The following is a 141,547-nucleotide window of genomic DNA, read 5'->3' as shown; positions in this document are numbered from 1 at the left end:
GGAGGTTAATGAATTTATTTGCCATGTTGGGCTTAGAGAGAGAAAGAGGCCAAGAAACTTTTGAAAAGAAGTTCAACTTTATTTGTTTTAGGGAAATGTAACTTAAAATGAGAAACCGTTTTTATCTCCACAGATTTAAAAACATTTAAAAGATTGAAAAACTTAGGAATTGAGAAGGATGGAGGGAAAAAGTAATTTTTATACATCATTAGTGGGTATATAAATTGGCATAACTTTTTAAAGTACAATTTTATTGAGAGATATTCACACAGCATAGAAACCATCCAAAAAGTACACAATCACTGGCTCACTGTATCATCACAGGTGCATACAGCCCATGATCAAATTTAGAACATTTTCGTTTTCATCACTCCAGGAAAGAAATACAAATAAAAAAGAAAACCCTAACCTTCCCATATTCCTTATCCCCCCCTATTATTGACCCATAGTGTTGGTGTGATACATTTGTTATTGTTGATGAAAGAGTATTAAAATATTTACTGTTAACTATAATCCATAGTTTGCAATAGGTACATTTTTCCCATATACCCCTCTATTATTAACTCCTTATAATAGTGTTGTGCATCTGCTTTAGTTCATGAAAGAACTTTTTTATACTGTATTTTTACAATTAATCATGGACATTGTATACCACGAGATTCACTGTGTTATGTATTCCTGTGTTTTAACCTCCGACTTTCCTTCTGGCGACATACATTACTCTAAACTTCCCTTTTGACCACACTCACACACTATTCAGCACTGTTAATTATTTTCACAATAACATGCTACCTTCACTTCTGTCCATTTTCAAACATTAAGTTCACCCTAGTTAAACATTCTGCACGTATTAAGCAACTGTTCCCCATTATTTAGTCTCATTGTATATCCTGGTAACCTGTATTCTATATTTTATGTCCATGAGTTTACATATTATAATTAGTTCGTATCAGTGAGATCAACCAAAATTTGTCCTTTTATATCTGACTTATTTCATGTAACATAATGTCCTCAAGGTTCATCCATGTTGTCACATGCTTCAGGACTTCATTCCTTCTTACTGCTGAATAATATTCCATTGTATGCATATACCACATTTTGTTTGTGCATTCGTCTGTTGATGGACACTGAGGTTGTTTTCAATCTTTTGGCAATTGTGAATAATTGAACATTGGTGTGCAAATGTCTGTTCGCATTCCTACTTTCATATCTTCTGGGTATATCCTGAGTAGCAGGATTGCCGGCTTGTAAGGCAGCTCTATACTTAGCTTCCTGAGGAACTTCAAAACCATCTTCACAGCAGCTGTACCATTTTATGTTCCCTCCAGCAGTGAATAAGTGTTCTACTTTCTCCACATCCTCTCCAACACTTGCAGTTTCCTGTTTGTTTAGTAGCAGCTAATCTAGTAGATGTGAGATGATATCTCATTGTGGTTTTGATTTGCATTTCCATAATAGCTTATAAAGCCAAGCATCTTTTCATGTGCTTCTTAGCCATCTGTAGTTCCTCTTAGGAGAATTGTCTATTTTTGTCCTTTGCCCAATTTTTAATTGGGTTGTTTGTCTTTTTATTGTTGAGTTGTAGGATTTTTTTATATATACTATCAAACCCTTAAGATATGTGGTTTCCAAATATTTTCTCCCATTGAATCAGTTGCTTTCTCACCCTTTTGACAGTGTCCTTTGGAGCACTGAAGAATTAGATTTTCAGGATTCCATTATCTCTTTTTTCTTTTGTTGCTTGTGCTTTGGTTGTAAAGTCTAAGAAACTCCACCTATCACTAGATCTTTCTATCTATAATTAAATGTTTCCCTACATTTTCTTCTAGGAGTTTTATGGTACTGGTTCTTATATTTAGGTCTTTGATTCATTTTGAGTTAATTTTTTAATATGGTACATATGCCAGTTCGATGTATTATGTCCCCCAGAACGCTGTTATCTTTGATGTAATCTTGTGTGGGCAGACACATTAGTGTTGATTAGATTTTGGAAACCTTTGGGTGTTTCCATGGAGATGTGGTTCAATCAACTGAGGACAAGACCTTTGGTTGGATAATTTCCATGGGGTTGTTGCCCCACCCATTCAGGGTGGGTCTAAATTAAATTACTGGAGCACTATATAAGCTCAGACAGAAGGAACAAGCTTGCTAAAGCCAAGAGGGACACTCTGAAGAATGTACTGGAACTGAAAGAGGAGCTTCTGCTTACAGAGACATTTTGGAGATTGCCTTTGAAAGCAGACTTTTGCTCCAGAGAAGCTAAGAGAGGACAAATGCCCCAAGAGCAACTAAGAGTGACATTTTTGAGGAGTTGAAGCCTAGAGAGGAACTTCCTGGGAGAAAGCCATTTTGAAACCAGAACTCTAGAGCAGATACCAGCCACGTGCCTTCCCAGCTAACAGAGGTTTTCTGGACGCCATTGGCCATCCTCCAGAGGTTTTCTTGGACACCATTGGCATCTTATTGTTGACGTGTTACCTTGGACACTTTATGGCCTTGAGACTGTAACTGTGTAACCAAATAACCCCCCTTTTATAAAAGCCAATCCATCTCTGGTGTTTTTATTCCAACAGCATTAGCAAGCTAAAAACAGTATGAGATACGGGTGTTCTTTCATTCTTTTGGTTATGGATATCCATTTCTCTCAACACCATTTATTGAAGAGACTGTTCTGTCCCAGATGAGTGGGCTTGGGAGCCATATCAAAAATCAGTTGATCATTGCTTCTTGGCCTTTTGGCTTAGATCAAGTGTAGTACCTGTTCTTATCAGTTTAATTTCTGATATGTCATCTATCTGAGGACAATATAGTAAATGGATTTTTGGAGCAGGGAGATGGAACAGGAGCTTGTTCTGTCCACTCCACACACTGACCTGGTATTGCACGACTTCCAGGAATGGTGCATCAAAGGCAAAAAAAAAAAAAAAAAATCAGTTGACTATATATCTGAGGGTCAATTTCTGAGCTCTCAATTCAATTCCATTGATCAATATGTCTATCTTCATGCCAATACCATGCTGTTTTGACCACTGTGGCTTTATAACATTCTTTAAAGTCAGGAAATATGTGTTACTCCCACTTCATTGTTTTTCAAGATGTTTTTGGCTATTCAAGGCCCCTTACCCTTCTGTGTCAGTTTGGATATATTATGTCCCCCATGAAGGCATGATCTTTTAATCCAATCCTTTTGGGTGGAATATTTTGATTGAGTGTTTCCATGGAGATATGACTCACCTAAGTGTGGGTAATACCTTTGATTGGATTATTTCCATGGAGGTGTTACCCCCTATTCAGTGTGGGTCTTAATTAAATCAATGGAGGGGAGAACCTAAGATGGCAGCTAGGTGAGACAGGGCAAAAAAACACCTCTGTGAAAAATACTAGATAAAAACCAGAAAGTGACCCAGAATACCAGTATCAGTGATGTGCCAGCTGGACGAGGTCTGCTAGTACCACAGGGGCCGTATTCTTGGTGAAACCGGGAGTCTGCATTCTGAAACGAGTGAGTAAGCTGGCTGGAAGACCTGCAGCCGTGCTGCAGTGTGGGGAAGCCAGGGGTTGGTGTTTGGAGACCGACTGGTTCTTTAAAAAAAAAAAAAAAAACTGGAAAAACCCAGGAGTGGCTGCAGTTGTGACAGTGGGAACCACGCAGTAAAACACAGCACGAGAGGGCTGAGCTGGCCTCTCGGTGTCTGGCTGGCGGATAGCCCGCTGCAGATACCCTCAGGGCCAGGGGAGTGGAGGGGAGAGCCGGAAGCAGAAAGAAACCCCGTGGCTCGCAGCTGGCTCGCCGGAGGGCTGGATAAACTCCTGCCCGGGGCCATGCCCACAGCCCAGAGCCCCGCCAGTTGTCTCGGAGCTGGGAAGGAGGAACTGTGTGAGGAGGGGGTGGTTGAGATCCCCCGTTCGGCCATCTTTGCATCAGGCTGAGAGTGCCCTGGCACGGCCCGGCGGCCCGGGGCTTCCCTTGAAGGATGGCATGCACTGGTGACATAGCACAGCATTACCTCAGCAGAGGTCCTGGAAGATCACAGCTGAGAAGGGGGGCCTGCTCGGAAAACCCAGGGACGCTATGCCAAGTCTGGTGGTTTGTGGGTCAGCGAGAGAGAGGGTCTGGGGCTGAACTGAAATGAAGGCTTAGACTCTTGCGGCAGCCTTGAATCTCCGGGAACCTGGGGGGTTTGAATATTAAAGCTGCCCTTCCTCCCTGGCCACCTGGACACACACCCCACATTCAGGGCGGTTGGCTCCAGCAACACACCCAAACTGAGTTCTCCAACTGAACCCCACAAGAATCATTTCCCCACACACAGTGGGGACAAGGTGGAGGAGAACTGACTTGAGGGTATAGGTGACTCTTGGACGCCATCTGCTGGTTAGTTAAAGTGTACGCCACCAACTTGTAGTTCTGAAAAATTAGGTTGGTATCTTTTTTTTACAACTTAAAAGAACCCTATCAAGCAAAGCAAATGCCAAGAAGCCAAAAACAACAGAAAATCTTAATGCATGTGATAAAACCAGACGATATGGAGAACCCAATTCCAAACTCCCAAATCAAAATATCAGAAGAGACACAGTACTTGGCACAATTAATCAAAGAACTACAATCGAGGAATGAAAACATGGCAAAGGATTTAAAGGACATGAAGAAGACCATGGCCCAGGATATACGCGACATAAAGAAGACCCTAGAAGAGCATGAAGAAGACATTGCAAGAGTAAATAAAAAAATAGAAGATCTTATGGAAATAAAAGAAACTTGGCCAAATTAAAAAGACTCTGGATACTCATAATACAAGATTAGAGGAAGTTGAACAACATCTCAGTGTCCTAGAAGTCCACAGAACAGAAAATGAAAGAACAAAAGAAAGAATGGAGAAAAAAATCGAAAAAATCGAAATCGATCTCGGGTACGTTAGATAAAATAAAACGTCCAAACTTAAGACTCATTGGTGCCCCAGAAGGGGAAGAGAAGGGTAAAGGTCTAGAAAGAGTATTCAAAGAAACTGTTGGGGAAAACTTCCCCAACCTTCTACACAATATAAATACACAAAGCATAAATGCCCAGCGACCTCCAAATAGAATAAATCCAAGTAAACCCACTCTGAGACATATTCTGATCAGACTGTCAAATACTGAAGAGAAGGAGCAAGTTCTGAAAGTAGCAGGAGAAAAGCAATTCACCACATACAAAGGAAACAACATAAGACTAAGTTGCAACTACTCAGCGGCCACCATGGAGGCGAGAAGGCAGTGGCATGACATATTTAAAATTCTGAGAGAGAAAAATTTCCAACCAAGAATACTTTATCCAGCAAAACTCTCCTTCAAATTTGAGGGAGAGCTTAAATTTTTCACAAACAAATGCTGAAAGAGTTTGCCAATGAAAGACCTGCCCTACTTCAGATACTAAAGGGAGCCCTACCAACAGAGAAACAAAGAAAGGAGAAAGAGATATAGAGAATTTTAAAAGACATATATAGAACCTTACATCCCAGATCACCAGGACACTCATTTTTTTCTAGTGATCACGGATCTTTCTCCAGAAGGGACCATAAGCTGGGACATAAAACAAACCTCAAGAAATTAAAAAAAAATTGGATATACTCAAAGCACATTCTCCAACCACAAAGGAATACAAATAGAAGTCAATAATTTTTGAATTGTAACTCCACTATTTACTTCCTACATAATATAAAATACACAAACTCTAATGATATATCAGTGGTTTTGAACTCAACGTAAAATATGTAATTTTAGATAACTATATAAAGGTGGGGGAATGGAGGAGTATAGGAACATAGTTTATGTGTCCTATTGAAATTAGCTTGGTATCAAAGAAAAACAAGATTGTTATGGATTTAAGAGGTTAATTTTAAGCCCCACAGTAAACACAAAGAAGTTATCAGAGAATATGACCATAGAGATGAAAAGTAGAGTATGGGTTAAGAGAAATGGGGGAAGGGGCAATGGGGAGTTAAGAAGTGTGTAGGGTTGCTGTTTGAGGTGAAGGGAAATTACTAGTAATGGATGGTGGGAAAGAGCATTACAACATTCTAAATGTGATTAATCCCACTAATGGAATGCTAGGGAGGGGGTGGAATGGGAAGATTTAGGCTGTATATATGTTTCCACAATTGAAAAAATAAAAAAAATAAAAATAAAAAAGACAGTCTAAATAAATGACAGTTGAATGCCAAGGATGAACCTGGATGGGATCGGAGGATGGAGGACAGGAGGCTCAAAGGGACACAGTTGAGACATAAGGAAAAGGAAATATAGAATGTGAGCTTTGTATCATTGTTGAAATCTCTTGTACTTCTTAGCTGCACTTAATGGGATTGCATTGAAGAATGTTCTTGTTCACGGAAAGTGTATATGTGAATTATAGTGTTTGTTCAAGGATGTGTGCTGCTAGCTCTCATATGTTCAGAAGAAAGAGCAATAGATGATGGATGATAGGGAGGGAGGGAGGGAGGGAAAGAAATAGCGATGTGACAGCATGTTAAAGTTGGTGGATTGGGGTATCAGGGGAGGGGGGTCAGGGTATGCTGGAGTTCTGTGTTTGGGGTTTATATCGTTTTTGCAGCTGCTCCTATAACTGTGAATTTATTTCAAAATAAAAAAAAATAAATCACTGGAGTCCTGTAAGAGCACACAGACAGACAGAGCTCAGTGCTGTAGCTGAGAGAGCCTTTTTGGAGATGGCTGTTGAAAGTGGACTTTTGCCAGCCCAGAGTTTGCCTGGGAGAAACTAAGTGAATGCCCCCAGATGCTTAGTGAGAAACGTCCTCAGAGAAAACCGTTTTGACACCAGAATCCTGGAGCAGACACCAGCCACGTGCCTTCCCAGCTGACAGATGCTTTTTGGACACCATCGGCCATTCTTCAGTGAAGGTACCCTATTGTTGATGCCTTAGTTTGGACACTTTTATGGCCTTAGGACTGTAACTTTGAAACCTAGTGAACCCTGTTTATAAAAGCCAATCCATTTCTGGTATTTTGCATAATGGCAGCATTAGCAAACCAGAACAGCTTCCAAGTAAAATTGATAATTAGCTTCTCTATTTCTGCAAAGTAGTCTGTTGGAATTTTGACTGGTACTGCATTGAATCTGTAGATCGATTTGGGTAGAATTGACATCTTAACAACATCTAGTCTTCCAGTCTGTGAACGTGGAATGTCTTTCCATTTATTTAGGTCTTCTTTGATTTCTTTTGGCAATGTTTTGTAGTTTTCTGTGTATAAGTCCTTTACATCCTTAGTTAAGTTTATTCCTAGATATTCCATTCTTTTCAGTGCTATTGTAAATGGAATTTTTTTCTTGATTACCTCCCCTAATAGCTCATTACTAGTATATTTCAGAAACAGGATTGATTTTTTTGAGCATTTAAAAAAAATTTATTGAGATATATTTATATACCATACAAACCATCCAAAGTATACAATAAGTGGCTCACAGTATCATCATATAGTTGTGCATACATTCCCATGATCAATTTTAGAACATTTCATTACTCCAGGACAGAAATAAGAATAAAAAATAAAACATAGTTTTTTTTTTTCCTGGTTACCCTACAAACTGACCATAAGGCATGATCTTCCAGGATAGAGAATGGCCATGTTTCCCCTATTGACACCATTGATTGATTTTTGCTTGTTGATCTTGTATCCCACCACTTTGCTGAACTTGCTTATTAGCTCAAGTAGCTTTGCTATTTTTTTTTTCTTTCTGGATTTCCTAAATATAGGATCATGTCATCTGCAAATATAGTGACAGTTTTACTTCTTCCTTTTCAATTGGGATGCCTTTTATTTCTTTTGCTTGCCTAATTGCTTTAGCAAGAACTCCTCGTACAATGTTGAATAGCAATGGTGATAGTGGGCATCCTTGTCTGGTTTCTGATCTTGGAGGGAAGATTTTCAGTCTTGCACCATTGAGTATGGTGTTAGCTGTGGGCTTTTCATATATGCCCTTTATCATGTTGAGGAAATCTCCTTTGATTCCTGCCTTTTGAAGTGTTTTTATCATGAAAGGATGCTGAATTTTGTCAAATGCCTTTTCTGTCAATTGAGATGATCGTGTGGTTTTTCCTTTTCAGTTTGTTAATGTGATATATTACATTAATTGATTTTCTTGCATTGAAGCACCTCTGCATACCTGGAATAAAACCCACTTGGTCATGGTGTTTAATTCTTTTAATATGCTGTTGGATTCTATTTACGAGGTTTTTTTTTTTTTTTTTTTGAGGCTTTTTTGCATCTATATTATTAGAGAGGTTGGTCTAAAGTTTTCTTTTCTTGTGGTATCTTTATCCAGCTTTGGTTTTAGGGTAATGTTGGCTTCATGGAATGAGTTATTTAGTGTTCCCTTTTACTCAATTTTTTGAAAGTGTCTGAGGAGGAATGGTGTTAATTCTTGTTGGAATGCTTGGTAAAACTTGCCTATAAAGCTGTCTGGTCCTGAAATTTTCTTTTTTGATAGGTTTTTTTTGTGATTAAATTTCCTTTATTTTATTTTATTTTTTACCCTGAAGCAAAGAATACATTAATGATCACATTAAGTAACTTTTTAAATATTTATTTCATTTCATCATATTTTTGGATAGGTTTTTGATGACTGATTTGATCTCTTTACTTGTAATTGGTTTGTTGAGGTCTTCTATTTTTTTCTTGAGTCAGTGTAGGTAGTTTGTGTGTTTGTAGGAAGTTGTCCATTTCATCTCAGTTGCTTAGTTTGTTGGCATACAGTTCATAGTAACTACTTATGATCTGTTTTATTTCTTCAGGGTCTGTGGTAATGTCCCCACCTCTTGTTTCTGATTTTGTTTGTTTGAAGCTTCTCTCTTTTTGTCTTTGTCAGTCTAGCTATGCGTTTGTTGATTTTATTGATCTTCTCAAAGAACCGACTTTTAGTTTAATTGATTCTCTGTGTTGTTTTTTAATTCTCCAACTCATTGATTTCTGCTCTAATCTTTGTTGTTTCTTTCCTTCTGCTTGATCTGGGGTTAGTCTGCTGTTTTTTTCTCCAGTTTCTCTAGTTGTTCAGTTAGGTCATGGATTTTTAGCTCTTTCTTCCTTCTTAATGTAGGCTATAAATTTCCCTCTCAGCATTGCTTTTACTGCAACCCATCAGTTTTGATATGTTGTTTTCTTGTTTTCATTATTCTCAAGATGTTTACTGATTTCTTTTGTGATTTCCTCTTTGACCCACTGATTATTTAAGAGTGTGTTGTTTAACCTCCATATATTTGTGTATTTTCTGGTTCTCCTTTTGTTATTGATTTCTAGCTTCATTTCATTATGATCAGAGAAAGTACTTTATAAATTCATTCTTCTTAAATTTATTAAGAACTATTTTGTGTGTCAGTATATGGTCTATCCTTGAGAATGTTCCATGAGCACTTTAGAGGAATGTGTATCCTAATGTTTTGGGATGCAGTATTCTATGTATTTCTGTTAGGTCTAGTTCATTTATCATATTACTTAGGTTCTCTGTTTCTTTATTTATCCTCTGCTTAATTGTTCTATCTATTGGAGACAGTAGTGTGTTGAAGTCTCCCACTATTATGGTGGACATGTCTGTTACTCCCTTCGATTTTGCTAGTGTTTGCCTCTTGTACTTTGGGGCACTTTGATTAGGAGCATAGATATTGATGATTGTTATTTCTTCTTGTTGAATTTCCCCTTTATTACTATGCAGTGTCCTTCTTTATCTCTTATAACATATTTGCATTTAAAGTCTATTTTGTCTGATATTAGTATAGCTACCTGAGCTTTCTTTCGGTTATTACTTGCATGGAATGTCTTTTTCCATTCTTTCACTTGCAACCTATATGCATCTTTGGGTCTAAGATGAGTCTCCTGCAAACAGCATATAGATGGATCATATTTTCTAATCCATTCTGCCAATCTGTGTCTTTTGATTGGGGAGTTTAATCCATTAACATTCAAAGTTGTTAGTGTAAAGCAGTTCTTGATTTAACAATGTTATCCTTTGTTTTTTTCCAGATCTTTTTTTTTCTATCTTTCTCTTTTTTTATCCTTTAAGTTACCCTTACTAATATTCTTCAATTCTGTACTATTCTTCAGACCTCTCTATTCTGTCTTTTCTTTTCATCTGGCAGGATTTCCTTTAGTAGTTCTTGTAGGGCCTTTTCTTATTTATGATCTCTCTCAATTTCTGTTGATCTGTGAATATTTTAAACTCTTCCTCATTTTTGAAGGACAGCTTTGCTAGATAGAGAAGTCTTGGCTGGAAATTTTTCTTTCTTAGTATCTTAAATATATCATACTACTGCCTTCTTGCCTCCACGCTTTCTGATGAGAAATCAGCTCTTAGTCTTATTTGGCTTCCCTTGTATGTGGTGAATCACCTTTCTCTGTTGCTTTCAGAATTTTTCCTTATCTTTGGCATTTGACAGTCTGATTACTGTGTGTCTTGGAGTGGATCTATTCCGATTTATTCTGTTTGGAGTATGTTGGGCTTCTTGGATTTGCATGTTTATGTCTTTGATAAGGGTTGGGAAATTTTCAGCCATTATTTCTTTGATTATCCTACCTGGCCCTTTTCCCTTCTCTTCTCCTTCATGGGCATCCATTTTGTGTATATTTGTGCACTTTGTGTTGTTAACCATTTTCCTGAGACGCTGCTCAAATTTTTCCACTTTTCTTCCATTTTTTCTTTTGTCTGTTCATATTCTGTTGATTTGTCTTCTAGCTCACTGATTCTTTCTTCTGCCTCTTCAAATCTGCTGTTGGGTATCTCCAGTATATTTTTAATTTCATCTGCAGTGTCTTTTATTTCCATAAGATCAGTTATTTTTCTATGTATTCTTTCAAATACTTCTTTATATCTTCTTAATATCCTTTTCTTTTAATGCACATTTTCTTTTATTTCTTTGAATTGATTCAGGATATTTGTTTGCACATCTTTGATTAGTTGTTCCAGATTCTGTATCTCTTCTGACTGTTTGATCTGTTCCTTTGACTGGGTCATTTTTTTCTTGAGTTTTGGTATGCTTTGTGATTTTTTTCCTGGTATCTGGTCATCTGATTATCTTGATGGGTTTATTTTGCAGGTTGATTTCTCTCTTTTGTCTAGGGTTTGGTTGTTGCCAGGCTTTGTATTAGGGCACTGCTTTGGCAGTTTGGTCATTCATATTTCTCGGCCAAAACAGGGCCAGATACCTGTGCAGAGGCTGTAGACCAGCTCCAGTGGGCTAGGGACAGGGTCTGGAAAGGCTCTGACAAGCCCTGCAGTTCCCCTGCACTTTCTGACCTGCCCAGCAGATGGTGCTTTTTGGTGACTTAATCATCCTCAGAAGCTGTTTACCTCTGAGCCCCAGCAGCATCTGAGCTTGGGGACTGAAATACCTCCTGGAGCCCTGCAGCATCTGGGCAGAGCTGAAACTGCGGATTTTCTGTGCCCTCACTTTGCTGGCCAAAATCTGCTCAATGTGGGCTGTGTCCCCTACTTTATTTGTGGTGGAGGATTCCCCCAGCTGTGCCAGTGTGCAGCCATCTCCTAGGCAAGGATCAGGCCCCCTGCTGCTGTTTTCCTCAAGGGTGGGGGATAGGCACCAGGACCCATGGCTGGAAACACAGTCTCTGTCCACATTTTCTCAGACTCTTTGTCCCTCATTGATCTGGGTCTTGAAATGTTCCCTGTTCCCTGTGTCTCCAAACAGTTGATTTGGAGAGTTTTTGCCTGGCTACTTGCTGCTTTTAGGGGAGATTTTGCAGTTCCCTCCCTGATCCTTCATTTTGGAATCTCTTTCTGCCCTTTTGTATTCCACCCTACCCCGTGACTTAAGTCCTGCCGTGGATCCCTGCGGGCTTGGGTCTCTGTGTCTTGTTATAGGTGGCGACCTGTCTTACTACCGTGAGAGATTTTATAGTCTGTGTCCTGGTGGGAGATGGGAAGGATACTGGCTGCTGCCTCTGTGCACTTCCCAGGCTTTGTGGAGACCAAGTGAGGGGGAGGGGGTAGGACTGGCCTTTCTGGGATGGATGTTTCCTATCTGATATTTTTCTCTTTCTTCAATTCAACATTTATAAGAGCCTTCTTCAGTCTATACCTTCCTCCAGAGTTTTGAACAAGTGAGAATTTCCCTTTTTTTCACTGAATCTCTAGAGAGAGGTTTTCAGTAGCTATGTACCTAACCATGTTGATGATGTCACCCTCAGCATAACTCTTTAGAAGGAAATTTGGCAGTACCTTTTAAAAGTTAAAATATATCTACTCTTGATTTAGCTGTGTGGCATTTCAGTATCTATCCCTGACTAATACCTGCACTTGTGCAGAAAGATGCATGTGAAAAGATTTTCATTGCAGCATTGTTTCTAATAGCACAAAGTTAAAAATAACTTAAATGTCCCTTAATAAGAAATATTTAAATAAACCATGCTACACATGGGGTAGTTATGAAGAATGAAATCAATCCATAGGTACTGCATGCAAAAAATTTTAAGATGTTATTAAATGAGAAAGCAGGTTGTAAGGAAGTATATCCTACAATGATTTTCAATTCCATCTGATTAAACGCTCCCTTTGAAAACAAATATTTTGTAATAGTTCCTTTACTTCACTGAAATGAAATTTGTAGATAATTGCACATGATTTCACACTATTTTAATCAAAATTCATATAATTCTGTTAAATGTAACATAAAGAAAAGTAACAGGAAAGTAGTTTATAATAAAAGTATTGTATTTTAATATGTAAATCTCAGATTCCACAGTAGAAGACATAATGAAGTAATTGAGTATTCACCCATGTATTTAGATTCACCCATGTATGTAGATTCACCATCTGCATATGCACTAGAAATGGCCACTGGCAATGTTGCTTTCTAAAATGATGAACTATTCTTGACCAGTTTCCAAATAAATAAAATGAAGCTTTGTTTTCCTTTGATTTACACAGTGGTCGAATTTCTGAAAAATTCTGTATATATTAAAATCATTTAAAACGGTAAGTCTCTATGGTCAGATGGTTATAAATATGCTTTTCATTGACATTAATAGCCAGAGATCCGTTTGAAAGTCATGACAGTTTATAGGAAAATTGACCCCTCACCCATTAAATGCCAGTAGAGTCCTCCAGTTGTGATAACCAAAAGTGCCCCCCTCCATTTCCTAATTGCCACCCGGGGGACAGTGCCACCCCTGCCGAGAACCACTGTTCTAGGCTATTCTAGACTGTTCCTAGGTTTTCAGCCCCTTCAGAGCTCATAGTTCTCCAATTCTGACCAGTTCCTAATTTCACTGGCCTTTCCCTGCTTTCTTGTAGGCTCATCCAGTCACTTAGAAGTGAAGCTCTAAAAACTATTATATCAGCTGTTTTTATATGTTATGTGTCAGTAGGGTTTCAGAAGTTGGAGTCTGAAATATTACCAGACCTAGAAGACACACAAATCAGTATTTTTCCTATGCATATTTTGTAGTTGAGGTCATACTACATATAGTGTTTTACTAAAAATCATTTCACAAACACTCTCATTTAGGAATTTTTAGGAACTCTTCATAAATATTGTTAGTGACTACATAATATTCTGTGACATGGTTGCACCATAACATATTTTCTCAATCCCCTGTTTTAAGGTATTTGAGTTGTTTCCAGGTTTTTGTTATTACAAATAGCATTTTAATTTCTTTGTAGATAGAACTTTTTCTGAATTTTGGATTTTTTCCTTAAAAATGTACAGAGTAATTGATAGAGTCATTGATTGACCTTTATCGTAATAATTAGGAAGCCAAGTGATCCCATGCTCCAGATAATTTTAAAACAGCCTTTTCCCAGGAAGTCAAGTGGATCTTAATGAGTATTATGTTGAAAAGTGGGTTATGGGTCAAATATGTCTGAAAAAATCTGGGTTAAATGAAGATAAACTGGTTTACTTACTTCAGGATTTCTCAGAACCTTGAATATACGAATGTATGTACATCATAAATCTCAAAGAGGGAGATATTTTCAAAATATTCACCTTTTTTCAAAATTATTTGACCTCATGGTATTTTACTCACTTAAAATTTTGGAAAAAACTATAGTTTAGTGTAAGAAACTTGGTAAACAGTCTTCCAGAATTATGGGGTATTAGAATTAGAATGGGCTTTAGATCTCTGGCATATGTTTAACCTTAAAGCTCTTTCCAAAGATGAAGACAAATCAGAGAGTCCATTTTTCCTTTCATTTCAAGGAAAAGAGCTGTTGATGTCCACTTTAAAGTGAATAATGGGAGATCTTTTTGAAGAAGATATATGTTAATATAGAAAGTAGCTGCTGCTTCCCCTTAGAAAGTGCCGGAGTCATGGGTCTAGGAAGCTAGAATATCAATAGCACAGGGACAGCCAATCTGCCCAGGCAGTTGGCATAAGGGAAGGAGCAAAAGGAGAAATGTAAGTATAACCCTTTTCTAAAAGTTCCAAACAGGGAATCCAGACCTTATTGGATCTTAAACATGAGTCACAGGATCTGGCTCTCTTTTCCCAAAATTTTTGGAAGAAAGAAATAAGGTTTTTTTCTCGAGTGTTTCTTCTTTTCTCACTTGCAAACGACAGTATGTTGTCAGATGGGCAAAAGTGACAAGGAGAGGAAGAGAGGAGATATTTTCCAAACTAGAGCAGAAATAAGGTTCTTTTCAGTTCCTGTTGAAATGTGATTGTGAAATGGGAAAAGCATTAAGGGGTGAAGCCTCTCTTATACTGGAACAACTCTATATAACTGATATCTAGGATACTTATTCTTGAATTAGAATTCTAAAAGGGTAGAAACTGGACTTTCACTTCTGGTCTTCATTATAGTTATGCTATACCAGGTAGAATTGAGATGAGGTCCAATTACGTAGATGGGTAGCAGACCCTAGTCTCCTGAAGATGGAATTCCATCATCTTCTCCCCAGCAAAGGGTACCTGTTCACCTGTTACACCTGCCCTGATACAACCAAAGGCTGTAACTGCATAGGAATAGGACCAAGCAGAGCTGCAGTTTGTTTTGGGTCTGCATGATGCCGAGTGACACAGCTACTGTTAGCTTCATTTACTGCACAGAGGCAGTCAGGCACTTTCTGTAAGAGCTTTGGGTCCTGTAGATTCAAAAGGACCCCATTTTTGCTCTGCTTAGTACAAATCCTGCCAGAGTTCAGCTGGGCCTGTGTACTTCTTTGACTAATTGCTCCAAGTTCTGTGTCTCCTCTAGCTTTTTAATTTGGACATTTTGGTTATCCACATCTTCTCGTTTCTTCATATGCTTTATAATTTTCTGTTGTTTTTGACTTCTTGGCATTTGCTTATCTTGATAGGGTTCTTTCAGGATATGCAGGATTATTTGAACATTTGTCTATAATTTGGCAGAGCTACAGCTTAGTGGAGTGTACTCTCCCTGACCTACCAGCAGATGGTGTTTCTGAGCCACCTCTTATGCTCAAGCTAGTTCTCCCCAACTTTGTTTGTACACTGAGTGTGGGTCCATAACATGTGGAGTTTCAATCAGTGCACCAATTTTCCGTATGCACTGGGGACTGCCAGCCCTGTAGGTGGGGGTGTGCCCTGTGCAGTTTGGCAGGGAGTCTGCTCCAGGACACAGTGGTTCCAGCTGTTCCTGGGGCTGTAGGTGGAGTATTCTGGGGCTGCAGAGCTGCATGTCTCATCTTTCAGCTCAAATGCCCCACAGTCCCTCTCTGCCATGTACCCACATTTCCCTGGGATCGGGGGAGGGCTCCCGGTGCTTCTCTGCGGCACCCCAGCCTCTAGGCTGTGCACACTGCGGGCTTCCATGGAGGAAAGGTGGACGCTGTCACCAGCCTGCTGAATCCCAAATTCCCTCACACGGAACCTCTCGGCCATGGGGCTGTGAAGGGTTGTCTCCCAGTCAATTGGAAAGATGGCTGCACGGGGCGTGGAAAGTTGCCCAACCTCTAGTCCCTAGCACAGGACTCCTGGCTGCGGGTCTGTGAAGGGTTATCACCCATGCCATGTAGTGAGGAGGGTGCCCAGGGAGTGGAAGGCTACTCCCTACCACTCTGTCCACCAGCTCCAGCCGCCCATTCCCCAGCAGCATTCTGGGGTGAACACTCACCCGTCTTGAACGCAGTCTTTCAGTTTCTCCAAGTACACACTCACTATGGGTGTAGAAGTCCCTGCCCAGCCAGTGGGGTGTAGAAGTCCCTGCCCAGCCAGTGGAACCCTGGAGCTGCTGTTCTGGAGCACTTTCTATTCTATAGCTAGTGTTTTTCACTGAGGTGAATTTTGCACTGTCTCTTCTAATCTGCCGTCTTGGATCTCTATGTCTAACTTTTTGAGGAACCACCATACTGCTTTCTATAGTGTTGCACCATTTTACATTCCTGCCAACAATGCATGAAGGTTACAGTGTCTCCAGATCCTGTAAAATACTTGCTAATTTCCATAAAAAAAAAATAGACATCTTTGTTGGTGTGAAGTAGTATCTTATTGTGGTTTTGATTTGCATTTCCCTAATGGCTAATGAGCATCTTTTCATGTGCTTCCACTTCATTTTGTACATTATCCTGATTAGAGCAATTTCAGAGTATATTGTCATTGCTTGTTTACATGTCTGTCTCTGCCCTGAACTATGAGTTCCTTGAAAACACATACCGGGTTATTATTTGGTGCGAGGCATTATGCATAGTGCTGTGGAGAGGGCACAAAGTTGTTTAAAATATGGTCCCTAAGAACTTACTATTCAGAGCTGTAGGGCAAGAGTAGAAATCGTTATTAATAAGTGGTTGCCTCACTCTGCCATTCTTCTGGAGAGAAAAGAGCTTCTGGTTATAAAACCAGGTTCCTGGCATTCCTCATTGGGCTCCCTTACCCTGGGTGGAATGTCTGAAAAACAGGATGAAAGAATGAAAGGAAGGAGAAAGGGAAAGAAACTCCTCTCTCAATTAGGAATACAATTGGCTACAAGTAAAAGATAATCAACTACACTGGTTTAAAATGTCATTTTCCTCGCATAACAAAACCGCAGGAGGCAGCAAGCCCAGGTTGATGCAGCAGCTCCACCACGTCATCCAGGGCCAGCCCTTTTTACTTTTCAGTCCTGCCATCCCTAGGATGGCGGTAGTTGCCTCATGGTCAAGATGGCTGCTCATCTCCATGTATCCGGTCCACAGGAAAAAAAAGGAGGGCGGAGGACTGTACCAACCGCAGCAGTCCTCTCTTTATCAAGAAAACTAAGCTTTCCAAAAACTCCCCAGAAGGTCTCATTGGTCAAAACTAACCATTCCTAGCTGCAAAGAAGTATGGGAAGTACTGGAACAGGATGGGGGCTGGGTTCCCTGAACAAAGGAAGTAGCAAGGAAGAAAGTAGTGGGTACAAGATAGACGATTAGCTTGATTTTCCACACCCTTTACCAATTCTGGGCTCCAAGTCATAACCTTTTAACCTAGGCTGGAAACCAATAATGAATTCTCCCACCTGACCACTTCCAGAGCTCCTCGACAGAGTATTTCAACGCTGCTTCAAAGTTTTACAGGAAGGTGGATATCAAAGAAGTCAGGGGAAGCATGAATTGGGGTGGGAGATACCTTGGGCTCCACTGGTGTATGAGTTGGGCTGACAGCCGTCACCTTTGGGCATGCTTGAAGTGCCTCTTGTGTTCTTAAGGAACCAAGCCCGGGTCAGGGGCAAGGCACTCCAAGAGCCACCCTCATTTCTGGAGTGGGCCTCATAAAGGCCACATGTCACCCACCTAATACCACATCAGGCACCTTTAACATTGGGTATTATGATGAAGTTTGGAGAATGACTTCCTCCTGCTTCCTTTTTTATTGTTATATTTTTTTAAAATATGAAAATTTGATGTTATAAAAGAATATATGTAACTTACAGGTAAGCTATGAAGAATAATGATAAAGGAACTCATGACCTCACCACCCAGCTTAATTAGACATCACCTGAAGCGCTGAAGCTCTGTGTGGCTTCTCTCCCCTCTTATCCCAGTGCTCTTCCAGGTAACCACCCCACCAGCATGTAGCGGGCTTCCCGTTACTCACACTCTTGCCAACATTTGTTAGACTTTAAGTTTTGCCAATCCTGGTAAGTGTAAAGTGGTATCTCATGGTTTTGATTTGTACCTCCTTGATTACTAATGAGGTCGTGCATCATTTTATATATTTATTGGCAGTTTATGTTTCCTCTTCTGAGAATTGCCTGCCCATGTCTTCTGCTGATTTTCTGTCCTCGTGATTTTCACCCCTACATTGTTGGTGACTAGTACTGGCTACTCAGCTTCTTATTAACTCCCAGAGTTCCCTGTTTCTCTCCATTCCCATAGTCTCTACCCTGCTCTTTACCTTGATAACCTTTACTTGGATCTAGTGTTCACTGCATCTGGCCTGCAGACACCGACCTGGGAGGGTCTTTTGCCTCTGGGCCTTCCTCCCTACCGCACCCGCCCAGCCAGTTCTACCCACCTTTCAAAACAGCCTGGTTCCTTCTGAAAAACTTGTCCTGAGATCCCCTTCTAGGGTAATTGCTCGTCTGCTGAACTTGTTTTGTGCCCTCTGGGGGTTTTTGGTGACGTACTATTCCAATCCTGGTGGGACTTTTTGCGTCCTACCTCCCTTATAACTTGTGAGCTCCTTGAGAGCAGAGGTTGTATCTCATTGCATGGGCCTAGCAGAAGGCATGGCATAGAGTGGTTTTCTTGTTAATATTTGTTTAATGAATGAGTGAATAAAGACACGAATAAATTGTATTTCTTGATTTATTAAACATACACACAACACATGTATACACTACAGAGTTTTGGCCAACAGTTGAAGATTTATAATTTGTAGAATCAGTTTTGTCTTGCAGAGTCATAAAAAGGATTGGAAATTAAAATTTCAGATTTTAGTGAAATCTTTCCCCTCTCTGGCTAGTTGAATAGATTGATCCTGAAAGCATGGGTTATATTTTACATCTTCCTCCCTCACAGCCATGATTTTTATGGTTCCTACTACCAAAGCCTCTGTTGGCGGGGTGGTCCTGTAGAACTCTTCTGTGTTTAAAGGCCTTTGAAAGTGAACTAATGATAGATAGTAATGTGCTAGGTAACATGCTAAGCACTTTATAGGAATTTTCTTATTTAATCCCCATAGCAGTCAAGTGACTTGGGATCTGCTCTTATCTTCATTTTACAGCTAAATATACAGAAGCTTGGAGACCTTAGGAAGGCAGAGATCTCACAACTACTAAGTGAGTGGCGTCAGGACATGCAGTCTGGCTGCAGACCCTGGTTCCTAACTTCTGACTGAGAAGACAGCCCCCCTGCACACTCTTTTTATCCCACAGGTGCCATGCAGTAGAGGCAGTTTCTGGCATCTAGTAGCCTGATCTTGCCCACATTTGTGAGGTTCTGGTGAGCCTTGAGTTCATTCCTCTCCTGTGGGCTTGATACCTGATTGGCAGAGGGCTGAGTAAAAGGACTCTGTTGAGCTTTGTAGAGAAGGTCAGAGGGGCTCAGATTTCTCACAGGACCAGAAGATTGTTCCAGATCTTTGCTGCCATGTAACTTGGGTCAGCTCAGCTGGCACAGGAAAGGGAGAAACCCTAGGTTTTCATGGCTTCATCTCCTTCCCCCAGATGGGAAGGTGTTGCTGCATTAATTGTCTTAGTGACTCCCCCTGAGTAAAGGGTGCTTAAAAACAGATGGAGGTGAAGGGTCAAGAGGGGGCAGTGATTATGCAGATTGGCTGGCCCATTTATTAACTGTCTGCTCACCTGTGCCCCTCACCAGGCACTTCACACATGTAATCCAGTAACCCAGCCAGGTGGATGCTGGGACCCCAGTCTCATAGATGAAGAAACAGGGGCCAAAAGCATAGCAAACTGTCTAGGGCCACACAGCTGGCTTAGTGACAGGGCAGGATTTAAACCTAGGTTTCCCCTTTCATTCACATACAAAATTACTTAACAAGAGCCTTTTATGTGCCAGTTCTGGGCACTTGGGATATCAGTGACCTAAACAGACAAAAATTCCTGCTCTTGTGATATGAACATTCTAGTAATAATCAGCGTTAGTCAGTAAATGTAAGGAAGTTATATATTAGAAGATAAGAGTTATGGGAAGAAATAGAGCAGGTAAGGAAGATTGGGAATGCTGGAGGGCTGGTGTAGGGATGTATTGCATTAGGGAAACTGGCTGAGATGACATTTGAGGAAAGACTTGAAAAATAAAGGAGTTAGGGAAGCTAGCCATGCAGATATCTGCAGAAGAGTGTTCTAGGCAGAGGGAACAGCCATTGTAAAGGCAGCTCCATTCCAAGGTGCCTTACCCTACCCCCAGTGTCTCAAAACATGGATGAATGTCAGAAGGCCCCTGTTCTCAGAGAAGATGCTTGAAAGCGAGTTGCAGGTCAACCAGAGCGGGAGAAATCAAACCAGCCACCTAAAAGGCTCGGGGACAGGGACTGATTTCTGGGTTCTCATTAAAAACAGGTCTCCTCCTGAGCATGTCCTGAAGAGAAAAGAGAAGATAAAGTAACCAAAGAGGCTGGAGTCACTCTGTTTTTACACCCTTGATTAAAGTCTGCGGTTAACACATCTCTGCCTGGCCTTGCTCTCTCCCTTTCGAGGAGCCCTGTGATCTGCATTGCCTCATGCTGGTCACTGTGGGACCACCAGTAGGGCAGCTTGGAAGTGGCCTGGCTCTCGCCTTCCTGGCTGGGCTCTGCAGGAACCTGTTCCTCGTCTGGTTCCAAGAGAGATGAATTATCTCTGTGCTGATGTCTCTGAAATCACCTTGATGGAGCATTCACCTCACTAGGGGAAGCCTGTTATCTGGCTTTCCTTGAAGGGGGAGGGTCAGAATAAATTGACATGAGAGTTTGTGGGCTGACAGCTTGTTTGTTTTGTGTCCCTTATGGTGTCCTGGGGTTAGTTCAAGTCAAGCATTAATGAGGCTGCCCTGTGCCAGGCCCTGTGCACTGAGCAATCAGACCCAGCTGTGCTCTCGAGCACAGAGCAGACTGTCCCAGAGATAGACAGTTCCCTTACCTTTCAGAAGTGTACATCCACCCCAAAAGTGTTGGATGGAGCAGGTAGGAACTGAGCCTTCCGGGTGGTCCCCCGGGCAGAGTGTGTGCATCTCCATCTTTTGGCCTGCACTTACGGTCTTACTTGTCTTGGTCCTCAGACCCTTGTTTGGGCCTTGGCATACCTCAATTTAGGAACTATTTTAGAAATGTTTCTGCTCAAGCTTGGGCCTCTCCTTTGGACTCAGTTTTGGCATTATGCCTGTGGTTCTTCATGATGACCAATGGGAGAGAAACACTCCTGTTTCCTGACAAGAGTGCAGTGAGAGAGGTCTGCACAGGGCTTGGTCTACACAGGGCTTCTGACCAGCCTGAGATGGTTCTGCAGGCCTCCTGAAGGAGAGGAAGGCCTATGTTGAGTTCTAAGGATAAGCAGGATTTACCCAAGTGAAATAGTGGGTGAGGGAGAGGTGGAAGGGAAGGGTGTGGGTGAGGCTGGAGAGCTCAGAAAGGGTCAGATAGTGAGAGGCCTTATGTGTCAGACCAGGACCTTGGGCTTCAACCTGGAGGTAATAAAGAGCCAGCCAAAGGTTTTGAGCAAGGGGGGATCTGATGAGATTTGCATCTAAGAAAGAAGTTCATAGTGGCTGGTATGGAAGCGTGACTGCAGGTGGGGTAACCAGTGAAGGGTTCTTGGAAAGGTCCAGATAACAAGGATGAGGGCCTGACCTAGGACTGTGGCCAGAGGAACAGCAGGAAGATAAGGAGTCAAGACCTTCTTGTTTCTGGCCAGTGGGTGAGTGGCCATGCCACTGATGGAGATGAGGAGGGCAAGGGCGATGGTCCTTATCTGCAAATCCCTCTGTGCCCTTCCCAGCCTGAGACCTAAAAAGGAGACGAGGGATGGGGAGCCCATTTAGGGGGAGAGCCTCTTCCCACAGCATTTTAGATGCCTGGGCCTGAATAATAATAACTTATTCAAGTACGATTCTGAGTGCTTCACTAAATTATTAGCTCATTTAATTCTCGAACCATTATACTTTACAAAGGAAGCAGAAGCCAGAGAGATTAAGTAGCTTGCTCCAGGTAGCACCCTCGTAAATGGTGAAGCCAGGATTTAAATCTAGGTAGTAAAATATATGTCACCATATGCAGCTTGTTCTCATTCTGTAAACTGGACAGTCTTTTTAATGAGGAAAATCACCCCAATTTGGTATATTGCACACTCCAAGTCAGTATAGAAGTCAAGTCAGTCGGTACACATTGCTTTTGTTCCAGTTCTCTTGTATTTTCCTTCCTGAGGAGATAAAGCTGTCTTTCAGCTGGGAAGTCAGTTTTTGTAGGACCACCTTCCCCATACACACCCTACCCAGGGACAATCTGAGGGAATTTTCTAAGATTTAGTTTAGTGTCTGTTTTAGTGTGCTAGGTTGCCAAATGCAATATATCAGAATGGGCTGGCTTTTAACAATGGGAATTTATTAGTTTACAAGCTTATAGTTCTGAGGCCATTGAAAGACAATACCTTCTTCCTAAAGACAGGCTACTGGTGATCCCATACTCCTCTGTCAGATGGCAAGGCACATGGTGGCATCTGCTGGTCTCTCCCCTCTCTTCCAGATTTTGTTGCTTCCAGCTTCTGGCTTCAGTGGTTTCCTCTGTTTCTGTGGCTTTCTTGCTCAGCTTCTGTGTCTTTCTCTTTGTTTGAATTGCATTCTCTTACAAAGGACTCCAGTAAGGGATTAAGACCCACCCTGAATGAGGTGGGTCACATCTTAAAATGCTACTCACCAAAAGATCTTACTTACATAATGGGTCCACACCCACAGGAATGGATTAGCTTTAAGAACATGCTTTTCTGGGGTCCATTCAGCTTCAAATTACCATAGTGTCTTTAAACAAGAACCCAGGTTTTGGGTTTTCTTCAGGGGAGTCTAGAAACTCTAGACTATTGCTGGAGACAGACTGGTGGCAACCTCCTTGAATGCAAAAAAGCCTTTGTCTTTATTTCACCACCAGTATGTCTTTAGCCTGCGCCATTGCCTCAGTAGCCCCTCCCCAGTGCCACTCAGTCCTAGAGGTCTGGCCAGTCCCTCTTCATCTTCACTGCAGCCACCCCTTCCTGGCCTCCCTCTCACCTGGACCCTTGCACAGCTGACTCGAGGCTACCTGCGTCTGTGCCTGTTAGGGTCCACTCAGGAGACAGAAACCACACCGGTTATTTGAAGAGAGAGTTTAACATAAGAACTGTTCACTGTATAGTTATCTAGGCAACTGAAATGGCAGAAAGTGAATGTCAGGTTATCATGGAGGTAGTGATTGGAGAAAAGAGCTTCCACCCTTATGGCTGGAGAAACAATTGGAAGAGGCTAGAATTATTAAAATGTTGCAGCTTAGAAGATGAATCCATTGGAACAGAAGAGGCACTGCTTGGCTGGTGCTTGTGCCTTAGAGCTCTGACAAGGGGCCTATGGGTTGGGACTGCATCTCTGAGGAAAGGCACTGGCCAACTGATGCTGGTTCTCTTAATGCGTTGAAGCTGAATTTGCAAATGTTAGAAAACCTGCAAGCTGGACTCAGCTCCTGCAATGAAATGAATTGCTACTTCTGGGTGAAGAAGCATGATTGGGGTATCACTCACAAGAAGGGAAGCTCTTGTGCTCCTCCAGCCTTTCGGTCTCCTCTAGCATTTGTTATGGGCAGGGAGCCAGCTAACAAACTAGAATTGTGGTTTGCAGAATTCCAGCCCCATCCCACGGAGCAGAGAATAGAAGGATGTACTGGGAATATAATAACGGCACAGACTGCTTCCAGTCTTGCCCAATCCTATCCATCCTTCACATGGCAGTCAGGATGACCTTCCATGTTTCTGTCCACCCACCCTCACCTGCTTAGAGTCTGAGGATGAGGCACAGCCAGGCCTGAGCCACTCTCCCCCACCTCTACCACTTATAGCCCCTGTGGAGCCATACTGAATTCTAGGCAGTTCCTTGAAAGTATGTCATCACTTTAAGCCTGTTTCTTCTGTTCTTGAACAGCTCTACTTAACTTCCAAATTGATCTGCAGAGCACCTGTTCACCATTTTAGGCTCAATTCAGTTGTCCCTTCTTCTGAGGCTTCTCCTGGCCCTGCCCTCCCCCACCTCCACCAATCTGTCCCCTGTCCTAGTCAGGTGTCAGTCATTGCTCCTGTCACCCTTTGCTGCCATCTTAGATGTGTCACCACCCTCCCTAGACTGCAGCCTCCTTGAATGCAGGAGCCTGGCCTTAAATCATGCCTGACCCCCAATGTCCAGCAGATTGCATATCAAGATGGAAATGCCCATATTAGGAAGGGGCCCTTAGAAGGGGCCCTACCAATGTAGAAAGATGAAGAAAGATTTCAGAGAAATACCAATCAAATGCAATTTGTGGTGACTCCCAGGGGTGTAAATCTCCCTGGCAACGTGGACATGACTCCCGGGGATGAGCTTGGACCCAGCATCATATGATTGAGAAAGCCTTCTTGACCAAAAGGGGGAAGAGAAATGAAACAAAACAAAGTTTCAGTGGCTGAGAGATTTCAAATGTATTCTGGAGGTTATTCTTATGCATTATATAGATATCCCTTTTTAGTTTTTAGTGTATTGGAATAGCTAGAAGGAAATACCTGAAACTGTTGAACTGCAACCCAGTAGCCTTGATTCTTTTTTTCAAATTCAGTTTTATTGAGATATATTCACATATCATTCAGTCATCTGTGCTGTACAATCAACTGTTCACAGTACCATCATATAGGTGTGCATTCATCACCCTAATCTAGTTTTTGAACATTTCCCTTACACCAGATAAAGTAAAAATAAGAATAAAAAATAAAAGTGAAAAAGAACACCCAAATCATCCCTCCCCCACCCTATTTTTCATTTAGTTTTTGTCCCCATTTTTCTACTCATCCATCTGTACACTGGGTAAAGGGAGTGTGAGCCACAAGGTTTTCACAATCACACTGTCACCCCTTGTAAGCTACATTGTTATACAGTCGTCTTCAAGAGATTAGCCAGTGTATGGATGGATGAGTAGAAAAATGGAGACAAAAAGGCAGTGAATAATAGGGAGGGATGGGGGGATGGGATGTTTTGGGTGTTCATTTTTAGTTTAATTTTTATTATTTTTTATGGTAATGAAAATGTAAAAAAATTAATTGTGATGACTGTACAACTATATAATGGTACTGTGAACAATTGATCGTACACTTTGGATGATTATATGGTATGTGAATATTTCTCAATAAAACTGAATTAAAAAATGCAATTTGTGGTCCTTGCTTGGATCTTTTCTTTTTAATTGAGATATAATTCACATTCTGTAAAATTCACCATTTTAAAGTGTACAATTCAGAGTTTTTTAGTATATTCACATGGTTGTGCAACCATCACCACTATCTAATTCCCAGAACTTGTTCATCACCCTCAAAAGAAACCCCATACCCATTAGCAGTCACTCCCCATTCCCACATCTCCTATCCCCTGGCAATCACTAATCTACTTTCTGTCTCTAAGGATTTGCCAGTGCTAACCATTTCATATAAATGGAATCATAATATGTACTCTTCTGTGGCTGGCATGAGGTTTCACTAAAGCACGAGGTTTTCAAGGTTTACTTGGGGATGAATTGTGTCCCCACCCAAAAGATATGTTGAAATCAGAACCCCCAGTACCTCAGAATGTGACCTTATTTGGAAATAAAGTCGTTGCAGAAGAAATTAGTTAAGACAAGGTCATACTAGAGTTGGTGGGCTCTTAATCCAATATGACTGGTGTCCTTATAAGAAGAAAAGAGATGCAGAGACAGACACACACAAGAAGGCCGTGTGAATATGGAAGCAGAGACTGGACTTATGCTGCTGGAAGCCAAGGAATGCTTAGGATTGTTGGTCACCACCAGAGGCTGGGAAGAGGCAGGTAAGGATTGTTCCCCAGAGCTGTTGGAGAGAGAATGGCCCTGCCAACACCTTCATTTTGGACTTTTAGCCTTCAGAACTGCGAAAGAATAAGTTTCTGTTATTTTAAGCCACGAAATTTGTGGTCATTTGTTTTGGTGGCCCTAGTAAACTAAGACAAAGTTCATCCATGTTGTCACAAGTATCAGTTCCTTCTTATGACCAAATAATATTCCATTGTTGAGAATATGCCACATTTTGTTCATTCATTCAACAGTTGATGGATGTTTGGGTTGTTCCTACTTTTTGGCTATTATGAATAATTTATTCCTAAGTATTTTACTCTTTTTGATTCTATTGTAAATAGAATTGTTTTCTTAATTTCCTTTTCAGATTGTTCACTGTTAGTGTATATAAATACAACTGTTTTTTGTTGTATATACTCATCTTATATCCTACAACCTTGCTGAACTCATTAGCAAGGTTTTTGTGTGGATTTCTTAGGGTTTTCTATATGTAAAGTCATTTGGATGCCTTTTATTTCTTTTTCTTGCCTACTTGCCCAGGCTAGAACCTCAAATACAATGTTGAGTAGCAGTTATGAGAGCACAGACATCTTGTCTTAATCCTGATCTTCTGGGAAAATTTCAGACCTTCACCATTAAGTATGATGTTATCTGATTTTTTGGTAGATGTCTTTCATTAAATTGAGGAAGTTCTTTTCTAGTTGTAGTTTGTTGAGTTTTTATCATGGAGGGTGTTGAATTTTATCAAAGGCTTTTTCTGCATCTATTGAAATGATCATGCACACCCCCCTTTATTCTACTGGTATAGTATATTACACTGATTGATTTTCATACCTTGAGTTCCTGGGATAAATCCCACTTGGGTCATGCTATCTAATCCTGTTTATATGCTGCTGGATTCAGTTTGGTAGTATTTTGTTAAGGATTTCTGCATTTATATTTTTAAAGGATATTAATGTGAAGTTTTCTCTTTTTTGTGTGTGTTGTCTTTTTCTGGTTTTGGTATTAGGATAATACTGGCCTCAAAGGATGAGTTATGAAGTGTTCCCTCCTCTTTTTATTTTTTTGGAAGAGCTTATGAAGGAGTGGTGTTCTTTAAATATATGGCAGAAGGTTTAAATATTCTTTAAACGTTTGGTAGAATTCACTAGTGAAGTCTTCTGGTCCTGGACTTCTTTTTGTGGGAAGTTCTTTGGTTACTAACTTAGTCTCTTGACTTGTTATAGATATACTTTGATTTTCTATTTCTTCTTGAATCAGTTTTGGTAGTTTATGTCTTTCTAGAAATTTGTCCATTTCATCTAGGTTATCTAATGTATTGGCATTCAGTAGTTCAAAGTTTTCCTTATAATCCTTTTTATTTCTGTAAGGTCAGTAGTTATGTCTCCTCTTTTATTTCTGATGTTAATTAGTTGAATCTTTTTTTTTTTTTTTGTCAGTCTAGCTAAAGTCCTGTCAATTTTGTTGATATTTTTCAAAGAACCAATTTTTCTTTTTGCTAATTGTCTCTATTGTTTTCTATTCTCTACTTATGCTCTAATCTTTATTATTCCCTTCCTTCTGCTTGCTTTTGATTTAGTTTGCTCTTTTTTTCTATTTCTTAAGGTGAAGTTGTAGGTTATTGATTTGAGAACTTTTTTTAATATGGGCATTTACAGCTATAAATTTCTTTCAGAAGTCTACTTACTCTCCATCCCATAGGTTTTAGTATGTTGTATTTTTGTTTTCATTCATCTCACAGTATTTTCTAATTTCTCTTGTGATTTCTTCTTTGATCCATTGGTAATTTAGAGGTGTGTTATTTTTCACATATTTGTGGATTTCCTTGCTAATTTCCTTTTGCTATCGATTTCTAATTTCCTTCCACTGTGGTTAGAGAACATACTTTATTTTAATTCAAACCTTTTAAATATATTGAAATTTGTTTTATGGCTGAACATATGGCCTATCCTAGAGGGTTCCATGTTCACATAGAATTGTGTGCGTTCTGTAGCTGTTGGATAGTGTTCTATATATGTTAGTTCTAGTTGGTTTATAGTGTTGTTCAAGTGTTCTAATCTTGCTGATATTGTCAGTTGTTCTATTCATTATTGAAAGTGGGATATTGAGGTCTCCAAATATTGTTGAATTGCTTATTTCTCCCTTCAGTTGTCTCAGTTTTTGCCTCATATATATTTATCTGCTATAGTGGTTCGAAGCTAAATGTACCCCAGAAAAACACGTTCTTAAACTTAATCCATTCCTGTTGGGTGTGAACCCATTGTAAGTAGGACCTTTTGATGTGGTTACTTCAGTTAAGGTTTGGCCCACCTCAGTCAGGATGGGTCTTAATCCTATTACTGAGTCCTCTATAAGAAGAATAAAATTCAGGCAGGAAAAGAAAAGCCACAGAATCTGAACATCAATGGATCCCAGAAGAGAAGGGTGAGACCAGGAGACATTGTTATATGCCTTGCCCTGGGACAGACTAAGGACTGAGGATCACCAGCAGACAGCCCCAGAATGCCACAGTCTTTGGGGAGAAAGCATTGTCTTGATGATGCCTTGATTGGGACTTTTCCCCTGCCTCAGTGAGCAAATAAATTCCCATTGTTTAACCTAACCCATTTCAAGGTATCTGCTTGAGCAGCCTAGGAAACTAAACAGGTACATATATGTTTATAATTGTATTTTCTGGGGCTTTTCAAAGCCCCTATGGACATCTCATTCCTCAGCTTTCATTTTAAGCTTTTTGGTTAGTTTGTTGTTTGCCCCAACTGTTATCATTGCCTTAGGCAGCAGTGATGTTGAAAGATTTGAAAACCACTCTTCTCTGCCCTCTCCAAGAAGCTTTTAGCACTGGGCTACTTTGAGTAAGTTTTAATAAAGACAGACTTTTTGGGTGGGATCTTCCAGCAAACCACAGACAGGTCAAATCATGACTCCTCTTTGGGAAATGGGCTTTGAAAAAGCTCCAACTTCATTCCATTCCCCTCGTTACTGGGAAAGCAGGCTGTTATTTTTCAAGGCTGCTACTGGAGCAGAGGAATCGAGTAAATTAAAGTGCCACAAAGCTTGGGGTTCTTATTTCAGTTGTTGTTCTTGACTAAATACTCCCCAGGTAGTTGCAAACCTTTGGTTTAGTTCCAGAGCTCTGAAAAAGTTGATTCTAATAATATGTGACAGCGTTCTCACTACTTTTGTGGAGAAGGGAACTTTCAGAAGTTCTTACTGCACCATTTTCACTGATGTCCCTTGCTTGGATCTTGATTCAAACAAACCATAAAAACACATTCCTGCTGAGACAACTGGCAAAAACAGAACACAGACTGGGTATTAGATGATTTTAAGGATTTATTTTGTTGGACAGGTAATTGTATTAGGGTGTATAAGTTTAAAGGCCCTATCTGTTACAGATATATAGTGATGCTTAGAGTGAAATTATTTCTGAGATTTGCTTTCACATACTCCACACACACTAAAAAAGTGTGCATGAAAGGAAAGAGAAGCAATAATAGCCCAAGTTGACAGCTGTTGAAGCTGGATGGTAAGTACATAGAGGCTCATTGTACAATTTTAATTTTTGAAAATTTCTACATTAAAAATTTTTTTAAAAGAGGAGTAAGCGGTTACTCTTTCAAGGCTGCCTTGACTGGAAAAAACTGAGTTCCTAACTGGCCTTGGGCGGAAGGGAGTTAAACAATGTCCTGCACAACAGGCAGAGTGTGTGTCAAGAGAATGCAGGGCAAAGAGGTGGAAATCAGGCATCCCAGGACAAAAGGACAAGTTACACGGTGAAGGAAGACACACACCATTTTTGGGCCTGGAAGGCAAGATATTGCTTGGTTGCATCCGGGCTTCCATCCTGGCCCCAAGACCCAATTCCACGGTCTCATGCCCTCTCTTCCACCATCACCCAGTGGTGGCACTGCCTTCTTTTCTGGGGCTTGAGACCATTCCACCTGGCTTTTACAGCACTGTGTCGAGGGCCCAAAGCCAGAGCTATACACAGGCTGACAGACTCCAGGGGAGAAGCCTGGGATGAGGTAGGCTTCTCTCCTCCTCTGGAAGTCAACAGCCTCATGACACCAGCTGGGAAAAGGGAGCTTTCTCTGGTGACTCAGACTCAATCAGTGGGCTCCAGTTATCCTAAATGACAGTAAACAATGGTGGGGACTCTGTGCTCGGCAGTCCTTTACACCATACTCTAAACACAATGACCACTAAACCCTGAGTTGGGGAGCATGGGAGCTCCACCTTGAAGAGGTCCAGGGCAGGGCAGTCCAAAGCCTGGGGTGCTCCCACATTCAAGGTCCAAGGAAGACTGCTGCCACCTTTCCGAGTAGGGGAGAGGGTCACCAGGGAAGACAGATGCCTTTTGGCCTTAGCTAAAGGAGGGTTTGGGAAGTAAATGCCAAAGGGAGGGAGGCAGGAACCTTTTTATTTATTTATTTTACTTTAAATGCTCCTCCTTTCCCTAGGAGGAGCAGGAAATAGAGTTTAAGACACAAAGAGCCCCTGGACTTGTTTTTGGACACAGCTGGGGGATTTAAGCCTCCTGTGCTTCCAGATTGAGAGAGGAGAAGCTATGGGAGAGAAGGGGTGGTAAAGAGCTGCCAGAAAGACAGCAGGTGAAATGCTGGGGCCAGGGGGCACTATGGGCAGAGGAGAGGCTACAGGGGGCCCTGTGGGAGAAAAGCAGAGTTAATCCCTGCCCCCAGCCACAGAGCACCACGTGGGAGTGAATGCAGCCCTGTAAGAAACGGGGAGAGGAGCTGGAAGTCGCCTAAGACAGTAACACAAGGTTCCTCAGGAGATCAGGCCCTTTTACCATGTGGCAGGGGGGCGGCAGGGGTGGAAACAGTGGCTGGCAGACCCTGTAGCATCTGAACTAGGGGTTGAGCAGGGCAAGGACGCAGGACAAAGAGGGCTTGGGAATATTGCTACCATGCCTCCCTGTGTTGTCGCCAGCACCAGTGTGTGGACAGAGCAGGGATGGCTCCCTGGTGAGAGGCAAGCCTGGCATTTCTAGGCAGAGTAATCTGCAGGTCACATTGGAATATAAGGGGCCAGAAGATGCTGTATGTCTTCTGAGGTGAAGCTTTAAATCAGCACCCTGCCCAGTCCCACCCAGAACCCTGCTCGCAGCTGGGGCCCCGGGTCTGTCTTACAACCACTTGACTAAAGAACAGCTTTATTGGGGATCCGAGGGAGCCAACCTTGTTCCCATGCAGTATGAGTCTGCAAGGCCTTCTTCAGGTAGGAAAGCGAATCTCACAATTCATGGGAATTTCTGACAATTCAGTCCTCTGCTCTTAATTAGAAGAAAACTTCCAAATCTTGATTCCAATAAAGAGAGGGTCAAGGGCTGAGGTCTAGCTGGGCATCAGTGTCTCTGCCTGTGGGGGCTCAGGAAGATGGCTGAGTTGTTCAGCAACATCTGTGGAGCCATCCAGATGAGGTAGAGGCTGGGAAGGCCCCCGAAAATTGCCCCAAGGCAAGTTTCCAAGTGTTCCCACTTGGGCAAGGCATGAAAGCTGGCCCTGAGATTGCACCTTGGGTGTGATGGGGTCAGGATGACCCTTTGCCCACTGGTCCTCACCACACCGAGGCTCCATGGTCTGGGCCCAGTGCGGCCACCCCAGCCTCTGCTACATGCCCAGCTCCTCACTGCTGGGACATGTCCATGTTCTTGATGGGGTACACATACCACATCACGACCCCTGAAGGGTTGATGGTCACTGTGAAGTTGGTTTCTTCCCGGAGGCCACTGATGATCTCACCGGTGTAGACATTCTGGGCCTGCAATGGGGAAGGACCTCACTGATGCCTCCCTGGGAATGGCTGTGCAGAGACCCCTCAGAGGATGGAGAAGCATGGCCTTTGGCCTTTCTGTGCTGGGCCTTTCTGTGCTGGGCCTCCCAGCATGCCCTACAGAAGTGGGCACCTGGAATCTTCCATCTCCTCCACTGTCCAAGCCTACAGATGCCCGGGCAAAGGCAGTGGAGAAAGCCCTGGCCCACAAAGGGCCTGGAGGAATGTGGCAGCAAGGACTGACCAATGAAAGGAAGACCATGGCCTCAGGGTGAATGGGCTCATCTATGGACACCCAGCAGGGATGACTGGACAGCTTGAGGACGCCCAAATGCTGAGAGCAGCACCAGCCTCAGCCCTTGGTGCCTGCTGCTGCCCCTTGGGCAGCCTGCCAGCGCAGGGTCCATGGCCTGCAGCTCAGGCCAGGCCTGTGTGAGCAGGAACCACCCCCACATACGATGCCTTCCCAGGGACACCCGAAGCCCAGAAGTGGGCAGGTGTCTGCAGGTGGCAGCAGACTCACCTCATATACATGGGAACCAGTGAAATTTAGGCTGGCAAGGGAGGTCTTATAGTGATAAGGCATGTCCGTCCTGCGGCTGAAGAAGACTAGAGCACTGGCCTTATGGGACAGGGGCCGCAAGAACACCTCAATGAAGAATTTTTCCTAGGCAAAGAAGATGGTTACTGGCTGGAGTCCCTGTTCAGGTAGGCCTTGAAGTCCCCTTCCCAGCCCTCCCTTGATTTCTGGGCCTCTCTCACCCACAGCTCAGTGTCACACAGAGGCTTGGGGAGGATACTGCAGTCCTCCAGCACCCCAGCTTATTTAAACCTGCCTTCCTCCTTCCTTCCCCGACTCAGCAAACTCTCATTGGCGCTCTGTTACATGGCCCCATGCTGGGATAGAGATGACTGCCACATGAGGTCCTGTCCCAAAGACCTTACAGGATAACAGGGAGAGTTACAGACACAAAGTAATGATAGTACAATATATGAGTGCTGTCCCAAGACAGCTGGGGACGGGGGAGTAGAAGGCACCATCCAGTGGGAACCATGAACTCTGCCTTGAGGGGGCAGATGGGTGCACAGTGGAGCTGACCTTTAGGTCAAGCACCATCATCCAGAAGCTTCCCCCAAGCCAGGCTCCACTATTGAGTCCTCTGGCAAGGATTAGAGGGTTACCTCCTCTGGGCATCACAGTCTATGGCACTTTCTCTAGTTCTTCTACAGGTGGTAGATTTCTTCTAATTAGAGAAGCAGGCATTTGTACAGAGCACAGATGCTGCTAGAGTCAAGTCCTGTTGTGACATATGCCAGTTGTATGGTCCCAGGCTGTGGCTACTTACAACTCTCTGTTCCTCACTTGTAAAACAGGGAGAAGGTATCTACCTTGCTGAGAAAATGTGTCTAAGGTGCCTGGCACACAGTTGGTGCTCAATAAACAGTAGACACTACTAGGAGTATCCCTTGGCTAAAATAACTTCTTGAGAGCTGGAGGGAAGCCGTGCTCTCTCTGCGACATCTCAGGCTTGTGCAGAAGCCCTTTGCTTTCAAGCTAATGGGCCTCACCATCCCCACACACACCTGTGGGTGGCATCTCCCTTCCCCAACTCCCCCAAGCCTCTCTGCTCTGGCCCTGGGTCACCTGAGTAAGGGGGCAAGAGGTAGCAGTTGGAGCAGCTCCGAGCAGAGTCCCCAACCACATTTAACTAGGAGTGGCACTGGGGAGGCCTGGGTGGGTTTCAAAGGCACAGCCCCTGTGACTTCTACAGCCCCCATATCCTCCGGGCTTGCAGCCTTGCTCTCACCTGAGCCCAGTTCCTCAGCCTTCCCTTCCCTTCTCCCACTCCCCAGTACCTTGAGAATTCTGCGTCCCTGGATGCCTAAGGGGTCCTGGTGGATTTTGATCATGAGTGGGTTCTGCAGGATGTCAATGGCCTGGGCGGAGATGGTACGCAGGTCTGTGGACATGAAGAGGGGGGCTGCCAGCACCGTCCACAGGGCCATCTGGGCCTGGGCTTCCTCAAAGCTGAGGCCAAAGTTCCCGATGAGCAGCTGGCAGGCAGAGGAGAGGAGCACTCAGCTCTGCCCTCAGAAGGCTGGCATGGGGACCAGCCCCCAACCGGTGGCCCATGCAGAGCAGATGGGGTGGGGGAGGATGGCCACATGTGGGGGCTTCAGAACCCCATTCCCCAGCAGGTGGTCCCAGGGTGAGTCAAATCATTTCTATCTAAGCCTCAGGTTATTTTTTTACCTAGAAAATGGGAGTGATGATATGCAATGGCTGTGTCGCGGGTTGCTGAGATGACTAAATGGCCCAAAGTACTGGAAACTGAGACGTGCAAGTTAAGAAGTATGCCCAGAGTGGCAGTAATAGGAAACCAGACCTGGGCAGAGTCCCTTTGCCCTCCACTCACCACCCATGAGCTGTAACCATAGCTCATGGGATTCCTCACCCCAGAGGGGATGCCCACAACTCCCACTAATTCAGTGTGGTTAGGTACTTGGTCATAATTCTGCTAAGCTTTTATCTGGGCCAAACTCTGGGCCAAGCATTTGAAAGGGTTATCTCAACCCTCAGAGCAGCTCTAGAGAAGGCTGCTGCCACTATTCCCATTTTCCAAATGACAGAACATTAATTTGCCCAAGGAAGTGGCAGAGCTGGAGCACGGATTCCAGAGCAGGCCCATTTCTGCTTCTCCAGGCTGCCCCTTCCACCTGGCTTAGAACTATTGTATCATCTCTGACAGTAAATGATTGCTGGCTAAAAGAAGAGATAGCGATAAACCTTTTAAGTCGGAGGAAACAGCCAAGGTTATGAAGGAAACAGGTGCAAAGGGCTAGAAGCAGGACTTAGGGGCCAGTTCTGCTGGTGGAAGGAGGGCAGGGCGGGGCGGGGTGGATGACAGAGTACAGGGCATGCAAGGGCAAGTCAGAGTTTTCTGGGCTGATGTGGGGAGAGGGCAGCTGGGCCCAGGGAATGGCAAGAGAGTGTGGACTGCTTCTGACCTCCACCCTGCTGAGGAAAAGCGTCTCCTCTCCTACAGACCAAGTCTGCAAGCCTGGAAGACTCTTTCCAATGGGCATTCCCAAGTCTCTGCCCCAAACATTCTGACCAAAGGGGGTGGGTGGGTGGTGGAGCTGGAAATGGGATTGTAAACAAGCCAAGGCGAGCCTGATGCAACTATTCAGGGTCACATTTCAGGAACGCCCATCTAGAACCTGGCAGTGGGCATCTGGGAAGGAAGAGAACCCAGGGCAGTGGGGACAAGTCCGTTCTGGGTGATGGGCCCTTGGGTAAGGCCCCTCCATGCTGGTACCATGTCTGGGTCATTCCAGTGCCCAGGACCGGCCACCGGCTGCAGGATGTCCTGGTGGCTCACAAACCAGTCCAGGATGGAAAGCACACTCTTCCAGGAGTCCTGGATGTCGTTGTAGTTACGCCAGAGGTTGCAGATGTTGGCCAGCACACTGTAGTTCACCTGGATGTTGGAGGAAGGCAGAGTCCAGCCCGGGCACAGAATCATGCCCTGCTGCCAGGAGGCCTGCATGGGGGCTGGGGTGCAGAGGGACCAGAAAAGACTGGGGAGGCTCAGCAGGGGACACAGAGGGTGGAAAAGTGGGAAAGAGGCCCCCAGCTTGTTCAGAACAAGGAAGAGCTCTGGCAGGGAGCTCTGCTCTGGGGCTGCCTAAGCCTGGAGCCTGCCTGCCCTCCCTTGATGGCTGGGGCCAGCCCAGAGAGTAGGCCTAGGGTGGTGCCCCAATAACCCTTTCCCCTACACACCCTCCACCCATGTTCTCCCAGCAAGAGCCCTACCATCTGCCAGCCCTCTCCCTCCCCAGTCTGCACGTCTGATCCTACCCTTTCTAGTGTTGACAGGCCTTGGCTGGTGAGGGGCCCACGAGGACTCTCAGAGTCTTGGCCCTGCAGGGCTTCACCAGCTTCTGGGGTCTCCAGCCCACTCAGCACAACCCAGGGTTTGGCCCACTTGCAGGTACTGGGCACATGTGGCTCCCCGGCCTTGCACAGCAGTCCCTACAGCCTGACTGACAAGTGTCTCTTCTCCAGGACCCTGGGCTGGCTGCAGTACCCCCCTTTACGGTACTTGCAACCCTCTCTCTAGATACCTACAAACTAACCCTTGGGCATCCATGGTGAGAACAGCCCTGACTCTGAGAGGCCACCTCCCAGAGCCTGATGCAGGGAAAGCGAGGAGGCCTGGGGTGCACAGAAGGGCTTACCTTGGGAGGCAGGCCCCCCTCGTAGGCCGGCCAGCTGCAGGAGAAGGCAATGGGACGGCCTGTGGCATTCAGGGCAGCAGCCATCTTGGGATAACCTGGGAAGCCCAACCCCTGCGTTTCAGGACAGGGGAGGCATAGGAGGCAGTCTGGGGGTCTCAGTCTAAACCCCCTCCCAGCAAGCATGAGGAATCAGGCTCAGGGAAGGGCCTCCCCATCCCCAGAGCCTCAACACGTCCTGCGTGGGCCATGGCACCGCCCATTTCAGGGCCCTGGGAAACACTACATAGACTATCCACCGGATCATCCCCAGGCAGCTGTGGGACCCACCCCTGGCCCGTTCCTCAGGGGTCGAGTAGCAGCCATCCAGCTTTAGCATGTCCACCTTCCACTCAGCGAAGGTTTGTGCGTCCTGGACCACATCGTCTAGTGTGGTGCCTGGGTAACCCATGCAGGTGAACTTGCCCATGTCTTCATAGATGCCCAACTTCAAGCCCAGGGAGTGAACCTGTGGGGGGTCGAGGACATGTAGAGGTCCCAGTACTGGGCACATGTGGCTCCCCGGCCTTGCTTGCATAGCAGTCCCTGCAGCCCACAGGACCCTCAGGTAGCTCCTCACAGGCATATCTGACCAGGCCCTGTTAAAACTGTCAAGAGCTTCCCCCTGTCCAAAGGAGAGGGCCCCAGCTTGCTGGCCTGGCCTCTGCCAATGATGGTCCTCCCCCTGCCTCCAGCACACACACACCCCTCCCATGGGCTGTTTCTTGCCTCTAGGCCTTTGCTTCTGCCATCCCCTCTGCCTTGTATGCCACCAGGCTGGATAAGATGCCCTTCCTGGCTCTTACCCACCATAATGGGCCCAAACTATGTGTTTGTGTGTCTATTTTTCCCCACCAGACTGTGAGCCCTCAAGGCAGGGATTGTGTAAGTGAGTCCTAAGCAGGATGGGGAAAAGGTGTGGGCTGGCCCCCACACCAAGAGGCAGGGCTGGAGCTCACATAGTCAGCTAGGTGGGCAATGCCACTGGGAAAGCGCTTGGGATCAGGCACCAGGCGGCCTTTGGCATCACGCTCGCCGATCCAGCAGTCGTCGATGTTGATGTATACGTAGCCCAGGTCCCGCCATCCATCCTGTGCTAGCCGATCAGCCGTCTCCATGAAGAGCCACTCGCTAGCAAGGGGCAGGGGAGATGGGGCAGCTCGGTGGCCCAGCCTGGCCCTCACTCCCGCCCCTTCCTCAGTTTCTCAGACTTGTTAAGACTCTGGATGCTCTGCAAATGAATCCAAGATATAAGAACGAAGACCTTGCTCCTTAGCTGAGGAGGAAGGCAGATACCCTGTGTGAATGGCCCCCAGGAGTTTGTAATCAGGGTGAGGTGAAAGGAGTGGTCTGGCCCCCAGGCCAAGGAGCAGAGCTGGGCCAAGCTCTAGTCCTCAACCAGGTAGGCAATGGGGGAAGCACATGGGTTCTGCCCTGGCCTTGACAGTTATCTTCTGGCAATTATCTCAGGGGTCTGCCCCAAGGCCCCAAGCCCCAGGATGTCACCTCTGGCTATGTTCTCTCTGGGATGGGAGGCTCTGGACTTACCTTCTTTTTCTGGCTGACCCCACTGTGCAGGGCCCTAAGCAAGACTCGTCAGGCCTGCTGCAGCCTCACCTGATGCAATTCTTGGGGTCCTCATCACAGTCAATATTGCAACGGAAGCGTTCCCAGGCCAGCCAGCCCATGGGGGGTGTCAGCAGGAGCCCATTGTCCAGAGCCAGCACCTGGGCCACCAGTGCCAGCAAGGACGCTGCCAGTCACATGTGGAGATGGGAGAGAGAGGGGCTGTGAGGGGCTCCCACACAGCCCCTGTCTTGCCCCACCCCACTGCAACCCCCACACTGCTCAGCCCAGCAGAGGCAGCCCTCAGGCACACTAGGGGGATCAGAATCCCGGGCTTAAGGCAAAAGTGGCTCTTCCTGCAGCCCAGGGAGGGCAATGGTGACCAGGGCTAGGCAGTGTGTTTGAGCCCTGGCTCCCCACTTGCTGTTGCCACTGCAGGGCTGGAGCTAGCAATGACCAGTGCCTGAGGTCATGTCTTCCCTATGCCCTGACCAATTCCCCCCATCCCCATATACCCAGGACCTGATAGTACGTTGTGGCAGGCCTCCATGTCTCCAGAGTCTTCCACCACAGCCCCCAGTGGCCTCAGATAGGCCTTAACAGGTCAGCCAGGTTGGAACTGGCATTGGCCAGCTCTCCCAGGCCAGCCCCTTTCCCCTCAGGCTTGTTTCCTTCTTCAAAGGAGGAGTTATTATATGGACTTTACAGGGCTGTTCTCAGTATGTTCAATATCACATAGGATGGGGTCCACACTTTGTAGGGAAGGTGACAAAGATAGCTGCCTCTGGAAAGGAACTGATTCCTGAGTGGGGAGCACCTCCTTTTCCTTTCCCCGCCCAGAGAGGAACAAGTCTTCCCACATGCCCACATCAAGGAAGGAGGCCTAGACACAAGAGGAAGGGAACTTCCTCCAGGTAGCCCCTAACCCCAATTGGCACCTTCCCTCCCAAAGCAACCCTGCAGGTACCTGTCTTCAGCAACATCGCTCTGGCTTTAGCGTCTCAGGACCTAATCAGATCTGCTCAGCTTTTTACCAGCTATCCCGCACTGGAAGCTAAGAAACGTTAGAAAAGCACCGGGTCACTACAGCTTGGCCAGCACCGTCTGACGCTGAAGGTGGATCCTACCCTCGGCCCCCAAGCCATTCTCACTGCCCTCAAACCTTTCCTTCCCCAGCTGTCACCTCCCGGAACCACAGTTCTTCCTTCAGAAATACTGAACAAGGTGTCTTTGGACGTTAAACCTTAGCCCCTCTGCAGTGACGGGAATCCCGAGCACCTAAGGGGGCCACAGGTCGGCGCTCTGCGGGACCAGAGAGAGGCAGGGACCGGCCCGAAGACGCCCAGCCAAAGAGGCGCGAGACAGAGACCAGGCTCCGGTCTCCCACCTAAGCCGGGGCTCCCGTCCCCAGGTCCCCGAGGACGGCAGGCCCAAGGTCCCGGCGCGGGGAACCCCCAGGGCCCCTCACCGCCGCACTAACCTTTCCGATCCGCTCGGACCCGCCGCCTGCTTCTGGCTGGGGCGCTGAGCACCGCTCTCTCCGGTCACCTGACTTCGCCGGCAGCGTTCCATTGGGGGCGGGGCCTTACGCTCTCAAAGCCTCCCCGATGGAACCTATCGGAATGCGCCTAGCAACCCCCGTGCCCCGCCCCCTATGGGCCCAACACTCCCAGTGCCCCGCCTCCGAATCCGGACGCGTGGCGCCCCGCCCCTCTCCGAGCCTCCTGAAGCCCCGCCCTCTCGATCTCCCTCCCTGCGCGCTCCCGAGGCGGGCACGAGCGGAGCGGGGTCAGAAACCAGTTAGTTGGTCAGCAGGTCCCTTTCCGTGCGACGCGATGTTCTATCCCCGAGGTCCGCGATGGAGGGGATAGTGCCCGGCACCCAGTAGGCGCTCAGTGAAAAGCTGTGGAATGATATCTGCTAAGGGCTTTCGTTAAGAGGAAGTGAGCGTATGCCCCCAAGCATGGCCTGTAGTAAGCAGCTCAAAAATGGTAGTCGAGTATAAATAGGTGCCACTGAAAGGGTGGGTGGGGGAAAGCAGCCAGGGGAAGTACACAGCTCTTGCAAAAGCCAGGAGGCTCTCCCCTTCCTCCTGACAATGCGGCCACTGTTAGCTGAGGAGGGACTCCTTGCCCAGGCATTCTGCATATGCCTTCCCTCAGTCATTCCTCAAGCCTTTATTGAGCAACTAACATGTGCCAAACACTTTCCTCTGGCCACCTCCACTTGGAGGGCCACTGGGCATCACAAACAATCACAGGCCCCAAACCTGCCACCTTCCCCATCTCCACTGATGGCAATTCTCTTTCCAAATGCTCAGGGCAAAAACCTTGGAGTCGTCCTTGCCTCCTTTTTCCCTCCATATCCAATCCCTCAGCAAATCCCATGCTCTCTACCTTCAGATACGTTCCTGAATCTGGCCACCTCTCATTTCTCTCCCTGCTCCCACCCTCAGCCCAGTCCCCATCCCATCTTGCCTGGCATCACTGCAGCAGCCTCACTGTTTGCCTGCTCCCCCAACACCGTTCTCTCCACAGCAGCCAGAGTGACCCTTTAACACTTCACTCAGCTCAGGCTACTCCTCACTTTGAAATCTTGCTACAGCTGCTCATCACACTATGGAGTAAAAATGAAAATCCTCACAGACTTCAAAAGCCCTGTCCCACACATCTCATTGTTTCCCAGCCACACTGGCCTGCTTGCAGTTCCACAAACCGACAATAGGTGTATACCTGCCTCATGATCTTTGTGCCAGCTGTTTCCTCAGCCTGGAATACTCTTTCTCCAGATACGGGCATGGCTGGCTCCCTCATTTCCTTCAAATATTTGTTAAATGTCACCTTCTCACTAAGGCCTACCCTGACTATTCTATTTACAATAGCAACCTCCCCACCCTTGCAATTAATTCCCAGTCTCTCTCACCCTGATATATATATTTTTCCCCACACCATTTATTACCTTCTGTGCTGGTTTGAAGCTGCTATATACCCCAGAATAGATCATGTTCCTTTAATCCATTCCTGTGGGTGCAGACTTATTGTGGGTGGGACCTTTTAATTAGGTTGTTTAGATTGAGACGTGACCCAACCAATTCAAGGTGGGTCTTAATCCTTTACTGGAGTCCTTTACGAGGTTAAAAGAAAAAGTCCAGAGAGCTCAAAGAGAAACACCTGGAGAGAGAGCTTAAAGAGAAGAGCCCAGGAGATGCTAAGAGAGGACCTACAGAAGCTCAGCAAGGAGGCCACTGGAACCACGAGCTGAAAGTAACAAAACCCGGGAGCGAAAGACCAGCAGGCACCGGCCATGTACCTTGCTATCTGACAAAGGAATCCCGGATGCCATCAGTCTTTCTTCAGAGAAGTCATCGTCCGGTTGATGCCTTAATTGGGACATTTTCATGGCCTTAGAACTGTAAATTTTTAAACTAATAAATCCCCGTTGGAAAGGCCAACCCATTCCTGGTATATTGCATTTCAGCAGCTTTAGCAAACCCAAACACCTTCCAACATTTATTATGGTTTATTGTCTATTAATTAAATAAATTTTAGTGGGGAAGATGAACAATAAACAGGAAACAAACACATACATTAGGAAAGGCTCCTGTAATGGTTAGTGCCACAACAAAAATACAACCCAGGGATGTGAGGTTCACCTGGAGGAGGGCTCGGATGTGAGGTTCACCTGGAGGAGGGCTCTCCAGGGAGGAGACATTTAAACTGAGACCTGAATGATGCTCCAGCCCTCAGGGGAGTGGTTGGGGGTGGGGGTGTTTCAGGCTGCAGGAACAGCAAGGGCAAAGGCTGTGAGGTGAGAACCAACAAGTAAGTACCTGGGCAGATGGCCTGAGCACATGGGATACCCCTGGAACCAGGAGCTGAAAGCAATGAAACCCAGGAGCAAAGGACTAGCAGGCACTGGCCCTGTACCTTGCTATCTGACCGAGGAACCCCAGCTTCCTGCATCTGGTTGTTCATTCCTGCAACCTTCACTGGCAGTGACCCCTGACCCATGCGGCAGACCCCGCAGGAGTGGCCAAAGCTGATTCTGGCCGACTGGCCAAGAAGCTGGGCAGGGGCTGCACGGCTGGGCCTCGCAGGCTGGGTAGGAGCCCGCTGGGATGATGTTCTGGGGCGAGGCTTCCCAGGCTTGAGAGCAGTGGGCAGGGCCGGGAGAGGGGGCCGGAGGGGAAAAGAGCGGGACTCGAGACACTCTGGGTGGTCGGCCTAAAGTGGGACCCTGGGTTCCTGGCCGCCCCTCCAATGATCAGTTTTGTGGCTCAGGCAGGTATCAGCCTCCCCTTCTCGGGCCTCAGTTTCCCTCACGCTTGGAGCCAAGGGCAGCTTTGCGGATCTTCAGGCCTGGTGAGCACTGGGCGGGGAGGGGCGGGGGCGGTAACCCGAGCTGCCCGGGCGGGGTCTCCCAGCTCCCGCGGCCACGTTTGCAGCCCGCGCGGAGGCGCGGGGCCTGGGGCCGGGATCGCCCCGGGGTGCGGCCGCGGCCCCCCCGCGCGGGTCGCTCTCCTGGGCTTCGGCGCGCTCGGCGGCTCGGAGGTGAGAGCGGCCCCGGCGGGCTCCGGGAGGAGGCGGCCCCTGGAAGGAGTGGCCCCGCGGGGCTGCGGCGGGGACGTGGCGGAGACAGCCCCACTGCACGGACGGGGACACCGAGGTGGCGGCCCAGCCGAGGCGATCCTTGATTCAGGGCGACAGTCGGGCTGGATCCCACCGCGATGACCGCTGCCCGGACGGTCCCACGCCCCCCGCCCCTCCACCACCCGACAACAGAATCCGGAAAGACGCGGTGCCCCAGGTTCCCGCCAGGTGTGCGGTCCCGGCCTCGCAGCCCTCGTGGTGGGCGGGGGGAGAGGGGGCAGCCCCGCGCGCTGCCCCCACCGACGCTTCTCCATGCCCCCCGGTGCTGGACCACTCCTTCGTACTCATCTGTGGCCTCCTCCGAGACGCCCTTCCGGACCACCCCGTCTGGAATGGCCCTTCCCCCGTCCCGGGACCCTGTGGGTTTCTCTCCATAGCAGTTGTTGTCATCGAGCCTCACGTCGTTTTTATCTGTTTGTTTACATTGTGTCTCCCCCGCTGGAATGTAGGCTCCGCGAGGGAGGTTTTGTTTTGTTCACTTTTATATTCCTAGTTAATTCAACAAATACTTCTGGGGGTCTGGCGTGGAGCCCGCGGTGGGAGGGGGGTTGGGGAGGAGGGGGGACGGAAGTGGGGACGGGGAACAATGGTGTAAAGGCAAATAAGATCGCTGCGGGATGAAGGAAATGAAAACAGAAATGAGGTGGCGGCTAGTTCCGCCAAGTCAGAGTGGTGATCAGGGAAGTCTCTCTAATTAGGTGACTTCAAAGTTGGCAGATAACTGTGACAAGCACCAGAAGGAAAAAGCATAAAGCCCTGAGAGCACTTAGCTCAGGGACCTAACCTAGCCCCAGGAGGCAGGGAACTGCAGTCTGAGAGTGAAGGTGAAAACAATGGGACCCAGCCCCTTCCTTTAAATTGCTCAGAGGTCTCTGGCCTGGGAAGAGATTATCAGGAAGGCTTCCTGGAGGAGGTGGCAGTTTCTCTGGGCCCCAAAGAATGAGTAGGAGTTCCCATCCTTTAGGATGGATTGACTGGGTTTGAGAATTGCTTTGCAGGCTTCCTGGGAACCACGTCACGTGTCCAAAGGGCTGAACCGTGTGGTCAGACGAGGTCCCTGTCCTCCACTCCTAGCAGGCTCTGCTGGTAAATGGGTCACAGCCAAGATCACCCCAGAAGGTGTGAGGGAGTCAGGAGACCAAGTTCCGCTCTTCAGTGATCTAGTCATGTGATCTTGGGCAGCCCACTATCCCTGCTCAGGGCCTCAGTTTTTCATGAATAAGGAGGACAGTGGGATTAGGTGCCATTTATGATCTTTGGGCCCTAGCACTCAGGGGTTATGGCTGGTCCTATTCAGCCAGGCCCTGTGTTTGTGCCACACCCTTGTGGAACCCACAGGTCCGCATTCAAGCCCTCACTGATGGAGAGAGGAAGGCCTGCCCTGCCCCACTCCACCCCCATCTAGCCCTGAGGCTGCAGTCTTATTAAAACACAACTGTGCCCTATAGCCATGACAGGCCGAAGGGGTCCCAGGGGGTTGGGGAAACCCCAGAGGTTTGGTCTCAGGGTTGGAGCCGAGGGCTCCTCAGACTAGGGGATGGTTTAAGCACAAAGGTTTCTATGGCTGTAGGGTCCATTTCAGCCCAGCTGAGTCCTGTGGCTTTGGATTTTAAAAAGCTGCATCCAGGTGCTGCCATGCCTCTCTTCCTCCAAGTCCTCTGTGCCCAGGTTTTGGCCCAACACTCAGAACAACTCTTTGCAGGAGAAGGCAGGGGAGACTAGCCCATTTCACAGATGAAGACACTAAGAACCTCAGGTCAGGCAGCAGGGGCCATCCTCTCCAGAGCCAGCGCTCTTTTCCAAACTTCCCTCTGATGCGCCTTCTCTCTCACCTCCCAGTTCTCCAAGAGACTTCCCTGCAGGCGCTATGAAGCTGAACGAGAGGAGCGTGGCCCACTACGCACTGAGTGACTCCCCGGCGGACCACACGGGCTTCCTGCGCACTTGGGGGGGCCCAGGGAGCCCATCCACCCCCAGTGGCATGGGCCGAAGATGCTGGTTTGTGCTCAAGGGCAACCTGCTCTTCTCCTTTGAGAGTCGTGAGGGCCGGGCCCCGCTGAGCCTGGTGGTGCTGGAGGGCTGCACAGTGGAACTGGCTGAGGCTCCCGTGCCTGAGGAGTTTGCCTTTGCCATCCACTTCGATGCCCCTGGGGTGCGGCCACACCTGCTGGCGGCCGATGGGCCAATGGCCCAGGAGGCCTGGGTGAAGGCGCTGTCTCGGGCCAGCTTTGGCTACATGCGCCTGGTGGTGCGCGAGCTGGAGAGCCAGTTGCTCGAAGCCCGTCAGAGCCTTGCCGCCTTGCATCGTCGCCCGTCCTGGAAGACCGTCGCCGGCCGCTATAAGCCCCAGGCTCCTGTCTACGGGACTCCTGGCCTGGAGAACGGCCACCCCCCTTCCAGGGACTGCAGCTCCATGGGCTGGGTAGAGGAAGGGGGCAGCAGGCTGGCAGGGTGGGGCTTGGCTGAGTGGGAGCTGCAGGGCCCTGCTAGCCTCCTCCTGGGCAAGGGGCAGAGCCCTGTGTCTCCTGAGACCTCCTGCTTCTCCACCCTGCACAACTGGTATGGGCAGGAGATCATGGAGCTGAGGCGGGGATGGCTGCAGAGGGCCCGGGGGGACCGGCCCAAATGCGAGGAACAGGAGAGACCCTGAGCGTGGGCCCTTTGGCGTCAGGACACCAGGGCCAGTGTTTTTTCAGAAGTGGAATGTTTACTTATTTCCAAAGTTGCTTTTGGGGGGATTTCTCTCTTTCCTGCTTCTTGGGCCTTCTTCTGATTCCATATCAACACTAGTTCCCGGAGGGACTTAGGGATCATTCCTTCCAACCCCTTTATTTCCTGGGACCCAGAGAGAAAAGGTGGCCTTGCTCAGCAGCCACAGAGTCCCAGGCTGCTCCTTTCTCAGAGGATAATGATGAAATGGAGGAAATGGGAAGTGGGAAATGCTACGTGGCCACAGGCCACCTTGCCTTTCACCTACACACCAGACTCTACAGCCACAATTTCTAATATGGGGCTTCTTGTGAGCATTTAAATACCAGAGGTTGGCTGCAGAATTTGGTGGAGGACCTGATGTTGCCAGAGAAAGTGGATTCACTGTAACATGGGTATTCTGGGGCTCAGTTTTTCCTGAAAGTCGTGGGAAGATTGGGCATGGGACTCCCATTATGCAGTTTGCTGAAGGCCCTTTGGAAGGAGAAGGCCTTCAGCAAATAAAGAGGGATTTATTCTGCTTAGAAAGTGTTGGAGCTCCCACTTTCTCTCTCTCTCTCTGGCTGCCCTGTCAACAGTCCCGGAAGGGGCTGGTAGCTTTCATATGTCAGCAGAAACCCTTCATGTACTCAGTCATCAGCAGCCAGCTTCTGGAGGTGGAACTGCCAGGTGGGAAATTAAAAGAAGAGGTGGGGAAGCAGTGTGGCTCCCTGGGAGATCAGTTTGCTGCTCCAGTTCTCAGTTCTGGGCATTCTAAGAGCTTGGACACAGGATGCCCAGTACCCTGTGCTGAACGTTTCCTCTCCTCAGCTCCCACAGAGGTGTTCCTGTTCCTGAAAGCACCAGCAAACCATCTGGAACTTGTCCACAGTCCTGCTTGTCACCCAGGGCGTACCTGCCAAACCCCTTGTTGCCACTCTCACCAGCATCGGACCAAGGGTTTTCTTTTTTGCCTGGGGCACTAGGGGTACGGTGGCAGTGGCTGGATAAGAAGCTGCAGAGCCTGGGCACACAGACCCCTCTCCCCAAACACAAGAAATCTGCCCTTTCCTAGCTCCTCTCTCCCTTGCGGGAGACTTGGGCAGCCTGACCAAGGCCCAACTAAGGCTAGACGCTGAGGCTCAGAGCCTCCGGCCTCCAGGGGGCTGAAATGCCACCCAGAGTCCAGGAGCCATTCCTGCCCGACTCCCGGGAATAGGGGCAGCCTTCCCAGCTGGTACTGGGGCCCCACAACCCCGTTTTATACACAGAGACTGCAGGCCTTTGCTATCCTTGTTATTGTTGCAACGTTTTTTATACGATTAAAACACTAAACTTTTTTTATTACTACCCATGTCGGTTCCTTAAGTTTACTTTCACCGTCGCCTTCTGAGGCCTGCTCTTCCAGGCCCCGCCTGTCCTGGGTGCGGGAACAATGACACAAATCAGAAGGCTCCACACGGAACCTCAGTCTGACAGCGCCGCCCGCCAGAATCCGGAATAAGGAGGGAGTGAAGCATTAGCGTCACTCGTGACGTCACCACGTCGGGACGGGGACAAACGCCTCTTTCCCGCCGCAAAAGGAACTAGGCCCACTGCGCAAGTGCGAGGGCTTAGACTCTCGTCGAGCCTGAAAGCCTCGCGAGGCTGGTGGGTCGGCTTTCTGCCTGAGAGCGTCTCCAAGGCCGGTCCGAGGGATCCGCCACCCGGGCTAGGGGCGGGGCTGAGGAATGGTGTCCGGAGCGGCTCGCCGGCTGGCCTTGGCCACCGTCCGGTCCGGGGCCCTCGGGAGCGGGCCGCACTTGCGGAAAGGTGGCGATGTCTCTGCCGTGCGGGGCGCCTCAGGTCGGAGCCTGGTACCGTCGAGGTCAGTCATCGTTACCCGCAGCGGCGCCATTTTGCCCAAACCCGTGAAAGTGAGTGTCTGGAGGCGGGCGAAGGGGCTTAGGCCAATCATCGTGGGGAGGGCGCGCGGCAGTCCGCCGATTGACAAAATCAAAGGCCAGTCATACCAGTGGCGTTTAAACTGGAGTGCGGACCCAGGGCAGACTTTTGCGCCAAAGTGTTGCTAATTTTGACCGGCGGGGCGCAATGGCTGGGCGGGTGGAAACCGACGGTGGGGGAGAGGACCTGAGACAGGCCGCATGTGCCCCAACTTGCCTTCAGCCGGGCGCTGCCCTGTACCTTTTGGACCAGAAGACTCGATCATGAATCCAGCATAGCAAGTCAGATAACACTCTCTGCTCTGTCTACCTCGCAGTTGATGGACTGATAGAATGAATTATGAAAGGACTTTGGAAATAAAATACGTGGGACAGGTTTTACGAGTTCTGACATATTCAATTAATGTAATGCACGCTTCAGGAGAAGCGTACAGGGAAGTATTATGATTCCTGTTTTTATAAATGAAGAATCAAGGGCCTGAGCAGTAAAGCCACCACCCAAGGCCAGCAGCTGAGTGAGGTTCCTGCATCGGGTTGACTTGCTGGTACATTCCCACCAGGTCCTATGCTTTTTCCATGTCCTCAGCACCCACTGGATCTTTGGGTTTTTCTAAATAAACACAGTCCCTTATACCAAGTAAAAGCTTGCATTTTGAACCAGGGCTATGTGGGTCAAAAACAAGTTCTTTTAAAGCTAGCCTGGTCTAAACTGGCTTACACAGACAAGTGAATGTAGGGTTGTTTCATAGCAAGATGCAGGAAGAGCTGCGTCATAAAATGGCACAGCTAAAAATTTTCTTTCAGGATTAACTCCAGGAAAATACAGGATAGGAAATGTTGATGAGATTTTACTGACATTCCCCTAGTCCATTTAAATAGCCAATCTTTTAGTATAAAGACATGCCTATTTTTCAAAACACACCTCCTAAAATTTCAAGTAGTGGAATCAAATTTCTCATCACCAGGGAACATGTTATATAATAAATTGCATAGAATACTCCTTACCATGCTTAGACATCTTTTTGGGAGTTCATTTTCATGTATTTAGTGTTTTCAGGTAGAGCTGAATTCTATTTCTATAGTCCCCCAGCCCTCTTAATATGTTCTCCTCACCTGTTTATCTGTAGGTATCTGCAAATAATTACTGGGTTGTGCCCTAATTTGATGTCCAGAGTGCCTTACACTTTTCTTTCCAGTATCCACTTTGATGGCCATATAACAATCACATAATTTCCTTTTCTAAATACTTTTCCTCTGAATTTGTCCAGACATTTTAAAATCAAGTTAAGATGGGTCTGGGATCCACAGGAGGGAATGCCTGAGAGGGCCAGGCCTTCTGTGGTCCTTCCAGAGTGGGATCTGGAGCTCACGGCTACCATTCTGACCCTCTGCAGATGTCTTTCGGCCTTCTCCGTGTGTTTTCCATTGTGATCCCCTTCCTCTATGTTGGGACGCTCATTAGTAAGAACTTTGCAGCTTTGCTTGAAGAGCACGACATTTTTGTCCCAGAGGATGATGACGATGATGACTAACAGGTAAGACTTGCTTTTCCCCTAAATGGACCAGGGACAGGAAGCGGGGGTGAAGCATCTGAACTGTGATGCAGTTTAGTCTGGGGTAAAGGTAGCAGCATTAGACCCTCATGGCAGGGGCTCAGACCTTTGAAGAACTGACATATCTGATGGCTAATGTTTTTTTTTGTTTTTTTTTTTAAATCATCATTTTATTGAGATATATTCACATACCACGCAGTCATACAAAACAAATTGTACTTTCGATTGTTTACAGTACCATTACATAGTTGTACATTCATCACCTAAATCAATCCCTGACACCTTCATTAGCACACACACAAAAATAACAAGAATAATAATTAGAGTGAAAAAGAGCAATTGAAGTAAAAAAGAACACTGGGTACCTTTGTCTGTTTGTTTCCTTCCCCTACTTTTCTACACATCCATCCATAAACTAGACAAAGTGGAGTTTGGTCCTTATGGCATTCCCAATCCCACTGTCACCCCTCATAAGCTACATTTTTATACAACTGTCTTCGAGATTCATGGGTTCTGGGTTGTAGTTTAATAGTTTCAGGTATCCACCACCAGCTACCCCAATTCTTTAGAACCTAAAAAAGGTTGTCTAAAGTGTGCGTAAGACTGCCCACCAGAGTGATCTCTCGGCTCGTTTTGGAATCTCTCTGCCACTGAAGCTTATTTCATTTCCTTTCACATCCCCCTTTTGGTCAAGAAGATGTTCTCCATCCCACGATGCCGGGTCTACATTCCTCCCCGGGAGTCATATTCCACGTTGCCAGGGAGATTCACTTCCCTGGGTGTCTGATCCCACGTAGTGGGGAGGGCAGTGATTTCACCTTTCAAGTTGGCTTAGCCAGAGAGAGAGGGCCACATCTGAGCAACAAAGAGGCATTCAGGAGGAGACTCTTAGGCACAAATACAGGGAGGCCTAGCCTCTCCTTTGCAGCAACCGTCTTCCCAAGGGTAAAACTTATGGTAGAGGGCTCAACCCATCAAACCACCAGTCCCCTATGTCTGTGGTCATGTTAGCAACCATGGAGGTGGGGTAGGCGAATACCCCTGCATTCTCCACAGGCTCCTCAAGGGGGCACTACATCTTTTTTTTTTTTTTTCCTTGTTTGTCTTTTTTCTTTTTTTTTTTTTTTTTAACTTTCCCTTCTTTTTTAAATCAACTGTATGAAAAAAAAGTTAAAAAGAAAACAAACATACAACAAAAGAACATTTCAAAGAGACCATAACAAGGGAGTAAGAAAAAGACAACTAACCTAAGATAACTGCTTAACTTCCAACATGTTCCTACTTTACCCCAAGAAAGTTACATAATATAGCAACATTTCAGTGAACTTGTTCCTACTACATCCATCAGAAATTAACAGACCATAGTCATTTCTGGGCATCCCCAGAACGTTAAATAGCTTATCTGTTCTTCTTGGATTATTGTTCCCCCTTCCTTAATTGCTCTCTACTGCTAGTTCCCCTACATTCTACATTATAAACCATTTGTTTTACATTTTTCAAAGTTCACATTAGTGGTAGCATATAATATTTCTCTTTTTGTGCCTGGCTTATTTCGCTCAGCATTATGTCTTCAAGGTTCATCCATGTTGTCATATGTTTCACCAGATCGTTCCTTCTTACTGCCGCGTAGTATTCCATCGTGTGTATATACCACATTTTATTTATCCACTCATCTGTTGAAGGACATTTGGGTTGTTTCCATCTCTTGGCAATTGTGAATAATGCTGCTATGAACATTGGCGTGCAGATATCTGTTCGTGTCACTGCTTTCCGATCTTCCGGGTATATACCGAGAAGTGCAATCGCTGGATCGAATGGTACCTCTATATCTAGTTTTCTAAGGAACTGCCAGACTGACTTCCAGAGCGGCTGAACCATTATACAGTCCCACCAACAATGAATAAGAGTTCCAATTTCTCCACATCCCCTCCAGCATTTGTAGTTTCCCGTTTGTTTAATGGCAGCCATTCTAACCGGTGTTAGATGGTATCTCATTGTGGTCTTAATTTGCATCTCTCTAATAGCTAGTGAAGCTGAACATTTTTTCATGTGTTTCTTGGCCATTTGTATTTCCTCTTCAGAGAACTGTCTTTTCATATCTTTTGCCCATTTTATAATTGGGCTGTCTGTACTATTGTCATTGAGTTGTAGGATTTCTTTGTATATGCAAGATATCAGTCTTTTGTCAGATACATGGTTTCCAAAAATTTTTTCCCATTGAGTTGGCTGCCTCTTTACCTTTTTGAGAAATTCCTTTGAGGTGCAGAAACTTCTAAGCTTGAGGAGTTCCCATTTATCTATTTTCTCTTTTGTTGCTTGTGCTTTGGGTGTAAAGTCTAGGAAGTGGCCTCCTAATACAAGGTCTTGAAGATGTTTTCCTACATTATCTTCTAGGAGTTTTATGGTACTTTCTTTTATATTGAGATTTTTGGTCCATTTTGAGTTAATTTTTGTGTAGGGGGTGAGGTAGGGGTCCTCTTTCATTCTTTTGGATATGGATATCCAACTCTCCCAGCCCCATTTGTTGAAAAGACCATTATGGCTCAGTTCGGTGACTTTGGGGGCCTTATCAAAGATCAGTCGGCCATAGATCTGAGGGTCTATCTCTGAATTCTCAATTCGATTCCATTGATCTATATGTCTATCTTTGTGCCAGTACCATGCTGTTTTGGCAACTGTGGCTTTATAATAAGCTTCAAAGTCAGGGAGCGTAAGTCCTCCCACTTCGTTTTTCTTTTTTAGAGTGTCTTTAGCAATTTGAGGCATCTTCCCTTTCCAAATAAATTTGATAACTAGCTTTTCCAAGTCTGCAAAGTAGGTTGTTGGAATTTTGATTGGGATTGCATTGAATCTGTAGATGAGTTTGGGTAGAATTGACATCTTAATGACATTTAGCCTTCCTATCCATGAACATGGAATTTTTTTCCATCTTTTAAGGTCCCCTTCTATTTCTTTTAGTAGAGTTATGTAGTTTTCTTTGTATAGGTCTTTTACATCTTTGGTTAAGTTTATTCCTAGGTACTTGATGTTTTTAGTTGCTATTGAAAATGGTATCTTTCTCTTGAGTGTCTCTTCAGTTTGTTCATTTCTAGCATATAGAAACATTACTGACTTATGTGCATTAATCTTGTATCCCGCTACTTTGCTAAATTTGTTTATTAGCTCTAGTAGGTGTATCGTTGATTTCTCAGGGTTTTCTAGGTATAAGATCATATCATCTGCAAACAATGACAGTTTTACTTCTTCTTTTCCAATTTGGATGCCTTTTATTTCTTTGTCTTGCCGGATTGCCCTGGCTAGTACTTCCAGCACAATGTTGAATAACAGTGGTGACAGCGGGCATCCTTGTCTTGTTCCTGATCTTAGAGGGAAGGCTTTCAGTCTCTCACCATTGAGTACTATGCTGGCTGTGGGTTTTTCATATATGCTCTTTATCATGTTGAGGAAGTTTCCTTCAATTCCTACCTTTTGAAGTGTTTTTATCAAAAAGGGATGTTGGATTTTGTCAAATGCTTTTTCAGCATCTATTGAGATGATCAATTGATTTTTCCCTTTCGAGTTTTTAATGTGTTGTAATACATTGATTGTTTTTCTTATGTTGAACCATCCTTGCATGCCTGGAATGAACCCCACTTGGTCATGGTGTATGATTTTTTTAATGTGTCTTTGGATTCGATTTGCAAGTATTTGTTGAGGATTTTTGCATCTATATTCATTAGGGAGATTGGCCGGTAGTTTTCCTTTTTTGTAGCATCTTTGCCTGGTTTTGGTATTAGATTGATGTTAGCTTCATAAAATGAGTTAGGTAGTGTTCCATTTTTTTCAATGTTTTGAAAGAGTTTGAGTAAGATTGGTGTCAGTTCTTTCTGGAAAGTTTGGTAGAATTCCCCTGTGAAGCCATCTGGCCCTGGGCATTTATTTGTGGGAAGATTTTTGATGACTGATTGGATCTCTTTGCTTGTGATGAGTTGGTTGAGGTCTTCTATTTCTTCTCTGGTCAGTCTAGGTTGTTCATATGTTTCCAGGAAATTGTCCATTTCTTCTACATTATCCAGTTTGTTGCCATACAGTTGTTCATAATATCCTCTGGCTAATGTTTTTATTTTGCTTTTCTCTGTGTTGGATGAGGAAAACAGTCTTACTGACTTATAAATTCAGTGGACTCTTTTCTAGTGAGGTTGGGATCCCAGCCAGCATTCAGTTGCCCTCAATAATACCCTCATATTCTTAACCTACAGATTTTCTTGATAATTTAATGTCTTACACACCCATCACAAACAGCTGCATCTCAGTAGCTCCACATTAAAATTTAGAAACTGCACATCCTCCCACTGTCAGCTCAAGTTACTGAGCTCTGTAGCAGCAGCCTGTACATGGACACCACAGGAGTCTGGAGCCTTCCCATTTAGCTTTCTTGGGTTGACTTCCTGTGCTCTAGTATGTGCTGCTTGGCTGCCACTGTGAAGTATCTTAATTAATTGTTGTAGATGAGGACACTCCTGACTCCTTAGCCTGGGATTCAAGGCTTCCTATGATCTGGTCACACCTTTTAGCCTCATCTTCCATTTTCCTGACCACATACCTGGTCCCAATGTTCACCATTTTTTTTTTTTTTTAATAAACTTTTAATTTTGAAATTCAAACTTACAGGGCAGCTGCAAAAGTAATACAAAATCCATACAGAGAATTCCAACATAACCCCCCCACCCTCAGATACACAGATCCACTGATTTTTGACATTTTGTTCCATTCTCTCACATTCCAAATCTAATTCAGTAGACCACCGTTCTGTCTCCCTTTTAACTCTTTATTTTGAAATAAATTCAAGCTTATAGGAGAGTTGTAAAGTAATACAAACCCCATACAGAAAACTCCAATTTACCTCTCCTATACCCAGAGCCACCATTTTTAATATTTTGCCACCTTTGCCATATCATTCTTTCTATCTACTTACCTACCTATCTGTCCATCTATCCATCCGTCTATCCATCCACCAGTCTATTTATTTCTAAACCTTTGAATATGGGTGGTATGGTAGTTTGAAGATGTGTTATTTTAATCCATACCTGTGGGATTTTTTTTTAATGCAATTTTATTGAGATATATTCACATACCATACAGTCATCCAAGTTTACAATCATTTGTTCACAGTATCATCACATAGTTGTACATTCATCACCACAATCAATTTTTTGAACATCTTCATTACTTCAGAAAATAAGGATAAGAATACAAATAAAAAAGCAAAAAAAGAACACCCAAAACATCTCATACTCCTTCCCCCCCATTATTCATTTACTTTTTTGTCCCCCTTTTTTCTACTCATTGTCCACACACTATGTTCACCATTTCTTGAATCACCCACACTCCTGCCACCCCCAAGCATTAGTTCATTGTTCCTTCCACTTGGAAGGCTCTTTATCTTAATTTCACCCATTCTTCCAGGTCCAACTTGAATGCCTTCCATTTTTTATTGTCTTCCCTCATCCCTCCTTCCTTTCACTGACCAGTACCTCGCTTGTGACACAGTAGTTATGTGTTCAAACGCATGCACATGCATACATACACCCAAACTCTATTAGACTCTCAGCTTCTTGCTGGCAGGGAACATAGTTTTTATACTTGTGTGCCCCCAGAGCCTTGCCTGTAGTGTGAGTGCTCGGTAAACATGTGGAATAATCAGATGGGTATTCAAACCTGCTTTTCTCCTGCTGTGTTTGGTAGAACCACTCTCTGGAGTTCTCTTTCAGTATGTGGATATAGGACTGCTCTGCTGCCCAATTCACTGCTGCTTTTCTTTCTTACAGGGCATGGAGGAAGTGCAGAAAGGAGAAAGCTCTAACTTAATTAAGAAGTGGTGATGCTCTCAGCCCCTCCTCCTTTTCTGTCAGCAGAAGGGCCCAGGGAAAGCCCCTTGGCCTTCAAACTCCACTGAAGCTTCCTGTATGGTGGTGACCACAGCCCAGATCCCCAAGCTCTGGGAAGTTCCCTGCAGATGCTGTCTACTGAGCACTAGGAAAACAAGCAATCAAATTATGATTAAAAATAATAAAAACCAGCCCTGTATGACTGAATGGCAGGTGCTAGAGTATTTCTGTGGCTGAAGTTCCTAAAAATGCAGTTTCTTGTCTGCTGGACTTTTTCTGTTAGCTGAACATATAGGCCACTGATCTGCAACCCAGGATCTCCAAGTCCTGGTAGAACCACAAAGGTAATTATGCGAGCCAGGGACCTAGTTTTAGTATTTACAGAAGACCAACAGAAACTGTCTATTTTCCCTCAATAAAGCTGCACAGGATAACTAAAGCCTGAAGCTTTTTGTGCATTTAGTAACACTTTGTAGTTAATACATGCCAAGCATAAGGAGCTTTGTTAAATTAAAAACAATTTAAGAAATGTCATTATTAGAATGATTCTTTCAAAACATGGGTTCCTTTGGTGAAAAGAAATTAAAGGGATCCTTGGTGCTGAAAAGTTTGGGAATCCTCAGTGATTATATCTATAGATACTGGACACCTTTCTCCAGCATTTGGACTGTCCAGGAAAGGAAAGAAAAGACAATCATCCAAAGCAAACAAAGAGGTCAGTTTTTCAACCTGGGTCAACATTTATTCACCTGTCACTTTAGAGCTGCACCAGAGTTTGCAAAAACAGTAGGGATATTTCTGTTTTCTATGTCTTTACTGAACAGCTGTGTCCCTAGCAAGGTGCCTAATTGGGTAGGAAATTAAATTTAAGAACTGGTGCTTGTTGCAAGTAGAGGGGCCAGGTCTCTCAGTGCTTCCCTGATCCCTCTCCATTGGTGAAAGCTGGCTAATTTGGGATAATCTGCTTTTGACACGAAGCTATCCAATCCTGGAGGCTGGACAGGCAGTCTACAAAGTCATCTGGCCTCATACCCAGTATGACAAGTTTCTGAGCAGTGGCCTTATCCTTTCTTGTTTACTGACATGTCCTCAGAGGAGAATCCAATCGGGAAACATCATACTTCAGGAAAAGAGGAAGAACAGGTGGTATCTATACCAAGACCCCACTTGTTCAGGCAAGAGGTGAGAAAGACTGCAGACACAGAAGCTTCCCACTGGCTCATCAACAGAATTCTATCACAGTGACCATTACATAATGAGTTTATTTGTGCTCTAAAATAATTAAATATCAACATGCACCTTTCTGGCAAGTGACTTCATGGGTCGTGGCCAACATAGAACTTAGACAGGAAGTCCTTTGGCCTTGGTGCTTCTGTTTCATGGAAGAACCGCATAACATGTGTCCGCTGCTTCCACACGTTAATCGTTTCCTGCAGCTCCATCTTTCCCTGCACAAGTGAGGGGAGAGATCTTCAGTCAAAGCAGTTAAGTGGAAGGAATACAACACCAAAGGCCAAGGTTCTGTTCTCAGCTCTGGCAATGACCTGCTGGGCTACCTTGGGCAAGTAACATCCTCTGTCTAGAAAGAGTTTCTGCATATGGAAAATGAGGTGGTTGGACTAAATGTCTCTGAGGCCTTTCAAATATTCTTTAACTCTAGCTAACTGATCCCCAAGAGGACAGACTTCCAGGTAAACAGGCCCTTACCCCATGACTGCCTATCCCGACTGACTTACATTTCTTCTTAACAGTTCTTTCATGTTGTTTACTGATCCATGCTGAAGCTAATGTGATTGGCCAGGGAGAATCAGGCTCAGGATTTGGCCCCATTTACATAGGACTGATGGCCAACCTGCCTGCCTCTCCCAGCTGTACAATGGCAACCAGGGAAGAGGTTTTAGAAGAGTTCAAACTTTCCTCCATCTTTTTTTGTTATAAAATGCAAGCCCCAGTGGATTTTACTTTGAACAGCCTTATAATCTACGTAACCAGGCGATAACCTCAAGTTCAATGGCTCTATTTAAACATTGAGCAACAGTTGCTAATTCAGTAGAACAACATGTTCATCTGGGAAGACTAATAAGCTCCTCACAAGCTGGCTGCTTTTTAATTGGTAAGGGAAGGGTCAGTTACCTTAATGACCAGAAGATCAACCACCCTGGGGTCTGTGACATGGGCATTCTTCATAAACATTTCTCGGACTTTGTCCCGTCCCTGTTTCACAGTGATGTCTAGCTGGAATAAGTGCACTAGAGAGAAAGCATGATTGGGATAACAATTATATAGTTAAAACATGTTTTTAAAAATTCCAGCATGTACTGGCTGTCCATTCATCCCATTCACCAAAGATCAGCTTCAGCCTAAACGAAGAGTTCAGGTTGTGAAGTATGAGGTATGGTGCCCGCTCTCCAGGAGCTTCCATTTTGTGTGGGGAGACGAGAGCTACATTGGAAGTGGCAGTACAGCACAGTTTGAGAGCATGGACTGCCTGGGTTCAAATTCTAGCTCTGCCACTTAGCAGCTACTTGATCCTATGAAATGAATGTTTCTGTGTCTGTTATATTTTTGTGAAATGAGGATGATAATGGCACATATAAGACTATGTTGTGAGGAGTCCATGAGATAACACAAAATGCTTACAACAATGCCTGGCATGGAATAAGCTCTCAATAATTGCTAGCATTATTACTATATGGAACATCAGCAAAAGATGATGACAGGGTTGACTTTAATGCAAAATGATGTGATGTGGGCTATAAGCACACAGGAACTTGGCATTGAGGGAGACTGCTGAGGGTCTATATAGGTAGGGAAGGCTTCAATCCAACAAGCAGTTAATACCATGTTAGGTTCTTTGGAGGAAGGAGAGAGAAGTTCAAGATGCAGATCCTGTTTTCTCTGTCTTAAATTCTAATTGAGGGGACGGCCGTCCATGAATGTGTGTCTAAAATAGGGCACAGACTCAGTGGCTTCAGACAAGGCATGTGGATGTCCTCTGAAAAGCGGACTTTAGTCTTTCGAGTTCCCCTCCCTGGCAGTCGGCCTTCTGTGGATGAGCTGATGACAACCATAGTGTGAACAGGACCTTGAGTAGTAAGTGGAAAGCAGGGGGGAAGAGAGGGCACACCAGGCCAAGGGGAGAGCAAAAGTGAGGCTCAGAGGCTAGAAAGGGCCTCGTCAGTGTGTACTCATGTGGTGAGGATACCTTGTGTTTTGCGGCGATGCCTGTGGAGTGTCCACTCTGGCCTACAGAACTATCACAACCAGCTGGAAAACCAGGCAGGCCATTTAATGACTGAATTAGTCAACAATAAAATTTGAATCTTTAATTATACTCATAATTTAGTGACAGTGACAGAAAAATAATACTTCTCCTAAGGGGAATACCATGCCATGTTGCAAAGACAACAGCGTTTCTGACCCAACCAGGGAATTCGCAGACAGCAGAAATCCAACAGGAGAACTGGCATCCCTCACCGAGTGAGGGTCAGCTACACTGGCAGTAACTCAGTCTCCATGGTGTGCTGGAGTGGGGTTGCTAACATTTTCACTCACTTCCCCTTGGTAGCTCAAAATCAGCCATGGTGGGAGTATTTATGCCATGGAAACTGGTAAACAGTATAAATCTAGATTTTCCCTAGAAAGCTGAATATGAAACGCCCTGGTCAGGGACATACTGGGAATTTCAGAAAAGAGCAAACACAGGAACAAACTAATATGGAACCTGACTTACTCGATGACCTGGGAAAGTTATGGTTATCTTGTGGCTAACAAACTGCGTGTAAGAGTTTTTCAATGGAGGGATTCAAAGGCAGTTCTCTTCCTGTTCTGCCCCCTTCCCAAGTCGGCCACCATCAAACAAACAGCACTGTCCCCCAGAGACTGCAGAGTGCTGCAAAACCGGGTCTGGTGGGATGCAGGGAAACTAGTGTGGGAGCTAAGAACCAGGTACTAGAGTCTCAAGTCTGGCTCTTCTACTTACTGGTAGTGTGACCTGAGACAAGTTTATGTGCCTCAATTTCCTCTCATCTATAAGACAGGGAAACAATTAGAGGTCAAACAAAAATAAGGCAATGTAAAGTGCTTAGCATAGTGCTGGGCCTTCAGTAGGCACTTCAATAAGTGCTCATTATTAACAGTATTACTTATCCCTGCTCTTAGGTTCAGTTCCTCGACTAGAGTCTCAGTGATGGATAGCAGAACAGTGTGGCCACAGGCCTGAGCAACTGACCAGCTACAGACCAATCCTTCCCTAAGGGTGTCCCATCCCCCAGACCCCTTCCACCACTCCACTTCTTCCCCTGCTCTCCAGGCCCCTGCAACCCTCTGCTTTCTCTTCTTCCCCTTAGGACCCCTCTGACTCTGGGATTATCTTCCCAAACAGTTATTTGAGGGAAGGTCCTGAGAAGAGGTGATTGAGAAAGAGCTGGATACCAAGAGGACACCTGGGTTCTATCCCCAACTCACCCCTTAACTTTGTCCCTGGGCAAACCACCCTTCCTGAATCTGGGCTTCATCATCCTGCCCACCCACACCTCCAAAATGAAAAGATTCTGGCACTCGTGGAAGTATTCTGCTAGACAAATGCTAAATTTTTAAAAATCTGAATTTGAATGTACCCCACCCCGATCTTATTGTCACCCCCTCCACCCCTATTTTCCCCCTACCTCCTGAAAAATGAATTTGTATCCTGGGAACTAACACAACAGTCAAGTTCCTGTGTCCCTAGTATCCTGTAGGTTTAAGTTCTGGTCACCAGCCACCTCTAAGTTCAGCTACCTGAGGATGGGGATTCTGTGGCACACAATCCCCATACATCAAAGAACTGGGGCTCTGCACACAGGCTCCTGCTGGGTCAACAATAACAGTAGCAGTTGCCAACATTTAATGAGTGCTTATCAAGTGCCAGGCCCTGTTCTAAGCACCTTAGGTATATTAATCATTTAATAAGGTAACCCTCTGAAGAAGGTACCATTGTCCCCATTTTACAGGTGAGGAAACAGGCACAGGGAGATGAATTAAGTTGCCCAAGGTCTGAGCTCCTAACCACCACATTCTACAGCCTCTACACACACAGGCGGGGAGGTGGCAGGGAGGGTGCTGTGGTGCCCCAAATGGCTCAAAAGCACCTGCCCTCTCAGATGAGCACTGAAGATCCACATTAAAACTCATTAAGTCAAATCAACAAAATATTGACAGCCCCTAACATCTGTATTGCCCTTGACAGTAAAGATGGAATTTTCCAGCCTTTGCTCATTAGAGACAGTGGCAGCACTGAGAGGGGTGCGAAGAAGTCTCTGCACACTGGGAGCTTCAGGTGAGCAGACTGGTTCTTTGACATCTGAGTGTCAGGGGTTCTGGGGAAGTAGGGGGCAGTCCAGGGAAGTGGGCAACTAGGGAGAAGCAACAGGGCTTAGGGAGACATTCCCCAGGAATAGTAGGGTCAGGCGTGGCTTAGAACAAGGCCTGGGAGACTGGAAAAGGCACCAAGGACGACTTTGGAAAAATCACTTCCTTTGTCCGGTTCAGTTTCTTTTTTCTGTGGAGGGCGTGGAAGCGGATTGAGCGCTCAAATTCCACAGCCTCTTTGGTTATAACAATCTAATAAGCGTTTATAAATATTTTCTGGGATTCTAGAGTAGACTTTGAGTTCCACATGCAGCGCGGGTTAGCTCTGGGCCTTGGGTGCGTCACTTCGCCTCTCGAGTTCTCAGCTGCCTCACCTATAGGGACAATTGAGGCCAGAGCACCGACACGACTAGAAACGCTCGGACCGACGCTAAGCAAGGCTGATCTGATTCCAGCGCCGCCGCCAACTCGAGGCCACCACAGGCTGAGATGACCTTTACTCCCCAAGCACCCGATATATCACCTCTGCCCAAGGTGGGTGATCACAGCTCCACCGGTGACAAAAAGGAGGCCGGGGGAGTTGCGACCTTGGGCGGCTGACTCCGTGACCCCGCATACGCCGCTGCTTCTCACCAGTGGTCGGCACCTCCCGATACCAGGCGCGGTAGAGCTCGCGCACCCTCCGCTTGGCCTCGTTCATGTCCCGGCTGAAAATGGGCTTCACGGAGGTGCTGGCCGCCGCAGCAGCCCGCCGGACGCCGCTAGCCGCCATCTTGCTAAAGAAAGCCACCCCCTTCCTAGCCCCACCCCTCTTCGATCCCGGAGTGCGGCCAAAGGACGAATAGCTTTTCTCATTGGCTAAAATTGATCGCCTCGCCCCCAAACTCCGAGTGGGCGGGAGAACAGCTCCGGAGCTCTCCGATTGGCTGAAAAACCTTGTTCCTGAGTGGGAGACCGGCTGGTAGGGACTGCGCATGCTCACGTGAAGAATCGCACGCTTGGCGGTTTGTTACCTTAGAGATCGCTCTGAGACGCTGGTGCCGTCGCCAGGAGGTTCTTGGGCCTCGGGGTGGCTCAAGGGCTGCGAGCGAGCGCTAGGGTCGCGGAGCTGCTGCCCGGCTTCCCACCTGGGTCCGGCCCGTTGGGCGTGCGGCCTCGAAGAGCTTCCTCGGTCGGCTCCCTGGGCGCGGGCCGCGGGCCTCCTGAGGCGGCGCCGTGGCGAATAATCGCGCCCCGCTACCGGCTCTCTGCCTTGTCCCGTTAGCACCTTTTCTACAGCAACATTTTTCCCCCTTCTATCAGCCAACTCTTTACTAGTGCAGTGTAGGTGACAAAGCGCTTTCCTGGCCATAAGTTTCTTGGCGCTGCTCCACATGTCTGGGAGGCAGGCATGGACATCATCCTAAACCCTGGATTTCTGAAAAGCGGCCCAGGATTTTGGAGTCAAAAGGAATCCTAGATGGTCCATTCCGGTATTTCCCTCTCTTTTTTTGGGTGGGTGGGGGCATAATTTTTGTGCTGAGGTTCTCTCTGAACGTCAAGAGGAGCCTGAAAGTGTAAAGGAAAAGGTAAAAGCTGACGACAATCGGTCTGTCTTACAAAGCCTTTGATAATGGCATACACCCGGGCGTGCTGTTAGAATCCCCACTTCACGGAGGAGGAGACTGGGGTGCAGAGACTACGATCTGAGGCACGCTGGTTGAGCCATGTTGGCTCATATCCGGACTGACTGCCCGAGGGTCACGGCCTTTTTCTGAAACTGCCGTTCACAGGCTCTTTGTGAGTGTCCAGAAGCAGAAAGGGGCCAGGGCTAGCCTGGGAAATAGCCCTGCATGTAGCCCAGTTTCTCCCGTTTTACGGGGTAAAAAAGCAGGTGTGCTTATTCCCCCCTTTATTATCTTTTAAAATGTATTTGTATATTTAAATGAGTTATACAAAAGAAAGAATATAGCATATATAAATTATAAAGTGTAGTACTATAATGGAATCTTTTGAACCCCCGTACTCAAAAAATTGTGACATAGTTAACGTATATATAAGTTTTTGATGCTTCTGGCAGCCAGTTTTAAGTTCCTTAGGTGCATTAACTTGTGAGAAAAGTTTTGTTGTTATATCCATTTTACAGATATGAAAACTGAGACCCAGAGAGCAGAGAGCTTAAGCTGCTTGAGAGCTGGGTTGAGACCCAGGCAGCTGGCTCCAGTCTTTGCTCTGCTTTTCAAAGCACCAATATCGTGATATCTATCTGTGTAATTCTAACCTGGTCCATGCCTCTGCTTTCTGGCAAAGACAACCACTATCATGAATTTAGTCTGTGCTTTAAGAAAGAAACAGCCTTTATAACAGCCTACAAACTGGGAGAGAATATTTGCAAATCATATATCCAATAAGGGAATTGTATCTAGAGAATATAAAAGACTCTTAAAACTCAATAATAGACAAATAGTCCAATTTAAGAATGAATAGACATCTCTCCAAAGACAATATACGAATGGAAAAAAAAAATACATGAAACGACACTCAATAACAGTATTCATTAGGGAAATGCAGATCAAAACCCCAGTGAGATGCCACTTCTCATCCATTAGCATGGCTATAACAAAAAGACATTAATAGATGTTGGTGAGGATATGGAAAAATTGGAACTCATACATTGCTGGTGGGCTTGTAAAATGGGACAGCCATGTTGGAAAGCAGTTTGGCACTTTTTTTTTTTTAGTTCATTTTTATTGAGATATATTCACATACCACGCAGTCATACCAAGCAGACATTCAGTTGTTCACAGTACCATTACATAGTTGTTCATTCATCACCAAAATTTTTGAACATTTTCTTTACCACACACACAAAAATAATAATAAAAATTAAAGTGAAAAAGAGCAATTAAAGTAAAAAAGAACACTGGGTGCCTTTTTTTTTTTGCCCTCATTTTTCTACTCATTCATCCATACACTGGACAAAGGGGAGTGTGGTCCATATGGCTTTCCCAATCACATTGTCACCCCTCATAAGCTACATTTTTATACAATCATCTTCAAGATTCATGGGTTCTGGGTTGTAGTTTGATAGTCTCAGGTATTTACTGCTAGCTATTCCAATTCATTAGAAATTAAAAAGGGTTGTCTATATTGTGGATAAGAGTGCCCACCAGAGTGACCTCTCGGCTCCTTTTGGAATCTCTCAGCCCCTGAAACTTATTTCATTTCTTTTCACATCCCCCTTTTGGTCAAGAAGATGTTCTCCATCCCACGATGCCAGGTCTAGATTCCTCTCCAGGAGTCATATTCCACGTTACCAGGGAGATTCACTTCCGTGGGTGTCAGAACCCACGTAGTGGGGAAGGCAGTGATTTCACCTGCCAAGTTGGCTTAGCTAGAGAGAGAGGGCCACATCTGAGCAACAAAGAGGCATTTGGGAGGAGGCTCTTAGGCACAATTATAGGCAGGCCTAGCCTCTCCTTTGCAGACTACCTATATGATCCAGCTGTTCTAGTCTTGGGTGCCTACCCAGGAGAAATAAAAACATTTTTCCAAAGTCTTGTGTGAAAGTGTTCATAGTAGCATTATGTATTATAGTAAAAAAAAAAATGGAATAACCCAAATGCCCATCAACTGTTGAATAAGCAGAATATGATATATCCATACAATGGAATACTATTCAGCCATAAAAAGGAATGAAGCATTGATATATAACATAAATGAACCTTGAAAACTTGATGCCAATTGAAAGACGTCAGACACAAAAGAACATATACTGCACAATTCCATATATGAAAGGTCCTGTTTCTGTCTCTATAGAGACAGAAAGTAAATTAGTAGTTGCCAGGGACTGAGAGTATAAACTGGTACTTGGTTTCTTTTCAGGCTGATGGAATACTCTAAAATTAGATTCTGTTGATAGGTATACAACTGTGTAAATATAAAGAAATTTATGAATTGTACACTTAAAATGGATGAAGGGTGAATTTGATGGTATTAAATTATATCTCAATAGAGCTGTTGTAAAAAATGATCTTGATGATTTTCAAATGTGTAAAGTCCAGCGTTGATGCCTTCTTGCTCTCATCACCGTAAAAATAAAAAAATTAAAATAACTATTTTTTTCTAGTTAGAAACAGCAATTTTAGAAAATTGGCTAAAGAGAGTGTACAGAAAGTAAATATCTTTCATAGAATGAGAGGCAATATAATACACAGTCAAAAGAATTTGTGCTTTGGATTCGGACCTTGATGCCAGTTATGAGCTCATGTCAAATTACCATTCTCTCCATGAACTCTCATTTCCACATCTGTAAAATAGTGATAACAATGGTTACCATACAGTTTTCCCACACAGATATATTCCATTGATCTCATGTCTATCCCTCCACTGATACCACACAATCTTGATTACTGTAGCTAGATAATGATTTGTTTTAGCTCTTCTAGGTCCTTTGCCTTTCCACATAAATTTTAGAATAATTTTGTCTATATCAACAAATCTTGCTGGGATTTTGATAGGAATTGCATTATACCTGGATATCAATTGGAGAATTGACATCTCAACTGAGTTTTCCTATCCAAATGAAAATGGCATGTCTCTCCATTTATTTAAATCTTTGATTTCTTTCATCAGCATTTTGTAGTTTTCAGCATGTAAGTTTTGTGCATGTTTTGTTAGATTTATACCTAAGTAATTTCTTTCTTTCTGAGTGATTGATTATAAATGGTATGGCATTTTTAATTATAGTGTCCACATGTTCATAGTATGTAGAATACACAATGGGGTTTTGTTTGTTTATCTTGCATCCTGCAGCCTTGCTGAACTCAGTAGTTCTAGTTTTTGTTTGCTTGTAGATGCCTTGGGATTTTTTTAAGGAGTTTTTTGGGGTGGGTGCCTTTGGATATTCTATGTGGACAATCATGTCATCTGCAAATAGGGCCAGTTTTATTTCTTCCTTACTGATCTGCATGCCTTTGATTTCCTTTCTTACCTTATTGCAGTTGGTGGAACTTAGAGCACTGTGCTGAATGAGAGTGGCGAGAACAGACATCCTAGCCTTGTTCCCAATCTTTGGGGAGGAAAGCATGCACTCTTTCATCATTAAATATAATGTTAATTATATGTGTTTTGTAGATGTTCTTTATCAAATTGAGAAAGTCTACTATAGCCCTATTTTTCTGAGAATTTTTATCATGAATGGGTGTTAAATTTCTCCAAATTCTTTTTCCTTATCTATGGCTATGATCATGTGTTTCTCTTGATTTTTGAATATTGAATGAGTCTTGCATCCTTGGAATAGTCCACTTGGTTATGGTATACATACTTTTTATATATTGTTGAATTCTATTTGCTAATATTTTCTTAATGATTTTTGCCTCTAATTCATTAGGGTTATTAGTTTGTAGCTTTCTTTTGTACAGCCTTTGGTTTTGCTGCTAGCTTCATAAAACCAATTGGGTGGTGTTCCCTTCTCGTCTGTTTTCTGAAGAAATTATATAGAATGGTGTTAATTCTTCTTTAAGCCCTTGGTAAAATTCTCCAGTGAACTCTAGAATTTTTTTTAGCTGGGGGTGGGGGTGGGGGTAGTTTTAAAATTACAAATTCTATTCCTTAACTGCAATAGGGCTATCCAGATTATCTGTTTCATATTGGGTGAGTTGTGATAGCTTGTATTTTTTGAGAAATTGGTCATTTTTTTAAAATTTTATTTTGAAATAAATTCAAAATTACAGGAACACTTACAAAAACAATGCAAACCCCATAAACAACCCCAGCATACCCCTTCCCCCTCCCCTGATACCCCGATCCACCAACTTTAACATCCTGTCACACCACCATTTCTTTCTTTGCCTCCCTCCCTCCCTCCCTGCGTATCTATCATCCATCATCTATTGCTCTATCTTCTGAACATGAGAGCAAGCTGCACACATCCTTGAACAAACAATATAATTCACATATACATTTCCCATGAACAAGAACATTCTTTTATGCAATCCCATTAAGTGCAGCTAAGAAGTTCAAGAAATTCAACATTGATACAAAGCTTACATTCTATATTTCCTTTTTTTTTTTCCCCCTTTTGTCCCAGCTATGTTCCTTTGAGCCTCCTCTCTTCCATCCTCAGATCCCATCCAGGATCATCCTTAGCATTTAATTGTCTTTATCTATTTAGACTGTCTTTTTTTTTTTTTTTCAATTGTGGAAACATATATACAGCCTAAATCTTCCCATTCCAACCCCTCCCTAGCATTCCATTAGTGGGATTAATCACATTTAGAATGTTGCAATGCCATCACCTTCCCACCATCCATTACTAGAAATTTCCCTTCACCCAGGACAGAAACCCTACACTCATTTCTTAACTCTCATTGCCCCTTCCCCCACTTCTCGTAACCCATGCTCTACTTTTCATCTCTATGGTCATATTCTTTGATACTTTCTTTGTGTTTACTGTGGGGCTTAAATTTAACATCTTAAATCTATAACAGTCTTGTTTTTCTTTGATATCAACTTAACTTCAATAGGACACATAAACTATGTTCCCATACTCCTCCATTCCCCTACCTTTATGTAGTTCTTGTCAAAAATTACATATTGTACATTGAGTCCAAAACCACTGATTTATCATTACAGTTTATGTATTTTAGATCCTGTAGGAAGTAAATAGTGGAGTTACAAATCAAAAATACAGTAGTATTGGTATTTATATTTACCATATGATCTTTACTGGAAATCTTTATTTCTTCATGTGGTTTCAGTCAATTGTTTAGTGTCCCTTCCTTTCAGCCTGCACAATTCCCTTTAGCATTTCTTATAGGACTGATCTACTGGTGATGAAGTCCCTCAGCTTTTGATTATCTGGGAATGTTTTCATCTCCCCCTCATTTTTAACCTCCAGGTGTTTGTGAATTTTCTATGTCTCTGATGGTTATTGTGCCAGTTTGAAAGTATTATGTCCCCCTAAGGCCATTATCTTTGATGTAATCTTGTGTGGGCAGACCTATCAGTGTTAATTAGATTGTAATTCTTTGAGTGTTTCCATGGAATGTGCCCCACCTAACTGTGGGTGACAACTCTGATGAGATCATTTCCATGGAGGTGTGGCCCCACCCATTCAGGGTGGGTCTTAATCAGTGGAACCATATAAATGAGCTGATGGGCAGAGGGAACACAGTGCAGCTGTGAGTGATATTTTGAAGAGGAGCTACAGCCAAGAGGGACATTTTGAAGAAAGCACAGGACTGCAGGTGAGAGACATTTTAAAGACAGCCTTTGAAAGCAGACTCTTGCTCTGGAGAAGCTAAGAGAGGACAAATACCCCAAGTGCAACTAAGAGTGACATTTTTGAGGAACTGCAGCCTAGAGAGGAATGTCCTGGGAGAAAGACATTTTGAAACCAGAACTTTGGAGCAGATGCCAGCCACATGCCTTCCCAGCTAACAGAGGTTTTCCAGACACCATTGGCCATCCTCCAGTGAAGGTACTTGATTGCCAATGTGTTACCTTGGACACTTTATGGCCTTAAGACTGTAACTGTGTAGCCAAATAAACCCCCTTTTATAAAAGCCAATCCATCTCTGGTGTTTTGCATTCCAGCAGCATTAGCAAACTAGAACAGTTATTGACTTCTATTTGTATTCCATTGTGGTCAGAGAATGTGCTTTGAATAAATTCAGTTTTTTTTTAAATTTATTGAGGCTTGTTTTATGTCCCAGCATATGGTCTATTATGGAGAAAGATCCATGATCACTAGAGAAGAATGTGTGTCCTGGTGATTTGGGATGCAATGTTCTATATATGTCTGTTAAATCTCTCTCCTGTCTTTGTTTTTCTGTCAGTAGGGCTCCCTTGAGTATCTGAAGTAGGGCAGGTGTTTGTCTATGAAAAATTTAAGCTCTCCCTCAAATTTGAAGGAGAGTTTTGCTGGATCAAGTACTCTTGGTTGGAATTTTTTCTCAGAATTTTAAATACATCATGCTACTGCCTTCTTGTCTCCATGGTGGCCACTGAGTAGTCACCACTTAGTCTTATATTGTTTCCTTTGTGGTGAATTGCTTTTCTCTTGCTGCTTTCAGAACTTGCTCCTTCTCTTCAGTATTTGAGAGTCTGATCAGAATATGTCTTGGAGTGGGTTTATTTGGATTTATTCTATTTGGAGTTCGCTGGGCATTTATGCTTTGTGTATTTATATTGTATAGAAGGTTTGGGAATTTTTCCCCAACAATTTCTTTGAATACTCTTTCTAGACCTTTACCCTTCTCTTCCCCTTCTGGGACACCAATGAGTCTTAAATTTGGATGTTTTATTTTATCTATCATATCCCTGAGATCCATTTTGATTTTTTTGATTTTTTTCCCCGTTCTTTGTTTTGTTCTTTCATTTTCCATTCTGTGGTCCTCGAGGATGCTGAGTTATTGTTCAGCTTCCTCTAGTCTTGTACTATGAGTATCCAGAATCTTTTTAATTTGGTCAGCAGTTTCTTTTATTTCCCTAAGATCATCTATTTTTTTATTTACTCTTGCAATTTCTTCTTTATGCTCTTCTAGGGGCTTCTTCATGTCCTTTATATCCTGTGCCATGCTCTTCTTCATGTCCTTTATTTCCTGTGCCATGCTCTCATTGTTTGTCTTTAGTTCGTTGATTAATTGCTCCAAGTACTGTGTCTCTTCTGATCTTTTGATTTGTGTGTTTGGGTTTGGGTTATCCATATCATCTGGTTTTAACATATGCTTTAAAATTTTCTGTTGTTTTTGGCCTCTTGGCATTTGCTTTACTTGATACGGTTCTTTCAGAATATGAAAAACACTGATCTCTAATTTGTCAGATCTACAGCTTGGTGGTGTACACTTTCTCTAACTAACCAGCAGATGGCGTCTGCGAGTCACCTATTCCCCTCAAGTCAGTTCTCCCCAACTTTGTCTTTGTAGTGTGTGGGGGTCTGATTCTTGTGGGGTTCAATTGGTGCACTAAGTTTGGGTGTGTTGTTGGTGCTGTCTGCCCAGAATGAGGGACATATGTCTGAGTGGTTAGGGAGGCAGGGCAGCTTTAATAATCAAACCTCCCAGGTGTTCCTGGAGATTTAAGGCCGTTGCAAGAGTCTAAGCCTTCATTTAAGTCTTGCCAGAGATTGTCTCTGCTGCTGATCCGTAAGTCCTTGGTATTGGCATAGGGTCCCTGGGATTTCCGAGTGGGTCCCCCTTCTCAGCCATGCTCTTCCAGGACCTCTGCTGAGGGAAGGCTATGCCACATCAGAAGTGTGCGCTGGCCCTCCAGGGAAGCCCTGGGCCACCAGGCTTTGCAGGGGCATTCCCAGCCTGCTGTAAAGTTGGCTGAATGGGGTGTGTTAATTTCCCCCTTTTTGTACAGCTCCGCCTTCCCAGCTCCGGGACAGTTAGCTGTGGGTGCACTAAAGGCCACTGTCCACGGCCGATACTGTGGCATGTGCACAGTGCTGCGGGAAACACTCCCTGTCACACTGGGACACTTGGTGGGGCTCTGGGCTGTGGCTCTGGCCCTGGGCAGGAGCGTCCCCAGCCCGCCGGGAAGATGACTGCAAGGGGCTCGGTTTCTTTCTCCTTTTGGCTCCCCTCTGCCCTCCTGGCTCTGAGACAATTAGCAGTGGGTATGGGAAGGGCTATCTTCCACACCAGATATTGAGGTGTTGGCACAGCCCATTCCTGCCATGCTTCACTGCACATTTCTCGCTGCCATATCTGCAGCTGCTCCTGTTTTTTTTTTTTTTTTTTAAAGAACTAGTCCATCTCCAAACGCCAACCCATGGCTTCCCCACACCACAGCGCGGCTGCTGTACTTTCAGCCGGCTCACTCACTCCTTTCAGAATGCAGACTCCCGATTTCACTAAATGCATGGCCCCTGTGGATTTAGCAGACCTTGTCCAGCTGGTGCATCACTGGAACTGGTGTTCTGGGTCCCTTTCTGGCTTTTATCTAGTATTTTTCACGGAGGTGTTTTTTTTTTTGCCCCATCTCACCTGGCCGCCATCTTAGGTTCTTCAGAATTGGTCACTTAATATAACTTATCAAATTAATGTGTGTGGAGTTATTCATGATAGTCCCTTATTATCCTTTTGATGTCTATAGGGTCTGTAGTGATACCCTCTGTTTCATTTCTATTTTTTTTTGTATTTTTAAAAATTTATTTTTTAGAGCAGTTGTACGTTTACAGAAAAGTCATGCAGAAAACACAGAGTTCCACCCCCCCACTCTCCCAGTTTTCTCTATTAATAACATTTTGCATTGGTGTGGTGCACTGGTGTGTTACATTTGTTACAATTGATGAACCATTATTATACCATAATTATATTATTAACTGTAATCCATAGTTTATATTAAAGTTAACTCTTTGTGTTGTTCAATTCAATGAGGTTTTAAAAAATTTATTGTGGTAAAATATGTACAACATAAAATTTCCCATTTTAACCACTTTCAAATATACTACCCAGTGGGTTAATTACATTTACGATGTTGTGCTACCGTCAACACCATACATTACCAAAACTTTTCTATCACATTTCTGATATTGGTGTTCTGGTTTGCTAGTGCTGCCAGAATGCAAAACACCAGAAATGGATCAGCTTTTATAAAGGGGATTTATTTGGTTACAAAGTTACAGTCTTAAGGCCATAAGTTGTCCGAGGAAAGTCATCAACAGGTACCTTCACTGGAGGATGGACAATGGTGTCTGGAAAACCTCTGTTACCTGGGAAGGTACATAGCTGGTGTCTGCTCCAAAGTTCTGGTTTTAAAATGTCTTTCTCCCAGGACATTCCTCTCTAGGCTGAAGTTCCTCAAAAATGTCACTCTTAGTTGCTCTTGGGGTGTTTGTCCTCTCTTAGCTTCTCCAGAGCAAAAGTCTGCTTTCAACCGCCATCTTCAAACTGTCTCTCATCTGCAGCTACTCTCTCAGCTTCTGTGCATTCTTCAAAGTGTCCCTCTTGGCTGTACCAGCTTGTTCCTTCTGTCTAATCTTATATAGTGCTGCAGTAATTTAATTCAGACCCACCCTGAATGGGTGGGCCAACACCTCCATGGAAATTATCCAGAGTCATCACCCACAGTTGGGTTGGGCGCATCTCCACGGAAACACTCAAAGAATTACAATCTAATTAATACTGATAGGTCTGCCCAAACAAGATTGCATCAAAGATAATGGCATTTGAGGGACATAATACGTTCAAAGTGGCACAATAGGTAATTTGTGTCTTCTCCCTGTTTTGTCGGTCTTGCTAGAAATTTATCAATTTTATTGATCTCTTCTTTGTTTCATTTATTTTTATATCTTTTTTTGTTTTAGATTTCATTGATTTCTGTTCTTTATTATTTTCTTCCTACTTCTTGCTTTGGGTTATTTTAATCTTTTTCTAGGTTCTTGAGGGTGGAGCTTAGATTATTGATTTGAGAGTCTTCTTTTCTTCTAATATCTGCATTTAGTGATATAAATTTCCCTCTCAGCACTGCTTTTATTGTATCATGCAAATGTCAATATATTGTATTTTGATTTTCATTCAGCTCAATGTAATTTTTTTATTTTTATTCATTTTATTGAGATATAGTCACATACCATGCAGTCATATAAAACAAAGCATACATTCAGTTGTTTACAGTACCATTATATAGTTGTGCATTCATCACCAAAATTAAATTTTGACATTTTCATTACCGCACACACAAAAATAATAATAAGAAAAATTAAAGTGAAAAAGAGCAATTAAAGTAAAAAAGAGCACTGGGTGCCTTTTTTTGTTTTGTTTTGTTTTTCCTTACCCCATTGTTCTACTCATCCATCCATAAACTAGACAAAGGGGAGTGTGGTCCATATGGCTTTCCCAATCACATTGTCACCCCTCATAAGCTACATTTTTATACAATCATCTTCAAGATTCATGGGTTCTGGGTTATAGTTTGATAGTCTCAGGTATTTACTGCTAGCTATTCCAATTCATTAGAAACTAAAAAGGGTTGTCTATATTGTGGATAAGAGTGCCCACCAGAGTGACCTCTCGGCTCCTTTTGGAATCTCTCAGCCCCTGAGCTTATTTCATTTCCTTTCACATCCCCCTTTTGGTCAAGAAGATGTTCTCCATCCCACGATGCCAGGTCTAGATTCCTCTGCAGGAGTCATATTCCATGTTACCAGGGAGATTCACTTCCGTGGGTGTCAGATCCCACTAGTGGGGAGGGCAGTGATTTCACCTGCCAAGTTGGCTTAGCTAGAGAGAGAGAGGGCCACATCTGAGCAACAAAGAGGCATTTGGGTGGAGGCTCTTAGGCACAATTATAGGCAGGCCTAGCCTCTCTTTTGCAGCGAAAGTCTTCCTATGGGCAAGTCCTGTGGTAGAGGGCTCAACCCATCAAACCACCAGTTCCCTATGTCTGTGAGCACATTAGCAACCATCAAGGTGGGGCAGGCCATTACCCCTGCATTATCCACCAGCTCCTCAAGGGGGCTTTGCATATTTTTTCCTTGTTTTTTTTTTAAAACTTTTTAAATTTTTGACATTTTCATTACCACAACGTGGTAACATGGAATATGACTCCCGGGGAGGAATGTAGACCTGGCATCGTGGGACAGAGAACATCTTCTTGACCAAAAGGGGGATGTGAAAGGAAATGAAATAAGCTTCAGTGGCAGATTCCGAAAGGAGCCGAGAGGTCACTCTGGTGGGCACTCTTACGCACAATTTAGACAACCCTTTTTAGGTTCTAAAGAATTGGGGTAACTGGTGGTGGATACCTGAAACTATCAAACTACAACCCAGAACCCATGAATCTCGAAGACAATTGTATAAAAATGTGGCTTATGAGGGGTGACAATGTGATTGGGAAAGCCATAAGGACCACGCTCCATTTTGTCTAGTTTATGGATGGATGAGTAGAAAAATAGGGGAAAGAAACAAACAAACAAACAGACAAAGGTACCCAGTGTTCTTTTTTACTTCAATTGCTCTTTTTCACTTTAATTATTATTCTTGTTATTTTTGTGTGTGTGCTAATGAAGGTGTCAGGGATTGATTTAGGTGATGAATGTACAACTATGTAATGGTACTGTGAACAATCGAATGTACGATTTGTATGACTGCGTGGTATGTGAATATATCTCAATAAAATGATAAAAAAATCAATTGTATAAAAAAATTAAAAAATTAAAAAATCATACCATAAAAGAACATTTCAAAGAGACCATAACAAGGGAGTAAGAAAAAGACAACTAACCTAAGATAACTACTTTACTTCCAACATGTTCCTACTCTACCCCAAGAAAGTAACCTAATATAGCAACATTTCTGTGAACTTGTTCCTACTATACCCATCAGAAATTAACAGACCATAGTCATTCCTGGGCATTCCCAGAACGTTAAATTTACCCACAATAGCTTATCTGTTCTTACTGGATTATCGTTCTCCCTTCCTTAATTGCTCTGTATTGCTAGTTCCCCTACATTCTACATTATAAACCATTTGTTTTACGTTTTTCAAAGTTCACATTAGTGGTAGCATATAATATTTCTCTTTTTGTGCTTGGCTTATTTCGCTCAGCATTATCTCTTCAAGGTTCATCCATGTTGTCATATGTTTCATGACATCGTTCCTTCTTACTGCCACATAGTATTCCATTGTGTGTATATACCACATTTTATTTATCCACTCATCTGTTGAAGGACATTTGGGTTGTTTCCATCTCTTGGCAATTGTGAATAATGCTGCTATGAACATTGGCATGCAGATATCTGTTCGTGTCACTGCTTTCCAATCTTCTGGGTATATATCAAGAAGTGCAATCGCTGGATCGAAGGGTAACTCTATATCTAGTTTTCTAAGGAACTGCCAGACTTCTAGAGTGGCTGAACCATTATACAGTCCCACCAACAATGAATAAGAGTTCCAATTTCTCCACATCCCCTCCAGCATTTGTAGTTTCCTGTTTGTTTAATGGCAGTGATTCTAATTGGTGTGAGATGGTATGTCATTGTGGTTTTAATTAGCATTGCTGTAATAGCTAGTGAAGCTGAACATTTTTTCATGTGTTTCTTGGCCATTTGTATTTCCTCTTCAGAGAGCTGTCTTTTCATATATTTTGCCCATTTTATAATTGGGCTGTCTGTACTGTTGTCATTGAGTTGTAGGATTTCTTTATATATGCAAGGTATCAGTCTTTTGTCAGATACACGGTTTCCAAACATTTTTTCCCATTGAGTTGGCTGCCTCTTCACCTTTTTGACAAATTCTTTTGAGGTACAGAAACTTCTAAGCTTGAGGAGTTCCTGTTTATCTATTTTTTCTTTTGTTGCTTGTGCTTTGGGGTAAAGTCTAGGAAGTGGCCACCTAATACAAGGTCTTGAAGATGTTCCCTACATTATCGTCTAGGAGGTTTATGGTACTGTCTTTTACTTTGAGATCTTTGATCCAATTTGAGTTAATTTTTGTATAGGGTGTGAGGTAGGGGCCCTCTTTCATTCTTTTGGATATGGATATCCAACTCTCCCAGCCCCACTTGTTGAAAAGACTGTTATGTCCCAGTTCAGTGGCTTTGGGGGCCTTATCAAAGATCAGTCAGCCATAGATCTGAACTATCTGAACTATCTGAACTATCTGAACTATCTAGATCTATCTGAACTATCTGAACTATCTGAACTATCTAGATCTATCTAGATCTGAACATAGATCTGAACTATCTGAACTATCAATTCTCTGAACTATCAATTCAATTCCATTGATCAATATGTCTATCTTTGTGCCAGTACCATGCTGTTTTGACAACTGTGGCTTTATAATAAGCTCCAAAGTCAGGGAGTGTAAGTCCTCCCACTTCATTTTTCTTTTTTAGAATGTCTTTAGCAATTTAAGGCATCTTTCCTTCCCAAATAAATTTGATGACTAGCTTTTCAAAGTCTGCAAAGTAGGTTGTTGGAATTTTGATTAGGATTGCATTGAATCTGTAGATGAGTTTTGGTAGAATTGACATCTTAATGACATTTAGCCTTCCTATCTGTGAACATGGAATGTTTTTCCATCTTTTAAAGTCCCCTTCTTTTTCTTTTAGTAGAGTTATGTAGTTTTCTTTCTATGTCTATCTTTGTGCCAGTACCACATCTTTGGTTAAGTTTATTCCTAGGTACTTGATTTTTTTTAGTTATTGAAAATGGCATCTTTTTCTTGAGTGTCTCTTCAACTTGTTCATTTCTAGCATATAGAAACATTACTGACTTATGTACATTAATCTCTTATCCTGCTACTTTGCTAAATTTATTAGCTCTAGTAGCTAGATCATTGATTTCTCAGGGTTTTCCAGATATAAGATCATATGATCTGCAAACAATGACAGTTTTACTTCTTCCTTTCCAATTTGGATGCTTTTTATTTCTTTGTCTTGCTAGATTGCCCTGGCTAGCACTTCCAGCACAATGTTGAATAACAGTGGTGACAGCGGGCATCCTTGTTTTGTTCCTGATCTTAGAGGGAAGGCTTTCAGTCTCTCACCAGTGAGTACTATGCTGGCTGTGGGTTTTTCATATATGCTCTTTATCATATTGAGGACGCTTCCTTCAATTCCTACCTTTTGAAGTGTTTTTATCAAAAAGGGATGTTGGATTTTGTTGAATGCTTTTTAAGCATCTATTTTGAGATGATCATTTGATTTTTCTGTTTTGATTTGTTGATGTGCTGTAATACATTGATTTTCTTATGTTGAACCATTCTTGCATGCCTGGAATGAACCCCACTTGGTCATGGTGTATGATTTTTATAATGTGTCTTTGGATTTGATTTGCAGGTATTTTGTTGAGAATTTTTGCATCTTTATTCATTAGGGAGATAGGTGTGTAGTTTTCCTTTTTTTGTAGTATCTTTGCCTGGTTTTCGTATTAGATTGATGTTAGCTTCATAAAATAAGTTATGTAGTGTTCCATTTTTTTGATGTTTTGAAAGAGTTTAAGTAAGATTGGTGTCAGTTGTTTTTGGAAAATTTGGTAGACTACCCCTGTGAAGCCAGCTGGCCCCGGGCATTTATTTGTGGGAAGATTTTTGATGACTGATTGGATCTCTTTGCTTGTGATTGGTTGGTTGATGTCTTCTATTTCTTCTGTGGTCCATCTAGGTTGTTCATATGTTTCCAGGACATTGTCCATTCCTCTATATTATCCAGTTTGTTGGCGTACAGCTGTTCATAGTATCCTCTTATAATTTTTTAAATTTCTTTAGGATCTGCAGTAATGTCACCTTTCTCTTTCATTATTTTGTTTATATGGGTCTTCTCTCTTTTTGATTTTGTCAGTCTAGCTAGGGGCTTTTCATTCTTGTTGATCTTCTCAATGAATGAATTTTTGGTGATATTTATCCTCTCTATTGTTTTTTTTTTTCTCTGTGTCATTTATTTCTGTTTTAATCCTTGTTATTTCTTTTCTTCTACTTGGTTTAGGATTGGTTTGCTGTTCAGTTTCTAGCTTCTTCAGTTGATCCATTAGTTTTTTGATTTTAGCTCTTTCTTCCTTTTTATTTTATGTGTTTAGTGCTATAAATGTCCCCCTCAGTACCGCTTTTGCTGCATCCCATAGGTTTTGGTATGTTGTGTTCTCATTTTCATTTGTCTCTATATATTTAACAATTTCTCTTGCTATTTCTTCTTTAACCCACTGATTGTTTAGGAGTGTGTTGTTTAACCTCCAGGTGTTTATGAATTTTCCAAGTCTCTTATGGTTATTGACTTCTAATTGTATTCCATTGTGGTCAGAGAACGTGCTTTGAATAATTTCAATTTTTTTTTTTAATTTATTGAGGCTTGTTTTATGTCCCAGCATATGATCTATTCTGGAGAAAGTTCCATGAGCACTAGAGAAGAATATGTATCCTGGTGATTTGGAATGTCATGTTCTATATATGACTGTTAAATCAAATTCATTTATCAGATTGTTTAGGTTTTCAATTTCCTTATTGGTCTTCTGTCTGGTTGATCTGTCTATCGGAGAGAGTGATTTGTTGAAGACTCCCACAATTATCATGGAATCATCAATTGCTTCCTTTTGTTTTGCCAGTGTTTGTTTCATGTATTTTGTGGCACTTTGATTGGGTGCATAAACATTTATGATTGTTATTTCTTCTTGTTGAATTGCCCCTTTTATTAGTATGTAGTGGCCTTCTTTGTCTCTCATAACATCCTTGCATTTAAAGTCTATTTTATCTGAGATTAATATTGCTACTCCTGCTTTCTTTTGGCTGTAGCTTGCATGAAATATTTTTTTCCATCCTTTCACTTTCAATTTCTTTGTGTCCCTGTGTCTAAGATGAGTCTCTTGTATGCAACATATTGATGGTTCATTTTTTTTTTGATCCATTCTGCCAGTCTATATCTTTTGATTGGGGAGTTTAATCCATTTACATTCATCATTATTCCTGTGAAGGCATTTCTTGAATCAGCCATCTTATCCTTTGGTTTATGTTTGTCAGATTTATTTTTTCCCTCTGTCTCTTAATGTGCTTTAAGTGTACCCATACTGAATCTCTTTAGTACTGAACCTTTCACCATCTCTCTCTCTCCTTTCTTTGTTTCTCTGTTGGTAGGGCTCCCTTTAGTTTCTCAAGTAGGGCAGTTCTCTTGTTAGCAAATTCTCTCAGCATTTGTTTGTCTGTGAAAAATTTAAGCTCTCCCTCAAATTTGAAGGAGAGCTTTGCTGTATAAAGAATTCTTGGTTAGCAATTTTTCTCTCTCAGAATTTTAAATATTTCATGCCACTGCCTTCTTGCCTCCGTGGTGTCTGCCAAGTAATCACTACTTAATCTTATGCTGTTTTCTTTGTATGTGGTGAATTTCTTTTCTCTTGCTGCTTTCATGACTGCTCCTTCTCTTCTGTATTTGACAGTATGATCAGAATATGTCTCAGAGTGGGTTTCTTTGGATTTATTCTATTTGGAGTTTGCTGGGCATTTATGATTTGTGTATTTATGGTGTTTAGAAAATTTGGGAAGTTTTCCCGAACAATTTGTTTGAATACTCTTTCTAGACCTTTACCCTTCTCTTCCCCTTCTGGAACACCAGTGAGTCTTATATTTGGATGTTTTATTTTATCTATAATATCTGTGAGGTCCATTTCAAGTTTTTCAATTTTTTTCCACATTCTTTCTTTTCTTCTTTCATTTTCCATTCTGTCTTCCTCCAGGTCAGTGATTCACTGTTCAGTTTCTAGTCTTGTGCTATGAGTATCTAGAATCTTTTTAATTTGGTCAACAGTTTCTTTATATCCATAAGATCATCTATTTTTTTATTTACTTTTGCAGTTTCTTCTTTATGCTCTTCTAGGGCCTTCTTCATGTCCTTTATATCCTGTGCCATGCTCTCAGTGTTCATCTTTAGCTCTTTGATTAATTGCTCCAAGTACTGTGTCTCCTCTGATCTTTTGATTTGGGTGTTTGGGCTTGGGTTATCCAGATCATCTGTTTTTTTCATATGCTTTAAAATTTTCTGTTGTTTTTGGCCTCTTTGCATTTGCTTAACTTGATAGGGTTCTTTTAGGATATGTAGACTGATTGAAACCCTTATCTCTAATTTGTCAGATTTAAAACCTCGTTGAGTACACTTTAACCAGCAGTTGGTGTCTGTGAGCCACTTATTCCCCTCAAGCCATTTCTCCCCCACTTTGTGTTTGTGGTGAGTGGGGGTGTGGGTCTTGTGGGGTCCAATTGGTGCACCAAGGTTGTGTGTGTAGTTGGTGTTGCCCGCCCTGCATATGGGGCATGTGTCTGAGTGGTTAGGGAGGGGGCGGCTTTAATAATCAAATCTTCCAGGTGTTCCTGGAGATTTAAAGCTGTTGCAATGGTCTAATCCTTCAGTTCAGTCTTGCCACAATTTGTCTCTGCCGCTGACCCACAAGTGTTTGGTACTGGCGTATGGTCCCTGGGACTTGCGAGTGGGTTCCTCTTCCAAGCCGTGCACTCCTAGGTCCCCTGCTGAGTTTTGAATGTGCTATGTCACAGGTGATCGCAGTCCCTCAAGGGAAGTTCTGGGCTGCAGGGCTGTGTAGGGACATTCCCATTCTGCTGAAAGGATGGCTGAATGGGGCATGTTATTTTCTCCCTTTTCACACAGCTCCACCTTCCCAGGTCTGGTACAATTATCTGAGGGTGCGGGAAAGACTATTGTCCATGCCTGATATTGTAGTGTGTGTGTATGTTGTTGGAAACACTTCCCTTCACACTGGGTTGTTTGGGGCAGCTCTGGGCTGTGGCGCTGGTGCTGGGCAGGAGCATTCCAAGCCCACCGGGAAGATGGCTGTAAGGGGATGCCCCCTTTTCTTGGGAAGTTGTGGTGTTTAGCAAATTTTCTCAGCCACTGGACTTATTGCTTTGTGTCTCAGAGCTCTCTTAGGTCTGCTCATGTCTGGGCCCAAATTGCAAGTCTTTGAGGCTTTCTCTAATGGGCTTCATAGAGTAATTGTTTTAGAAAAAGAGAAAAAGATAAAAAAAAAAAAAAAAGAAGGGCCCTCCTTTCTGATCTAATGGGCTATTGAAATGCTAAGATTCAAGGAGATTAGGGTCATTAAGGAACAATCAACAAAGCAGAGAAACCAGTTCTTCAGGCAAGGAAACTGGCCTTCTGGATTTGCATTTGAGCCTGCCTCTGCCTGAGCCCTGCCTTTCCCTGTTCTATGTTCACCAGAACTCCAGAAAGTCTCCACTTTTATTTTTGGGTTTTCCTTGCTGTTTTTGCTAGCCCTATCTCTTCTCCATGAGGCTGACTGCTCCCGGGTTCTCCGATGTCTGGTCTCTGTCTATGTTTGGAGTTTGGATCAGCCGTCTGAAGTTTCAATAAGAGCAGCAGCTGCAGTTCTCCCTCCTCATTCCCAGCACTGATGGCCCCTCCTCCCATGGTACTGAGCCTGGCAGGGAGAGGCATTGGTCCCCTGGCCACAAGAAGTTAGATATTTTGTGTATCTCAGCTGTTCCACACGTTCGTGCATGTTGTATGAAGCATGCCCAAAGTCGAATTGCTCTCCGGTGTCCGGTCCACACATTTCCTGGATTTCTACCCACTGCCCTGGAGGAGTAACTGAAACCTACACCTCACCACTCCCACATCTTGCCCTACCCCTCAATTTATTTTTTAAAATTTCCCTTGAGTCATCCTCAGCCCATGGATTATTTAGAAGTGTATTGTTTAGTAGGTTCCAAAAGTTTGGTGATTTTCCTTTTATCCTTCTGCTATTGGTTTCTAGTTTGATTCTGGGTGGCTAGAGAACACCCTATATATTATTTCAGTTATTTTAAGTTTGTTTGCATTTGATTTATGGTCCAGAATATGACTATTTGGCATATGTTCCATGGGCACATGAAGAGAGTATGTATTCTTCTGTTGTTGAATGGAGTGTTCTATAAATGTCAATCAGATCCTGTTAATGGTTTTGTTGAGTTCTGAATCCTTGATGATTTTTATCTAGTTCTATCAGTTGTTGAGAGATGGGTATTAAAGTCTCCGATGATAATTGTGAAGTTGTCAATTTTCCTTTTCAGTTCTGTCAGTTTTTGCTTCCCATATTTGCAGTCTGTTTGGTACATACACCTTCCTATGTTCCTTTGGTACATACACACTTAACATTATTTAGAATTCTACTTTTTTTTTTTAATAAATAGTGTTATTGAGTTCATCTCTTTGTATGGCCATTTTAGTGGTTGCTCTAGGTCTAATGTTATTTTTGAGTTCTAAAATTTCCATTTTTAAAATATCTTCTGTTTATTTGCTGAGACTTTCTATATCTTTGCTGATACTATTTTTTATTTTGTTTCAAATATGTTCATAATTGCATTTTTATGATGGCTGCTTTAAAGTCTTTGTCAGATAATTCTAACATCTCTCTCATCTTACTGTTGGCACCTGGTAATTGTCTTTTTTCATTCAGTTTGAGTGTTCCTTGTTCTTAGTATGGTGAGTGATTTTCAATCGAAACCTGGACATTTTGGGTTTTATGTTATGAGACTCTGGATCTTATTTAAGGTTTCTGTTTTAGCTGGCTTCCTTTGACACCACTCTAACAAGGGAAGAGGAGGGGCTGCTTTGTCCCTGACAGGTAAGGGTAGAAGTCCAGGTTACCCACTCAGCCTCAAATGACACTTGAGTTTGTGGGGGCCTCCTCATTACAGCTAAGTGGGAATGGGAGTTCCTGCTCCCCACTAGGCTTACACTGATACCTCTCTGATTGGCAGGGGTAGGAGTGCCTCAATACTGCTCCTTGTGTGACCTCCACCTCCACCATGGTGGGGAGGTGACCCTTTTGTGGCTAGGCAAAGGTTTAAGTCCTGACTCTCCACCAAACTTCCTCTGACACCCCCCAGTGGGTAGATGGAGGGACATCTCATTCCTGTCAGGTGCTGGTGAAAGCTCCCCATGTGGTCTCCTCCTCATGGCCTGGTGAGGGTGGAAGTCAGTGCTCCTCACTTGGCTTTTTCTGGTATGGTTGGGAATGGGGCCTCAATTTTTTTCTGTGGAATTTGTCTTGAGGAGAATGGTTATTTTCTGAGATTTTTCTATTCTGCTAGGCTGCCCCTTTCCCAGTCCTTTGACTGGAGAAAAATGGCTTTTGTGGGGGCTTTTTTTCCCTTACTGGTGTTTCCAGATTGACAGCTTCTTCAGCTTCACATCTGGGATATGAGGCAAAAGAAAACCCAGAGAACTTATCACCATGTCATTCCTTGAGTCCTGAGGTCCCTAGCCAGTCGGCCTTCTTCTCTCCACCTCTCAAAGTCTTATGTTTGTTTTATGTATTATAGCCAAGGTTTTTAGTTGTGCTTAAGGAGAATAATAGGGAAAACTATGTTTACTCCATCTCTTCAGAGTAGAAAATCCAGTATTTACCTTTCTACACTAACCAGGACTGACTATATAATTTGCAGGTACTTGTTCAAAAATTGTTCAGAATTTTAAGACAGTGACAGCAGAGCATTAAAACCAATGCAGGGCCCTTCTGAGTATGTGGTTCTATTTGACTGCATAGGCTGCATGCCTATGAAGGTAGCCCTGCCACTAGCATTCCAGGTGCTGCCTGGAGAGAGAGATCTTGCAAAGCAGGATCATAGTCACCAGGAGCAGACAGAACAGTGGATGGGAATCTGGGTTTCTGGCCTTGCCACTCACCCACTGTGTGACCATGGGATGCATTTTGCAGATGCTTTCTGAGTGATGTTCTATGTCAGCCATTGAGTCAAATGCAGGGGATATGGAGAGGAAAGAATCCTTGTCCTCACAAGCCTTGACACAGCATAAGCCCCTGCAACCTGGGCAAAATACTGGACTGATGTTGAGAGGCAATGCCCAAAGTATTACTGGTGATGCATTTCCCATTAATTTGATGAGTTGGGGGCTTGGAATTAAAAATTTGTTTCATGTAACAGTAAAGGAAAATGCTATTTTGTTATTGCTTGCACATTTGAGTTTGTAGGTTGAGATTTTTGAGAGGACTGATAGACACACTCACACACACACACACACGTATAGAATCCTACCATACAGTCTACCTTTTCACTAAATGTCTTGGAGATCACTCTATGTCAGTTTTTGTAGGTCTGCCTCATTTTAGTTCTGGAAAGAATAATATAGATGTATTATATTTCAGTTATTCTATTCAGAGATCTAGGTGGTTTCCAACTATGTACTCTTAAAAGCAAGAACATCCTCATCCATTCCTATTCCCACCTACTTGAGCAAGTATTTCTCTGGAATAGATAACCAGAAATAGAATTGCTGAAGCAAAAGGTATATGTCTTTTAAATTTTAATAGATATTTCCAATTTGGCCTCGCATCAGTGTTGAAAAGTACTGGTTCCTCACACCCTCTCTTACATTTACTATTATCCATTTTGAATTTTTGCCAATTTAAGGGGGGATATGGTAGCTCCTTGTTGCCCTAATTTTCATGAATACTAGTGAAATTGAGCTTTTTATTTGGCCATTTCCATTTCTTTATATCCTTTGCTCATTTTCTGATTGCATTGTCTTTTCTTACTGATTTGTAGGAATGCTTTTTATAGTCTCTAGTCATCTGTTTCCATATATATTGCAAAGTGTACCCCATTTCTTATTTGTCTTCAATTTTTGTTTATGGCTTTTGTCATATAGAAATTTAAATATTTATATGGCATTTAAAAAATTCTCATTGAAATATAGTCACATACCATATGGCCATCCAAAGTGTAAAACAGTTGTTCACAGTATCATCATATAGTTATGCATTTATCAGCCCAATCAATTTTTGATCATTTTCATTACTCCAAGAAATAAGAATAAAAATAAAAGTAAAAAGAACACACAAAACATCCCATATCTTCCTCCCTCCTATTATTAATTTACTTTTTGTCCCCATTTTTTCTACTCACTTGTCCATACACTGGGTCAAGGGAATGTGAGCCATAAGGTTTTCATAATCACATGGTCACACCATATATGCAATATAGTTATATGATCGTCTTCAAGAATCAAGGATATTGGATTGCAGTTCAACATTTTCACATATTTCCTAACTATTCTAATAAACTAAAAACTAAAAAGGGATATCTATATAATGCACAAGAATTACCTCCAGAATGACCTTTGGACTCCTTTTGAAATCTCTCAACCACTGAAACTTTATTTTGTTTCATTTCTCTTCTCCTTTTTGGCCCAGAAGGCTTTCTCAATCCCACAACACAGGGTCCAGGCTAATCCCTGGGAATCATGTCCCACATTGCCATGGAGATTTACACCCCTTGGCAGTCATGTCACATGTAGAGGGGAGAGCAGTGAGTTGACCTGCTAAGTTTCCTTAGAGAGGCTACATCTGAGCAACAAAAGAGGTTCTCTCAGGGTGACTCTCAGGCACAATTATAAGTAGGCTTAGCCTCTCCTTTGCAGTAACAAGCTTCAAAAGGCAAGCCCCAAGATTGAGGTCTCAGCCTACTAAACTGGTAGTCCCCAATGCTTGCAAGAATATCAGGAATTCCCCAGCTGGGGAAGTTTACTATTTCCAAATTTTCCCCCAGTCCCTCAAGGGAGCTTTGCAAATACTTTTTATTCTCTGCCCAGATTATTCTGGGCTGTATCAGGGCTTCATGCTAACCTGTACAAACCAACAAGATCTCACTCCCTTGTCAAGGTTCCATGTAATTATAGTATTTGAGTAAACTGACCATACAAGTTAAATTATATGTATGCTACAGAAAATACAGATTTTTGCATCAATTATACATCTCTTCCTTTGGTCTCACACAGAAGCTGAAGTTTTAAAACACAGTTAATATCATCCTCTACCCTTTAGTCTCAACCAAGTCCATTTCATGTCTCCAATTGAAGTCTGATCTACTTTTCAGCCTCTTTAACAGTTGATTCGTGGGGTAATACTGACACTCACAGCTGCCGAACTCTGGCTCTGAGACACCAGCACCACACAGATTCAGCTCCAGGGACTGACCAAGTCACACACAAACAGCTCAGCATTTCAAAATTTAGAAATAACTGTTACAACTCATGAATAGATGCGACTGCTGTAATAGCTTACATCTAGGAACCTTTACATAAGCCTTCCCCTGATAACCCATGCTCCCAGATTCAATTCTCAGAGTTTACACATTATTATTATTATTATTATTATTATTATTATTGTTAGTCCATACTAATGTTTGTCTTTTCATTTCTGGCTTATTTCACTCAACCTACTATCAAGGTCCATTCACCTAGTTGCATACCTCACAACTTCATTCCTTCTTGCTGCTCCTACCTTGGGGTAGGATAGGCCCTTTTAAACGAGTCACAGTTATGACTCAGAGAGAATCCTGAAAGTATGTATATAAAAACTTCTATTTGTACATTTAATCGCACTCATTGACCACTCTAGGTTTCACTGTTATATAGTCCCAGTCTTTATCTTTTATCTTTCCTTATGGTGTCATAAAGATCCCTAACTTTACTCTTTCAATTGTGTTCACAGACATCTTTTTTCAGTTTGCTTACAGTACCATGCTACCATCATACAGTATTGTGCTATCCATTTCTGGATCTATACAGTCAATCCTCTAGAACATTCTATACTCCTTCATCATCAAATGCCTGATCTCTATCCTCTATCTCCTGATATCTTCATTTCTATACTCTTCTCCAAACTTCTCTCTCCTATCTTTTCCTATCTGTGTGTAACACTCTCTTTATTATTTCTTGTAGAAGAGGTCTCCTGTTCATGAACTTTCTCAGTGTCTGTTTATCTGTAAATGTTTTAAACTCTCCCTAATTTTTGAAGGATATTTTGCCAGATATAGGATGCTTGGTTGGCAATTTTTCTCTTTCAGTATCTTGAATATATCATGCCACTGCCTTCTTGCCTCCATGGTTTCAGCTGAAAGATCCACATTTAGTTTTATCAGGCTTTGCTTGTATGTGATGGATTGCGTTTCTCTTGTTGCTTTCAGGATTCTCTCTGAGTCATAAGTGTTTGTGACTTGTTTAAAAGGGCCTCTCCTACCCCAAGGTTATAAACATGTTCTATTTTCTTCTAATACTTTGATTTTTTCTTTTACATTTACCATTTTACCCTAATCCATCTAGAATTTTCTGTGTTTGAATGATGTTAATAGGAATCAAACTTTTATTTTCTAAATGGATAATCATTTATCCAACATTTTTTCTTACACAGTCAAAATAATGTGTCCCTATTATGTTCTCAGAACCTATAAACAAATGGATCAATTTCTGGACTCCATTCTATTCCATTGAGTTATTTGCTTATTTGAGTCAATACCACACAGTTTAATTGCTAAAGGTTTAGGTATGTTTTGATTTCTCTACTACAAGTCTTAATTTTCAAATATTTTTGTCAATGTTCTTCATTTGTTAAATTGTGTGAATTTTAGAAATAGCTCATCAATTTTAAAAAATCTTTTTAGTTTTAACTTATTTTTAATTGTAAAATATACATGACATAAAATCATTTTAAGCATTTTAAGTGGACAATTCTTTGGCATCAAATACATGGACAATACTGTATAACTTTCACCACTGTCTATTTCTTTACAATTTTTATGATCCCAAACAAAAACTCATACTCATTTAGCAATAATTCTCCATTTCCCACTCCCCTACCCCTGTTAACCACTCTCTGTTTTCTGTCTCTATCAATTTGCTTATTCTAAGTGTTTCATATGAGATAAATCATACTGTGTCTGTCCTTTTGCATCTAGCTTATTTCACTCAATATCGTGTCTTCAATTTTCTTCCATGTTGTAGCATGTATTAGCATTTCAGTTCCTTTTATGGCTGAATAATATTCTAGAATATGGATATACCATATTTTGTTTACCCATTCATCTGCTGATGTACATTTGGGTTGCTTCCACCTTTGGCAATTGTGAATAATGCTGTGATGAACATTGGTATACAAATACCTGCCTAAGTCCCTACTTTAAATTCTTTTGGGTATATATCTGGGAATGAAATTGTCAGGTTATATGGTAATTCTGTGTTTACCTTTCTGAGGAATGCCAAACTGTTTTCAATGGTGGCTGCCCTATTTTATCTTCCCACCAGCAATGCACAAGGGTTCCTATTTCACCATATCCTCAAAACACTTATTTTCAGTTTTTAAATAATAGCTAAAACACCAGGGGGTGAAGTGCAAATTAAAAATTGTAGTTTTAATTTATATGTCTTTAATGGATAGTGATGCTGAGCATCACTATCATATACATATACATATATATATATATCACATTTTCATATATACATTTATGCATACATATATATATACACATACATATACATATATATATCACATTTTCATATACTTACTGGCCACTTGAATGTCTTCTTTGAGGAAATGTCTATTCAAATCTGGACCCATGTTTTAATTGGGTTGTTTGTCTTTTTGTTTTGATGTGTAGGAGTCTTTATATATTCTTGCACTTCTTTAATGGCTAATGATGTTGAGCATCTTTTCATGTACTTATTGGCCATTTAAATATCTTCTTTGGAGAAATATCTATTGAAATCCTTAGCTGATTTTTTAAGTACAATTTTTTTATTGTGAAATTTAACATATATGCATAACAGTGGTAACTTTCAAAGTAAGATTTAACAAGTAGTTAGAGAACAAATTTCAAAGAATGTTATGGGTTACAGTTCCACAATTTCAGCTATTTCCTTATTATGAAATATAACATATATACAGAAAGGCGATAACTTTCAAAGTGTAATTTCACAAGTGGTTACATAGGTAATTTCAAAGAGTGTTATGGGTTACAGTTCCACAGTTTCAGTTATTTCCTTCTAGCTATTCTAATACCTTAGCATCTAAAAAACAATTTTATATAAAGATTCAGTATTTGTAATCCTTTGTTAAATCCTTCCTTGTCTGTTGCTACCCCTTCCTCTCATTTAATCACTTTGTCAATCTTCAGGGGTGTCTAAGCAGTGACCACCCTAACTTGTTCATATTAAGAAGGTGTACCGACATTATGGGGAACAGGGCTGCATCTGGTTGTTGTTCTTAAAGAGGCTATTGCCTCTGGGCTTTTGGATATATCTGGCATAGGAACACTCTGGTGGTTTAAGTTTCTGAGAGATAAACTTAGTAAGTAAAACTGTTATAGAATCTCAGATAGGGACCTAGGTATTTTGGACCTACTGGTGGTTAGGGCTTGGCATACTGTGGCCATTTGGGATATCTATCTGGAGCTTGCATAAGAGTAACCTTCAGGATAGCCTCTTGACTTTATTTGAAATCTCTTAGCTGATATGACCTTATTTTGTTACCTTTCTTTTCCTCCTTTTGGTCAAGAAGGCATTTTCAATTCTTTGATGCCAGGGCCAGGCTGATTCCTGGGAGTTGTGTACCATGTTGCCAGGGAGATTCACTCCCTTGGAAGTCATGTCCCATGTGTGTGTGGGGGGGGAGGTTAATGAATTTATTTGCTGAGGTGGGCTTAGAGAGAGTAAGGCCACATCTGAGCAACAAAAGAGGTTCTCTGGCAGTGCCTCTTAGGCATAATTATAGGAAAGCTTAGTCTCACTTTTATAGCCATAAGTTTCTTAAGGGAAGGCCTCAAGACTGAGGGCTTGACTTTTTAAGTAGGGAGTTCCTAATTTCACACAGCATATATTCTTTCCAAGAAAAACCATCAATATCTTGTCTCACATTATCTTCACTTAGTTGTACAATCATCATTCTTAATTTTAATTATTATTAATTAAAATAATTTATTATTAAAATGATAATTAAAAACAATTTTCATAACACAAAACATCCCAGAGCTCTTATCAGCTGCTAATTATTCATCCCTTGTATTTGTGTAGTTCTGGTAAGGTATTCCTATTAAATATAGTCTATAAAATGTAATGGTTGGTTTCTCCATATACCACTCTGTTGTTAACTCTGTACCAGTGTCAAACCTTGGAAGTATATCATGCAAACACTTATTTATATTTGTAATGCTCCTTTGTGGGTTACATGCCTTTAAACAATCCCTCTCGATCATGTTTGCCTTTAATGTGGCATGGATACTTATAATCCTATTAATGAACCATCATCAACCTGGTCCATTCCCATATCTTTAATTTTACTCTCACTATCATGTCTGTACATGTTAGGTTATCATTCCCCCTTCACTAGCTTCTGTCTATCTCTAGGTTCCCTATATTCTACATTATAAAACACTGATTTTACATTGTTCAGGGAGTTTACATTAGTGGTAACATACAACATCTCTCTTTTTGTGTCTAGCTTGTTTCACTCAGCATTGTTTTCAAGGTTCATCCATTTTGTCATATGTTTCAGGACCTTGTTCCTTCCTACTGCTGCACAGCATTCCATCATATCTATATACCACATTTTGTTTATACACTTGTCTGTTGAAGGACACTTGGATTGCTGCCATCTTTGGGCAATTGTGAACAATGCCACTATGAACATATATGTGCAAATATCTGTTTGTGTCACTGCTTTCAGATTTTTGTGTATATACCAAGAAGTGAAATTGCCAGATCATAGAGTAACTCAATATCTCATTTTCTGAGAACTGCCAAACTGTCTTCCACAGTGGTTGTTCAATTATGCATTCCCAGCAGCAATGAATAAGAGTTTCAGTTTCTCCACATCCTCTCCAGCATTTGTGGTTTCCTGTTTGTTTAATGGCAGCCATTTTTATTAGTCAAATGACTACTGATTATAGAAAGCCTAATTAAGTAACTTCTCCTTTGCAGCTGTACCAAATGTAGCTATTTTTTTAACAGGACATAAGCACACTGTTTGATCAGTTTCATTTTGTGTTAGACCTTGCTGATGCTTTTTTTTTTTTAGTATTTCCTTAGACCCCTCCAGCCAGCCTGGGTTCACCTTCATGTGGGAAGGACAACAATGGACATTTACCATGCTACCACTAGGATATCTCCACAGCCCCACTATTTGCCATGGTCTAGTAGCCCAAGATTATAAAGTGCCTAAACAGCTAATGGCTTTCCTTGGCTTTTTGGGTTATTGGAGACTGTTTATATCCCATTTAGCACAAATCCTAAAATCTTTGTCCTAGTCAGGAAAGGAAAAACATGGGAATGGGACATTCCACAGCAGGCTGCCTTTGAAAAGGCTAAATGAGCCATTCACAGGCTCAAGGGTTAAGGGGGTGGGGGGATCCTCAGACATGCCTTGTGGATTGGTTTTTGGCCAGTGCTGATACCAGCTTTGGGTGGGGCTTGTGGCAAAGGCAATGGGCAAATGAGTTTCCCTCGGCTTTTGGTCTAAGCTTTAGAAAGGGGCCAAGCTATGATATAGCCCCTTAGAAAAACAACTATGCACTGCCTATAATGTCCTGTTTCAAGTTAAAGGATGAACCTAAAAAATGTCCAGTGTCATTGTGCACTGCCATCCCCATACAGGGGTGGATAAAAGATACAGCAGGTAAAATGCATTCAGGGAGTGCTCAGCTGAGCACTCTGACAAAATAGAAAACCTGTCTGTTGCAATGCAGTTTCTTTAATGACAGCCCCTTCCATGCAGAAATGCACGATATTCTAGGACCAGTTTCCAATGTGAAAGAACAGTGTTTGCCCTTCCCTGCTGATCCCCCCAGAGTTGGCTGTTTCTGTGTTCACTGTTGATGGATGTGGCAGTATACTGGAGTCTGCCTGGTATGCTGGACAGCAGTAGCAATACAACTTATAATGGACACTATATGCTGGGAAACTGGGACTATGCAAAGCAGCCAATGGGCTGAATTAAGGGCTATATGGATCATCATTCTTCATGAACCAGGAGATGAACCATTGGTACTGACAATTGGGCAGTGTACCAGGGTTTAACAGTATGGAATGCCATGTGGAAGCAAGAGCAATGGACTGTTTTTGGCTGCCCCTTATTGGGGAAAGAAATGTGGGAAGACATCTGGGCTGCCTGCCACAAGTGCAAGGTAACTGTGTTTCACATTTCTGCCCATAATGCTGACTTTACCTGGCAATATTGAAGAAGATGCTTTAGGAAAATTCATAGCCAACATCATATGAGGCTGCTGAATGGCTAAATAGGAACTATCTAGCCCCCAACAGCCTCAATTCACAACCTTGAGCAGCCACTCCTGCTCCTGTTGGGTTGGTAACTGTGGGACCCAAGCAAGCATGCAAATTCAGGTAAAAAAGCCAGCAACATTACAACCACAATGAAGTAATGAAAATAATTTTCTCTTGCCTGCACCTCAAACATTAGAAATTGAGGAAAATAAGGTTGATTGGCCATGATCCTGGCCAATGGCAGCCATGTTGGTTGGGAATCATAAGCCCATGGGGTATTGGGTTCACCCAAAATTTAAGCATTAAACCACAGTTGCCCTTAGCATTGTCACAAATATCTTTCTGCAATAGTTTTCTGCAGAATCTGTGTGCATAGTGAATCTCAATGCTGAATTGCAATCATCAGGTGCCACTGTCCTGCCTTAGAGTATGACCCCTGCAAATTGGACTGTGAAGAATACCCTGCTGGCCTGACAAAATTCATACCGGAAAATCTGGAAAAGAAAGACTGAAATCACAGGTGTTATCAGTTATCAGTAGAATGGTCTAATTCCCTTTCTTGGCCATGGTGGCATCACTTTGTGAAATTGTTATCTCTGCATGTGAGGCTCCTAATGTTCTGGTATCTCTTATGCAGCTTTTATGTAATATAGATATCATGTTTGTCCTATGGTCAACTCAGTTTGCTGCATAGGGGTGGATTAAGGTAGCCCAGGGATTGGAACAACCCCTCCCTTACAGAAAATGATGGAACCTTGAGCACACAGCAGCTCTCATGACCAGAGCACAGACATTGAAGGTCATTGAGCCTAATCACTGTTAATCAATTTTAGCAAGACTCAGCCAAGGCTGCTTTGTAATCAAATCTGTGGAGGCTCTCCTGAACCATATAAAGCACTCCTCTTCCTCTTGTTTGCTTGGATCATTGACTTCCATTTCCCCATCAGCTGCCACTGGGAAAAATCCTCCTGTAAGTCCCAAATTAAAACTCAAGGGTAACTTTTTGCCTGGTGTGTTCTTTGGTCTTGGGGATGAGTCAGGCTGAAGCATCCTTTTACCCAGGTCCCAGTGCTCTTTGCTCAGAAAGCCCTGACTCTGCAGAAATGTGAAAATAATCATGGAGCATTGTTTCCCAACATCCTCCATGTCCCAACTTCTCTTTCATACTTTTCATTGTTTTGTCCTCATATATTCTTGAGTAATTCTTTGGCTTGCTTTTTACCAGCTCACTAATCCACTGTTTTCATTTTGCTACTAGCTCCATTAATTAATCCATTCAATAGACATTTATTGAATGCCTTCTATGTGCCAGCACTGTTCTAGGCATTAAAGACTTGTACAGAACAAGAAAGACTTAAAATACCTACCATAGTATGTGGTTTATATTATAGGAAAAGAGGCAGATGATGATCAGATAAATAGGTATATATGATCACATCAGATAACATGATGAGGTGCTGTTGGAAAAAAATTAAAGCAGGCTTATGTAATAGAAGTTGAGAGGAGGGAGCTCTATTAGATAAAGGAGTCAGAGAAGACTTCTCAGTGGACAGACACCTGAATGAAGTGAGGGAGTGCACCGTGTAAAAAAATTGGAGAAGAGTATTCCAGGCAAAGGAAACAGCAACTGCTGGGATGAGATTGCTTTGCTGTCTGACAAATAGCAAAGAGGCTGGCTTGGCTAGAACTTGGTGAGGCATCAGGAGAGTGGGAGGAAGTGAGGTCAGAGAGGTAAACAGAGGTTAGGTTGCATGTAGGATTAAGGACTTTGAATTTATCTCTAAATGGGATGGATTTCACTGAGCTTCTTTAATCTTTGGGAGGATGCTTTCCATCAGATTTGGAAACATCTCAGCCATCCTTTCCTCAAATACTGCTTTTGACACATTCTCTCTCATCTCTACTTCTGGGACTCCAAAAACACGTGTTTGGCCTTCAATAATGTTCCACATGTCTCTTACTCTCTTATTCTTTTATCTCTTTGTGCTTTAGTTGGATATTTTAAAATTGATCTATATTTGAGTTGACTAATCCTATTTTCTGCTGTGTTCATTCTGCTGTTAAACCCTCTAGTGAGCTCTTAATTTTAGATATTGTATTTCATGTTCTAGAATGTCTATATTATCTATCCATCATAAATGAATTACTTCAAAATTTAGTAGATAAAACAAACAAGCAAACAATATCTCACCATTTCTCTGGTTCAGAAGTCTAGGTGAGGATTAGCTGGATACTTTTGGTTCAAGGCCCTTCATGAGATTGCAATCATGCATTTGGCCATGGCTGTGGCCTTGTGTGCAAAGTAGGGACGTCCTCTTCCAAGCTCATGCACATGGTTCTTGATAGGCCTTGGTCACTGGTAACATGAGCCACTGCACAGGGCTGCCTCATGTCATGGCAAATGTCAGAGAGTGAGAGTGAGCATTCAAGATGGAAGTGATACCAAGTGACACCATTTCTGCCATATTTTTTTTCTTTATAAATGAGTCAACAAATCAAGACCACACTCAGAAGGGGAAGGGATTTCACAAGGGCATGAATAGCAGGGGGTGGGTATTATTAGTGATCATCTTAGAGATTGCCTACCACAACATCCACTTGAATTTGTATGGGTTCTAATTCTCTTTTGCAAGGCTATTTCTTTATAATTTTCTGTAGCATTTTTAGTATGTTCTTTAAAATACTAATCAAATTATTTTATAGTTATTTTAAAGTCCTTATCTGCTGACTTCAATATTTGGATTATTCCTGGGTTCTGCTTCTATTGACTATTTTATCTTTTAATTATCAATCATTTTTTCCTACCTCATCATAAGTTTAGTAACATTTTTATTGTAAGCTGGACATCATGGATAATATGTTGATTATGTTAACTTTCTCTAAAAATATTGAGTCTTGTTTTGGCAGGCTTTGAGAGTTGAATTTAGACTTCATTGCAACTATTTCAGTTTTTCTCATACTTGTAGGGTGTAGTCCTTACTCCTACATCATGGTTCTTTTGTTTTTTTTTCATTCCTATGGAGACCATTTATTTTGCTTGAAGGATAAATTACAAATTGTCACTCCTACATTGAGAACATAGAATTCCTCACATGTAATTTCTCCACCTTGCTTATCAGTTAGTGGTAGATGAGGACTCTCCATTTCCATTAGATTTATATTAGTTATCTCATATGATATATCAGACCATCCATTAATGGTTTACCATACAGATGACATTCATACAGATTCTCACATGTATGCATTTCCTTATATTAACTGAAACACTGTGGATGGCTAAAGGTACTACCACATAGATTACAAAAAGTATTTCTTATGTATGTGAGTTCCTTGGTGTGTTTAAATGTTAAAGCTATGTTGGAAATCTCTTCCATATTTAAAATATGTGTAGTGTGAGTACTCTCATATCATCTAAGGTCATAATATTGACTGAAAGCTTCCCCACATGGAAGACACTCATGGGGTTTCTCTCATGTTTCAATAATTCCATGTTGTCTAAATGTATAAAAATTAAAGCTTTCCTAGATAGATTACATTCTTCTGGCTTCTGTCCACTGTGAATTCTCTTATGTTGCCTGAGGCCAGAACTATGAGTAAAAGCTTGCCCACATAGATGACATTCATAGGGTTTCTCTCCAGTGTGTGTTCTCTCATGTTTTCTAAGATAGGAAGAATCACTGAAGGCTTTCTCACAGATATGGCAGACAGGGAGTTTCTCTCCAGTGTGTTTTCTCTCATGCTTTCTAAGATAAGAATATAGACTGAAGAGTTTCTGACAAGTCTGACATTCATAAGGTTTCTCCTGAGTGTGAGTTCTCTCATGTTCTTTTTTTTTTTAAAGTTTATAGCAGATTTATTAATATTTTCTAAAAATTGGATACAACCAAGATGTCCATCAAAAGATGAATGTATAAACAAACTGCAGTGCATCCATACAATGGAATATTATTCAGGGATAAAACAAAATGAATTAACAAGCACGAAAAGACATGGAAAAACCTTAAATGCCCATTGCTAAGTGAAAGGAACTATTCTGAAAAGGCTACATACTTTGATTGCAGTTATATGACATTCTGTAAAAGGCAAAACTATAGAGACAGTAAAAAGATCTGTGGTTGCCAGAGGTTCTGGGAGTGGGAGGTTGATTAGAGAAGCACAGGGGAATTTTTAGGGTTGTGAAACTATTCTTTATGATCCTGTAATGGTGGATAAATTATACCATTCATTTGTCAAAACCCACTGAAATTTACAGCTCAAAGAGTGAACCTTAATGCATGCAGATTAAAAAAGTCATTTATAAGATTGGAGGTTCCTAGGATGAAATGCAAATAAAGGATATGACAAAAGAATCTAGCTATGTTACAATCCATAAAACAACCTCACTGAAGGGAGTGTCAGTAAAGTGTGCTGACCTAAGTAGCTTTGGAAATGAGCAGAGTCTGTAAAATCTAAAGGAAAAAGGAACTGCACAAAAGATCTGAACTCTAGTTAATAAAGTTGTGTCCCACAAGGGTATAGGTTAACAATTCTGATACTGTCATACATTTTTTATTTATTTATTTATTTTTATTGAGATATATTCACATACCACGCAGTCATACAAAACAAATCGTACTTTCGATTGTTTACAGTACCATTACATAGTTGTACATTCATCACCTAAATCAATCCCTGACACCTTCATTGGCACACACACAAAAATAACAAGAATAATAATTAGAGTGAAAAAGAGCAATTGAAGTAAAAAAGAACACTGGGTACCTTTGTCTGTTTGTTTCCTTCCCCTATTTTTCTACTCATCCATCCATAAACTAGACAAAGTGGAGTGTGGTCCTTATGGCTTTCCCAATCCCATTGACACCCCTCATAAGCTACATTTTTATACAACTGTCTTCGAGATTCATGGGTTCTGGGTTGTAGTTTGATAGTTTCAGGTATCCACCACCAGCTACCCCAATTCTTTAGAACCTAAAAAGGGTTGTCTAAAGTGTGCATAAGAGTGCCCACCAGAGTGACCTCTCGGCTCGTTTTGGAATCTCTCTGCCACTGAAGCTTATTTCATTTCTTTTCACATCCCCCTTTTGGTCAAGAAGATGTTCTCTGTCCCACGATGCCGGGTCTACATTCCTCCCCGGGAGTCATATTCCACGTTGCCAGGGAGATTCACTCCCCTGGGTGTCTGATCCCACGTAGGGGGGAGGGCAGTGATTTCACCTTTCAAGTTGGCTTAGCCAGAGAGAGAGGGCCACATCTGAGCAACAAAGAGGCATTCAGGAGGAGACTCTTAGGCACAACCATAGGGAGGCCTAGCCTCTCCTTTGCAGCAACCGTCTTCCCAAGGGTAAAACTTATGGTAGAGGGCTCAACCCATCAAACCACCAGTCCCCTATGTCTGTGGTCATGTTAGCAACCATGGAGGTGGGATAGGCGAATACCCCTGCATTCTCCACAGGCTCCTCAAGGGGGCACTACATCATTTTTTTTTCCTTGTTTTTCTTTCTTTCTTTTTTTTTTTTAACTTTCCCTTCTTTTTTAAATCAACTGTATGAAAAAAAAAAGTTAAAAAGAAAACAAACATACAATAAAAGAACATTTCAAAGAGACCATAACAAGGGAGTAAGAAAAAGACAACTAACCTAAGATAACTGCTTAACTTCCAACATGTTCCTACTTTACCCCAAGAAAGTTACATAATATAGCAACCTTTCTGTGAACTTGTTCCTACTATATCCATCAGAAATTAACAGACCATAGTCATTTCTGGGCATCCCCAGAACGTTAAATAGCTTATCTGTTCTTCTTGGAATATTGTTCCCCCTTCCTTAATTGCTCTCTACTGCTAGTTCCCCTACATTCTACATTATAAACCATTTGTTTTACATTTTCAAAGTTCACATTAGTGGTAGCATATAATATTTCTCTTTTTGTGCCTGGCTTATTTCGCTCAGCATTATGTCTTCAAGGTTCATCCATGTTGTCATATGTTTCACGAGATCGTTCCTTCTTACTGCCGCGTAGTATTCCATCGTGTGTATACACCACATCTTATTCATCCACTCATCTGTTGAAGGACATTTGGGCTGTTTCCATCTCTTGGCAATTGTGAATAATGCTGCTATGAACACTGGCGTGCAGATATCTGTTCGTGTCACTGCTTTCCGATCTTCCGGGTATATACCGAGAAGTGCAATCGCTGGATCGAATGGTAACTCTATATCTAGTTTTCTAAGGAACTGCCAGACTGACTTCCAGAGTGGCTGAAACATTATACAGTCCCACCAACAATGAATAAGAGTTCCAATTTCTCCACATCCCCTCCAGCATTTGTAGTTTCCTGTTTGTTTAATGGCAGCCATTCTAACCAGTGTTAGATGGTATCTCATTGTGGTTTTAATTTGCATCTCTCTAATAGCTAGTGAAGCTGAACATTTTTTCATGTGTTTCTTGGCCATTTGTATTTCCTCTTCAGAGAACTGTCTTTTCATATCTTTTGCCCATTTTATAATTGGGCTGTCTGTACTATTGTCATTGAGTTGTAGGATTTCTTTGTATATGCAAGATATCAGTCTTTTGTCAGATACATGGTTTCCAAAAATTTTTTCCCATTGAGTTGGCTGCCTCTTTACCTTTTTGAGAAATTCCTTTGAGGTGCAGAAACTTCTAAGCTTGAGGAGTTCCCATTTATCTATTTTCTCTTTTGTTGCTTGTGCTTTGGGTGTAAAGTCTAGGAAGTGGCCGCCTAATACAAGGTCTTGAAGATGTTTTCCTACATTATCTTCTAGGAGTTTTATGGTACTTTCTTTTATATTGAGATCTTTGGTCCATTTTGAGTTAATTTTTGTGTAGGGGGTGAGGTAGGGGTCCTCTTTCATTCTTTTGGATATGGATATCCAACTCTCCCAGCCCCATTTGTTGAAAAGACCATTATGACTCAGTTCAGTGACTTTGGGGGCCTTATCAAAGATCAGTCGGCCATAGATCTGAGGGTCTATCTCTGAATTCTCAATTCGATTCCATTGATCTATATGTCTATCTTTGTGCCAGTACCATGCTGTTTTGGCAACTGTGGCTTTATAATAAGCTTCAAAGTCAGGGAGTGTAAGTCCTCCCACTTCGTTTTTCTTTTTAGAGTGTCTTTAGCAATTCGAGGCATCTTCCCTTTCCAAATAAATTTGATAACTAGCTTTTCCAAGTCTGCAAAGTAGGTTGTTGGAATTTTGATTGGGATTGCATTGAATCTGTAGATGAGTCTGGGTAGAATTGACATCTTAATGACATTTAGTCTTCCTATCCATGAACATGGAATATTTTTCCATCTTTTAAGGTCCCCTTCTATTTCTTTTAGTAGAGTTATGTAGTTTTCTTTGTATAGGTCTTTTACATCTTTGGTTAAGTTTATTCCTAGGTACTTGATTTTTTTAGTTGCTATTGAAAATGGTATCTTTTTCTTGAGTGTCTCTTCAGTTTGTTCATTTCTAGCATATAGAAACATTACTGACTTATGTGCATTAACCTTGTATCCCGCTACTTTGCTAAATTTGTTTATTAGCTCTAGTAGCTGTATCGTCGATTTCTCAGGGTTTTCTAGATATAAGATCATATCATCTGCAAACAATGAGTTTTACTTCTTCTTTTCCAATTTGGATGCCTTTTATTTCTTTGTCTTGCCGGATTGCCCTGGCTAGCACTTCCAGCATAATGTTGAATAACAGTGGTGACAGCGGGCATCCTTGTCTTGTTCCTGATCTTAGAGGGAAGGCTTTCAGTCTCTCACCATTGAGTACTATGCTGGCTGTGGGTTTTTCATATATGCTCTTTATCATGTTGAGGAAGTTTCCTTCAATTCCTACCTTTTGAAGTGTTTTTATCAAAAAGGGATGTTGGATTTTGTCAAATGCTTTTTCAGCATCTATTGAGATGATCAATTGATTTTTTCCCTTTCGAGTTTTTAATGTGTTGTAATACATTGATTGTTTTTCTTATGTTGAACCATCCTTGCATGCCTGGAATGAACCCCACTTGGTCATGGTGTATGATTTTTTTAATGTGTCTTTGGATTCGATTTGCAAGTATTTTGTTGAGGATTTTTGCATCTATATTCATTAGGGAGATTGGCCGGTAGTTTTCCTTTTTTGTAGCATCTTTGCCTGGTTTTGGTATTAGATTGATGTTAGCTTCATAAAATGAGTTAGGTAGTGTTCGATTTTCTTCAATGTTTTGAAAGAGTTTGAGTAAGACTGGTGTCAGTTCTTTCTGGAAAGTTTGGTAGAATTCCCCTGTGAAGCCATCTGGCCCTGGGCATTTATTTGTGGGAAGATTTTTGATGACTGATTGGATCTCTTTCCTTGTGATGGGTTGGTTGAGGTCTTCTATTTCTTCTCTGGTCAGTCTAGGTTGTTCATATGTTTCCAGGAAATTGTCCATTTCCTCTACATTCTCCAGTTTGTTGCCATACAGTTGTTCATAATATCCTCTTATAATTTTTTTTAATTTCTTCAGGATCTGCAGTTATGTCACCTTTTTCATTCATTATTTTGTTTATGTGGGTCTTCTCTCTTTTTGATTTTGTCAGTCTAGCTAGGGGCTTGTCAATCTTGTTGATCTTCTGAAAGAACCAACTTTTGGTGATATTTATCCTCTCTATTGTTTTTTTGTTCTCTATGTCATTTATTTCTGCTTTAATCCTTGTTATTTCTTTTCTTGTACTTGGTTTAGGATTGGTTTGCTGTTCATTTTCTAGCTTCTTCAGTTGATCCATTAGTTCTTTGATTTTGGCTCTTTCTTCCTTTTTAATATATGCGTTTAGTGCTATAAATTTCCCCCTCAGCACTGCTTTTGCTGCATCCCATAGGTTTTGGTATGTTGTGTTCTCATTTTCATTCGTCTCTATATATTTAGCAATTTCTCTTGCTATTTCTTCTTTAACCCACTGATTGTTTAGGAGTGTGTTGTTTAACCTCCAGGTATTTGTGAATTTTCTAAGTCTCTTAGGGTTATTGACTTCTAATTGTATTCCATTGTGGTCAGAGAATGTGCTTTGAATAATTTCAATCTTTTTAAATTTATTGAGGCTTGTTTTATGTCCCAGCATATGATCTATTCTGGAGAAAGTTCCATGAGCACTAGAAAAGTATGTGTATCCTGGTGATTTGGGATGTAATGTCCTGTATATGTCTGTTAAATCTAATTCATTTATCAGATTGTTTAGGTTTTCAATTTCCTTATTGGTCTTCTGTCTGGTTGATCTATCTATAGGAGAGAGTGATGTGTTGAAGTCTCCCACAATTATTGTGGAAACATCAATTGCTTCCTTTAGTTTTGTCAGTGTTTCTCTCATGTATTTTGTGGCACCTTGATTGGGTGCATAGACATTTACGATTGTTATTTCTTCTTGCTGAATTGCCCCTTTTATTAGTATGTAGTGGCCTTCTTTGTCTCTTGTCCGGCGCTGCCCCGCTCGGTCCCCGGTTCCCGGCCGGCGAGGGGAAACAGGGAAGGAGAGAGAGAGATGCAGACTGCGCGAACTAACCTGGTCATGAATCACGACTCGAACCACACGGCAGTTGTGAAAGCAAGCCCTTTACTACAGCTAGATGAACATTCTGTGTTACTGGTTCCCACACGGGGCACGGCGCCTCGTGGGAGAGCAGCCTCGATGTGGCCGTCAGGCACGGCTCCTTGTGGGCTGTCTCACCCTACCCCGTCCGGGTAAGACCTTTTATACACAATTAACAACCAATAAGCTTCTAGGCTAGTATCGCGTATACAGGATTTCGATTGGTAGGAGCGGGTGGCGGATACATGCGTCACTATGCGGAAACAGGATGCAGGCGCCATCGTGGCTCACTCGATGGGCGGGGGTAACTCTAGAGCAGGCTGCAGCGCATACGCTAGGCCCGATTCGGGAGGCGGCTTTCCACAGTCTCTCAAAACATCCCTGCATTTGAAGTCTATTTTATCTGAGATTAATATTGCTACACCTGCTTTCTTTTGGCTGTAGCTTTCATGAAATATTTTTTTCCATCCTTTCACTTTCAGTTTCTTTGTGTCCCTGTGTCTAAGATGAGTCTCTTGTATGCAGCATATTGGTGGTTCATTTTTTTTGATCCATTCTGCGAATCTATATCTTTTAATTGGGGAGTTTAATCCATTTACATTCAACGTTATAACCGTGAAGGCATTTCTTGAATCGGCCATCTTATACTTTGGTTTATGTTTGCCATATTTTTCCCCTCTGTCTATTAATATCCTTTATTGTACCCATACCGAACCTCTTTAGTACTGAACCTTTCTCCAAGTCTCTCTGTCCTGTCTTTGTTTCTCTGTCTGTAGGGCTCCCTTTAGTATCTCCAGTAGGGCAGGTCTCTTGTTAGCAAATTCTCTCAGCATTTGTTTGTCTGTGAAAAATTTAAGCTCTCCCTCAAATTTGAAGGAGAGCTTTGCTGGATAAAGTATTCTTGGCTGGAAATTTTTCTCACTCAGAATTTTAAATATATCGTGCCACTGCCTTCTCGCCTCCATGGTGGCTGCTGAGTAGTCACTACTTAGTCTTATGCTGTTTCCTTTGTATGTGGTGAATTGCTTTTCTCTTGCTGCTTTCAGAACTTGCTCCTTCTCTTCTGTGTTTGACAGTGTGATCAGTATATGTCTCGGAGTGGGTTTATTTGGATTTATTCTATTTGGAGTTCGCTGAGCATTTATGATTTGTGTATTTATGTTTAGAAGATTTGGGAAGTTTTCCCCAACAATTTCTTTGAATACTCTTCCTAGACCTTTACCCTTTTCTTCCCCTTCTGGGACACCAATGAGTCTTATATTTGGACGTTTCATATTATCTATCTTATCCCTGAGGTCCATTTCGATTTTTTCAATTTTTTTCCCCATTCTTTCTTTTATGCTTTCATTTTCCATTCTGTCATCTTCCAGGTCACTGATTCGTTGTTCAGCTTCCTCTAGTCTTGTACTATGAGTGTCCAGAATCTTTTTAATTTGGTCAAGAGTTTCTTTAATTTCCATAAGATCATCCATTTTTTTATTTAGTCTTGCAATGTCTTCTTTATGCTCCTCTAGAGTCTTCTTGATTTCCTTCATATCCCGTACTATGGTCTCATTGTTCATCTTTAGTTCTTTGAGTAGCTGCTCTAGGTGCTGTGTCTCTTCTGGTCTTTTGATTTGGGTGCTTGGGCTTGGGTTATCCATATCGTCTGGTTTTTTCATATGCTTTATAATTTTCTGTTGTTTTTGGCCTCGTGGCATTTGCTGAACTTGATAGGGTTCTTTTAGGGGTTGTAGACCTATTCAAGTCCTTATCTCTAATTTATCAGATCTACAGCTTCGTGGAGTACACTTTCTCTAACTAACCAGCAGGTGGCGTCCATGAGCCACCTGTTCTCCACAAGCCAGTTCTCCCCTGCTTAGCCTTTTTTTTGAGTGGGGGAGTGAGTCTTGTGGGGCCCAATTGGTGTACCAAGCTTGCGTGTGTAGTTGGTGTTGCCTGCCCTGTATGTGGGGCGTGTTTCTGGGCAGTCGGGTAGGGGGGGTGGCGCTAACAATCAAATCTCCCTGGTGATCCTAGAGTTTTAAAGCTGCTGCAATAGTCTAATCCTTCAGTTCAGTCCTGCCACAGTTTGTCTCTACCACTGACTCACAAGTCCTTGGTATTGGCTTATGGCTCCTGAGACTTGCAAGTGGGCCCCTCTTCCAGGTTGTGCACCCCGGGTCCTCTGTTGAGGGATGACTGTGCTATGTCACAGGTGAGTGCCGTCCCCCCAGGGCAGTTCTGGGCTGCTGGGCTGTGTAGGGAGGCTCCCAGTCTGCTCAAATGATGGCTGAATGGGGCTTTGTTAATTCACACTGCTCCACATTCCCAACTCTGGGACAATCAGCTGAGGTTGCAGGGAAGGCTAATGTCCACGCCCAGTTTTGTGGTGTGTGCCTGTTATTTGAAGCACTTCCGTCACACTGGGTTGTCTGGGGCAGCTCTGGGCTATGGGGCTGGCGATGGGCAGGAGTGTTTCCTGTCCACCAGGATGGTGGCTGTGAGCGGACACCCCCCTTTTCTTGGGAAGTTGTGGTGTTTAGTGAATTTTCTCAGCCACTGAATTATTGCCTTTTGTCTCAGAGCTCTCTTAGTTCTGCTCTTGACTTGACATGCCCAAATTGAAAGTCTCTGAAGCTTTCTGTATTGTGCTTCTTAGAGTAATTTTTTTAGAAATAGAAAAAAGGATTAAAAAAAAAAAAAAAAAAAGGGCCCTCCTCAGAGATCTAATGGGTTATTGAAATGCTAAGAGACAAAGCAACCAGGGCCATTAAGGAAAGGTCCACAGGGCAGAGAGATCAGCTTTTCTTCGGGATTTGCATATGCGCCTTAGGGCCTGAGCTCCGCTCTTCCCCTTTCTGTGTTCACCAGAACTCCAAAAATCCTCTGCTTTTATTTTGGAGTTTTTCGTGTTGTTTTTTTTTTTTTTTATGCCTGTCTCCTCTCTGCTGGGCTGGCTGCTCTCAGATTCTCTGGTGTCTGGTCTCAGTCTATCTATGGTTGGAGTCTGGATCAGTAGAATGAGTTTCCGATAAGAGCAGCCACTGCAGTTCTCCCTTCTCCTTCCCGGAGCTGACAGCCCCTCCTCCCACGGGACTGAGCCTGGCAGGGAGGGGCGCGGGTCCCCTGGCCGCAAAAACTTACAGATTTCGCTGATCTCAGCAGTTCCACGTTTTCATGAGTGTTGTATGAAGTATGCCCAAAGTCAGATTGCTCTGTGGTGTCCAGTCCACGCAGTTCCTGGCTTTCTACCTACTTTCCTGGAGGAGTAACTAAAACATACAGCTCACCAGTCTGCCATCTTGCCCCGCCTCTCTCATGTTCTTTTAAGGTAGAACAACAAATGAAGGCTTTCCCACAGGTATGGCTTTCAAAGGATTTCTCTCCACTGTGTGTTCTCTCATGTTTTCTAAGATGAGAATATTGATTGAAGGTTTTCCCACAGGTATGGCATTTATAGGGTTTCTCTCCAGTGTGAGTTCTCTCATGTCTTGTAAGACTACAGTATTGACTGAAGTTTTTCCCACAAGTTTGGCATGCATGGGATTTCTCTCCAGTGTGTTTTCACTCATGCCTTCTAAGACAAGAATATAGACTGAAGGCTTTCCCACATAGATGGCATTCATGAGGTTTCTCTCCAGTGTGAGTTATCTAGTGTCATCTAAGATCAAAATTTTGACTGAAGTTTTTTCCACATAGATGGCATTTATGGGTTTTCTCAATAGTGTGATCTCTTTCATGTTGCCCAAGACCAATATTTTGACTGAAGGCTTTCCCACATAGATGACCTTCAAAGGGTTTCTCTCCAGTGTGAGTTTCCTTATATTGTATAAGTTGACAAAAATCTAATGAAAGTTTTCCCACTTAGAAGGCATTCATATGGTTTATCTCCAGTTTGAGTTCCATTGTATTGAAAAGATGACTGGTAACTGAGGACATTTCCAACTGGTTTGCTTAAATATGTTTTCTTTCTCAAGAAAATCAATGCATGTGGAGTCACAGTGAATCTGAGAGTGGAATCTTCTTCCAAGTAATTACACAATAACATGATGTTAGAATTATCTTTCCTGCAGGTAAGGTGCATGAGTGTCAATTCTTGAATTTTACAGTTTTCTTGCCTGGACTCTGGGTTTGGAGAAATCCCATTCCTTTTCTCCATACTTCCTCTCCTTGTACCAAGTGGGAAAGCACATCTGATATGCAGACCTCACATCCACTTTGTAGGAAGATACCTACTGAGATGAGATGATTGATATTCTCCAGCATCACTTTTCTGAGTAACTTTCTCTGGGATTTGTCTAGTAATGCCCACTCTTCCTGGGTGAAGTATACTGCTACATCTTTGAAGGTCCTGTGGTTACACTGTCAAAAGCTTAGCTCACAGATGTCTTTCTCTGGATTTGCACTCAAAATGAGACAAGCTGTAGGTCATCAAAGGTTGGAGAGCTATTGTCCCAGTGGCCGTTTTGCATCCGTTGTGGGCACCTTTTCTGTCCCAGGCTGCTGCTCCCTCTGCAGTCTCAAAGTGATCTGGATGCTGGCAGAAGCCCCTGGTAGTATGGAACTCTAGTGATAATCTAGGTCATGGTTCTTACATCTAGAGTGATGCTTTTCTGGAATCCTGAACCAAATGCCTGGGGTTTTCATCAAGATCTTTTCAATTTCCAATGTCTCCCCAGCAATCTGTGCCTCTGAAATTTCCCCTCAGCTTATGGGCCCCAGAAGGTGTTGTCTGCTAGTCCATTTCATTTGCTCATGTACAACCTTGCATTTGACCAAGGACTTGAGGAGTATCTTTATGCAGACCTTTTGGGTTCCTTCCTTCTGGCTCCCTCTACTTCATTCTCTGACCCTCAAGTCCCAGATGCACTAGCAGCCCTAAACTCCAAACTCTGCCTCCTCTGCCCAGGGAGAATGCTGTTCTCTGCCTGGATTTCACCTTCCCAGACCACCGTTCAGATTTTTCCAAGAGAAAATCTGGGTGAATATGGTATTCGTCTCTCATGCTTGCAAAAATTTGTACACACTTTGTCCCTTTTTATGTCTTTGTATTGGGCTAGCAAGTTCAATAAGAGCTACTCCCTCATGGTGAAGCTTGAAACCCTCAAAGTGCCTGAGTGCAATTGAAAGCCAACATTTCAACAACCATATTTTTACTTTTCCCTAACTTCTAATTCACATTTCATGTGTGCCATGTACTCTCACATTTTGAGACTGTTAAGCATATTTAAAGTTTCCTTTGATTTGCTGTATTAACTTTTTCCTCAGTCATTAGTTCTTTTCCTTGTAGAGTTTGGTGCTTCTCTTTCCTCCTGTTGGTTTTCTTCAAATGTTTGGCAAGTTTTGGCTAAATGTTCAGGAATTTGAGTTTCTCTCATACTGTCTTTGAAAGCTTTTATTTACTGTGGCATTCCACCATGTGAGATAATATTATGACATTGCTAAGCAGGGTGTACTAGTGGTTAGATTTTGGGGTGCTGAGTATTACCAGTAACTCAGTGCTTCTCTGGCCATGGATTCCTGCATTCATTACTCTTATCTGGGGATCAATACTTCCAATTTTTGTTTGCTGTTTGTTTTCTCTGCTTGACACATGTTATCTAAAGAGTCAAGTCTTCTCTAGTTCAAGGAACATGTTTCTTTTATTTCTTTGATTATCAATTCTCCTTCAACTCTCTTCTTCCAAGTATTATTATTATTATATGTCTATTCAATCTTGTAGGTTTGTCCCCCGTATCCCTCATCTTTTCTTGTATCATTTCATCCCTTTGTCCTTTGCCTCTTTGTTCTGGAGAAATTTCTTGATCTTTTCCTTTAATTCACTAGTTCAATTTTTTTTTTTTTGGAGTAATCAACATGTTATTTACAATGTACATTTCATTTAAAAATTTACCTATTTTCCTATATCAGATTATATTTTTAGTACTGTCTGCTCCAGTATCATAGATACAATGTCCTCTTGAATATTGTTGAGAATATGAAATAAAACATTTCTAGTTTTCTCCTCTTTTCTGGCATCTGCATAGGATGCCATTGCTATGAATCATTACATTGAATTCCTCCTTTGGGACTGCCAATTATTTTCATAGGCCCATTATTGTTTTCTTATCCTTACAAAGAAATATCTGTGTTTGTTTTATATTGAGAATTGAGCTGGGTTCCTTTAGAGATTATGTAAAGTACTTTTTTAATTGTTTTAGGTCTAAAGAAAGAGAAAATGGTACAGTTTATGTAACTATACTCTTTTTAAAAACAACTTTATTGATGTATAATTTATATAGAATAAACTGCATGTGTTTAAAGGGTATAATTTGATAAGTTTTTACATATTATACATTTGTGAAACCACCTTGTTAAGAGAATGAACATATATCCATCAAGCCAAAAAGCTCCCTCATGCCCATTTATAATCCCTCCTTCCCATTTTCTTTGCCCTGCCTCCCCCATCCCCAGACAACCACTGATCTGCTTTTTCTCACTATAAATTAGTTTGCATTTTCTAGAAATTTTTATAAATAGAGCCATACAGTATGAACTCTTTTGTTTGACTTCTTTCACTCAGCAAAATTATTTTGAGATTCATCCATGATGTTGCATATATCAGTAGTTCATTCCTTTTCTTCTTTTATTAATGGTTATTGAACATTTGGGTGGTTTCCAGTTTTTGCCTTTTACAAATAAAGCTACTATGAATATTTGTGTACAAGTCTTTATAGGGACGTATATTTTCATTTTTCTTGGGTAAATAATCTGTGAGTGGAATGGCCAGGTAATATGCTAAGTGTATGTTTCACTTTTAAAAGAAATTTCCAAACTCCAAAAAGTAGTTGCATTGTTTTACCTTCCCACCAGAAGTGGAAGAGAATACCAGTTGTTCCATTTTGCACCAACACTTGGTATGGTCAGTCTTTTTAATGTGAGACATTCTAATAGGTGTATAATAATATCTCATTGTGGTTTTCATTTGAATTTCTTTAACAACCAATGAAGTTGAGCTCTTTTCATGAACTTACTTGCTATCTATTTATCTTTGTTGAAGCATCTGTTCAAATCTTTTGCCCTTTTAAAAAATTTGCTTTTATATTGCTGAGTTTTGAGAGTTCTTTAATATTATTGTCCAAAGGTCTTTATTAGATATGTACCTTGTAAATATCTTCCACTCTTTGATTTGTTTTTTCACTCTCTGAACAATATCTTTAGAAAAGCAGAAAATTTCAATTTTAATGAAGTTCAGTTTATCAATTTTTTCTATTATGTATCATGTTTTTCTATTAGGTATCATGTTACCTATGCCTAATACAAGATAATAAAGATTTTCTCCTATGTTTTCTTCTAGAAATTTTACAGTTTCAGGTTTTATATTTATATCTGTGATCCATTTTGAGTTAATTTTTGTATATGGAGTGAGATATGAATTAAAGCCCATTTTCTTCCCATAAGAATATATAATTATTCTGGGACAATATTTAAAAGACCAAATTACATTTCTTCTTTACCTAAAATCAACTGTTAATAGATGGGTCTATATTGAACTCCATTTTGTTCCATTGATCTCTTTGTCTATCTCATTCTGTCTTCTTTTTCTTTTTTTTTCTAAAAATGCATTTTATTGAGATATTCTATCTCATTCTGTCTTAATTACTGAAGCTGTATAATAAGCCTTGCAGTCAGGTGGTGTAAGTCCTCCAGCTTTGTACTTTTTTCCAAAATTGTTTTGGCTATTTTAGGTCCTTCACATATATATAAGAATTTCAGACACACCATGTCAATTTCTACAAACAAAACAAAACAAAACAAAACAAAAAACCCAAAAAACAAAAACCCACTGGAATTTTGATTAGGATTTCACTGAATTGATATGTCAATTTGGGAGGAATTGACAACTTAACAATATTGAGTCTGCTGATCCATGGACACAGTCTATCCCTTCATTTATTTGTGTCTTACAGTGATACCTCAGTATTCAGTATTAATTGGTTGCAGGAGGTGTGATGAGTACCAAAAACAACTAGTACCAAACAAATGTTTCCCATTAGGAATAATGTAAATAAATTTAATGCATTCCTGAACCAAAGACAATGCACATTTTTAAGGCAATATGTAAAAAGATATGGTTGTGTATCATTACATGAGAAATCTAAAAATTAATAAATATTTAGATTAAATAAAATAAAAACTTCACTTTACCTGTACTGAGAGGAGTCCATGGCCTAATGGCATGGTGGGAGGAGAGTGGTGTGGAGAAGAGGTTACATAGAGTGTTGCTTGGAAAGAGAGTTCCCCTCCAATAGAACACTTCAGGTGTTCTTTCTCTTTTCTGCCTTTTTACAACTTGCACTACAGGCTCTGACACACTCTTTGTCATCTTCACTAAAAACTTATCCAGTGAGAACTGCTTCTGTCTTCTTTTCAGAATTCCTAAAAAATGTGAAATTGTTTGGTCATTCAATAAATTCACATTTCTGCTTGTCAGAGCTTTGTCCAGATGGTACTTCTCCAAAAAGTTTTGAACTTCTGCCCATTTTGCACACATCTCCTTTATCAAGGAACTGGGGACGTCCTCCCTTATCTCCTCACCTTAAGAAATCTCTTTGACCACCTCTTGTTCCTGCTCCTTCTGTAGTTCCTGCAGCTCCTCAGTTCTGAGCTCTTCACTATGTTCCTCCACTAACTCCTCAACATCATCCTTTACTTCTCTCCTTCAGGGATTTCAATTACATGTCTATTTGGTTGCTTGAAGTTTTCCCACAGTTCACTGATGCAGTAAAATTTCCAGAAACATTTTTTTTTACCCTGTGTTTCATTTTGGATAGTTTCTACTGATATGTCTTCAAGTTCATTGATCTTTTCTTCTGCGATGTCCACTCTACTTTTAATCACATCCAATGTATTTTTCATCTCAGACATTGTACTTTTTATCTTCAGGAATATGATTTGGTCTTTTTATGTCTTCTATGTCTCTATTTAACACGGTTGATCATTCCTCTAGCTTCTCAAACATTTGGGATCCAGTTATTAATAATAACTGCTTTAATGTCCTTGTATATTATTTCTAACATCTGTGTTATTTCTAGATCAATTAGATTGATTATTTTTTCCCCATGGGTTGTATTTTTTTTTTCTTGAATTGTGGTCAGGTATATATAACATAAAAATCATTTTAACCATTTTTAAAGTGTATAATTCTATGACATTAAATACACTAGCAATGCTGTGTAACTTTCACCACTATCTATTTTGAGAAAATTTTCATCATCCCAAACAGAAACTCATATCTGTTAAACAATAACTTCATTCCCCACTGTCCCTCAGCCCCTGGCAACCACTCTTCTACTTTTTGTTTCTATGAATTTGGTTATTCTAAGTATTTCATATAAGAGAAGTCATAATATTTGTCCTTTCATGTCTGGCTAATTTTGCTCAGCATAGTGTCATCAAGGTTCATCCATATAGGACCATGTTTCAGCTCATTTCTTTTTACAGCTGAATAGTATTCCATATATACCACATTTCATTTAACCATTCATCTGTTGATAGACATGAGTTGCTTCCACCTTTTGGCTCTTGTGAATAATGCTGCTATGTTACATTGGTATACAAATATTTGTTTGAGCCCCTGTTTTGAATTATTTTGAACATATACCTAGAAGTGGAATTGATGGGTCATATGGTAATCTATGTTTAACTTTCTGAGGAAATGCAAAACTGTTTTGCACAGCAGCTGCACAATTTTACACTCACCAACAATGCACAAGGGTTCCTATTTCTCTGCATCCTTACCAACACTTGTTATTTTCCATTTTAAAAATAATAACTATCCTAGTGGGTATGAAATGCTCTCATTGTAGTTTGATTTGCATTTCTTTAATGACTAATGATGTTGAGCATCTTTTCATGTACTTATTGGCCATTTGTATGTCTTCTTTGAGGAAATGTCTATGCAAATCCTTTGCCAATTTTTAAATTGTTTTTTTTTTTCTTTTTGTTGTTGAATTGTAGGAGTTCTTTATATATTTTGCTCATTAGACACTTACAAGATATATGGTTTCCAAATATTATTTCCAGTTCTGCAGGTTGTCTTTTCACTTTCTTGCTAATATCCTTTGATATAGAAAAGTCATAAATTTTGATGAGATCCAGCTTATCTATTTTTTCTTTTGTTGTGCATGCTTTGGGTGTAAAAATCTAAGAATCCATTGCCTACCACAAGGTCCTGAAGATGTTTCCCTATATTTTTGTTCTAAAATTTTTATCTTGTTAGCTCTTATAATTAGATTGTTGATCCATTTTTAATTAATTTTTGGATATTATGAGAGGTGGACATCTAAATTCATTCTTTTGCATGTGTATTTCCAGTTGTTCAAGCACTATTTGTTGAAGAGACTGTTTTTCCCCCATCGATTGGTCTTGGTGCTCTTGTCAAAAATCAACTCACAGATGTGTGAGTTTATTTCTGGACTCTCAGTTCAACACCATTGGTCTATAAATATGTCTATCCTTATTCCATTACCACACTGTTTGATACTGTAGTTTGTAGCAAGTTTTGAAATCAGGAAGTATGAGTCCTCCAACTTTGTTTTTCTTTTTTTGAGATTATTTTTTCTATTTGAGTGGGTTGTATTTTACTGTTTCCTCACATGCCTGGTAGGTTTTGCTTGGATGCCAGACACTGCAAATTTTATCTTTTTGGGTGCTGGATATTTTTATATTCTTAAAGATATTATTGAAATTGGTTCAGGGATGCAGCTAAATCACTTAGAAACAGTTTTAGTCTTTTGTGTTTTGCTTTTTAAACTTTGTTAGACAGGACCAGAGCAGCATTTAGGCTAGGGTTAATTTTCCCCTATTATTGAGGTGAGACCCTTCTTAATACTTTTACTAATGCCTTGTGAATTATGGTATTTTCCCCTTTGGCTGTTATGGGATTTTCTCCTGACCAGGCACTATTCCTGGTCCTGTGTGAGTTCTGGGCACTGTTTGCTTTAATCATTTTGTGTTGTTCTTTCCCTGACCTCAAGTAGTTTCATACACACATGTGATAGATACTCAAAGAGGACCCTCTGCAGGTCTCCAGAATTTTCTGAGTAGTTCTCTCCTCCCCAGTGCTCTGCCCTGTGAACTCTAGCTGCCTTGGCTTCCCTGAACTCCTAGCTCTGTCTTAATTCAGGGAGACTGTAGAGCTCTGCCTGGGTTCATCTTCCCAGCACTGTGGCTTGGAAACTTTCTCCAGTCAGTAAGATGGGGCAATTGTATGGATAACCTCATGTATTTGCCATCTCTCAGGGATCATTGTTCTTCATTGTCTGACATCCAGTATCTTGAGAGCTGTTATTTTATATGTTTTGTCCAGTGTTTTGTTTGTTTAATGTGGGGGGTTGGTGGTATATCCAGTCCCTGTTACTACATCTTGGCTGAAAGGGCAAGTCTTCTTCCTAGTTTTAACTTTTTAGACCAGAAGTTCAGTTATCTTTGTGTAGGAGGTATAGGCAGAGGCAGCTGTGGTCTCACTGCTCTGCCAAAATGATTATTTTATTTGTTTGTTATGGCAGCCTAAAGGTAGCTGGGCAAGAACTCACATTTCCTGAAAATCATGGCTGCTGACCTGAGGTTCTTGCAGTTCAGTGGTGCCCTCACTAACTTGGGACATCAACTGTACCAGGCATATTTAGGTCTAAATTTGTGTGATATTTGGCATCTGGAAAAGTTCAGGAGGTACTTATAGGATTTATATTGTCCCTTGTTCCCACCCCATAGTGTGCCTGTTCCTCCAGTTTGGTAGCCCTAAGCTGGAGAGGGGTCCCTTTTCTTCTTATAGTGAATGATAGCTTGATAGGCCCTTTTTTCCATCTACACATGCCTACACAATATTTTAGTTATTCCATGAAATTTCTAGCATGTGAAACTAAGACATCTGTCCTTAGTTGAAACCATCAATGATTTAGTTGCTTTCATGGTAATCTGAGGATGGGAGAAAATGTCTTGAGTCAGCAGGTCCCTTTTTTGATGCTGAGCTCTCCATGGGGGGCCAGCTCTGTGCCCTGTGCCTTCTCTCCCCCCTAGCATAATGCCTGGCCCAGAATGAAAGCTCGGTGGATGCTGGTTGAATGAATGGATAAATTCCTGAATGTATGACATTCAGGAACTGTCAGGCTGTTTCCTTGTTTTTGATTCAGAAAATATGCTTATTGTGTTTTATGACAGGATGGAGTCTTATTTGCCTTTGTGTCTTTGTGTCCCTACAGGGCTGCACACGGCACCTGGCACCTTGCAGATGCTCAGTCAGCATTGATGGCACTGAATTGAACCCTGGAGATGCCTCCAGAGGTGCTGTGTCTGGCTGGTGGGAGCTTCATGCCACCCCAAGGAAACTAACCTGCTGCTCTGGCTGAGGTTGGAGGGGCTGTCCTGTCATAAAGCCCCCTGAGACATGATGTCACACAGACACCACTTCCTGAGAAAAGGGGGCTTGTGTCCTGGACTCCCAGACTTAACCAATTGCCAGTGCTCTTCTCAGGCTTGGTCGTGGAGCCTGGGAGGAGGTGGGCAGCTGCCTGGACACTGATGTATCAAAGGATATTCTGCAAATTGCTGACTTCATCAAGGTTGGCATATTTGGTAAGCAGGCCCAAAAGGCTGCCCTCAATATACCACCCAAGCTGGTGGAAATTGTCTTTACAGCCCCTTCCCTGCATTTTCTTCATCCTTTCCTACTTGGCCTGCTCCTCCTTTTCTTCTCCTCTTCCTCTGGACTCAATCTCTCCCCTCTTTGCCTCCTCCAAATCTCCTCTCAGGAAAAGCCTTGTAACTTCACTCACTAGTAACAGAGCTTATTGTTGAATACATTGCTAGCAGTATTCACAGAAAGATGCAGTAGATTAGCTTTTCAAGTATGATTGGGTTGGAATAAACCATTGATCCATGTGAAGCCAGGCCCTGGGGGTACTGCAATGGGCAGGTTCAGGGAGCTCCTCCAGAGAGCCAGAAGTACTGTCAGGAACAGTACAGCTGCCCACCTGAGCTTGGATAGTGAGGGAAGCCATCCTGCAAGCAGGGGAGAGTGTGTTGTAGGCAGAAAAGAGCAGTTCTGAGTCTTTGTCATCACCGGTCACCAGCATGTGAGGTGGTGGGCATGAATGAGAGGGCCCAGAAAAGGCTGCTCTGCAGGAGGAGTGCAGAGAAAGCACCTCAAGCAACACTGATACTCAGGTTCAAGCAGAGCAAGAGAAGGGGCCTGGGAGAAAGGAGGGAAACCAGAGTGGGAAGCCAGGTGTCTGAGGGAGCAGGTGATCTGAGGAGGAGGGTGGTGCCTTTGGGCCCTGCAGAGATGAAGCAAGCTGAGGCCTGAAAGGGGTCAACTGGGTTTGGTGACCAGGAGGCACTTGGTGACCTTGGTGGGAGGAGTATCAGAGGCCAAAGAGGACAATATATGATTGAAGTGGGTGGAGGAGTGAGGGAGAGATGGAGAAGGGGGTAAAGGAGTAAACTTGGGCAGCTCTCTCAGGGAGACTGGTGGGGATGGGTGTAGGGGAGAATTAGGGCAGGGCTGGAGAAGGGGTCAGGACTCCAGGGCTCCAGGGAAAGGGATGAAGGCTCAGGGAGAAGGCATTTTGTTTAATAGAAGAGACTGAGTGATGTGATAATATGCTGATGGGAAGGCACCAGAGGAGAGGGGAGGCTGAGCATGCAGGTGAGAGGGGGCCCCTGGATGCCAATGTGGTGAAAAGATAGGTGGGGCTCTCTTCTGGGGGAGGGCAGCCTCCTCCACTGGAGGAAATGGCCTGTGAGGGAGCAGATGAATGGGGATTTGTTGGCAGAAAATGGAGGATGCTCCTGCCTGATGGTACTATACCAGGGTTCTCTGCTGAAAGCAAAGAAGGGGGTGGACTGGAGTGGGAGGGTTGAGATTTAAAGAGAGAATTTGAAATAGTCCCTGTGGAGACTCATGGAATTGACCCAAGAAGTGGAACCTCGGCAGGTTGCACTGAGGGTCCAGCTCATGTTGGAGGCCTTGACTTTAAATGGTGCCAGAATGTGCAGAATTCTGAAACTTATGGTGAGATTTCAGATGGAGTGAGTATTTTGAGGTGGCTCAGGGACTCTCCCCCAATATCCCCCAAAGTATTCCAAAAATGCTGCATCAATCAGAAAATACTGTGAAGTTAGTAGTTTTTAATCATTATCCTTTACTGTTATTATTAGCCACCTACATCCTCATGGGGGCATTTTACACCAAATGCTCAATGAACTGATTCCTTTTTCCTTAATCCTGTCTCAACTGCCCTTCCCATCCTGATTCCCTGGCACCTGTGGGGATTGAAACCAACTTTCATTTGGGGCTCTGAGGTCTTGGGAGGAATTCCCGAGCTTTTTCCAAGCTTTTTGTGGCAGCTGACTCCTTCCTGAACTTGGCATCCAGCTGTGACAAGCCATCTGGATCACTGATTGAATCCTATGGCTGGGGGTCCTTGCGATTCCCCTAGCTACCTCTCACACACTGTGATCCCTGCATGCCACAGGGCAAAAGAAGCACTGACTGTTGCCCCATCTTTTCTTCCTAGTCTGAAAATGGTGTTTGGTCTGTGCTGCCAGAGAGAGAGGTAAAGTTTAAGTGGGCCCTGTTACGAGCCCCTTATACATGTGTGTGTATGGGTGTGGGTGTGCAGGCAGGCAACCACCAACCTGGCAGTGCTAAGAAGCTTTGCTTGTCCCAGGGGAGTGGTCCTAGAAGAGAAGGATAGGTCATGGGATAGTACTGCCAATTTGGGTTTGGGGTAGATCAGTCCAGGGTAGGGAGGGCTTTGGAGGGCTCCAGGGAGAAGAACTAATCCAGCACTAGATAAGCATCTGTGAATGTCCAGCCAAAGCTGGAGGGCTGGTCCTTGCCTTCTGGCTGGAGAAGCAAGATGGACCCAGGTAAGCAAGTCAGGAAGGCAAGAAGTGTGTGTGTGCTCCAGGTTCCCAGTCTGGCTGTCGAAGAACTTAGTGAGGGCAGGGACTAATACCTCTCAGCCAGCAGAGACCCTGGCCAAGCCCTGTTGCAGTTGGTGGATTTATTCTTCCACAGATGTGGATTGGACACCGCCTAGTTGCATAGTTTCTGGGCCCTGGATTGGGGAGGAAAGCCGGTGCCCACTAGTGGGGACAGGAGCCACCTCAGCCCCATATTCAGCTCTGCTTGGTCCCCCAGGCTCTGCAAGTCCCTGTATGCTGTACAAGTCTTCATTCTTGCAGGTAAGGTCCTGGGTCCTGGGGTGGTTGGAGATGATGGCAGAAGGCCTCCTCAGGACCACCCCAGTCTCCAGCTGCCAAAGGCTCCCCAGAAGCTACCTCTGAGGCTGCCTTGCACTGGCTTCCTGGGGGCTGGCCACACTGCTCAGAGTCAGGGCTGCCCTTTGCCCCCTTCTTCCTTTTGCACCCTCATAGTGAACCACAATTGGAACCCAGGTCTAACTCTATAACCCATGCTTTTTCAAACAAAACAAAAGAAAAACAAAAACACCACCTAAAAATTGCGTACAACAGGGCTTTTCATATTTTGCTTACATATCTTTTGAAAATTGCTGTACCCCCTCACACATTTTAAGGTAGTATCTTATATTTTTCACCCCAAGTATAAATAGTTTAAAAGGTTATGACTTCTGGTTATTGTAAATATTGATGTTTAAAGATAAAATAATTACATCACTCTTTTAAATGTACTGACTAGCCTTTGTTCACCCACCTGCAGGAGTGGTGTACTACTATTTCCAGGGATCTATGCAGAAAACACAGCCTGACCTTGAGATTGCTGGGGAGCCCTCACAGGTAGGGACCTCTGTGGACTGGGGCCTGGAGGCTGTGGTGGCCTTGGAGCCTGAATAAGGGTCATTCTTGTTGACCCCAGATAGTCAACCACCACATATATCTAGATGGGTGGGGTCTGAGGGCTCTGGATGTACTCCCTGTGTCTCTGGCAAAGTGTCAAAACAGAGGCCTCTGCCCCCTCATGGGCTGACCATATGGTCATCCCAGGTCTCTGAGGCAGTGGCCTAGACAAACCTGAAGGAACAGAGGACACTGCTAGATGTAAGTGACCCTGAATGTGGTTTAACACTCATATTTGAATGAGTTGGTAGTGACCAGACAACTGCCAGGTGAACGACAACCTACGGCAGAAGCTCCTGCTCCCGGCCCTGGGTTGGAAGAACACAAATGGATGTTGGAGGCCTGCTGAGGGCTGGTTCTGGCATAGATGCTGCCCATTTGTTATGTCACTTGGACCCCACAGCAATCCAGCAGCCCTCACTTTATAGCCAAGGAAACAGGCTCTGACAGGGCAGTGACCTGACCCAGGCTGGCCGAGGTGAGTCTGACAAAACTGCACACCAGGGCTCCAGAGGCCTCCTGATCCCCGTGCAGTGCTACTGAGACAAGGGTATTTGTGACTCAGTGACACTGAGAAGTTGCAAGCTGTAAGTTGGGGGAGCCTCTCAGAAGGTCCATGCTGGCAGTGCCTTGGAGTCCAAATTTTGCATCCTTTGTTGTTTTTTTAATTAATTAATCAAATTTCCATTTTATAAATTTGTATTATCAAAAATACATATGGACATGGTTTGAAAAGCTGAAGTTTTACAAGACAAAACAAAAAAGAGTTGCCCTTTTCACCTCACCCATCCCACTCTGTATTCCCACTCCTCAGGATGGAAATCTTTCCAGCTTCCAACCTTTCCTGCTGTGGCTATTTTTACCTTTATATTTCTTGATAGAAAGCTTAACCTACTTTTTCTTGATTTTTTTCAGATATAAACATTAACCAATGAATTTCTATAAGGGAACATGAAGTTTTACCTGTAACAAATGTACCCTCACAGCTACCTCCAGCACACATTTCAGCTTTGTCTACCTTTCCAGTTCACTGATACTATATATTTTTTGGTAAAGCAGAATTTCTAACCTGAGTAGCAGCATCTTCTATTGTCAAAAATTCTTAGACGTGACTTTTACTTTTTTGCTGATTTTTCTATCATTTTAGCTTTTAAGATTTTTTCCTCTGAGGGCTCTTTTTATTAATTAAAAAAATGAAGATATAATTGTATAGAGTAAAATTTATCCTTTTTACTGTACAGTTCTGTGAGTTTTGATAAACATGCACAGTTGTATAACTATCACCACTACAGTCAAGATACACAACAGCTCCATCATGCCAAGAGATTCCCCCATAAACCTTGTCATCAACCCCTTCCCCCACCCCCAGCCCCTGGCAACCAATGAACAATTTTCTGTCCATATATTTATTTTTTGGAGAATGTCATATAAATGGAAACATACAGTATTTAGCACTTTGAGTGATTTCTTTCAGTTAATACAAGGCATCTGAGATTCATCTGGGTTGTATCTGTGGTTTGTTCCTTTTTATTGCTGAGTAGCGTTCTGTTGTGTGGCTGTAGCACACTTTGTTTATCCATTCACCAGTTAAGAGACATTTAGATTGTTGCTAGTTTGGGTGATTACAATAAAATCACTATTAATATTCATGAACAGGTTTTTGTAAATGTTGTTTTCCTTTCACTTGGGTAAATACCTCGGCGTGAGATTGCTGTTAGGTGGTAAGTATATGTTTAACATTGTCAGAAACTGTCAAAATGTTTTCCAAAGTGACTGTACCATTTTGCATTCCCACCAGCAATAAATGAGAGGTTCCAATTGTCCCCCATCCTCTGCAGCACTTGGTATGTCACATTGTTTTTAGCCGTTCTAATAGGTGCATATCATGAGTTTTAGTAGATTAATATTGAGGGTTTACATTATTAAGACTATGTAAAAAGTATTCCCAGCTGAGTCATGTAGTATGATTACTCTTCCTTGTGTATAATTTTCATTTTGCTTCATATTTTTCTTTTCATTTCTTCAGTTTTCTCTGTATCATTAATTTACCCAAGCTCTCTGTCAAAAATTTGAAACTCGTTGCAATCCATTTAGACACTTCAGATAGTTCATCAACATTATCTTTTTCATGGAAACATAGCTCCTGGAGCCCCTGTCCTCCTGCTTCTATCCAGACAGGCTATCCTCCTGAGCCTGCCTTCACCCTCATCTTGGGGCACTCTTCACTTCTCCCCTGTGTGAGATCCCCTGACACCCTCTTTCTAGGTTACTCCTTTATTTTGGTGGGACATAATTTCTAGTTGCTTCTTGAGGCATAATTTGAGAGCTTACATGTCTGAAAGGACTTTATTCATACTCAACTAAGAATTTGACTAATTATAGAATTCTAGATTGGAAGTAATTTTCCCTCAGAATTTTGAAGATATTTCTCATTGCCTTCTAGCTTCAAAGATTGGTGTTGAGAAGTCTGATGAAAACTGAATTCCTAAAATTGAGACTTCTTTTTTTCTTATATCTTTAGAGGTTTTTAGGTTCTTTTCTTTGTCCTCAATGTTATGAAATTTATTGATGACAAAATATGGTGTGAGTCTTCCTTCATTCATTGTCCTGGACATTTGGTGAGTCCTTCTCTTCTGGAAACTCATGCCCTTCAGTTCAGAAAAATTGTCTTGAATCAAAAAGGAATTTATTTATTTGATAGCTCTCAACCAATCCCAGCCTGTTGTCCCTGGTACCTCTTTCTGAGGCATATTTTATTTAGCTTTTGGATCTTCTGTCCTCTTCCTATTCTCTTTCACTCTGTTCTGCTTTCTGACAAATTTTTTTTCATCTTTATCTTCTAAACTTTAATTGGATTTTCATTCCTGCTCTCATATTTTTATTTTTCAAGAGTTTGTGGTTGTGATTTGAACATTTCTCTTTTAGAGCCTCCTGTTCTTGTTTCATGAATGCAAAGTTTTATCTTTCTAAAGAGTTCAGTTTTTCTGAAGTTTCCCTTAGAGGTTCTCCTTAAATACCTGTTTGTCTTTAGATGTCTGCTTATGCTGGCATGGGCAGTGGCCCTTTGCACAGCTGAGCCTCAACCTCCTCTCACCTTTCCCTCTCTCTTCTGTCTCCTTGTCATACAGCCCATAGGGGAGACCTTAAGACCAGTGTGGGGGCTGATGGATAAGTGCTACCCTGTGACCATTCAGGTGGGTTAGGCCTGGGGACCCCTAGCTCCCTGAAGATGGGTGGCTGACTGGGGCACCCTTGGAGGGACAGTGAGGTTGGACTGCACCTGGAGAGGGTGGGTCAATCAGTGAAGGACCCTGGTCACTCATTGCCTGTGTCATCTCTCTTTCTTCCCTCTGTAGCAACGCAACACCGAGTATGAGAAGAAGCAGACTTCTGAGGTAAGTGAGCTCTCCCCAGGAAGGGACTGGGGCTGGGGCTCTCTCCTGTCAGAACTCCTTCAGACCCAGGGACTCCCCAGCTCATGGCAGAGAGTCCAGGGATGAAGGCCAGGCCCCCTCCAGGAATGCCCAAGCCTATCCTAGCTGCAGCTGAGAAGGAAAGGACTTCCCAGAAAAAATAAGGAACTGTACACACTCTAAGGGTGGAGAACAGTGGGAGGAATGAGGCATCCTGAGGGCCTTTCTGCCTTCACTCTGCCTTCTTGTCCCTCCCTACTAGGCCATGACCCACCGGGCACCCAGAGGCCTGAATGATGCTGCTTGTAAGAAGAAAGCTGATGCTGTGCCTCAGGAGGATGGGGAGGTGAGATTCACAGGGGAAGAAGCAGCCAACCCCATTCCTACTGAGAAGGAAGTGGTTGAGGAGGAGGAGGGGGAGGTGGCAGGGGCCCCCGGCTGGGAGGTAAGGGCCATCTGGGGCCCCAACCAGGACATCCCAGCACAGGTCCCACTGAGAAGCTCCAGATGCTGTGGGGTTATGGGCAAGGAGGGAGTGGGGGAGCAGGCACCCCCATGTCCCTTTGGCCAAACTGCCACCCTTGGGGACCAAGGGCTATATGGATTTGTTGGGCAGCAAGAAGAGGGGCTGACTCTGGATTCCTTCCCTGACTCCTTGTCAAATGGGGTCTGTCTCCCCATTTGCACAACCTGGAGCTGCCACTTGCCCCTCCTTGCTCTCCAGGAAAAGAAAAAGGTCGGAAAGGAGGTTGCTGTTTATCCTTCTGGTAAAATTGCTGACCCCATCCTGCTGCAACAAGACTGAATTCCTTCCTAATCCAGGTGACCTGCTGGGGTCACTGATAGCCAAGCCCCTGAGGGTCCTTTCTTTCTGGGGGTTGGGGGTGGGAAAGGGATGATGCCCAGCTAGCCAGGTGCCCTTCCCACCCTGAATATGCCTGTCCTGCTCTCCTGCTTCCTCCCTGGGTCAGGAGGATGTGGAGCTACTCCCCTTGAACTGGCTGAGCACGTGTTCTTTTAGCAATGCTAACCTGGACATGGGGTTGGGCCTCCCCACCACCCCAGGCACTGGAAGCTACCCTGGCCCTGGGAATAGGTTCTCCAAGCAAGAGACGCACAGTGCCTCCCTGTTTGTGTTTTTTAGAGGCCTCTGAGTTGGAGGGCAAGGAGAATAGGCCCGGGGGCTGGGTCCTCTAGCTCCTGAGGAAGATCAGGCTGAGCTGCTTCCCAGCCTCCAATGCCTCCAAGGTTCAGAACCAAAAATGACCAAGTGACCAATAAATTCCACAAGTTGCTGCCTCTGTGGGCCTGACTGCCTCCTTTCATCCACACTCCCTGTCCTGACAGGCTTTAAGAACACCACCTACTGCCACGAACCCTTGACATGACAGTGGATTACTCTGGAGTGGGCCCGGGGGCCCTGTCTGGCCTTCCTACTCAGTGCCTAGAGACAGACAAACTGCCCTGTGGTGCTGAGAGGCAGAGAGCTCCCTGCCAAGAGTTCCTGTATGAGGATGCTGGCAGGAGCCCTATCTGGTGACACCAGCAGTCCTTTGGCATGAGAACCTTGGCAGTATCTTCTCCATGAGCAACTGTGGTTCTCTGACCTAGGCTATTCCTAAATGCACCAGACGGTCTGCCCAAGACTCAGGGAACCAGATGGTCATTACAGACCTTGGGTGCTGCCTGCGTCCCCAGGCAGAGTCAGCCAATTGTGGAGGGTGGGGACCAAGGTGAGAAGGTCCCTGCCCACAGTGGGGGCTCCAGGCCAAGAAAATCACAACCCCAAAAGGTCAAAGTATGATGATAGGACTCAGAAGCCACCTGGTGCAAATCTCTCATTGGCAGAAGGGGAAACCCAAGCTCAGGGGAGGGTGAGACTAGCTCAGGGCATGCCATGTAGTGGCAGTGGTGAGGACCAGAGCAAGCATCTCTTCCTCTTTGTTCCATGCCATCTCTCTTCTCCTGTGGCCCAGCCCATATCAGACAGGTCCCTGGTGGAGCCCCACCTCAAAGGCAGGCTTGTGGCTCACAGGAGGCTCTAGCCTAGCCCCTGGCCATGCTTCCTGTGGGTCCTACCTGATGTGGCCCCTCAGAGAGTGGTTGCTTAGGGTCAGAGCCTGGTCTGTGTCCTCCTTCCACTCCAGCCTGGCCTTGCAAGTCCTCACCAGGCAGGGGCCAGGATACAAGCATCCCTGAGGGGCTGAGAGGTGACCAGTCCCACTTGGGGAGGATGAGAGGTGCAGAGAGGTGGCTCACTCCTGGGCTGCCATTGGTCTTGCCCAGGGGGCCCTCTGATCTGTTGACCCAGACCTGGATTCTAACCCTGACATGCACACTTCCTAGCCCTCCCTGATTACCAAGAAACTACTGAAACCTGAGAGAACAGTGTGAAGGCACTGTCTTATGTTGTGAATGGGTGTCAGTTCCCTAAAGAACATTTACTAAAATGAACTGTGAGTTTGAGCAACTTAAGGGAGTGACCCCATGGTGCCTGCTGCAGAATGGAAGAGCAGTTAGTGTTGCTGCAGGACCCACAGCTCACCACAGGACAACCACATGTGCTCTCCATGGTCCAAACACCCAGCTGGTCACACCTGAGGGGACAGGCCCAGTGGACTGGATAAAAGTTGCTGGAAGGTTCGTTGACCCTGAGAAGGGAGAGTGTTCTCTTTTAAACACCAAGTGGAACACCCCACATGGAGCTGCTGTTCCCGTGCCTGTGCCATCCTGGTTTGGCCTTGATAACTGGCGCATTAATCCCCAGGGTATTCTCCATTCCCAGGGACTGAGGGAGTCCCTGTTGCATGGGCACCCCTGGGACCTTAGTGATGTAAAATCAAGCAGTAGTCTGAGAAGGCTTATTGGATTTTTTTTTTAGCCTTATTGGATTTTTGTCTTACCTTCCTCTTAGAGATGCTAAGAAAATGTTGGTGATTCACAAGAGAACAGGAAAAGAGAAAGAGTCAAGGGGCTCATCTGGACAGGGTGGGCATCTTTAAATGGCTACTAACAAATGGAATGAGTGGAGTGGACATGGATGGGGGTGAAACAAAGTCCTCATGTAGCCATGTTGCAGGTTGGCTGGGCCAATGGAGACCCCTGCTGGTCCTCCAACATTAAAGGGCCCTAAACAAATTTGCTCTATTTACCCCAGTTTGGAGGAATTTAACAAGCCAGAAGGCAAAGATGACCATAAGAAACCTGACCTCCAGTGGCCAGGGGTGATGGTCTGGGGACTGACTGGAGGGCCAGGGCCTTCTGGCACTCCACCACCCCCACCAGCTGGGCAGCTGTGGCCTATGCACACATGTGGGCAGTGGTGAGGCAGTGGAGAGGACATGATTGTGGGATACCTTGATATGAGAGCCCAGTGCACTGTGATTCCAAACCCTGCTGGTTATGTCCTAATGGGTTATGGTTAGATTGGGAGGGTATGGGGATGATAGGACAGTACAGGGATGCAAGATGAAAGTGTGGATGAAAACTAGAATGTTTAGACAGACTTGATGTGAAGTGGGTGCATCTCTTTTATCTGACTATTATTGAGATGGGTATCATGTCTGGTAGGGAACATTTCCCCTGCCTGCATTGTAAAGCAGAAGGCATGGAAGCCAGCATTAATTGGAAATGTTCAATTGGAAACTATTGAATTTCCTGAGCTCACACTGTTTAATTGAAAAAAGTAAACACTAGGTGGTGGATGAGAGAAGATTGCCAGTTTAATCAGTGACTTCTTAGAAGCTGGAGTGCTGTTGACAGCAGCTTCTCTGCACAGTAGCCCTGAGTGGCCCATGGAAACAGCAGATTGCTCATGGAGGCTACCAGCAGACTGTTAGGGTTTGCATAAGGTAGAGCTGCTTATGCCATTGGCAGCCCTTGGCATGGTTTCACGAGGGCAAAAATGCACAGCAGGCTAAAGACTGGCACTTGGAGACCGATGTGACAAATGCTCTTTGTGTTTTGTGTGCATGTGTCTCAATCTCAGAAAGGAGTCAACCACTGTTTGACATCAAGTGGGAAGGGTCTCAATTTACATTTACTGTACTGTCATGGTATTACCTGAATTCACCAGCTTCTTGCCATAATTTGGTTAGATTTGGACTTCATGTGAGTCCCAAGTGTAATAATACACTATACTAATGATATCATGATAATATCAGAAACTGAAGGGCAAGGTTGGACTGATGTAAATGCAGTGGTGACACACAGGACCAGTAGAGGCTGTTTGAGAAATCCAGCCAAGTTCCAAGGGCCTGCCCAAATGGTGGAATTATTAGGAATAACTTGGGCAGGAGCCACCTGTCGCATTCCATGGGTGACTATAAAGAAACTGCTGGTATTGTCTACTGCTAGGACTAAGCAAGAAGCACAGCATCTGGTTCATTTATTTGGATTTTGGAGGCTGCTTATTCCAATCTATGACTATTGCTACTCTCCAGAAAACTTCCCTAAAGAGGTGGTACTGGAATGGGGGCTGTCTCAGTTTGCTAAATCTGCTGAAATGCGATATTCTAGAAAGGGACTAGCTCTTAACAATGGCGATTTATTTGCTTACAAGTTACAATTCTAAGTCCATGAAAATGTCCAAAATAAGGCATCAGCAGGGAAGATCCCTTCTCTTAAGAAAGACTGATGACATCTGGGGCACCTCTCAGCTGGGAAGGCACATGGCAGTCTGCTGATCCTTCTTTCCTGGGTTTTGTTGTTTCAGCCTCTGGCTTCAGTGGCTCCCTCAGCTTCTGTGGGTGTGTCCTTGTCTCTCAGATCTCTGGGGCTTCTCTAAGCTTTCCAGATTTTTCTTTTATCCTCTCATAAAGGACTCCAAATAAAAGGATTAAGACCCACCTTGAATGGGGTGAGTAATATCTCAATTGAAATAACCTAACCAAAAGGTCCCACCTATATCAGGTCTGCACTTGCAGGAATAGATTAAGTAAAAGAACATGGACTTCTCTGGGGGTACATAACAACCTCACACTAACTCAGGGGCCTGAACAAAATAGCAGGCCATGTATGAATGGGAAAAAGCACTGGCTCTTTCAATGTGTTTGGGAACTTATGATCCAAACTCAGGTATAGTTTTGGAAGTGTCTATGACACGTGTTTACACAGACTGGAGCTTCTGACTAAAGCTCATGAGTGCTGCTCTTTGGAAACTGCTGGAGTTTTGGACCAGAACATTTCCAGATGCATAGGAACAAAATAGGCCATTGATGAGAAAATTACTGGCTTGCTATTGTGTAATAACTGAAACTGCTCTTATGACTGCAGGGCATAAAATCATCTTGAAACTTGCAAAACCCATAACATCTTGGATGATGACAAAAGAGATACTCCAATAAGGAAGGCAGTGCCCAGAAGATTTCTGTAATAAAACGGAAATGTTTTATACAAGAACATGGTACCGGGGGAATGCAAAGAAGCACTAGTCATATTCCCAAGGAGGTAGCCTGTCGGATTTCCCTTAGGGCTGTATTTGGAACCCCTGGGAGCTGTGGCATCCTGTTGCCACCTAGGTGACACAACAAACAGCTGTTTGGCTTCAGGGTGGCAGTTATGAGACAGACAGCATCCTGTTGGAAAGCCACTGCACTGTGACTGATGGATAGAAACTCTGAAGAAGGTAAGACCAAATCAGCTAAATGGGCTGAGCTGCATGCTGTTTTCCTTGCAGTGATGGAAGAACTGAACATGACTCTGTATGTTTGGGTTCTTACTGACTCATGGGCAGAGGCCACTGGCCTGGCCATATGGTCAGGCAGGTGAAAGACAACTGGCCTATACAAGGGAGGCTTGGATGGAGCCCAGCTCCATGGAAATTACTGTGGGAATTTAAAGGCACATTAAAATAGGATAGGTCAATGCCCATCAGAACCACCTTCCAGGGCTGCAAAGGGACTGGAACCAGCAAGTGGCTATCCTGGTGTGCTCACTTGACGTGGCCACATGGGCCCAGGGGACGAGTGGACATGCGGGAGCTGCAGGAATGCAGAGATGAACTGATGGTCGACTCATCCCTCTTGCACCCTCTGAGGCACAAAATGCCAACAAGAACTGTCTGTCTGCCAGCAGGAGAGACAGACAGTGCCGATGGCCATGGGCAGATTCCCTGGAGGAAAGGCCCTGTACATAGCCGGCAGGTAGATGACATCAGATGGATCTGGTGGCCCAAGAAAGCCTAGAGGGGCCCTGATGGAATAATCTCTTACTCTGAATGGAGTTTTGCATACCTGGTGGTAGATGTAAATGCTCAAAGTACTATAAAACAGCTGGAAGAGAAGACACTTGTCCTAGTTGAAGGGCATCCCCCCAAAGTTCCTGCCCAAAGTCTAACCCAAGGACCTTTGGAAGTGACCCCTATGGAAACGGAGACTTTGCAGATGATCAAGTTTTGGTGAGGCCTTCCTGGATTAGAGAGGCCTGAATCCCTAGTCTCTAGAGTTACGAGAAAAGAGATGTGTTGTCTGAAGCCACAACTGTGTGGTATTTTGTTACGGCAGTCGCAGGACACTAATATAATACTCTACCAATTTGCACCACCCAGTTGCATTTCTTCAGACCAAGGGACACTTTTCAGCCCATAGTGTTCATCAGCCAGCAGGAGCTGCCTCCTCAGATGGACACAGCAGGTTCCCTTTCAACCTCAGGGTGAAAGTGGTTTGAAAGAAGACTGAAATGGACAACTGAGATCTTTGTTGTCTAAAACAGGGGGCGATAAAGGCAGGAAGGGCTGGCTAACATGCATTCATGAGTGTGTGCTCACACTCAACATGAGGGGGCTACAGGAAGATTCCTTGATAGATTCCTCCACTTTTCTGGAGGATCCGGGGAGGAATGAGTGGGTGGTACCAGAATAACACCCTATCCAATTCTTCCCACCTCACCTCAATGTCCATTTTCCTACTGGATGCAGCGGTCCCTGAGCAAGAAACTGAACTGTAACATTACGCCCTCATGGCGGATTCCCTAACGGACTGTCGGTGTGGATTGTTCCTTGGCCCCATCTGGTAAAGTCAGTGTTCACAGTGAGAGCTGTTGTCCCGCCTTGTGGTAGAGGGCACGCTGGTTCTGCAACTGAGTGACCCTATTTTATATGAAGGGAGGGGACTGAGGGGAGGCTCAGGGCCTCGCTGCCACCAACCTGGACCAGCACAGTGGGCAACCCAACGTTCCTTCCAAAGGTGGACACGTATAGATAAAACTCAGTGACCAATGGAGAGAAGGAGAAATAGTAGCTGAGGGGGAAAGAATGAATAAATGGGTCACGCAATGAGGGAAGTCTGGTGTTACGTCGGTGTCTGGAGAGGGGTGCAGAGGAGAACAATGGTGACTCTCGGCACAATTACCAGGACGCATAAAAGGATGAAGTCACGTTTGCCAAGCTCACTCCTTCTTCTGGACCCTGATGGGGTCGGATGGAAGCCTGCAGAGCTGCGTGGCATCATTCTGGGCACACAGCATGACACTGAGCTAGACTGACTGAAGGCTGTTTGGAATGCCACCAATGTGCCCAATCTTTTGACACTTTTTGGGTTAGAGTAAATACAAAGGGTATCATTTGGCAGGAGTCTCCAAGACCACTGAGCCACAGCAGGCTGATCACTGTGTGACTCTAAACCTTGGTGACTGATTGTTTACAAAGGGCCTTGGGTTACTCAGGACAGGCCATAGCTGCAGGACACCCAGCATGCCACAGTGCCCTGCACAGAAATACAGAGTGCCTGTTGGGAGGATGCAAAGCTACTGAACAGGACAGGCTTTCTGATGGGAAGAGAGCAGGAAGGTGTCCCAGCCCGCGGGACGATCAACCGAGGCTCCAGCTCCTGCGAGGGAAGAATGGTATGGGACAAGAGACACGAAGAACGACAGCAAGACAGGTTTCTGATCAAGCTGCAAAACTTTATTGAAGAGGCAGGGTATATATACTCTAAGGTAGAGGGAGTGGCTAGTGCAAACGGGTGGCGGCCTAGGATTGGTGGCTGCAAAGGTGGGTGGCAGTCTAGGATTGGCTGCTGCTGTTGCTAGGGTGGAAGGCAGATGTAAGGCTAGCACAGGATTGGTGGCTACTGTTGCTGGGGTAGAAGGCAGATTGTAAAGCTAGCACTCTAGGCACGAATCTTAGGCGCGAACGGCTATCACTTCCGTAGAAGGCTGAGGGCAACTTAAGCCGCTATTGCATCAGCCCTAGCGGTCATGTTGCATATCTCCGGCATCGCTGAGGGTGGATTTTATACATGCTACCTTAATTGTCCCCAACAGGAAGGTGATCTGAACTCCCCTGGAGAACAGGCCCACCCTGAGACTTGATGGCCACCAGAGGCTGTGTGGCCCATTCCAACGAAATCATATCTGTATGCTACTACCACGGATCTACTCCAGTACAGGAGACCCAACGATCCCGGGTGAAAAGCATGTGGGCTACCTTGCTCAGGCCCTGAAAACAAAATGGCCGTGGTGTGCCATGGAATAACACTGGCTCCAGGACATGAGTATAGCAGCTTTCCTAGTTCTGTATGTCCTTTTAGCAAATTGGTTGAGCCTTGTGTTATTGCAGACCCTCCCCAGCCCCAGCCAGTGGTTGCATCTGTCTCCTCAGTAGCCCATTCCTGTCTATCCCCAGCCTGACATTTCAGGAGCCAAGACCTCTGTGTCAATGTTGTCACCGACAAAGGTAGTCAATATTGGGACTCAGTGGGTGATGTAGGGAGGAAGGGAAGGAAAGCCAGGCACCCTCTGAACCTCAGTATACCCAAATGGAAAATGGAATCATTTGGAAAGTGAAATAGAATAGTTGGGCATGTGCAGTGGCTGACCCCAGGGAGGCAGCTGAGGCCTCGGCCCAGCAGGAGCTGGATGAAGACTGAGGTGGGAGCTGCCAGACTGGTTTATTGTAGCTCAGGGTCTCTGTCTGGGGTTGGGGTTTGGGGTCCTGGTGACCCTCTTTAGCGGGGCAAGGCACAGAGCTGGTAGGGGGACGGGGCCACCAAGAAGCCAGAGAGTCCATGGTCACTGGGCTGGGGCTGCCCGGCAGGCACTGAGAAGCTGAAGCGCTGCAGGAGGCAGGTGAAGAAAAGGAAGAGCTCCATGCGGGCCAGGGGCTCCCCGAGGCATGCACGGCGGCCTGTGGGTGGGCACAGGGACTTGGTGAGGAGGGATGGCCAGGGACTTCCCATCCCAGACCCCTTAGGAAGAGGGCAGGACCCGGCACCCCACAGGCACCTGCTGAGAAAGGTATAAAGGCCTCCGGCTTCACGAAGCGGCCCTGGGCGTCCAGAAAGTGTTCCGGGTGGAAGCGGAAGGGCTTCTCCCAGGCGGTCTCATCCTTCAGCACCGATGACAGGTTGAGGATGAGTTGCGTCCCCTGTGCAGGAGATGCCAGGACCGGGGTGAGAATCCAGGTCTGGGGGATGTTGTGCCCTCTGCCACTGCACGTGCACGGGCACACGCACCATCTGCCTGGCATACACCAGCACTCATTCAAGACACGCTCCACCCAGGAAGCCTCCCTGAATTCTGTTCCTGGGCTGGGCAGAGGGAGGGTGGCCAGGCTCTACCTTGGGGACGAGGAAGCCCTGGATCTCAGTGTCGCGAGAGGTCATGTGTGGCACGCCCAGGGGGATGATGTCCCCGAAGCGCTGCACCTCGTGGATCACGGCTGTGGTGAAGGGCATGCGCCCCTGGTCTGTCATCTCAGGCCTCCGCCCCCGCCCTATCACCTCGTCAATTTCATTGTGGACACGGCCTGTGCAGAGAAGTGCTCCAAAGTGGGTCAGATCCCAGGAGGCTTGGAGCTACCTTTCCTTGACCGCCGCATTTTCCCCCTCTGCTGGGAGCAGTGTCCACGTGCAGGAGGGACAACTGCTATCAGAGCCCGGGCCCAGTTCTGGGCAGTGTCCTTGGTGTTCAGACAGCTCTGGCACCCCAGCATGACACCTGACACTGTCCACCCACATATAAACTCTGCTGCACCCCCCAGCTGCCCGCCCACCCCACGTCCCAGGTGGGGCTCACGCTGCACGTCCGGGTGCAGGATCATGAGCAGGAGGGCCCAGGCCAGTGTGATCGAGGTGGTAATCATCCCCGCCGTGAACAGGTCGGCCACCACCAGGCGCAGGTTGGCGTCAGTGAAGCTGCTCTCGGGGTTCCCCTTGGCCTGGGCCGGGCAGAGAGGGCTGGCTCAGGGATAGAGGGAGTGTGCTCCCCAAAGAACTCCACCCTGTGCCACTAAGCCTGGCTGACTGGCCACTGGGCTATGTCCAGGACCTGAATTCTGGCCCCTCTGGGCCCTCATGCCCACCCCCATATGCTCCCAGGCAGCCTGCTTCTCACCTTATCCACTTCACCCAGGAAGGCATCCATTAGGTCACGCGGGGGTTGGGCTGGGTCCCAGGCCTCCCTGTGCTCGGTGACCAGCTCATCCAGCAGGTCCATGAGGGCCTTCTGCCCCGGGAAGACCTTACCGGCTAGCCCCGGAATGTGCAAGAGAACTGGGATCGCGTTCAGTACCTGTGAGGGAGGCAAAGCAGGGCTTTGGGTCCCCGTGCTTAGCCCCTTCTGGCCACATCCCGTGCGTGGCATGACGGGCCCTATCTCCTGGCCTTGAGCTCTGGACCTGCACTTGCTTTTGTTCCCAGGCGTGCCCTCCCTCCCCTCGCCCCCAGGCACAAACCCCCCTTCTTGGTGTGCCAGGCGCAGGCGGCGACCTCCTCCAGGATCGCGCCCACCTGGACGATGCCCTCCGCGCACCTCTCGGAGGATGCCCGAATCCTCCCTCACTGAGGCCTCCACCAGCCCCAGGAGTTTGCAGAAGAAAGGGTCGTTGTACTCGAAGCGGCGCGCATGGGTGAGGGAGGCGATCACGTTGCACACCGCTTGGTTCAGGAGGCCGTTGGGTATAAAGGGGCGTCCTGGACAGAGAGGACGCGGGTCAGGGAGGGTCTCCCCGAGTGCCCCCGAGCCCTCGGCCGCACTCACCGTCATAGTCCGCGAAGGCAGAGCAGAGGCAGGCGGCCTCCTCGGTCACCCACTGCTCCAGCGACTTCTTGCCCAGGCCGAAGTTGCGCATGGTGGACACGGAGAAGCGCCGCTGCTCGCGCCACGCGGGCCCGTAGCGCGCTAAGATCACGCCTGCAGCGGGGCGGGGCGAGCCCGTGGGCGTGGCCAGTGTAGGCCGTGGCTCCGCCCTTCACCTCCACCCAACCTGATGCTGCTTCTTGCTCAGGGAGACCCCAACTCAGTCTCCTGCCCCCGCGCATCCTGCTTGACCACCCCTTCCCACCTCTCAGGCCCCGCCCATTCCCCCGCCTCCACCAGCCCCGCCCCCTCCACCCTCCACCCCTGGACCCTCTGCGCGGTCTAGCCGCCTCTCCTGGCTTGGGTGGGCCATTTCTTTCCTCCCTCCCCAAGCCCGGCCAGCCGCGCTCGCGCGGCCCTGCCAGCTCCCGTGTCAGTGGCCGCTCAGCTCCCGCTGGGACGCGGTCTCTACCTCTGCCACCCCCTACCTTCTGCCGATGGCCGGTAGCCCAGCTGCTCGTAGATGGGCATGGGAGGGCGGTCTGAGGTGTCCTCTCCGCGTTGGAGTAGTGCCTCGCGCACGGCCTCCAGCCGGTTGAGCACGACCACGGGCGTCCAGCCCAGCTGCAGACCGAACACGTCCCCGAAGCGGCCCCGCAGCTGCAGGCCCAGGGCCGAGGGCGCTGTCAAGCCTGGGACCTGGCAGGCTGCTGGCCCGAGTCTAAGCTCACCTGCCTAGGGGGCCCCGAGGACACCTGCCTCCTGCCTCGAGATCACACCCTCCCCAGCACTAGGACCTCACCTTGGAGCCCACTGTCCAGAACCGACCACAAGAGTCACCAAAATTGTCAGTTGGCCTGAGTCAGCATCTCAGTTTACTGACGAGGAAACAGGCTCAGCGAGGGAAGCAGGGAGGCCACAGGTCCCTCAGTGGGGATGGATTTGAGACCGTCATTGTACCCCTCCCCACCATAATTTCCCAAATAAATGGTGCTCTCCAGTAGGACTTCCCCACCCACAATGCTGCCTCCCTGCCCCTCTTCCCAAGGCCTTTTCTTTGTCATCAGAGGGAACTGACTCTGTTGGATCTTTTATAACCTATGGGCTGTCCAACTGGATCTCAAACCCACTGCCAAGTCCCAACCACCTGCTGGCTTTGTCATTTCCACAGTTTGCTTTCCCAGTAAAGGAACCTGCCCAGGCAGACCCTGACCAGGTGCTTCTTCTGGTCCAGCTTCTTGTCCACCTCTTGTCTAGTGCTAGGAGGACTGCCGAGGACCCCAGCTGTCCCCCAGCCCACCACCTCCTTCACCTTGTTGAAGCTGTACGGCACGTCATTGAAGTTTAACTGCAGGAAGTTGCCCAGTCCGGGCAGTGCCGGGGGGCCTGGTGGGTAGCGTGGGGCCCAGCGTATGCGCCGGTGCATCAGGTCCACTAGGAGCAGGAAGATGGCCACGGCCACGGCCACGGGTGCCAGCGCCTCCCCAGTCAGCAGTCCCATGGCTGCCTCACTGCCCACTGGGTTCCTGCGCAGGGTAGCAGGTGGGCACTCAGAGAGCCGTCCACTCCTGGGAGCTCAATCACACCAAGCACCTGGGATCGGAGCAGGAGCTTGCAGCACACAGAGGGTTTCCACAGTTGTGCCCTGCCTTTAATGAGGAGCCAGGGCCTGACCTTTGCCTTCTGCCCTGACCCAGCCTGTTTGGAGCGAAGATTGTATAAGCAGGGAGGAGGCGCCCACGTCAGTGTGGGGGAGTTCTAGGTCGTTACTGTTTCTTTTCTTCAGATACATGCCCACGTGGGGTAGGAGCAGGGGATCTGGAGCGGAGGCATATCCCCACCCCCACCCCAGCTCTGTGCAGGCTCCTTGGAGGTCTTAGGACTAATTCAACCCCGTATAGGATGATTTGACCCTGTCACTCCCTGATGTGTTTACAGCATGGTCCTCAGAACATGTTCTTGCCCTTCTCACCCCGTCATCTCCTGGAGTGACCTCCACCACTGAGGTGTGTCACCCACACTTGGGGCCTTAGGGAGGTCATGATGGGTAGCAGGGCCCAGGGCAGCAGGGGACAGAGGACAATGAGGTTCTCCAGGTGGCCCCCACCTCACACGTGCACATTCAATGTGCACAGTCACGGATACACAGAAACACCCACCCATCATACCTTCACCACTCAGTATGGGTGCCCGGGCATTGGGGGAGGCCCAGGGCCCACCTGTCCTGGCCTCTGCCCCTTGCACTGAGTACCACCTCCCTGCCATGGCCTCCTTCCACAGCAGATGGGCTGGGATTTGGGTTGAAATTTAAAATCAGTTAAACTCATTAAAACCTGGAGGCTGATCCCACTAAACGGGGGAGTCAGAGGAGCCTGGAAATGGGGTGGAGGCATTTGCCAGGCACTGAAACTTGAGAAGTTGTTTACAGCAGAAGCTGGATTTGGGAGGGAGATGTGGGACAGGAGCCACTGCTCGGTTCAAAGTCATTTCAGAAGCCAGTTGAGGAATGAACTAGAATTAGCCCGGGTCTTGGCAAGTCAAAAGGGGACAAAAGAATAAAATGCAAAATGATGAAGATGCAGGAAAATATTTTTTGCAAAACTCATTTTTCAAGTTGCGTGACTTAGCCATGTGTTAATAGCAAGTCAGGGTGGGAACAGGAACCCAAGCAGCTCAAAGAGCCATCATGTCTGTGCACACCCTGCTCGGCTGCTACACGTGATCCCACAGCTGACATCACACAGCCACATCTTCCCCCAGGCTGAGCAAGATGAGAAATGGATCTCACTGCTGATGGAGCCATTAAAACGAAATTAATCTGCCATTTGTGCAGCCCCAAATTGATGCACACACAGGAACTAATTTATAATTGCTTTTTTCTACTTCCCAACCATCCCTCCCAGTATTTCTGTTCTCTAAAAGAGTCCTTTAACATTGCGCAGTTTTTTTTTCTATAGCCTTTAAAATTAATGTTGATTGGAAACATGTCCTCATATCAGTTGAAGTCAATCTGACCGTCCCCATGCATGGACTCCCACCGGCCTCTCCTGGAGGCTGAGCAGTGGGGAGCTGTCGGCTTGTTTCAGTCCAGGCTCAGCTCTAAGGGCTGCTTGGCCTGCGGGAGGCTGGAAAGGGGGAGAGAAAGAGACGTGTTCACTTTAGATAAAGCAGAAAAGGAAACAAGGTTGAAATGAAGTTTATTTTTTTTTTTTCACTTTTTAAAAATAAAACTGTATGGAAACAGCTCTTTTATCCCCATGGCAGAGTGACCCTCAAAGATGTATTAACCCCTGCTTAAGGCCTTCAGACTTTTTTTGTACTTTTTATTCTTTTTGTAAAACTCAGATATTAATAATTATACAATTTACAAAACAAAATAACACAACATAAAGAATCAGGTAGCATGGGGCTGCTCGACTGACAGGCCCCCATTTCCTTTATAAAAGTGAAAGCAGGGGGGCGCCCCGGGCCCCGAGGCGCTGAGGAGGCGGCGGCCGCTGTTCTCCGCGCTTCGCCTCTGCCGGCTCTCAGACGGGCGGCGGCGGGCGGCGGCGGCGGCGAGCTCAGCACCAAAAGGGTGCCCACCCCCCGGACGAACTGCAGCACCACCGCGCCCCGACCCGAGCTGCCGCGAGAAGCGGCGGCGGCGGCGTCCCCGGCCGGCCCGCGGCGACCCCCCCCAGCCGCGTACCCGCGTGCGGCTCGCGGCCCGGGCGGGCCCGGGGCTCCGCAGAGCTGAGGCGGCGGCGCCCGCCCTCTCGCCCCTTGGCTCCATCCCCGCACCCGGCTGGGCGGCGTCTGACCCTCATGATGATGAAGAAAAAGAAGTTTAAGTTTAAGGTGGATGTGCCGGTTTGAGTGTATTGTGTCCCCCAAATGCCATTAGCTTTGTGGTCTTCTGTGGGGCAAACGTCTTTGGTGCTGGTTGGATTTGCTTGGAATGTGCCCCACCCAGCTGTGGGTGATGACTCTGATGGGCTGTTCCCATGGAGGTGTGGCCCCGCCCATTCGGGGTGGGCCCTGCTGGGTGGAGCTATATAAATGAGCTGACTCAAAGAGAGGAAAAAGAGTGCAGCTGGGAGTGATGTTTTGAAGAGGAGCAAGCTTGCTGGAGAGGAACGTCCTTGGAGAAAGCCACTTTGAGGCCGGAGATTTGGAGCAGACGCCAGCTGCCTTCCTAGCTAGTAGAAGTTTTCCGGACACCATTGGCCATCCTCCGGTGAAGGTACCTGATTGCTTGGATGCTTTGTGGCCTTAAGACTGTAACTGTGTAGCGAAATAAACCCCCATTTTATAAAAGCCTATCCATCTCTGGTGTTTTGCATTCTGCAGCATTAGCAAACTAGGACAGTGGACTTTGAGCTCGAGGAGCTCTCCTCGGTGCCGTTCGTCAATGGCGTCCTCTTCTGCAAGATGCGGCTGCTGGACGGCGGCAGCTTCACTGTGGAGTCCTCCAGGGAGGTCGTGCAAGCAAACTATGTTCGCTGGAGAAAGAAATTCTCATTTATGTGCAAAATGAGTGCAAGTGCCACCACAGGCATCCTAGATCACTGTATCTACAGAGTATCTGTGAGAAAGGAATTAAAAGGTGGAAAAGCCTATGCAAAGGTATGAAGTATAAGAAACCACTGCCTAACAAAAGGTCCCAGAAGATGCTTCCCTAGGTTTTCTTCTAGGAATTTTATAGTTCTTTTCTCTTTTTTTCTCATGAATGGGCCAAACTATCCTATTTCTTTGTGTGTTTTGTGATTTTTTTGTTGAGAATTGAACGTTATGAGTATTGTATTGTCACAACTCTGGAAATCTAGTTCTCCCCCTCCTCTGGACTTACCAAGTTCTTGTCATTCTTGTTGAGGACTAAAGCCATCAATTTGTGACTCCTCCAAGCTATTTTTGCTTGCAAATGGGAAATTGAAAGAGCAAAGGAGGGGAGGGGGTGAAGTACTTCCTCTTGAAGACTCCTTTGCTGCTTTTGCCTGCAGAGGGATGGAACAATGGCTGCTCTCGGAGTAGGCCCTCCAGCTATCTGAAGTAGCTGATCAAAGGCTGTGATCAGGGGCAAGATGGCGGCATAGAGAGGAGTGGAAGCTAAGTAGTCCCCCTGGAACAACTACAAAAGACCAGAAACAACTAGTAAATAATCCAGAATAACTGCAGGGGGACAAACGAGACCATCCACTCATCATACAGCAACCTGAATTGAGAGGAATGCCTGAGAGGAATGCCTGAGAACACAGCATAAAATCTGTAAGTAAAACCTGCAGATCCAAGTCACGAGACACCCTCCCCCATAGCCCGAGCTGCAAAGCCTCGTGGTGCCAGAGAGAAACTCTCTCCCAGCAAGCGAATATAGCTCAGCTGAGCTCTAACTGGGGTTTTAAATAGTGAGTGTGAACTGCTCACTACAGGTACGCATCCCCAAAAAACAGACAGAGGCTTTGGGTAACGACTGACCTTGGAGAGCCGGAGGGTCGCCTTGGACTGGTTCTGAAGGGGACTATCTGTTTCTTTTTTGGCTCAGTGGAGAAAGCCCCAGTCATTTTCAGTTTCCAGGGCTTTGACTCGGGGGAGGGTGGAGACAGCACAAGCAGAGAGCGAGACCACTGAAATGCTAATGACCTCCACCTGGGGGGTCTGTCATCTCTAGGAGGAAAGGGGTGGGGCCCTTTCCATTCAGAACCAGACTCCAGAGCCTGGGGGAACACGGCCACACCTCCTCACACCAGTCAAGAATTATAGGCTAACAGGCATCACCTGCTGGGCAGAAAAGCACAGTGACCTGAGGCATCAAAGGGTGGAGCAATTTTCTAAGACACACCCTCAGGGAAACCAGATACTGAATATTTCTTCCCTCTGGGACCTGAGCCTGTTCTGGTCTGGGAAAACCTGATTTGGATAACCAAGGAAACCATGCCTAGACAACAGAAAATTACAACCTACACTAAGAAAAACAAAGTTATGGCCCAGTCAAAGGAACAAACGTACACTTCAACTGAGATACAGGAATTTAAACAACTAATGCTAAATCAAATCAAACAGTTTAGAGAAGATATTGCAAAAGCGATAGAGGCTGTAAAGGAAACACTGGGCATATATACGGCAGAAATCAAAAGTTCAAAAAAACAACTAGGAGAATCTATGGAAATGAAAAGCACAACACAAGAGATGAAAGACACAATGGAAACATACAATGGCAGATCTCAAGAGGCAGATGAAAACACTCAGGAACTGGAGAACAAAACACCTGAAAGCCTACATGCAAAGGAGCAGATGGAGAAAAGAATGAAAAAATATGAGCAACGTCTCCGGGAACTCAAGGATGAAACAAAATACAATAATGTACGTATCATTGGTGTCCCAGAAGGAGAAGAGAGAGGAAAGGGGGCAGAAGCAATAATAGGGGAAATAATTAATGAAAATTTCCCATCTCTTATGAAAGACATAAAATTACAGATCCGAGAAGCGCAGCGTACTCCAAACAGAAGAGATCTGAATAGGCCTACGCCAAGACACTTAATAATCGGATTATCAAATGTCAAAGACAAAAAGAGAATCCTGAAAGCAGCAAGAGAAAAGCGATCCATTACATACAAAGGAAGCTTAATAAGATTATGTGCGGATCTCTCAACAGAAACCATGGAGGCAAGAAGGAAGTGGTGTGATATGTTTAAGATACTGAAAGAGAAAAACCGCAACCAAGAATCCTATATCCAGCAAAGCTGTCCTTCAAATATGAGAGAGAGCTCAAAATATTTTCTGACAAACAGACAATGAGAGACTGTGAACAAGACACCTGCCCTACAGGAAATACTAAAGGGAGCACTGAAGAGTGATAGAAGACAGGAGTGTGTGGTTTGGAACACAATTTTGGGAGATGGTAGCACAACAATGTAAGTACACTGAACAAAGGTAACTATGAATATGGTTGAGAGAGGAAAGCGGGGAGCATGTGAGACACCACAAGAAAGGAGGAAAGATAAAGACTGGGACTGTGTAACTTGGTGAAATCTAGAGTATTCAACAATTGTGATAAAATGTACAAATATGTTCTTTTACGAGGGAGAAATGTCAACCTTGCAAGATGTTAAAAATGGGGAGGCATTGGGGGAGGGATGCAATCAGCATAAACTAGAGACTGTAACTAATAGAATCATTGTATTATGCTTCGTTTAATGTAACAAAGGTGATATACCAAGGTAAATGCAGACAAGAGGGGGGGATAGGGGAGGCATGTTGGACACTTGACATTGGTGGTATTGTCTGATTCTTTATTCTACTTTGATTTAAGGTTATTTTTCCTTTTGCTGCTTCCTAGCTGTCATTTTTTTTTCCTCTTTCTTTTGCCTCTCTACCTTCTTTGACTCTCCCTCCTGCCTTGTGGAGGAGATGTAGATGCCCTTATATAGATAGTGGTGAAGGTGGTGAACACATAAATGTATGACCATGCAGAGAACCATCGATTATTTACTTGGGATGGAATGTATGGTGAGTGAACAAAACCATATTAAAAAAAAAAACTGGTTGATGACAAAACCTCGAGGGCAATATACTGAGTGAAATAAGCCAGACACATAAGGACAATTATTGCAGGGTCTCACTGATAGGAACTAATTATAATATGTAAACTCATAGACATGAAAGATAAGGTACCAAGATACAGGACGAGGCTTAAAAATGGGGAGTGGTTGCTTAGTATGAGCAGAATGTTCAATTAGGATGAACTTAAATGTTTGGAAATGAACAGGGGTGTTGGTAGCAAGATGTGAGAATAACTAACAGCGACAAATGGTGTGTGAATGAGGTGGAAAGGGGAAGCTCAGAGTCATATATGTCACCAGAAGGAAAGTTGGAGGTCAAAAGATGGGAATGTATAAAACTGAATCCTATGGTGGGCAATGTCCATGATCAGCTGTACAAATACTAGAAATCGCTTCCATGAACCAGAACAAATGTATGACAATACAATTAGAAGTTAATAATAGAGGGGCATATAGGGAAGAACTACATACCTGTTACAAACTATATACTACAGTTAGTAGTATTTCAACATTTTTTCATAAACAGTAACAAATGTACTGTATCAATACTATGAGTCAACAATTGAGGGGGTTGGTTAGGGATGGGGAGGATTAGAGTTTCCTTTTCTTTTTTCCTTTTTTAATCTTTCACTTTATTTCTTGTCTGGAGTAATGAAAAGGTTCTAAAAATTGAACAAAAATTAAGTGTGATGGATGCACAGCTGTATGAGGGTACCCAGGGGCAAGTGATTGTACACTTTGGATCTTTGGATAATTGTATGGTATCTGAACAATCTCAATAAAAATGAAAAAAAAAAAAAAAAGTGAAAGCAAAGAAAAAAAAAGGGTTATAGCGTGTTCCTGGCCCGCTGAGCCCACACTGACCACACAGGGACGAGGCCCCTCCCGCGAGTCAGCGCCTGTCCCCTCCCCCTTGTGTCCCGCACCAGAGGTGGGGCCTCCTCCCCGCCCAGGTCTGGCCCAGCTGCCTGGAGGGTGCTCAGGAGGCCGGTTGTCCCTCAGACCCTGCCGGCCACAGCCACTCTGACCCCCAACACAGCTCTGACCTCCGGGGCACTCGCCAACCTCACCCAAGAAAAGAGAAAATTTTTGAAAATAATAAGTAGTGTTCCTGGAAATGAAAAAAATTATTTTTGTGTTTAAACATCTTTCCTCCACTCTTGAAAACATGGACCTTCCCCACTTCCCTCCCCCTATAACCTTCCCACTTCAAGACAAATTAATGACAACAGGATGGTTTTGTTGTGGTTTGCCTGCTCTTTCAATCCTGGGTCTAGTGTTTCCTGAATTGGTGTCAAACAAGCTAAAGATCAAGGCCATGCACACCCTGAGAAGAGAGTTTGTTCAGATAAATTTCACATTTATATTTCATTGTCATTGGGACAAATTTGGAGTGAATTGTAATTTTAAAATAGAATCAAAGGGATAGTGTACCTTTCATTTAAACAAAGTCTTTCCAGACTAAAAATACATTTATATGTGTGTGTGTATATTTTTTTTTGTTAATACAATTTTATTGAGATATTTTCATGTACCATACAAACCATCCAAAGTATACCATCATTGGCTCACGGTATCAGCCCACAGTTGTGCATGACCTGGTCCATGATCAATTTTAGAACATTTTCATTACTCCAGAAAAGAAATAAAAATTAAAAAGAAAACCAAAATCCTCCCAAACCCCTCACCCCCCCATTGTTACTCATAGTATTGGTTTAGTACATTTGTTATTATTGATGAAAGAGTTTTAAAATATTACTGTTAACCATAGTCCATAGTTTGCAATAGGTGCATTTTCCCACACATACCCCTGTATTATTAACTCCTTGTGATAGTGTTGTAGATCTGCTCTAGTTCATGAAAGAACTTTTTAAATATTTGTACAGTTAATCATGGACATTGTCCACAATAAGATTCACTGTTTTAATTTAACCACCACCTTTCCTTCTGGTGACATCCATGGCTCTAAGCTTCCCCTTTCCACCACACTGACACACCATTTAGCACTGTTAATTATCTTACAATAATGTGCTACTGTCACCTCCATCCATTTCAAAATGTTTAAATTCACCCTAGTTAAACATTCTGCACATATTAAGCAACCACTCCCCAATCTTCAGCCTCATTCTATATCCTGGTAATCTATACACTGTATTTTATGTCTATGAATTTACATATTATAATTGGTTCATATCAGTGAGATCATACAATATTTGTCCTTTGGTATCTGACTTATTTCACTTAACATAATGTCCTCAAGTTTCATCCATGTTGCTGCATACTTCAGGACTTCATTCCTTCTTAGTGCTGAGTAATATTCCATTGTACATATACACCACAATTTGTTTATCCATTCATATGTTGATGGACACTTGAGTTGTTTCCATTTTTTGGAAATTGTGAATAATGCCACTATGAACATTGGTGTGCAAATGTCTGTTTGTGTACCTGCTTTCTGATTTTCTGGGTATATCCCGAGTAGTGGGATTGCCTGTTTGAATCTATTATGTCCCCCAAAATGTCATTATCTTTGATGCAATCTTGTGTAGGCAGACATATTAGTGTTGATAAGATTGTAATTCTTTGACTGAGTGTTTCCATGGAGATGCGACCCACCCAACTGTAGGTGATAATTCTGATTAGATAATTTCCATGGAGGTGTGGCCCTGCCCATTAAGCTGGGGCCTTGATTAGTTTACTGGAGCACTATATAAATTCAGACAGAAGGGGTGAGCTTGCTACAACCAAGAGGGACACTTTGAAGAATGCACAAGAACTGAGAGAGACATTTTGGAGATGGCCTTTGAAAGCAGACTTTTGCTCTGGAGAAGCTAAAAGAGCACAAACACCCCAAGAGCAACCAAGAGTGACATTTTTGGGGAGCTGCAGCCTAGTGAGGAACATCCTGGGAGAAAGCCATTTTGAAACCAGAATTTTGGAGCAGATGCCAGCCACGTGCCCTCCCAGCTAATAGAGGTTTTCCGGACACCATTGGCCATCCTCCAGTGAAGGTACCTGATTGCTGATGTGTTACCTTGGACACTTCATGGCCTTAAGACTGTAAATTTGTAATCAAATAAATGCTCTTTATAAAAGCCAATCCATTTCTGGTGATTTGCTTAATGGCAGCATTAGCAAACCAGAACACCTGCTTTTAAGGTAACTCATTTGAATTCCTTACCTTACAAATAACATTGATAATTTGCTTTTCCATTTCTGTAAAGTTGGCTGTTGGAATTTTGATTGCTGTTCCATTGAATCTGTCAATCAATTTGGGTAGAATTGACATATAATGACATTCACTTCTCCAGTCCATGAACACAGAGTGTCTTTCCATTCATTTAGGTCTTCTTTGATTTGTTTTATCAGCATTTTGTTGTAGTTTTCTGTGTATAAGTCCTTTACAGTCTTGGTTAAGTTTATTCCTAGATATTTTATTCTTTCAGGTGCTATTGTAAATGTAATATTTTTCCTTATACCTCCTCAGATAGCTCAATTACTAGTGTATAGAGACACTACTTTGCTGTAGTTTTTTCTGAATTTTGTAAATATGGGATCATGTCATCTGCAAATAGTTAAAAGTTTTATTTCTTCCTTTCCAATTTGGGTTCTGTTTCATGTTACTAAAGCTTCTGGAAGACATAATACCAGTGATGGTTTGACTCTTACAATGGGGGTTTATTAGTTCACAAACTTTTAGTTTTAAGGCCATGAAAATGTGCCAGTTAAGGCATCAATAGGATACTACCTTCTCTGAAGAAAGGCCGATGGTGTCTGGGGTTCCCCTGTCACATGGGAAATGACATGGACAGAGTCTGCTGGGCCTCTCCTGGGGGTAGCTTCTTGTTTCTGTTGCTTTCTGAAAACTATCTGTGGGCTTCTGTCTTAGCTTCTCTCTCACAGCTTCTATGTGTCTTTGCTTGTTTCTCTCAGGGCATTTCTCTCTATGTATCTGGGGTTCCTGTCTTAGCTTCTCCATGACAAACTCTGGATTTCATCTCTTTGCTTCTAGTCTGGTTCTGTTTTCAATGGCTGTCTCCAAAATGGTATTTTCTCTAAGTGTCTCT

At 43.8% G+C, this 141,547-nt stretch overlaps 6 protein-coding genes and 1 non-coding gene across 15 annotated transcripts; 4 read left to right on the top strand and 3 right to left on the bottom strand.

Moving 5' to 3' along the window:
- The first annotated feature begins 2,719 nt into the window (after positions 1-2,719).
- LOC119543558 lies at positions 2,720-2,910 on the top strand. Its single transcript, XR_005218625.1, has one exon. It is a non-coding gene; the product is annotated as a U2 spliceosomal RNA (small nuclear RNA).
- Positions 2,911-30,338: 27,428 nt separating this feature from the next.
- Positions 30,339-39,526, bottom strand: NAGA (alpha-N-acetylgalactosaminidase). Of its 3 annotated transcripts, XM_037845104.1 has the most exons (11): positions 39,044-39,526; positions 38,726-38,841; positions 38,531-38,617; positions 37,615-37,750; positions 36,957-37,128; positions 36,289-36,466; positions 35,962-36,056; positions 35,040-35,201; positions 33,577-33,774; positions 32,243-32,386; positions 30,339-31,707 (listed from the first exon to the last, which is right to left on the bottom strand). In XM_037845104.1, the coding sequence occupies exons 3-11, from the start codon at positions 38,544-38,546 to the stop codon at positions 31,573-31,575; spliced, it is 1,236 nt and encodes a 411-aa protein (XP_037701032.1). In that variant the 5' UTR covers positions 38,547-38,617; positions 38,726-38,841; positions 39,044-39,526; the 3' UTR covers positions 30,339-31,572. The 3 variants fall into 3 exon arrangements, with proteins under 3 accessions (XP_037701032.1, XP_037701031.1, XP_037701033.1); XM_037845103.1 differs by lacking the exon at positions 38,726-38,841; XM_037845105.1 differs by lacking the exons at positions 38,531-38,617; positions 38,726-38,841; positions 39,044-39,526 and having other exon boundaries at positions 36,957-37,228; positions 37,615-37,741.
- Positions 39,527-41,980: 2,454 nt separating this feature from the next.
- PHETA2 (PH domain containing endocytic trafficking adaptor 2) lies at positions 41,981-46,240 on the top strand. Of its 3 annotated transcripts, none has more exons than XM_037845106.1 (2): positions 41,981-42,571; positions 44,052-46,240. In XM_037845106.1, exons 1-2 carry the CDS (start codon positions 42,465-42,467, stop codon positions 44,860-44,862), a joined length of 918 nt encoding a protein of 305 aa, XP_037701034.1. In that variant the 5' UTR covers positions 41,981-42,464; the 3' UTR covers positions 44,863-46,240. The 3 variants fall into 3 exon arrangements, with proteins under 3 accessions (XP_037701034.1, XP_037701035.1, XP_037701036.1); XM_037845107.1 differs by having other exon boundaries at positions 41,999-42,113; XM_037845108.1 differs by having other exon boundaries at positions 42,120-42,380.
- A 269-nt stretch (positions 46,241-46,509) lies between these two features.
- Positions 46,510-54,792, top strand: SMDT1 (single-pass membrane protein with aspartate rich tail 1). Its single transcript, XM_037845115.1, has 3 exons — positions 46,510-46,816; positions 48,238-48,378; positions 54,204-54,792. The coding sequence occupies exons 1-2, from the start codon at positions 46,631-46,633 to the stop codon at positions 48,373-48,375; spliced, it is 324 nt and encodes a 107-aa protein (XP_037701043.1). The 5' UTR covers positions 46,510-46,630; the 3' UTR covers positions 48,376-48,378; positions 54,204-54,792.
- A 713-nt stretch (positions 54,793-55,505) lies between these two features.
- NDUFA6 (NADH:ubiquinone oxidoreductase subunit A6) lies at positions 55,506-60,406 on the bottom strand. Its single transcript, XM_037845110.1, has 3 exons — positions 60,246-60,406; positions 56,397-56,512; positions 55,506-55,711 (listed from the first exon to the last, which is right to left on the bottom strand). Exons 1-3 carry the CDS (start codon positions 60,382-60,384, stop codon positions 55,580-55,582), a joined length of 387 nt encoding a protein of 128 aa, XP_037701038.1. The 5' UTR covers positions 60,385-60,406; the 3' UTR covers positions 55,506-55,579.
- On the top strand, positions 59,423-120,243 carry LOC119541313. Of its 4 annotated transcripts, XM_037845114.1 has the most exons (10): positions 59,972-61,084; positions 111,892-112,264; positions 114,208-114,246; positions 114,837-114,880; positions 115,377-115,453; positions 118,642-118,707; positions 118,870-118,908; positions 119,189-119,272; positions 119,651-119,748; positions 120,071-120,243. In XM_037845114.1, the coding sequence occupies exons 3-9, from the start codon at positions 114,215-114,217 to the stop codon at positions 119,729-119,731; spliced, it is 423 nt and encodes a 140-aa protein (XP_037701042.1). In that variant the 5' UTR covers positions 59,972-61,084; positions 111,892-112,264; positions 114,208-114,214; the 3' UTR covers positions 119,732-119,748; positions 120,071-120,243. The 4 variants fall into 4 exon arrangements, with proteins under 4 accessions (XP_037701041.1, XP_037701042.1, XP_037701039.1 ...); XM_037845113.1 differs by lacking the exon at positions 59,972-61,084 and adding an exon at positions 59,423-59,580 and having other exon boundaries at positions 119,651-120,243; XM_037845111.1 differs by having other exon boundaries at positions 119,651-120,243.
- A 7,552-nt stretch (positions 120,244-127,795) lies between these two features.
- Positions 127,796-131,583, bottom strand: LOC119543069 (cytochrome P450 2D19-like). Of its 2 annotated transcripts, none has more exons than XM_037847702.1 (9): positions 131,255-131,583; positions 130,431-130,602; positions 129,904-130,056; positions 129,676-129,836; positions 129,259-129,435; positions 128,941-129,082; positions 128,484-128,584; positions 128,149-128,290; positions 127,796-128,050 (listed from the first exon to the last, which is right to left on the bottom strand). In XM_037847702.1, exons 1-9 carry the CDS (start codon positions 131,441-131,443, stop codon positions 127,872-127,874), a joined length of 1,416 nt encoding a protein of 471 aa, XP_037703630.1. In that variant the 5' UTR covers positions 131,444-131,583; the 3' UTR covers positions 127,796-127,871. The 2 variants fall into 2 exon arrangements, with proteins under 2 accessions (XP_037703630.1, XP_037703629.1); XM_037847701.1 differs by having other exon boundaries at positions 128,484-128,671; positions 131,255-131,443.
- Positions 131,584-141,547: the final 9,964 nt, after the last annotated feature.

This window comes from Choloepus didactylus, chromosome 8 (genome assembly GCF_015220235.1).
Source record: "Choloepus didactylus isolate mChoDid1 chromosome 8, mChoDid1.pri, whole genome shotgun sequence".
In the NCBI taxonomy this organism is placed as follows: domain Eukaryota; kingdom Metazoa; phylum Chordata; class Mammalia; order Pilosa; family Megalonychidae; genus Choloepus; species Choloepus didactylus.
The sequence above is the reverse complement of the archived record's forward strand: the minus strand, read 5'-3'. Positions and strand labels throughout refer to the sequence as shown.

Coding starts and splice junctions, on each gene's coding strand:
- NAGA (XM_037845104.1), bottom strand. Junction 36,057..36,288: donor CCCTGAGGAACGGGCCAGGG/GTGGGTCCCACA, acceptor TGGGCTTCCCAG/GTTATCCCAAGATGGCTGCT. Junction 32,387..33,576: donor AGGGACGCAGAATTCTCAAG/GTACTGGGGAGT, acceptor TTCTTTGCCTAG/GAAAAATTCTTCATTGAGGT.
- PHETA2 (XM_037845106.1), top strand. CDS start 42,465: ATGCCCCCCGGTGCTGGACCACTCCTTCGTACTCATCTGTGGCCTCCT. Junction 42,572..44,051: donor TTCCCCCGTCCCGGGACCCT/GTGGGTTTCTCT, acceptor CTCACCTCCCAG/TTCTCCAAGAGACTTCCCTG.
- SMDT1 (XM_037845115.1), top strand. CDS start 46,631: ATGGTGTCCGGAGCGGCTCGCCGGCTGGCCTTGGCCACCGTCCGGTCC. Junction 46,817..48,237: donor TTTTGCCCAAACCCGTGAAA/GTGAGTGTCTGG, acceptor GACCCTCTGCAG/ATGTCTTTCGGCCTTCTCCG.
- NDUFA6 (XM_037845110.1), bottom strand. CDS start 60,384: ATGGCGGCTAGCGGCGTCCGGCGGGCTGCTGCGGCGGCCAGCACCTCC. Junction 56,513..60,245: donor TCGGGAGGTGCCGACCACTG/GTGAGAAGCAGC, acceptor CTTTCTCTCTAG/TGCACTTATTCCAGCTAGAC. Junction 55,712..56,396: donor TTGATCTTCTGGTCATTAAG/GTAACTGACCCT, acceptor TCACTTGTGCAG/GGAAAGATGGAGCTGCAGGA.
- LOC119541313 (XM_037845113.1), top strand. CDS start 114,215: ATGGTGTTTGGTCTGTGCTGCCAGAGAGAGAG. Junction 114,881..115,376: donor ACAAGTCTTCATTCTTGCAG/GTAAGGTCCTGG, acceptor ACCCACCTGCAG/GAGTGGTGTACTACTATTTC. Junction 119,273..119,650: donor TGCCTCAGGAGGATGGGGAG/GTGAGATTCACA, acceptor CTTGCTCTCCAG/GAAAAGAAAAAGGTCGGAAA.
- LOC119543069 (XM_037847701.1), bottom strand. CDS start 131,443: ATGGGACTGCTGACTGGGGAGGCGCTGGCACCCGTGGCCGTGGCCGTG. Junction 128,672..128,940: donor CCTGCACCCGGACGTGCAGC/GTGAGCCCCACC, acceptor TTCTCTGCACAG/GCCGTGTCCACAATGAAATT. Junction 128,291..128,483: donor AGGGCTTCCTCGTCCCCAAG/GTAGAGCCTGGC, acceptor TCTCCTGCACAG/GGGACGCAACTCATCCTCAA.